The sequence below is a fragment of the Schistocerca nitens genome, chromosome 1 (genome assembly GCF_023898315.1).
Source record: "Schistocerca nitens isolate TAMUIC-IGC-003100 chromosome 1, iqSchNite1.1, whole genome shotgun sequence".
Taxonomy (NCBI): Eukaryota; Metazoa; Arthropoda; class Insecta; order Orthoptera; family Acrididae; genus Schistocerca; species Schistocerca nitens.
This window is the reverse complement of record NC_064614.1, coordinates 87,712,483-87,856,661: the sequence shown is the minus strand read 5'-3', so window position 1 is coordinate 87,856,661 and position 144,179 is coordinate 87,712,483. Positions and strand designations below refer to the sequence as shown.

The window sequence follows — 144,179 nt, the reverse complement described above, 5'->3', positions numbered from 1 at the left end:
CCGCACACCGTTAGGCCGTCTTCCGCTCACGCCCCAACATCGTGCAGCCCGCCTCCAGTGGTGTCGCGACAGGCGTGAATGGAGGGACGAATGGAGACGTGTCGTCTTCAGCGATGAGAGTCGCTTCTGCCTTGGTGCCAATGATGGTCGTATGCGTGTTTGGCGCCGTGCAGGTGAGCGCCACAATCAGGACTGCATACGACCGAGGCACACAGGGCCAACACCCGGCATCATGGTGTGGGGAGCGATCTCCTACACTGGCCGTACACCACTGGTGATCGTCGAGGGGACACTGAATAGTGCACGGTACATCCAAACCGTCATCGAACCCATCGTTCTACCATTCCTAGACCGGCAAGGGAACTTGCTGTTCCAACAGGACAATGCACGTCCGCATGTATCCCGTGCCACCCAACGTGCTCTAGAAGGTGTAAGTCAACTACCCTGGCCAGCAAGATCTCCGGATCTGTCCCCCATTGAGCATGTTTGGGACTGGATGAAGCGTCGTCTCGCGCGGTCTGCACGTCCAGCACGAACGCTGGTCCAACTGAGGCGCCAGGTGGAAATGGCATGGCAAGCCGTTCCACAGGACTACATCCAGCATCTCTACGATCGTCTCCATGGGAGAATAGCAGCCTGCATTGCTGCGAAAGGTGGATATACACTGTACTAGCGCCGACATTGTGCATGCTCTGTTGCCTGTGTCTATGTGCCTGTGGTTCTATCAGTGTGATCATGTGATGTATCTGACCCCAGGAATGTGTCAATAAAGTTTCCCCTTCCTGGGACAATGAATTCACGGTGTTCTTATTTCAATTTCCAGGAGTGTATTTTAAAACTTAAGTGACTTGCAGTCATCTTCCTCTTTTTTTAGCAGCGACTTAAGTACACTTATAGTATATTTAAGAGGAGGAGGATCATCAATTTGACATCCTCCACAATTACTATAGTATTAAGCTGGGGTAGCCTGATGTGTACCAATACGTAATTATCACTGAAGCAAGGTACGTTTTATAGGAACAAACGTGCCACAGGTAGTGGGCTCGGTTGTACAGTACATCACTAACGATACAACGATACTACAGCGATCATGTATTACGCATGTTAGCATAACTCTCTCATGCTGTCCGCTAGGCAAATACCATGCGTTCACTTGAAGTCATCTGTGCTGGAGAAGGCATGCTCCGTCTGAAAACGGTAGTCTCAATTCTACTGTGAAGTCATCACCAGCCTCGTAAGCTCTTGTATCTGCTTGTGCCATCGTCCCACTCCCAGCTGCCTCCCAGACAGCTTCACCACACTTAGACAGCTTTGTGTAATGGCGTTGCTGTTTCATATTTCTCCTACAACTTGTGATTTATAAACTCATTTACAGTTAACAAATGGATGGACAGCAAACAACGGCAAGATGCTATTGTTACATGGCAGTTGTTTTCGAAACTGCACTGTAACATATTTAACAATTCAATGTGCAGATCTGTCTAGTAAATCAAATCGAATTGCTAATGCTGCGTGAAAACCAGGAACTGCCCTGTAACCTTTTTAATACGAGGGCTATCCACAAAGTACATTACATTTTGGAATTAAAAATAAATAAAGTATTGGAAATTTTTTTTATTATATACAGATGAAAGCCACACTTAAATACTACTTTTCTACATAGTTGCCATTTAAATTAAGGCACTTATCGTAGCGATGGACGAGCTTGGAAATTCCTTCGTCGTAAAATTCGGCCGCCTGCGCCTTCAACCACGATTACCTCTTCTTGAAGCTGTGCGTCGTCATCAAAATGCTGCATAGCCAACCACTTCTTCATTGCTGGGAATAAGTGGAAGTCGCTCGATGCCAGGTCGGGACTGTACGGCGGATGAGGAAACAACTCCCACTTAAAAAATTCGAGAACTTCACGAGTGGCATTTGCCGTGTGGGCCCGGGCGTTGTCATGAATCAGCAAGATCTTTGAGCGCAACTTTCCCCTGCGCTTGTTTTGTATTGCTCTTCTGAGGTTGTGCAGAGTTTGGAAATACCTTTGAGAGTTTATTGTAGTGCCTCTTTCCAGGAAATCCACAAAAATCACACCTTTTCTGTCCCAAAAGACAGTCGCCATCACCTTCCTTGCCGACATTGTCTGCATGCATTTCTTGGGTTTTTTGGGGGGAATTTTTGTGCCGCCATTGCATTGACTGCAATTTTGTCTCGCAGTTCACATGCTTAACCTATGTTCCGTCACCAATAACGATGCGATCGAGTAATGAGTCGCCATCTTTCTCGTAAGCGTCCAAAAACGTTAACGCTGCAGCCATTCGCTGATTTTTGTGAATCTCTGTCAAGATTTTTGGTATCCATCTTGCACAAAACTTGTGGTAACCAAGCTTTTCGGTAATGATTTCGTGCAACAAACTTCGTGAAAATTGTGGAAAACTCATAGAGAGTTCCGTTATTGTGAAATTACGGTTTTCACGGACCGCGGCATCGACTTTTTCGACAAGTTCGGCCGTCACTGTGCTGGGTCTTCCACTTCGCTCTTCGTCGTGAACATTAGTTCGGCCATTTTTAAATTTTATGACCCATTGACGCACTCCACCTTCAGTGGTTATGTTGTCCCCATACACTTCACAAAGCTGCCGATAGATTTCTATCGGTGTACAGTTTTTTGCAGTCAGAAACCGTATTACAGCACGCACTTCACACTTCGCGGCATTTTCAATTAACGCTGACATTTCAAACTGCCACAGTAACTCAACGGAGTACAGTACGAACCTCTCACTAGCACGGCAGGATGCCGACTGAGCGGCGGAATGCCATGACACCAAGATGGCCGCGCTAGCCCCGCCGCTAACGGACACAAACGAAAACGTAATGTACTTTGTGGATAGCCCTCGTAATTCAACGTGCACGTCTGACTAGTAAATCAAATCAAATTACTAATACTGCATGGAAACCAAGCAATAATAACAAATAACAATGATTGGAAATCTAATTTTCTCTGTCTCTTTTCTTTTTGGTACAATGACAAATTCCAGAAATGTGCTCCAGCCTGAGGCTTTTAGCTTCCTGGGGAAAGGCGCGAGTCACATGGAGAACTGCATGGGCAGTAAAAATGTTTCTACTGAAAGCCAAGTCTTGGCCATGTACACGTTGAGAAGGATGCTCAGCAGCAGGGGCGATAGGTGAAAGCGGCCCAGCCGATTATAAAGTTTCATTGTGCATGAAGCACCAAAAATGCCTTTTAATGAAGATACAATTTGAAGAAAATAAGTAACAGTGATGCTGCTTAGTGTGGTATCCAGCAGTTAAGCCTGAAAAAGGCCAGAAGATAGTTTTGATAAAAAAAATTTAAGTAGGTCCATAACAGGCTGTAATATTGTTGCTTTAATTTGTTTTGAAAGCGGTGCTTATAGACAATAAAAGCGGGTTAAAAGCTGTGAGCCATCTGAGGAAGTTAACCTTGCATTACTGCACAACTGTTTCACCAAGTATCCAGTCTAGCTTACCAAATTCCCAACCAGACTAACATTAATTACAAATTTTTAGTACTCATCTTATGATAGCTAGTGATATATATATAAAAAGACAATTTAAAAGAAAAGAAATAAATCAGTTTATATTTGGACATTTATTTTAACATTGATCATTGTTCCGTTAAAATTTCAGCATATCAAACTTGATTCATAACTAAACTGGTGCCTTATTTAGGATTGTGAAAGTGTGAGTTTGTAATCTTATGGAACACATCAAATAGGGAGCCAAGATTGGGAGACTACATACAACACTGCATTCATAAAATAACACACGAAGAACATTGAAACATATCCAAGAGGAAATTAACCACAACCAACCGATTCAATTTTCACCCAAAGAAGTTACGTTCGTAGCGCAATCCTGTCCGTCATGAAATTACCACACACTGGTATACTAAATTCATACTAACTATCTGTGAAATCTTCCCGAAAAGAATAGGTGAGGGTTACTTTGATGCTTACACCACATGCTTCACGTGGTCAACTTGGTTTACACAGAGAGTGTAACTCCACAATAATTTTGATAATTAAAATAAATTACATCGAAACGCAATTTACAAAAGAAAAACCTCGAACTGGTTACTATCGTTTTACTAGTAACCTGATGGGTCAAACAACTGTATAAGCACGTGGTACTGGTATCACAAAGTACACCCCACGTGGGTGGAAATAAAGAAAAGTTGCTATATTGAAAAATATTGTCAAGACGAGACATTATAATCTCATGCACATTCGCATTTAAGATTGATGATCTTAGAGCTACTGATCAACACGTGGTTCCACTTTACCCACAAAGTAGTGACAAAGCAACTACCCGAAGATATTGTGAACTTCACACTCGAATTACACTGCGTTGCAATTTAAGATAACATTAGATATTTTAGAGCTAAACCTGAAATAAAGGTGATTAAATTTTCAGTTAGGCTGAACTTAAGAAATCCATTGTCCTACGGACTTAGCAGACACGCGCTTAGCCGGAGATCTTACCACTTCAGATGCTCGCCGCAGACAGACTGACCTGGGTTCCTACCGAGCGTGCTTGACAGATACAAACGGAAGTGACCAGAGAGACAGCTTCCTATGCCAACATGACAACGGACGGACAGAAAAATGCTAAGAATGGAAACGTCTCTGCTTTTAGAAAGCGTAGCTACCTGTTCCGACGTTGGTCCTACTGTTCTCTAGCAGACAGGCTTGTCTGCTACCATCAAGCATGCAACTGGAAATACATTTGCTCATTCATCCTCTCACACAGAAGGGAAGGGGGATGGCAGTATCTTATCATATACAGTATATAAAAGAAAGCGGATGTAGGTTCCGTATGAGACTGTGTGACATGAATTACATATAAACTGTGTTTTAAAGTGTAGTAGTGTGACAGATCGTTCTTGTTTATGTATAAAAGTAACACGTTTCATTGCTCAGTCTCCTCCCAGATAGTCAGAAACACCACAGTAAATTTAGAAGAGGAATTTATGCCGTAAATGACAACATATTTAAGAAATTAACATGAAAGGAATCCAACAGAGATCTTTCAAGGCTCAAAGCAATTATTTTAGTATCAGGGGAGGGAACTCACGTGCCTGTATATGCATGCCGTTTCACTGGGCATAACGAGAAATCTGTCACGTACTGAGGAGACTTTCTGCCTTCTATCTCACTCCAAGGGAGAAATGTAATTCACTGTCTAACCATAACGGAATCCATAACACTAGTAAATTTATTGGCAAGTTTATTACATTGTAATTGGTCAGAACTTGCAACAGGTCGGTCGCAACTGGCCGGCGAGGTTCTGGTTGTAGCAAATCCTTCTAAGTTTAGCAGAGGAGAGTAGGGAGAACACTTGGTCCAGGGGCATTATTTTAAATTTTTCTCATAACATGTAAGCTTTCACGGCCGGTGTCTTCATTAATTAAAACTTCCGGGCTGAATTGCCGTGGTCCATATATAAGACTGCTTCCCCTTCCTGACGTGTTGCCTACTGCGGGCAACATCTTCTGAGGTGAGTCGGCGACTGGCTGCTAGGCGTTTTTTTTTTTTGTTTTTCCTTTATTGTATTTCAATTCCCCATCAGGGCGGGCTGGCAGCAGCATAGGCGCTGCTCTTCAGCCGAAAGACATAGAACAAAACAATAGAAGACGTTAAAAAACAGCAAAGGAGAGAATAAGGTGAACATAGATATAAAAAAAAGGGGAACATCATGGAAGGCAATAGACAAAAAAACGGGGTGACTAAAATGGAGAGAAAAAACTGTTTAAAAGTAGCACACACAAAAAGCCACACACTGCGACGGTTAAAAGAACACGAGGCACAGTATGACTGGAGCATAAAGGTAGCGACGTATGGCATAGCACATAACGTAACACTGACGGCGAACCTCAAGGCAGGACACAATTAAAATCACACCTCTTGACGCACACGAGAAACAGCACTAAACAACACTGATGTGGCACACTGATGAAGAGCAACATAGAGGATCTGCCAGGCGCTAGGAGATGAGGGAGACCTGAAGAAGGGAGGGAGGGGAAGAGATGGGGGAGGTGACCGGGGGGCGCGTGGAAGAGGGCCAGGGAGGGAGGGATGTGGGAAGGAGAGAGGCAAGTATGGGATGCAGGGTCCCAGGGGTGGGGGAGACAGAGGAAAATCCGCTCTGGGAGAAGGAGGAAAGAGGGAAAGGGGCCCTGGGGAGGGGGGGGGGGAATAAGGCCAGGTTATAGTTGGAAGGAAGGGTAGATGTCACGGCGAAGTTCGTCATCTGGGAGGGGGAGGCGTTGGAAATTGCCCTGATGAAGGAGATGGAGGGTGTGGAGGTGGAGAGAGGGAGGGATACAGCGATAGAGGCGCGGCAACGGGCGGGGGGTGGAGAGGAAGGAGGAAACCAGAGGGTGGGGGGGATCAAGCCTGCGAACAATGTAAAGGATGCGGATATGTTGGAGGAACAGGAGGAGGTGGGGGAAGGGGATCAGTTCATACAGGAGCCTTGTGGGGGAAGGAAGGCGGATACGGAAGGCAAGGCGGAGCGCATGGCGTTCAAGGATTTGGAGGGCCTTGTAAAAGCGGGTGGGGGCGGAGATCCAGGCAACGCTGGCATAACAGAGGATAGGACGGATGAGGGATTTGTAGGTGTGGAGGATGGTAGAAGGATGCAAGCCCCATGTCCGGCCAGACAGGAGTTTCAGAAGGCGGAGGCGGGAATGGGCTTTCTGTTGGATGGTCAGGAGATGAGGGGTCCAGGTGAGGTGGCGGTCAAGGGTGAGGCCAAGGTATTTCAGGGTGGGGGTGAGTTGGATAGGACGACCATAAAGGGTGAGGTAGAAATCATGGAGGCGGAAGGAGCGAGTGGTGCGGCCTATGATGATTGCCTGGGTTTTGGAGGGGTTGAGACGGAGGAACCACTGGTTACACCAAGTGGTGAACTGGTTAAGGTGGGTTTGGAGGGTACGTTGAGACCGTTGAAGGGTAGGATAGAGAGCCAGGAAGGCGGTGTCATCAGCATACTGGAGAAGGTGGACTGGTGGGGGTGGCTTGGGCATATCAGCTGTATACAAGAGATAAAGGAGAGGGGAGAGGACAGAACCCTGGGGGACGCCAGCTGTGGGATAAAAGATACGGGAGTTGGTGTTGTGGAGGGTGACATAGGAAGGACGGTGCGAGAGGAAGGAAGCGACCAGACGGACAAAATTGATAGGCAGGGCGTAGGTTTGGAGTTTAAAGAGGAGGCCAGGATGCCATACACGGTCATAGGCATTTTGGAGGTCAAGGGAAACAAAAATGGCGGAGCGACGGGAGTTGAGCTGGAGGGACAGAAGGTGAACAAGGTTGAGGAGTTGGTCGTCAGCAGAGAAGGAGGGTCGGAAGCCACACTGGGTAAGGGGGAGGAGGTGGTGTTGAGCAAGGTGCTGATGGATACGGCGGGAGAGGATGGATTCGAAGACCTTACTGAAGACGGAGGTGAGGCAGATGGGACGATAGGAAGAGGCGGCAGAAGGGGGTTTGTTGGGTTTGAGGAATAAGAGGACGCGGGAGGTCTTCCACAGGTCAGGGTAGAAGCCAGTAGAGAGGACGACATTATAGAGATGGGCGAGGACAGTCAGGAAGGAATAGGGGCTTTCGCGAAGGTGACGGTAGGTGACACAGTCGTGACCATGGGCGGTGGTGCGTTTCGACCAGAGGATAAGTTTAATGTCTTGTGCTGTGATGGGAGTGTTTATGTCGGAGGGGGGCAACTGCCCCCAGTACTGGAGACTAGGAGCAAGAGGAGCGACCGAGGTATCGGCACGTTCCATGACTGTGGGGAAAAGAGAATAATCAAAGTGGGGATCATCGGGGATGGAGAAGACCTCGGAAAGGTGGGAAGCGAAGTGGTTGGCCTTACTGAGGTTGTCAGGAAGGGGGCGATCGTTATGGAGAAGGGGGTAGTGGGGAGCGGAAAGGGAACCAGTAAGACGATGGAAGGCGGACCAGTACTTGGAGGAGTTGATAGGGAGGGTGGCGTTGAGTCGTGTGCAGGTCTGGCGCCAGTCTCGGCGTTTCGTTGCTGTAATGAGGTTCCGTACGTGGCGCTGTATTTGCCGGTGGCGTTGGAGTGTATCCCTGTCACGAGTGCGCAGGAAGGAGCGATAGAGGCGGCGGGATTCACGGAGGAGGAGGACAGCCCGCGGAGGGAGAGTGGGACGGTGTGGGTGGATGGTTTTAGTAGGAACATGGGCCTCCACGGCGTCAGTAATTACCTGCTGAAGGAAGGACGAGGCGTGGTTGATGTCGTCAGGATGGTGATAGGTAAGAGGGTGGCTTTCGACCTGGGCGGAGATGGAGTCCCGGTAGGCATCCCAGTTGGCACGGCGATAGTCATGGACGACCTTGGGAGGGGGTGCAGGGTGCGGAGCCGGAGGGGGGCGGTTTGCAGATGAGATGGTGAGAAGGACAGGGAGGTGATCGCTACCTGTGGGGTCAAGGACGGCGACAGTGATACGTCCAAGGAGGTTGGCGGAGGCAATGACAACATCGGGGGTGGTGTTACTTTCAGGTCGGGTGTGCTGGGGAAGAGGAACAAGGTCACCTTGAAGTGTGGAGACGAACTGATGCCACCGCCGAAGGGCAGCAGGAGTGCGGCTATGGATGTTGAGGTCGGCGGCAATCACATAGGTGGAGAAGGTGTGGTCAATGTGTGAGATGAAGTCATAAGGAAGAGGAGCAGTGGGGCGGACATAGATGGTGGCACAGGTAATGGTGAGGGAGGGGAAGAAGACGCTAAGGATAAGGTGTTCAGTGGGGTCATTGAGGAGAGGTTGTGGCCGGACAGGGATATGCTTAAGGTGGCCAATCGCAACTCCACCCTGCGCACGAGGACCAGGAGCGTCAGTGCAGTGGAGGATATAGGGGGAGATGCGGATAGAATGGTGGGGCTGGAGAAAGGTTTCGTTCAAGAGGAAGGTGTCGACCTGGTGGTGGGAGAGGGTGTGCATGAGGAGGTATTTGTTGGAGCGGAAGGAGCGAATGTTCTGGAAGAGGAGCTGCTAGGCGCTGAAGGTCCCGCTTATATAGAGAGCTTAGATGGCGCCACCACTCATCACGTGCTTTCTCCTTTAAAACTATCTCTGGCTAGTGTCATTTCTCTCGATTACAGGTAATCGATAGTCACTTCGTTGATACAGAGTCGACCGCCATATCTTATCTAGTTTAAATCCTTCTTCTTTTTTATTAAAATTATTTTCGTGCTTGTAGATCTCTATAGCTTCTCTATACATGCGGGTATAATAATGTGAGGTCCTAGCTATCACGTTTGTCTCACTAAATTTTGTTTCGTGATCTCCGTCTTTGAAAACGTGCTCCGCTACAGCTGATTTGTCAATTTGTCCCAATCTACAGTTCGTTTTGTGTTCCGTTAGGCGGGTATTAACACTCCTTTTAGTTGTTCCAATATAAACCATGCCACAGCTTCACGGAATTTTATACACACCTGGGGTAGCTAAGGGGTGTCGTGCGTCTTTGACCGATCTTAAACTTTCACTAATTTTCGTGATAGGTCGAAAGATTGTCTCCACTTGAAACTTGGCCAAAACTTTCCCAATACGGTCCGTGATGTTATGAATAAATGGAAGAGAAACATTTCCAGCCGCGGTTGTTGTTGTGTATTTTCGGACGTTTTTCTTCTAGGGTGGAGTGCTCGATCTATTTCGTTGTCAGTGTACCCATTTCTCTTGAAAGCCGTTCGCAAATGGCTTAATTCATCTTGCGGCTTAATTCATCTTGCAAATAAATTGGCTCACAGATGTTATTAGCCGTGTCCACTAAAGTTTTTATGACTCCTCTCTTCTGCCTAAGATGATGATTCGAATCCTTATGTAGGTAACGATTGGTGTGTGTGTCTTTCCTATATACCTTGTGCCCTAAAAGTCCCATCTGCCCGTTTAATAACCAATACATCCAAAAATTAGTTGTCCTTTACTCTCTTTCTCCATGGTGAATTGTATCTTTGGATTGAAACTGTTTATGTGCACCAAAAAATCACTCAGTTCCTCTTCAGCATGATTCCATATCACAAAGGTCTCATGCACGTATCGATACCATTTTAAAGGGCTTTTTTTGGCCGACTGCAGCACTTGTTGTTCGAAAAATTCCATAAATACATTAGCAATAGCAGGGCTCAGAGGGCTACCCATGGCCACCCCATCAATTTGTTCATAAAACTCGTTATATTGAAAATAAGTCGAGGATAGACATTGTCGAAACAAAGCTATTAAATTCTTCTCCTTAGGACTTCTCCACAGGGCCTGAGGCAGTTTGTTTCAGCTTAGAGCTGCAGAGTGAGATGTCTCTAGCTTAGAGCAGAACTCAGAAGCCAGGACTGAACTTAGAATTCTCAGCCATTACGGAAGCCACTCTCCGGATTCGTAAATCACTGGAGTGATAAGCATGGGCTACATCTGTGTTCACCAAGATGAGACGAGTGGGAAAGTCACTTACCTTGCATCAAGCTTTTGTCTTGCTGATATAATTTTCACAGTCAGCTAGTTGCACCCACGCTGCACTTAGGTGAGAGTAGTGGCATTTGTTCCTGCTTTTCTGTGACGTTTCTGTAGCCCATTAACTTATTCAGCAATCACTGGTCATATCTATGAAGAGAGTTTTTATATCGTTTCACTTCTGTGTCCATGAACCTGTGTCAACACTTTGCCCCTCCATAACTGTATTTTTGATACAGTGGACGAAACCTTTTTATATCTTTTAGCACTAAATCAGGTTGTTATAATGACCCTTAATTTATTTTCGTAGTTTTTTGGAACCTACTCTCAGTAACTCTATGTGAGATGTGGTATCTACATTTCACACTTACTTGGGCCACCCCTGGTAATGTAATTAGACAAGACCCTTTGCATTGCATGACTTTGTTTTCTTTTAATTTGCGTGATCTATCACTGTAGGTCTCCGGGGATAGATTCTGTAGAATTTCACAGCTATGCTAAGTGCTCAACTGACACCTCACACCATGTTTGACAGCACAATTGCCCAGTCATGTTTAATTTCAGAGAACACCATGTCAATAAACATAATGGCTTAACATCTAGAACTTATTTAAACATCTTATCATCTGTATCGGTTGCCACACACGCTTATAGATTGAAAATCACACCATTAATATGGTGTAAATGAATGTCGGTGAGAAGGTTGCTATTGTTTAGAACAGATAACATCGGAAGATACTATGGTATACACTAAGACGCCTGCCATTTTTCCTCCAAATGCAATTCAGCACTGGAATGGCCAAGAAACAGTCTGTGAGGCCTACGCCAAACACTTGGACATGAACCTCAGAATAGTTCGTTGCATTATAATCATAGGTTTGACATGCAAAAATAATTTAACTGAGTAAGCAACTAAATACTTTTTATGTGATAGCATAGTTGTGTGCGAGATTACTCTTGACGATATAAAACAAATAGCAGTCAACAAAACATCAACTGTACCTTATCGCACCTAATTGCTGATAGTATATAAAAAAGAACTAGTTAATACTAATTTCTCGAAAGACGTAGATTCACTGGTCTTACAGTTCCACAACGAAATCAGTGTTAGGGGAAACGAGATAATGTGAGCACTTACCGAATTAAATATTAATTCTATACAGAAATCGTCCTCACGTCATTCTATCGTAATGTAACGTGAGGATGTTCAAACACCAAATCCAGAATTAAATTCCTTGGATAGTTATTGGAGCTCTTTGAGATTAGAACAGGTCAGCGACAAGACGTTGTTATAATGGTTTCTGAAAGGAATATGTATGTGCATCCTTTATCAAGGCATTTATGCTGACCAGTTGTGAATGGTTCAGGAATCTATCTACATACCTGCGATTTCGACTATTGAATAACTTACATTGAAGGAACATGTGCAGCGTATCATTCATTTTCTTAAGATATATGGAGTAACATTACGCGTATGAAGCCACTGCTAGCAAATGAAAAATATTATACAGCTCCACTGTTGGATCTGTGGCTCTCTACCCCTGATGCCGTAATACAATGCCAGCCAACTGTTAATTCTATTTTTAGCCTAGAACCTATTTTTCTCCTAGAACAGATAATTCAAAATACTTGCCTTCCCCCACCACCCCTCCTAACCTGTCCACCCTGTATCGACTGGCTTCAACTTGTCCACCACCATATAGTCTCCCTTGACGGACAGGCTTGAATAAGCTCCAACTTCACCATACCGATTTAAGGAGTAACTGCGATGGTAAAGCTCATTCCAGTTTCAGACTTGGCAGTCTGAAGCCACTTCTAGCAAATGAAAAATATTATACAGCTCCACTGTTAGATCTGTGGCTCTCTACCCCTGATGCCGTAATATAATGCCAGCGAACTGTTAATTCTATTTTTAGCCTAGAACCTATTATTCTCCTAGAACAGATAATTCAAAATACTTGCCTTCCCCCACCACTCCTCCTAACTTGTCCACCCTGTATCGACTGGCTTCAACTTGTCCACCACCATATAGTTTCCCTTGATGGACAGGCTTGAATAAGCTCCAACTTCACCATTCCGATTTAAGGAGTAACTGCGATGGTAAAGCTCATTCCAGTTTCAGACTTGGCAGTCTGAAGCCACTTCTAGCAAATGAAAAATATTATACAGCTCCACTATTGGATCTGTGGCTCTCTACCCCTGATGTCGTAATATAATGCCAGCCAACTGTTAATTCTATTTTTAACCTAAAACCTATTTTTCTCCTATAACAGATAATTCAAAATACTTGCCTTCCCTCACCAGCCCTCCTAACTTGTCCACCCTGTATCGACTGGCTTCAACTTGTCCACCACCATATAGTCTCCCTTGACGGACAGGCTTGAATAAGCTCCAACTTGACCATTCCGATTTAAGGAGTAACTGCGATGGTAAAGCTCATTCCAGTTTCAGACTTGGCAGTCTGAAGCCACTTCTAGCAAATGAAAAATATTATACAGCTCCACTGTTGGATCTGTGGCTCTCTACCCCTGATGTCGTAATATAATGCCAGCCAACTGTTAATTCTATTTTTAGCCTAGAACCTATTTTTCTCCTATAACAGTTAATTCAAAATACTTGCCTTCCCTCACCACCCCTCCTAACTTGTCCATCCTGTATCGACTGGCTTCAACTTGTCCACCACCATATAGTCTCCTTTGACGGACAGACTTGAATAAGCTCCAACTTCACCATTCCGATTTAAGGAGTAACTGCGATGGTAAAGCTCATTCCAGTTTCAGACTGCCAACTGACGTCATAAAGTATGCTACGTTCGTTTGATAACTGTGGTGGTGACAGTGCTTTGAGTGGTGATGATGGTGAAAGCTGTAGTTTGGGAGGCATTTTGTTACAGTTTGGAGGATTTTATTATAGTCTGATTATAATTTGTTTGCTGTAACATGTGTAAATGCATCCGGTTAAGTAGTCTCCACTGACCAGTTCCCTGCTTCATTTGTAAAACATTCGAAGTCCAAACTTTATCTGAAATATTTCAGAGTGGAAAATATTTCAGTATCTTATAACGTGATTCTGCTATGGACTGATATAACCAATAGCAAGCAAGCGTTCACTGTGTGTAAAAGGATGTATCTGCACACCCAGCAGACCAACGCAACTAATACTGCATCACTCTTGTTGTTTACCAACGCTGAAGTATTAAGACTACAGAATATGTTGAACACTACTGGAATGGTATGGAAGAGAGAGACAAAACTCTTGGAGTGCGTTAATTATGTGGTAGCAACAGCAAATACCAAACTGGTAGTAATTCAGAAGCAATAAAGTGTCATGGATGAAAAGATGACTGTTACTAGGCTATTATGGATACTGACAGACAGCATTAATGATGCAAGACCTCAAGTAAGAGGAATGGAAGAATCAGTACACGTACATTATGCATACAGTTAAGTTCAGCATTAAAAGGACTACAGAAATTTTTGGAATGGTCGCGCCAAGCCCACAATGACTTCCCAGCAGATCTTCGCCATGCGGCTGGGTTAACATGGGAGAATTTAGCACTCTTCTATCATGTAGCAACTGTAAAAGACGGATATAACCGACCCGATTTCCATTAGTAAGTAGAAACGCACAATATCTGTCTTACACTGTCTGTCCACACATAATAGAATGGAAATCCATGAATAAGTGGGTGCAACTGTAGAATGGGGAAGTTTTGGTGATCTCTGACTGAGGCAGTGCACATGCTCTTATGACCTTAGAGGAGTTGCGAGGGTGTAGAACAGAACCAGTTGCCATTCTTCCAATCAAAATAATCTGAGCAGAACTGTGCGAAGTTCAGTTGTTAAGAGGTGAACTTGATGCGATGTAATGCCATAGGAAGTGCTAGAACCTCAACTCCATTTTCAGAAAATCGGTACCCACTGAATTTACTGAGTCTTTACACCGCAGACAGTTATCATTTACTGTTATGGATGTTGGAAACCCAGAGGAATGGAAAGAATGGAGCTTCAGAACGGCGATCAATAGCACGACTTGTGATATAGCTGGGGCTAACTATCGGTTACCTGCAGCCATTACCGGTACGACCATGCTCAAGCAATCAACAACAATGTTGCTGCTTGGTTGGTTGATATGGGGGACCAGACCAAACAGCGAGGTCATTGGTCCCATCGGCTGAGGGAAGGATGGGGAAGGAAATCGACTATCCCCTTACAAAGGAACCATCCCATCATTTGTCTGAAGCGATTTAGAGAAACCAATGTTGTACTGGGCATAAAAACAACTACCCAAAATCTAATCCTTCTTAAAGACACTTCGACTCTTGAACTCCTGCACTCAACAGATAGCCCCGATTGCATCAGAAAAGAGACGTATTGCTATAGAACAAATGTTCGAACATATTCAACATTTCTGGCACAAACAACGTCAGACAGTCATCACCATAAGTGTTTCTGCTTGCTCTGTTTCTTGTAGCACCTTGTATACTCCACCTATGCTTGAGGCGTAAAGCTGTCAGCCCCCCCCCCCCCCCCGCCCCCCACGGACCTACACTCGCAGCAAATCCCCACTGAATGACTTGACACCGTAACTAAGAAGTAGGAACTGAATTGTACGAAAACCTTTAATTAAATTATGGCAAACAGAACGAGTTAGATCTCAAGCGTATTAATCAGCAAAACCTAGAATTAAGTGGAAGCAAATAACGTAACCTACTTTAGTGAGATATTAACTAGGATTGCATGGTTGTGTCAAAGTAATCTGTATAAGCTGCAGTTGTTCTCGGTACAGCAAGGCAAAATGCAGGACGAATTTCTTGAACGAGGGAGGATCGTTGCACAACAAATCCAATTCCTGGGCGGGCATATAATTTTTTAAAGTTATTACTTGGCGTGGAAGGCAGAGAATCAGGTCTGGCTCATGTCTTGCGTCACAGCTGGCATCTAGGGCACTATGCGCTGATGTAACCAATAGCAAGCAAGCGTTCTCTGTGTGTAAAAGGATATATCTGCACACCCAGAAAGGTGGAGGGCCGCTCGTAATACGTTGCCACATCGAGCCGAACCATAACCAAGTAGTACAAACTATGCAGTACGTCAGCACCTAATGCGTCATTCTGTGAGCTTTACTGTGGAGATATAACGTGTAACCACCGTGTTCAGCCACTCCATGGCATCCTAGTATGAACAGAAGATGGTAAAAGAAGGGGAACGGGCAACAACTGAGAAACCACGTTGAGTGCAAGTCCACCGACACCTCTGGATAATGAGAGCAGATGACCGCATCACTGGCCACGACGTTATGTCCTGCTTAAATACAAACGTTTCTGAAGCCTCCGGCTCAGTATCTGGTCATCCCATCTGTATCTCTGATTTCAATGGAATGACAGTCTAGCTAGTTACAGAATAATATGCTGCATATGGCCGAAAGAAGACTTCGCCTCCAAGACTGCAACCACCTGGCTGTAGTGGGACTTGGCCACTGCGAGCTTCCACTGCTGTTCGGACACCATCATAATTGAAGATGTGGGCGAGCCTCGGCCTTCCCCTTGTAAGGGGCTGTACCGCAACCTTCTGCCTACAACCTGTTGGAAGTGACTCATAAATACCTCCGCCATGGCTATACACTGTGTCGCCGATCTGGTTGCTGGACTTTCACCTTCGTAATACCTTCCATTCGCGATATGCTGTGAACACACGCTTAAGCACACGACCACCTTCAATAACAGTGGGACGACCCGTGTTAGCAGCTATACTCTGCTCATCATAAGTATAAACCTGATGTAAACAGACACAAACACGATGATCGGTCAGAAGCCGTAGAACACCTAATTGGTGTTGTTACTCTCTTGGAAATAGGACCTATTTATGTATTAGATGTATTAATAGCCATCAACATTTTTCTTAAGCTTTAGCTACGTAGTTTTTATTTCAAAACTCGTGTGCAGTCACAGTAACTGTATTGTTGTGCTCTGATTGTTGCGCTGTTAATATGCAGTGTGAAAATGTCTGAAGCTGCTTTCTGCTCCGTTGTGAAAGACGCGTGCGGAACACAGTTAAAAAGTGCCGAGAAATAGGTTGTTCTTAATATTTTCATAAATTTACAGAACAAAACCGGCTTGGAAGTTTTCTGAGGAACTTTACTTGATAGACTTGAGATACAAACGGACGTGTAGCGGAATCAGTTAGTACGAACAGGGCGTATTCTTTCGCCAACACTATTTCTTTTGGTGTTGGACCATGTGATGAAGAGAGTGATGGGGGTACGAAAGAGAGGTGTACAATGGGGGATGCGGGATAGGCTCGAAGATATAGATTTCGTAGACGACTTTTGCTCAATGGCACAACGGTATCGAGACATCAAAGAGAAACTGGCCATGTTACAGAGAGAGGCGGAAGTTGCAGGCCTCAAGATAAATGTTCGCGAAACCAAAGAAATGCTAATAAATTCGACCACCACGAATAGGTTTGTCATTAATGGAAAAAATGAAATGAAATGAAATGATCGTATGGCATTGTTGGCCGGGAGGCCCCATGCGGAGAAGTTCGGCCGCCGCATTGCAAGTCCTTTTTAGTGAAGAGGACGTGGAACAGGTCCAATCTTCCCTCTATCTCGGAAGTATAGTGACGACTACAGGAGGCGCTGAGGAGGACGTCCGTAGTCGCATCCGCAAAGCAAATGGTGAATTAGTACAACCGTACCCTATCTGGGTAGCGTCTTTGATTCATAATCAAAACGTCTTCGGTTCCGGGTTCGATCCCCGCCACTGCCTAAATTTTGATAAATAATCAGCATTGGCGGCCGAAGACTTCCGGCATAAGAAGTCAGCCTCATTCTGCCAACGGCCTTGTCAAAGAGGGCGGAGGAGCGGATAGAGGTACAGGGCACTCTCTTGTCCTAGGGGTGGGAAATTGCCCCTAAAGGCGGAAGAATCAGCAATGATCAACGACATGAGGATGCAGAAGGCAATGGAAACCACTGCATTAAAGACACATAACGTGTATCCACAGGACATGTGGCCTGTAATTGAAGAAGTGTCATGATGATCTCTCCATTGGCAAAACATTCCGGAATAGTCCCCCATTCGGATCTCCGGGAGGGGACTGCCAAGGGGAGGTTACCATGAGAAAAAGATTGAATAATCAACGAAAGGATAACGTTCTACGAGTCGGGGCGTGGAATGTCAGAAGCTTGAACGTGGTAGGGAAACTAGAAAATCTGAAAAGGGAAATGCAAAGGCTCAATCTAGATATAGTAGGGGTCAGTGAAGTGAAGTGGAAGGAAGACAAGGATTTCTGGTCAGATGAGTATCGGGTAATATCAACAGCAGCAGAAAATGGTATAACAGGTGTAGGATTCGCTATGAATAGGAAGGTAGGGCAGAGGGTGTGTTACTGTGAACAGTTCAGTGACAGGGTTGTTCTAATCAGAATCGACAGCAGACCAACACCGACAACGATAGTTCAGGTATACATGCCGACGTCGCAAGCTGAAGATGAACAGATAGAGCAAGTGTATGAGGATATTGAAAAGGTAATGCAGTATGTAAAGGGTGACGAAAATCTAATAGTCATGGGCGACTGGAATGCAGTTGTAGGGGAAGGAGTAGAAGAAAAGGTTACAGGAGAATATGGGCTTGGGACAAGGAATGAAAGAGGAGAAAGACTAATTGAGTTCTGTAACAAGTTTCAGCTAGTAATAGCGAATACCCTGTTCAATAATCACAAGAGGAGTAGGTATACTTCGAAGAGGCCGGGAGATACGGGAAGATTTCAATTAGATTACATCATGGTCAGACAGAGATTCCGAAATCAGATACTGGATTGTAAGGCGTACCCAGGAGCAGATATAGACTCAGATCACAATATAGTAGTGATGAAGAGTAGGCTGAAGTTCAAGACATTAGTCAGGAAGAATCAATACGCAAAGAAGTGGGATACGTAAGTGCTAAGGAATGAAGAGATACGTTTGAAGTTCTCTAACGCTATAGATACAGCAATAAGGAATAGCGCAGTAGGCAGTACAGTTGAAGAGGAATGGACATCTCTAAAAAGGACCATCACAGAAGTTGGGAAGGAAAACATAGGTACAAAGAAGGTAGCTGCGAAGAAACCATGGGTAATAGAAGAAATACTTCAGTTGATTGATGAAAGGAGGACGTACAAACATGTTCCGGGAAAATCAGGAATACAAAAATACAAGTCGTTGAGGAATGAAATAAATAGGAAGTGCAGGGAAGCTAAGACGAAATGGCTGCAGGAAAAATGTGAAGACATCGACAAAGATATGATTGTCGGAAGGACAGACTCAGCATACAGGAAAGTCAAAACAACCTTTGGAGACATTAAAAGCAACGGTGGTAACATTAAGAGTGCAACGGGAATTCCACTGTTAAATGCAGAGGAGAGAGCAGATAGGTGGAAAGAATACATTGAAAGCCTCTATGAGGGTGAAGACTTGTCTGATGTTTTAGAAGAAGAAACAGGAGTCGATTTAGAAGAGATGGGGGATCCAGTATTAGAATCGGAATTTAAAAGAGCTTTGGAGGACTTACGGTCAAATAAGGCAGAAGGGATAGATAACATTCCATCAGTATTTCTAAAATCATTGGGGGAAGTGGCAACAAAACGACTATTCACGTTGGTGTGTAGAATATACGAGTCTGGCGACATACCATCTGACTTTCGGAAAAGCATCATCCACACAATTCCGAAGACGGCAAGAGCTGACAAGTGCGAGAATTATCGCACAATCAGCTTAACAGCTCATGCATCGAAGCTGCTTACAAGAATAATATACAGAAGAATGGAAAAGAAAATTGAGAATGCGCTAGGTGACGATCAGTTTGGCTTTAGGAAAAGTAAAGGGACGAGAGAGGCAATTCTGGCGTTACGGCTAATAATGGAAGCAAGGCTAAAGAAAAATCAAGACACTTTCATAGGATTTGTCGACCTGGAAAAAGCGTTCGACAATATAAAATGGTGCAAGCTGTTCGAGATTCTGAAAAAAGTAGGGGTAAGCTATAGGGAGAGACGGGTCATATACAATATGTACAACATCCAAGAGGGAATAATAAGAGTGGACGATCGAGAACGAAGTGCTCGTATTAAGAAGGGTGTAAGACAAGGCTGTAGCCTTTCGCCCCTACTCTTCAATCTGTACATCGAGGAAGCAATGATCGAAATAAAAGAAAGGTTCAGGAGTGGAATTAAAATACAAGGTGAAAGGATATCAATTCGTTGATGACATTGCTATCCTGAGTGAAAGTGAAGAAGAATTAAATGATCTGCTGAACGGAATGAAGTCTAATGAGTACACAGTATGGTTTGAGAGTAAATCGGAGAAAGACGAAGGTAATGAGAAGTAGTAGAAAGGAGAACAGCGAGAAACTTGACATCAGGATTGATGGACACGAAGTCAATGAAGTTAAGGAATTCTGCTACCTAGGCAGTAAAATAACCAATGACGGACGGAGCAAGGAGGACATCAAAAGCAGACTCGCTATGGCAAAAAAGGCATTTCTGGCCAAGAGAAGACTACTAATATCAAATACCGGCCTTAATTTGGGGAAGAAATTTCTGAGGATGTACGTCTGGAGTACAGCATTGTATGGTAGTGAAACATGGACTGTGGGAAAACCGGAACAGAAGAGAATCGAAGCATTTGAGATGTGGTGCTATAGACGAATGTTGCAAATTAGGTGGACTGATAAGGTAAGGAATGAGGAGGTTCTATGCAGAATCGGAGAGGAAAGGAATATGTGGAAAACACTGATAAGGAGAAGGGACAGGATGATAGGACATCTGCTAAGACATGAGGGAATGACTTCCATGGTACTAGAGGGAGCTGTAGAGGGCAAAAGCTGTAGAGGAAGACAGAGATTGGAATACGTCAAGCAAATAATTGGGGACGTAGGTTGTAAGTGCTACTCTGAGATGAAGAGGTTAGCACAGGAAAGGAATTCGTGGCGGGCCGCATCAAACCAGTCAGTAGACTGATGACCAAAAAAAAAACCGCCATCTGGAGAAATAGGAACATCTCAAAGAAGACCAAACTCTGGCTTTTCAATACCAATGTGAAGGCTGTTCTGTTGTATGGTTGCGAAACTTGGAAGGTGACTAACCACATCAAAAACCAGCTCCAAGCTTTTGTTAACCACTGTCTCCGCCACTATTGAAAGGATGGATTTCCATTGAAACCCTCAAGGAGTTAGAAAACGTGGTCGTCCCAAACAGACGTGGAAAAGGACGATCGAGACAGAAGCTGCAGAGGATGTGGAAACCTGGAGTGAAGTGAAGAGACTTGCTAGAAATCGTACCAGGTAGAGGAATTTCGTCATAGCCCTATGTTTCAGAGGGAACGACAGGAACTAAGCAAGCACATCTAGTAATTGTAAAATTCATCATTTTTTATGAATAATTGACGTCTTCTTGTCTCTAATTACATACTGCACACGAAATTCCTGTTTCCATTTCAAATACAAATTCTTAATTATCGATATAAAGATTGTTAGTAAAGGTTGCTTAAATTAAGAAAACATAACAATTTAATTTTTAGGACAAAAATAAGAAACCAAATACTCTTCATTTGGTCTATGTCCATAGTTTTGTACTACAGATGTAGTCTCACACGAACCATAGTGATAAGCTTCGTAGAAGCATGAAAAACAATCATCTTCACAGCATCAAGCATAACATACAAATGCTGCACTTTTAAATTTGCCACTATGCCATTGCAATCTGAACTCAACAAAACTGATCTGGAGCCAAATTAAGGGTTTTGTCGCGAGAAATAACAAGACTGTTAGCTGCCAGACGTACTAGAACTAACGCACGCGACTTTTTCAAATGTCACTGCCGAACATTGGCGGGACATCGAACGGCATGTCATGAAAGAAGGGAACAAATGCGGAGCGCCTGGGTGGCTTGGTGGATTCTGTTGTTGATCGACTCGTTATAAATGTAGTAGTTGACAGTTCCAGAACTGAACTGTATTTCTCGGGTTCGGATAAGGAAGGAGCTAAGAGATTACCAGACGACTGATTGTAATTAATGCCTTCAGTGGCTCCAGTATTCAACAATATGTTGCAATCCCTGCAGTATGCTTTTGCATGACACATAACTCGCACAGAAAAATTATCCTGTGATTAAGTTAGGAATTGTAATGAGAGTACTATGGTAGATGAAAACTAGGGAATTTTATGCTTTCCATTTGGTTACCTAAGAAGTCTGCCGTACTGCTAGAGTCTTCCGAACATTATTTCATTCTCTTTAAAAATTAAATGACATTCGAAACAGTATTATTACTCTGCTCGTCTCTTTTTATGTCCGAACTGCGACTGCTCACATCATTGCAGGTCAGTTGGACCAGTTGCATGGCCTGTGTTGTCCGAGGCAAATGCGCCGATAGAGTTGTCGTCCGCATTATCGCTCAGTCTATGTGCGTGTTAACACAGAACAAAAAGTTTCCTTATGATCGTACTTGACTGTACTGGACACAGCTTGGCTTCCTCCCCACGTGAAACGAAATCCAATCGGATTCAGTCAAACGCGGAAGAATACGTGGTGTAATGTTTACATGAGGTTTATTCTTATGATGAACAGAGTATAGTAAGCCGCGGTACGGCTTGCGCCTACAGGCTCCTGACTGGACAGCCCGCACAACATCCCTGCCGAGCTCTGACCCGCACAACGGACGCCGCCGACGCAGCGCGGTTACTGCATTCTCCGTTACACGCGAGTGTCCAAAACAGCGTGCCTTCTACCCTGCTGGAGAAGCTATTCTGTACTGTTAAACCGACGATAGTAAACTGTGATTCATTTCACTGATGCTGCAGTGGTATGACAGACAATATACACCAGCTCCTATAGCACTGCCTCCGATAAAAAACAGTAGAAATAAATTGCAGAGACCTAACAATGGAGAAGAGTTATCTGTGCTATCAGAATTACAGTTCTTTTTTTTTTTTTTGTAGAAGAAGCAGGTCGCACCAGTGTTTAAGAAGGGTACTAGGAGTAATCCATCTAACTACAGACCTATATCATTGACGTCGGTTTGCAGTAGCGTTTTGGAGCATATACTGTATTCAAATATTATGAATCACCTCGAAGGGAACGATGTATTGATACATAATCAGCATGGTTTCAGAAAACATCGTTCTTGTGCAACGCAGCTAGCTCTTTATTCGCACGAAGTAATGGCCGCTATCGACAGGGGATCTCAAGTTGATTCCGTATTTCTAGATTTCCGGAAAGCTTTTGACACCGTTCCTCACAAGCGACTTCTAATCAAGCTGCGGGCCTATGGGGTATCGTCTCAGTTGTGCGACTGGATTCGTGATTTCCTCTCAGGAGGGTCGCAGTTCGTAGTAATAGACGGCAAATCATCGAGTAAAACTGAAGTGATATCAGGTGTTCCCCAGGGAAGCGTCCTGGGACCTCTGCTGTTCCTGATCTATAAAAATGACCTGGGTGACAATCTGAGCAGTTCTGTTAGGTTGTTCGCAGATGATGCTGTAATTTACCGTCTAGTAAGGTCATCCGAAGACCAGTATCAGTTGCAAAGCGATTTAGAAAAGATTGCTGTATGGTGTGGCAGGTGGCAGTTGACGCTAAATAACGAAAAGTGTGAGGTGATCCACATGAGTTCCAAAAATAATCCGTTGGAATTCGATTACTCGATAAATAGTACAATTCTCAAGGCTGTCAATTCAACTAGGTACCTGAGTGTTAAAATTACGAACAACTTCAGTTGGAAAGACCACATAGATAATATTGTAGGGAAGGCGAGCCAAAGGTTGCGTTTCATTGGCAGGACACTTAGAAGATGCAACAAGTCCACTAAAGAGACAGCTTACACTACACTCGTTCGTCCTCTGTTAGAATATTGCTGCGTTGTGTGGGATCCTTACCAGGTGGGATTGACGGAGGACATCGAAAGGGTGCAAAAAAGGGCAGCTCGTTTTGTATTATCACGTAGTAGGGGAGAGAGTGTGGCAGATATGATGCGCGAATTGGGATGGAAGTCATTACAGCAAAGACGTTTTTCGTCGCGGCGAGATCTATTTACGAAATTTCAGTCACCAACTTTCTCTTCCGAATGCGAAAATATTTTGTTGAATCCAACCTACATAGGTAGGAATGATCATCAAAATAAAATAAGAGAAATCAAAGCTCGAACAGAAAGGTTTAGGTGTTCTTTTTTCCCGCCCGCTGTTCGGGAGTGGAATGGTAGAGAGATAGCATGATTGTGGTTCGATGAACCCTCTGCCAAGCACTTAAATGTGAATTGCAGAGTAGTCATGTAGATGTAGATGCAGATGTAGAAGGATGAGTGGTTTTTATTTCATTCTCTTGTCGATTCTGCGGTCCTTACTGACGGACGTTAAATTTTCACAATTACTATTATTTTCGATTATTCCCTTTTGAGGGAGCGATTGAACTTGAGTAGTCATGATTTCTTCTCCTTTCTTCGTTCTTCCCAAATTCTCTTAATACTTTCACTGTGTTCTCCCTTCCGTTCTTCCGACCATCTTTTTCCCGGTCTGTTCTCCGTATGTTCTTGTTTAAGTGTGTGTTTCTGTATGATGTTTCTAAACTGTTCTCTATTGTTTGTGTTGTCTTGTGTGATCCCCAGTTCTTTAATGTCTTCTTCTGCTTGAGTGATCCACTTTGTCTTGTTTTTGCTCTTGTTTACTATCTCAAAGATTTGTCTTTTGAGCCTTCTTTTATTCATTCTGCTGATATGTCCATAAAATTTCATCCTTCTCTTTCTAATGGTGTCTGTTATTGTTTCTATGTCTTTGTAAATCTCTTTAGTTGGCCTCTTCATCCAAATTCCTCCCCGAAACACTAGGCCATATATTTTCCTCAGATTTTTTCTTTCCTGCTTTTCAATCTCTCTGATCTTAGTATGACCATGAATCACTGTAGTTTCAGCAGCATAAAGTGCTTCTGGTAGGACTACTGTGTTGTAATGCCTTAGTTTCGCATTGATAGAAATAGATTTCTTATTATAGTGCGTCCAAGTGAGGTTGTATGCTCTTTGTAATCTGGAGAGTCTATCTTTATTGACTATTGAGATCATTTCTGATGGTTGGATTATCTCTCCCAGATATCTGAAGTGAGCAACTTGTGCCACTTTCCCGTATTGAGTAGTAATGGGAAGATTATCTACAGGTTTGTTTTCCATGTACTGTGTTTTCTCGTAGGGTATTTGTAGCCCACTTTTCTGTGAGGTTTCGTATAGTTTTTCTAATGCAAGTTTGGCTTCCTCTCTATTGTTCGTTAGAATGGCAAGATCGTCCTTGAAAGGCAGACACATCACTCTAAATTTTCATAATTATTTGTAGTACGAATATAATTTTGTTGAATACATACAAGATTAATAATTGTAGTGCGTATTTTTGTGAGCAGCTAGTACCTATCCTGTATATGATTCAGTACGTAATAATTAAATGTTGCCCTGGCCATTTCTGTGTAGGCTCATTTTTGTAGCGACGCCATTAATGACAAAAATTATATAAGTTCTTCCAGCAGTCCTATAATACTAAAAGTATAAAAAGAATAATTTTAATAATCTCAAAACAGCGTCCTGCAATATTTTTCAATTCATACTAGGCCAATGGTGTAGTTTTAATTAATAACAAAATCAATAAATGCTTACGCTGCCATTACACATAGGCAGCTATCCTGGAACATCCAGCCCCTCAATAAAATAATTAAGAATTGTTTAAATGTATTATCGCGTAACAGTTAAAAAGGATTTTAGTCCCTCGTGAGCAGGCCGGATGTCTTCACGTTGCTGGTGACAGCACCCTGAGAGAAATCAGCCGTGGCTTATGACATACATAAAAGAGAAAAGATTCATTATTTCTATTTTCCAATACTATTTCATACAATAAGAATAGCGGCACGGTCATCGTTGCATGAATTATTCAATCAATCATTTATTATCATTTAAAATTACGCGTTACTCCCAAGCTCGGCCTCCTATACCAGTAGCCGTCACCAACTGACCTGCTCAACCTTCACTCCCACTAAATGTTCTGACTCGAGGGGTGACCTCCAAAGTGTTACCACCCTTCATTTTAGTTAAATCTAAAGCTGTTTTGACTTTTCTACATGCTGAGTCAGTTCTCCAGACAGTAATTCCTTTTTCGATTTCTTCACATCTTTCCTGGAGCCATTTAGTCTTGACTGCCGTGCACTTCCTATTTATTTTGTTCCTAATGTATTTATATTGCTTTATTCCTGTCTTTCCCTGGACATTTTTGTGCTTTCTTCTGTCACCAACCAATTGAAGTAACTAAATTGGTTCAAATGGCTTTGTCATAGACGCTAAACCATGAGTCCATATATAGCACCTTAGTAAACTTTAAAACAGAGAAAGTTCCGTTAATGAGATAAGTGACTGAATTTCCTTATCTAAGTAGCAAGAGATGGTTGGAACGAAAAATGTAGAGGAAGAAATTGAGCGGAGGCGAAGAAATCGTTAATCAACAATAAAATTCTATTGGTTTATAAAACTGACATGGAGATTAGAAATACGTTGCTGAATCTGAACGTTTTAAAAACAGCCTTGGCGCTGGGCTGCAGAAAAGGACAAAATTAATAACCTTGTAAAAACTATCGTCACAAGAAAATTTTAAAAGTAAACTGGGAAGAGGAGGAGTTTAGTGTTTAACGTCCCGTCGACAACGAAATCATTAGAGACGGAGAACAAGCTAGGATTACGGAAGGATGGGGAAGGAAATCGGCCGTGCCGTTTCAAGGGAACTATCCCGGCATTTTCCTAAAACGATTTAGGAAAATCACGCAGGAATCAGGTTTGAGCCGTCCTCCTCCTGAATGTGAGTCCAGTGTGCTATCCATTGCGCCACTTCACACATATAAGTGGGAAGTGGTAGCTGGAAACGAAGAGATAATAGGAAGGATAGGGAAGAAAATAAAACACCGATGAAAGGAGACGCTAGCGAATTATCTGCTATGGCACCGAGAAATGATGTAAGTACTAGTAATAGAAAGGAAAAATCTAGAAGAAACTGTCGAGAATATTGGGATGCGATACATGCGTCCACAGAAGAAGAAAAGATGAACACAGCATTGGAAGGGATGGAAACATAAAACCGTTTTTATGAGATGTTTAAATTGTTGGAGCTTAATTAATATTACAAACTGCTTTCTATTAGTGGCGATCAGACAGACTATAACAACAGTGCAGTGAAATCTTAATATTTTCTATGTGTATCGTAAAGCATAAAGACTGATTAAATAAGTGTGTTGCTAATGAAGCATAACATGTAGTAACACTCTTGGCGTAGATGGTATTAATCGCCCGATATATTCGTTTACTCATTCATATATTATTCAGACAGCGCGGCAGAGGCGGAGCTACAGGTTCGTCGTGCAAGTCAAGAAATGCGTTACTGGAGTGAAGAGACTAGTAAAATCAGGTTACATAGATTAAACTAACAATCACATAGCATTAATGCCTTTGTGTTGCAGGTATAAAGTATTCCGGACAGTCTGCCGGAAAGTAGGGAACCTGAGTATACACAGTTGGTAGCTAATATAAAAACTGATCACTTTGTTCACAGAAAGAAAAGAAATTAGATTACGTTGAGTAGTACTTTCTGACAATCGATCGTCTACGATGTTCAGTTCCCATGTGCTGAAATGGTAGCTGAGCTGGTGAAATTGTTTTGTTATGAGACGTGCGTAGTTGCTGTCGACTGCAAAACATATATACATGAACCGAAACACGTGCACTCGAATGCCATAGCGATCTTTCCTGCATACGAACAGTAAGAAGATGACTTAGAGAATTTCCGTTCCATGCATATTTTCGGTAGAAATGATTGCCGGAGCTAGACAATTTGGCAGCAGTATGATCATGTGTGCGATACTCATAAACTGGAGTATTATTGTTTCTTGTGACAGCTAAACATACATGTTACATGTAGCAGGGGAGTGTTGGTAGCCAAATTAAGCCCTGTTCCCTTGAGTAGTTTTATTACCCATGATAGGTAAGTGGAGTACGATTTACCACGTACAGGATGGCTCTTTCACATGTATTGTGGAAAAAGCTGATGTGATTTTACCACACTAAAGTTCTTATGACCAAAAAGTGCAGGAAAATAGGTCATTGTACGAAAATGCAGATGACTCCTACATTTTTGGGTTACCATGTCGGTAAAAGGGGGATGCCTGACTCAGACTCGTTGGATGTATCTTAGATATAAATCAACTGCGAAGAATTCGTCTACGAAACACTTATTCAACCGATTTTGAGTACTACCCCCACCAGGTTAGGTTAATAGAACAGGTAACACTTGTTCTACTGATTTTGAGTACTACTCGAACTCATACCGGGACACGAAATTTGCGTTGTTCTTCTTCACAAGCACTTCAGTATCGTATTTATCTGCCGGAACTAGGCAGTGACATTCGATTAAAATGTCCGCTCCTGTATGGCTAGTATATGTTTTGACACAGGAAAAACGACATATGGAAGTTTGGATATGGCTGTGAGTCGTGCACGAATAGGCAAAGCAGTTAAGGCGACCACTCGGGTAAAGTAGGAAGTCCGGGTTCGAGTCCAAGTTCAGCACAGATTTTCACTGTCGGTATTCTCTTATACAGCTGACCGTTGTTCGTATTCGCAAATCAAAACACATTTTCTGTAACCAATATATTATTTCCACCTACGTAAACATCGCAAAAAGACCGTGAAGGTTAATCGAGAGAGATTCGAACTCACACAGAGACTTATTAGCAATCGTTCTTCGATTGAACCATTCGCAACTGGAACAGAAAAAGGAGGGAATGACAAAGTATCCTTCGCCGCACACCGTAGGGCAGCTTTAGAGTACAGATGAGGTAGATGTATAATTGGGATATTCTGTGACTTAACGAAGGCATTTGACTGAGTCGATCATAATATTCTACCTGAGAAATTAAGGTTTTATGGGATACATGATTTGTTTAATTCCTGTTTAAGGTGATCTAGACGTATGAAGAGGCATACCTGTTTCATAAAAACAAAGTCATAATGTACTGCAGCCATAGTGGCATCGTCAAATGTTAAATGCGGAATCAGCATCAAATACATATATATCACATCACATGCACGAGTCATGTTGTCAGTAATACTACTCTTTAAAGCAAGCTGCCGGACAGTAGCCACAAGATGTTTGTGTTGCCTCTATATATTTAAAGCGCACCAATGTAAATTTTGTCAGTACTACTTTTCAGTATGGTCTATGTATTGTTCTTAAGCTGTATACAGTTTGCGAGTGTATTTATATTTTTCCCATTTTTGCCACAGATCTGATGATGGTCATTAAAGACCGAAACCGGTAATCTGTTAAACAAAAAAGATTGTGACCATAGACGTAAATTAAAGGATACTTACATTTCTCTCTGTTTACGATCCACCTTTTTATTTGAAGCAGGGGACAAAATTTGTCATTTTTGCATATGGTGCAGACATTACTGTCAAGCCAAACATGGAAGAACCAACAAAAAAAATAATAAATGACGTTTTTGTTAAACTTATTAATCGGTTTTACACAAGTATAGTATTGCTTTAAACTTGAAAAAAAAAGTTCATCCAGTTTTGTAGTTTAACGACAAAAAACAATAAACTGTATTAAAAATCCTAAGTTTGTGTGAGCATGTTTACGAAAATTTAAATTGGAAATAAACATATAGCAGGCGTACTGAAACATATAGGTTCAAGTATTTGTACCACAAGAATAATAGCCAACTTTAGGAATGTAGAAAGCAGTAAGTTAACATACTTTGACCATTATCATTTACTGATGTCCTACAGGATAATATTATGGGGTAAGTCCCCACTTACGCAAAAAGTATTCATTGCACAAAAGAAAATAGTTAGAAGGCTATGTGTACTTGTAGATCACACATATACATCTTGCAGGCATCTGCTTAAGTAACTAGGATTATTAAGCACTCTCCCCATGTATATTCATTCACTCACGACGTTTCTTGCGAACGGTTCTTTGCGGTTTGATGGTAACGGAGATATGGTGAAAATTTCCGTACTTCCTTCTAGTGAATTCAACTTTGGCACAGAAAGGAATGCAATACTCAGCTATAGAACACTTCGATAATCTTCCCATTGAAATAAAATATCAGACAGCAGAAGTGTTTTCAAATGTAGATTAAAGTTATTTCCCCTTAACAACTCCTTCCGTACCACAGATAAATTCTTGATACAAATAATCTACTACAAACCTGTAAATTACCAGCATATACTGGGCGTAGTAGGTACAAGAGCAGATATTTCTGTATGTGGTTCCTTATATGTGCACACAATATCTTTGGGATTTTTTCTCTGTGTCGAACAGTCTTCCCACAAACAGTCACAAGCTTTACAACCTCAAGTTTTCTTCGTTACTGTAACTGCACCAGTAAGTGGACTTCGCCTCTCGATGTAGACTGACCAGTTTGTGTCCACGTGTTGACACTTCAACACCTGACCTGCTGCCCGGGGGAAAAGGGACATTAATGGCATGTTGTTGTCACATGTACTTGGAGATACTAACCAACCTAAAAATATATTTCTCCTAACAGGTATAATTATTAGTCTGCAAATGAAGAAAATACTGATGTAATGTTGTTCAGTATTCGTACACCTTCCTCAGACAACAACAGAAATGTCTGCTCTTATACCCATATCACTACACAGCCATATATATTCGTCAGTGTCGCTGTAACTTTTTACTTGCTAAGCTGTTGTAACTTTTTTCACTGCTAAAAATTTAAATAAACAGTATTGTTGTTCCAGGATGATATTTATGTAATAACTCGTATAATTCGTTATGAACCGACATTCGCTTTGCTACACTATCCATATGCATTCCTAGATTTTTAATCTTCGAGTATGAAATAGTGGAAGACTTGTTTGTTCAGAGCGTGTTTGAGAATTTCATTATGCTTGTGTTTCTGTATCCATATGTACTCACAAAACGTCAGATGTCTTTGAAAAATAATCTTTGTGCAGCTACAAACCTTCGCTGTTGTGTGGACTATATGTTTAGTATTAAATTGCTTGAGGATGGCCTACACAGCAGAAAGCCGGTTCATAACGAACTGTTAACTAATTATTATTGTTGGACATAATAATTTATTTATGTTTGTAATATGTTTATGTTCCTCCTAGTACCGACGGAATATTCCATTAAAATCGTATTCTCTTTCTTAGTATCACACATTAACTTTCAGTGGTTACCCTGTTTTCAGTGTATTGATGTGTTCACATTGTAGTGATTATTGTGCTTTGCTTTGTTCTACTACCCAAAAACCAGTATTTAAGGACTGTGACTCCTGTACTCGCTGACTTCATTAAGCTTTTATTTCTATACCATACCATTTTTGTCTGTTTTTTTATAAATTCAATAAAATATTGTTGACTATCTCCATAAAGCAGTGGTGAACCGCGACATAGGTCTGAAGATCGCAGTGCTTTAACAGGCATTGGTCCTATATCAGATGGTACGCCCTGGTCTTCCTGCCAGCTTTACAGTGACCTGAGCAGCCAGTTCAAAAAATGTTCAAATGTATGTGAAATCTTATGGGACTTAACTGCTGATGTCATCAGTCCCTAAGCTTACACACTACTTAACCTAAATTATCCTAAGGATAAACACACACACCCATGCCCGAGGGAGGACTCGAACCTCCGCCGGGACCAGCCGCAAAGTCCATGACTGCAGCGCCCTAGACCTCTCGGCTGATCCCGCGAGGCAGCAGCCAGTTATGGGGGTCCTACCGTTTAACATGAACATTGAACAATGAGCCATCGAGGCACTTTTCGCATGTACTAAAGACTGCGAAAGATGGGAACAGCGGTAAATAGTTGTCGATTGCACACTAGACCTCTGGATATGTTGTTTACACTTACCCGCTGAACCACACTACTTATTTGTATAATTACTTAGAGGGTATTTGCTGCAGAGATGACACAAAATTCATTACACACTTTTCCATTTATTTATTTGTTATTGTACATCTGAACGTTCCATAAGAAAACGCTTAGCCTCCTGATGTTAACATTCTCTTACTATTATCAGGCCAATAACAAGTGTCTGAAGAAAGTCGATCTAGGAATTAGTGCACTTACATAAAGCAACTGTAACCTTGCGAAAGAACCGTGGAAAAAGTTTAAAGTGTGTGTGACACATGAATTGTAGGAACAAGTAAACCATTAAAGTAGAAGAACTAAGTGCAGGTTAACTTGAGAGAATGCACTGAGTACTGCCCAGCGGCCACGAATGGAAGTCGTTGACAAGTTTCACGTGGTGTCTTTGAAGCGCGGAAACAATAAATGGGGTGGGGAAACGGAGAGTGGTCGAGGAGCCGGTCCGGTGGTTCAGTCGAGGTCCCTCTTGCCAGGCGAGTCGATGCTGTTGAGGTGCTGGTCCTCGCCCTGGGCCTGTTTGATGTCCTGGTAGTCGCAGCCGCCCATCCTGCCGCCGATGTAGCACTCCAGCGTGCGCCGCCGCTTGCTGCAAAACACACAGGCAACGTGAAACGGTGCCTCCCACATCCCGACACTTACACTCTATGATGAAGAGTATCCGGAATAAGCTACGTAATGCGGAATTGACCACCAGATGTCACTGGAGGCGGTCCCGCTTGTACAAAAGGAGACGGAGAGTATCGTGCTATCTGTAGAAAAGCAGGAACAGCTCGTTCTGGACCAGTCGCTGCATGTCACCTGAGCAACAAATCCATCAGGGACATTTCAACCCTTCTAGAGCTGCCCAAGTCGACTGTCGGTGATGTATTGGTGACTTATAAACGGGAAGGAACAAATATGGCTAAAACAAGACCGAGAAGGACGCATGCAGTGATGAACATGAACCGTCGAACATTACAGAGGGTGTCTGTAAAACCTTGCGTGAAACCGGAGGAAGGAATCATTTGTGAGTTCCATAGTGCCCACTAGTCGTCTAGCTAGAACACTGACTAGGCGTACAGAGTAAAAATGAATGGGTACAATGGTCGAGTAGCTCCACATAAGCCACACATTTTTGTAGTCAGTGCTAAGCGACATTTGAGGTGGTGTAAAAAGTAACGCCACTGAACAGTAGATGACTGGAAACGAGTGATTTGGAAAGATGACTGATGCTGTGTCAGAATGAGATTTTCACTCTGCAGCGGAGTCTGCGCTGATATGAAACTTTCTGGCATATTAAGGCTGTGGCTAAGCCATATCTCCGCAATATCCTTTCTTTCAGGAGTGCTAGTTCTGCAAGGTTCGCAGGAGAGCTTCTGTAAAATTTGAAAGGCAGGAGACGAGGTACTGGCAGAAGTAAAGCTGCGAGGACGGGGCGTGAGTCGTGCTTGGGTAGCTCAGATGGTAGAGCACTTGCCTGCGAAAGGCAAAGGTCCCGAGTTCGAGTCTCGGTCCGGCACACAGTTTTGATCTGCCAGGAAGTTTCATATCAGCGCACACTCCGCTGCAGAGTTAAAATCTCCTTCTGGACACATTCTCCTTTCTCTCTGTCCAACTCCTCTACTCCCCTCTCTACCTTTCTCCTCCTGTCCCTCTCTCTCTGTACATGATCTTCTGCCACCTCTCTCCCTACCCACCCTATCCTCTGTCCGTCTGCATGTGCAGCCTCTGCAAAAGAGGTTCATGAAGTATTCTGGTATTATGCCTACAATATGCCTCTCATGCAGGCAGCCTACATTATGTGAATCGCTTGGAAACTGATTTTTTCACATAATGTGCAGGCTGCCATGCAAAACATGCCGACAAAGCCCGCTGATATTACTACAACACAACACACCTGTTGAGTTGAGCAGCCAACACGTTGGGGGCTGGAAAACCGTTTCTTGCCCCTGATGTGTAGGGTACCCTGAAAAGCAAGTCGTTAAAGCAGGTCAATACTACTACTATACAATACACCTGTCACATAGGACAGCCTATACGGCAGGGGTGTATCTATATCTCCGTAAATAATAGAGCTAGAGCGTTATAAACGCCCTACATTGGTGCTCTTGGCAAGTGTTCGTTTGTCAAATTTGGCCCACTTGGGTCGAGAGGTCTTGGAGGAATTCTTACACATACGTACATATTTCAGCTTTATACACTCCTGGAAATGGAAAAAAGAACACATTGACACCGGTGTGTCAGACCCACCATACTTGCTCCGGACACTGCGAGAGGGCTGTACAAGCAATGATCACACGCAAGGCACAGCGGACACACCAGGAAACGCGGTGTTGGCCGTCAAATGGCGCTAGCTGCGCAGCATTTGTGCACCGCCGCCGTCAGTGTCAGCCAGTTTGCCGTGGCATACGGAGCTCCATCGCAGTCCTTAACACTGGTAGCATGCCGCGACAGCGTGGACGTGAACCGTATGTGCAGTTCACGGACTTTGAGCGAGGGCGTATAGTGGGCATGCGGGAGGCCGGGTGGACGTACCGCCGAATTGCTCAACACGTGGGGCGTGAGGTCTCCACAGTACATCGATGTTGTCGCCAGTGGTCGGCGGAAGGTGCACGTGCCCGTCGACCTGGGACCGGACCGCAGCGACGCACGGATGCACGCCAAGACCGTAGGATCCTACGTAGTGCCGTAGGGGACCGCACCGCCACTTCCCAGCAAATTAGGGACACTGTTGCTCCTGGCGTATCGGCGAGGACCATTCGCAACCGTCTCCATGAAGCTGGGCTACGGTCCCGCACACCGTTAGGCCGTCTTCCGCTCACGCCCCAACATCGTGCAGCCCGCTTCCAGTGGTGTCGCGACAGGCGTGAATGGAGGGACGAATGGAGACGTGTCGTCTTCAGCGATGAGAGTCGCTTCTGCCTTGGTGCCAATGATGGTCGTATGCGTGTTTGGCGCCGTGCAGGTGAGCGCCACAATCAGGACTGCATACGACCGAGGCACACAGGGCCAACACCCGGCATCATGGTGTGGGGAGCGATCTCCTAGACTGGCCGTACACCACTGGTGATCGTCGAGGGGACACTGAATAGTGCACGGTACATCCAAACCGTCATCGAACCCATCGTTCTACCATTCCTAGACCGGCAAGGGAACTTGCTGTTCCAACAGGACAATGCACGTCCGCATGTATCCCGTGCCACCCAACGTGCTCTAGAAGGTGTAAGTCAACTACCCTGGCCAGCAAGATCTCCGGATCTGTCCCCCATTGAGCATGTTTGGGACTGGATGAAGCGTCGTCTCACGCGGTCTGCACGTCCAGCACGAACGCTGGTCCAACTGAGGCGCCAGGTGGAAATGGCATGGCAAGCCGTTCCACAGGACTACATCCAGCATCTCTACGATCGTCTCCATGGGAGAATAGCAGCCTGCATTGCTGCGAAAGGTGGATATACACTGTACTAGTGCCGACATTGTGCATGCTCTATTGCCTGTGTCTATGTGCCTGTGGTTCTGTCAGTGTGATCATGTGATGTATCTGACCCCAGGAATGTGTCAATAAGTTTGCCCTTCCTGGGACAATGAATTCACGGTGTTCTTATTTCAATTTCCAGGAGTGTATATACGAGTTTTGGAACTTTAATAGTGGCAACTATTTATTTACAGCTTGTACAAAATAGATACGTGTTTCCAAGTTTTACTGACCTTCAAAGTAGTCACCAGTGTTGTGTACAACCCACTGCCAGCAATGTGGGAGTCGTAGGACACTTTTAGCAGTGCCAGTTGTGTTGACAGTCCGAGCTGCGCGGTCTATTGGCCGACGAATTTGGAGCAGTTCTGAAGCGAATGCCGTGAAGTGTTTCCTTCGGTTTAGAAATCGAGTTGAACTTACGAGGGCTTAAGTCAGGGGAGTACAGTAAGTGATACAGCACTTAGTAGCCCCATCACTCATACAAATCAGTAACAACTTGCACTGTACGTGGTCGTAGGTTATGTTCCAAAAATGAACAGCGTAGAGACAGAAGTGATGACACCTTCTGAAGGACCTGACCATCATTTTGCAGGACAATGCTCAAGCACGTACAGTGCAAGCTGTTACTGATTTGTTTGAGTGATGGGGCTACTAAGTGCTATGCCACATACTGCACTCCCCTGACTTACGGCCTCGTGAGTTCAACTCAATTTCTAAACTGAAGGAAACACTTAAGGCATTCGCTTCAGAACTGGTACAAATTCTTCGGGCAATAGAGCGCGCCGTTCGAACTGTCAATACAACTGGCACTGCTAAGAGTATCCTACGACTTCCACATCGCTGGCAACGGGTTATACACAATGCTGGTGACTACTTTGAAGGTTAGTAAAACTTTGAAACGCGTATCTGTTTTGTATGAGCTGTAAATAACTAATTACCACTATTAAAGTCCCAACCCTCGTATAATGAATTTATTACATCAACATAAAGTTGTGTAATATTCGAAGAGTGATACCCTTTAATCCCACGAGAAATAAAATTGTTACCAGACGTAATTTCTGCAAGAAAGAAGAAACCTTGAAAGCAACACCACAGAGAAGATTTCGAGCAGTATAATACTGTACATGGAAAAGTACTTCAATAAGATATGTAAATTAACCATCTATTTAAATTTCTACAGGAAATACTGTGGGCCATTAAAATGTAATGCAATGAAGACAGCAGGCAGCAACTGCCAAATTGTCACAAAGTGTTCTACGTGCTTGGATACATCAGTGATCAGTATTTCAGCAAAACTGCAAGGATGAGGGAGGAGTAGAGCCATCTGTATTCTGTATACAAGGAAGATTATGCAGTGGGTGTTTCATTCAGAAGCCTCATTCTAGTGTAAAAAGAACACACACGTACGAGCGTTTGTTGGAATTTAGTAGTGGCAGTATCATGGCATGTCTACATTGTAGTTTACCGTTTCATGGTATTGCTGCACGAATTCGTCAGGAAACAATGATAACCACGGGAATATAAATCGGTGGGCTCAGGAGGACCGTACTGAAGGCCAAGCTGGGTTTCACGGCTCCATATGGTTAGTGTAGCGCCCATGAGGACACAAATGTTGTCGGCTACGCCGTGCAGGTTCGTATAGCGACGTCGCTTACCTTTGAGTCAGGAAACAGGCTTTTTTGGAGCACGCCTAATAATCACACGGGCAGTGCGATGACATATGGAGGACCACATACGTTCCTTGCAGCGACCGATATTGCGGCTTCCCTTGACACGGGATCTCGAGAGACGCGCGCCGATAGGGGTGCTCCCAACTACACTAGACACAGGAGTGGCGCTACGTCGTCTTTATGGACGAGCCCGCATTCTGTGCACAGCACCATAACGGACGTACCCGTGCGTGGAAGGTTCGAGGACAACGCATGTTACCAGATCATCACTAATATGTGCACAGCACATGGTAGTTTGGTGTGGTGTGCCTTTGAGTATACAACAGGATTACCTCTTTTTCGAATATCTGATAACTTTGATAATAGCTTTTCATTTTTGATGTGTTGAGGCCAGTTGCTGCGCCCTGTCTTGCGCGTCTCCGTGAAGTTATCTTTCGACAAGATAATGCAAGACCACATGTTACCCTTTCTACCCCAACCTACGCCGATGCAGTGTGCATTTTGTTGTTGCCCTGGCCAGCACGTTCTCTAGGTCTTTTACTCAGCTGATCATGCATTGCTAGGGGCAGTGGCACACCATAGCTAGCCAGCCACTCCAATTTCCCCACTCTGACGTCGAGTTGAAGCAACATGGAATGATAAATCGGAATCTGTCAAGCTCATCTCTGTCTGATACCCCGTCACATTAGAGCCATTGTTGCTGACACAGATGGCAGGTGTCGGGACTAAATTTCGCGTCTGTACACTCCCAAATTACAAATTTAATCATATATTCTTCCTGTTGCTCCATACGCACAATAATGGAATTTTCGTTATTTGGCATCCTCCCCTAGTGTTGTAATGTTAATAGCTAGCATTTGCAGTTTGTCATTCCGACCCATTACATTGCACCGAAGCATAATTCTGTATCCACGTCTAGATCTACGTACATACTCCACAATCCACCGTAAGATGCGTGGCGGAGGGTATCCTGTACCACTACAAGTCATATCCGACCACAACCGTAGATGGAAACATAACAGACCAAAAAACATGTTGCAATGACCTAAAATCTATGGCCAAGTACAAGCAACCACAACGGTACAGGTGAGCCTCTGTTAATCAGCCATCATTACTGGATATCCAGTTGGAACACACTTGCCGAAAAACTGGCACCACTCAGGGAAGCCGTACCATACACTACATGCAAACAAGCTATACACACCCCCCACACAGTGAGATGATCCATGGCCAATCTCCAACTAATATACAGGGTGTCCCAGCTATCTTTTCCACCCAAAATATCTCTGGAACAATAACAGCTATTGGAAAACTACTTTCACCGGTATCAATGTAGGGCTGGGGCCCATGAATGTACATATTTGGAAACATTCTAAAACGAAAGCATATGTGTTTTTTAACACAAACTTATGTTTTTTTTTTTAAATGGACCTCCTATATTTTTTCTTCAGCAATCCATAGCATGACAAAGCACATACACAATGGCCTTGATTGCATCGCAATATTCCCATTACATCCCAAGATATTAAGACGCGAAGTTGACGCTTGAAACACCCGACATGCGCTGCTAGCGCACGTCCTGAGGCTCAGGCGTGAACCCCATGCTGACCGTATTACTCGTTTAGGACCTCTTCATAAGTATGGAAGTGTGATTACACATGTCAACCGTATCGCGATTACGGGCAGCATGGGGTTCACGCCTGAGCCTCAGGACGTGCGCTAGCAGCGCATGTCGGGTGTTTCAAGCGTCAACTTCGCGTCTTAATATCTTGGGATGTAATGGGAATATTGCGATGCAATCAACGCCATTGTGTATGTGCTTTGTCATGCTATGGATTGCTGAAGAGAAAATATAGGAAGTCCATATAAAAAACATAAGTTTGTGTTAAAAATCACATATGCTTTCGTTTTAGAATGTTTCCAAATATGTACATGCATGGGCCCCAGCCCTACATTGATACCGGTGAAAGTCGTTTTCCAATAGCTGTTATTGTTCCAGAGATATTTTGGGTGGACAAGATAGCTGGACACCCTGTATAACGATCCTGATTGTTCCAGGAATGCAGCGGCTGCAGCCATCGCCTGCCACGGTAATGATGCATGATACCCACACTATCAAACACAATCTTGCAATAACTATCGCAGCTAGTAAGCCACTACTGCTCTTACTACCCATCACACTGTCGCAGAGGTTTTTTTTCCCTCGGCACGAGCCTTGGCACTTTTTTCCCTCTGCTCTTCAAATCGCTACCCTCATTCTCGTTTCGTCCACAATCTATCAATTGATGGACCGTGTTAAAGCGTAGTCTTACCCAGACGCACGGATAACATCACAACCCAGCATCCTGTGATCCATTTATTAGATAACTAACATGTTGACGGAGGTGACAGAAGAACTTTTGGTCTGGTCACCACGTTGGTGCGGGCGTGAAGGGGCCCCATCTCTGTCCTTTCCTGTTCCATTCACAAATAGAGTGAAGGGAAAATGACTATCTATTTGCCTTCGTATGAGTCCTGATTCGTCATACACTCCTGGAAATTGAAATAAGAACACCGTGAATTCATTGTCCCAGGAAGGGGAAACTTTATTGACACATTCCTGGGGTCAGATACATCACATGATCACACTGACAGAACCACAGGCACATAGACACAGGCAATAGAGCATGCACAATGTCGGCACTAGTACAGTGTATATCCACCTTTCGCAGCAATGCAGGCTGCTATTCTCCCATGGAGACGATCGTAGAGATGCTGGATGTAGTCCTGTGGAACGGCTTGCCATGCCATTTCCACCTGGCGCCTCAGTTGGACCAGCGTTCGTGCTGGACGTGCAGACCGCGTGAGACGACGCTTCATCCAGTCCCAAACATGCTCAATGGGGGACAGATCCGGAGATCTTGCTGGCCAGGGTAGTTGACTTACACCTTCTAGAGCACGTTGGGTGGCACGGGATACATACGGACGTGCATTGTCCTGTTGGAACAGCAAGTTCCCTTGCCGGTCTAGGAATGGTAGAACGATGGGTTCGATGACGGTTTGGATGTACCGTGCACTATTCAGTGTCCCCTCGACGATCACCAGTGGTGTACGGCCAGTGTAGGAGATCGCTCCCCACACACTGATGCCGGGTGTTGGCCCTGTGTGCCTCGGTCGTATGCAGTCCTGATTGTGGCGCTCACCTGCACGGCGCCAAACACGCATACGACCATCATTGGCACCAAGGCAGAAGCGACTCTCATCGCTGAAGACGACACGTCTCCATTCGTCCCTCCATTCACGCCTGTCGCGACACCACTGGAGGCGGGCTGCACGATGTTGGGGCGTGAGCGGAAGACGGCCTAACGGTGTGCGGGACCGTAGCCCAGCTTCATGGAGACGGTTGCGAATGGTCCTCGCCGATACCCCAGGAGCAACAGTGTCCCTAATTTGCTGGGAAGTGGCGGTGCGGTCCCCTACGGCACTGCGTACGATCCTACGGTCTTGGCGTGCATCCGTGCGTCGCTGCGGTCCGGTCCCAGGTCGACGGGCACGTGTACCTTCCGCCGACCACTGGCGACAACATCGATGTACTGTGGAGACCTCACGCCCCACGTGTTGAGCAATTCGGCGGTACGTCCACCCGGCCTCCCGCATGCCCACTATACGCCCTCGCTCAAAGTCCGTCAACTGCACATACGGTTCACGTCCACGCTGTCGCGGCATGCTACCAGTGTTAAAGACTGCGATGGAGCTCCGTATGCCACGGCAAACTGGCGTACACTGACGGCGGCGGTGCACAAATGCTGCGCAGCTAGCGCCATTCGACGGCCAACACCGCGGTTCCTGGTGTGTCCGCTGTGCCGTGCGTGTGATCATTGCTTGTACAGCCCTCTCGCAGTGTCCGGAGCAAGTATGGTGGGTCTGACACACCGGTGTCAATGTGTTCTTTTTTCCATTTCCAGGAGTGTATATTACCTCCGTGTTCCTTACATGGAATGTATATTGGTGACAAGAGAATCGTTCTGCAGTCAGCTTCAAATGTTGGTTCTCTAAATTTTCTCTAGAGTGTTCCGCAAAGAGGACGTCGCTTTCCCTCCACGCGTTCCCAATTCATTTAGTCCGGTTTGGCCTGATCGCAAACTCTCTAGCTGTACTCAAGAATAGGTCGCACTAGCTTCCTACAAGCGGTCTCCTTTGCAGATGAACCACACTTCCCCAAAATTCTTCCAAAAACCAAAGTCGACCATTCACCTTCCCTACCACAATCCTCACATGCTCGTTCCATTCCGTATCGCTTTGGAAAAAAATGGCTCTGAGCACTATGGGACTTAACATCTATGGTCATCAGTCCCCTAGAACTTAGAACTACTTAAACCTAACTAACCTAAGGACAGCACACAACACCCAGCCATCACGAGGTATCGCTTTGCAACGTTACGCTCAGATACTTAAACGACTTTGCTGTGTGAAGCAGTGAACTACCAATGCTGTACTCGAACGTTACGAGTTTTGTTTTTCGTACTCATCGTCATTAACTTTTTCTAAATTTAGAGCAAACTGCCATTCACCACGCCAGCTAGAAATTTTGTCTAGTTAGCTTGTATCCTCTCACAGTCACTCAATTTCAACACCTTTCCGTACAGCATAGCATCATCAACAAACAACCGCAGATAGCTACCCGCAATGAACGTCAGACTATATAGAAAATAATAGCGGTTATATCACACTTGGGGCCCTCCTGACGATACCATTGTCTCTCATGAACACTCTACGTCGAGGACAACGCACTGGGATCTAATTATTTAAGAAGTCACTCACGTGTCTAGGAACCTTTTCCATATGCTCGTACATTCGTTAACGGTCTGCAGCGGAGCACCTTGTCAAATGCTTTACGGAAATCTAGAAATATGGCATCTACCTGTTGCCCTTCATCCGTAGTCCGCAGCATATCATGTGAGAAAGAGGCAAACTGAGTTTCGCACGAGCGATGCTTTCTAAAACCACGGTCATTCGTGGTCAGAAGATTTTTGATCTCAAGGAATTTTATAACGTGTGAACTGAGAAAATCTTCAAGAATTTTGCAGCAAACCGATGTTAAGGATACTGGTCTGTAATTTTGCGGGTTCTCACAGAAAGGAGTCACCTGCGCTTTCCTCAAGTCACTTGGACTTTGCACTGGGTGAGAGGTTCACGATAAATGCAAACTAAGTAAGGTGCAAATGCCGTAGAGTACTTTTCGTAAAATGGAACTGAGATTCGCTGCTAATGTTTTACACTGTGGGAGCTGTTTTGTGGAATGCTGAAGGATGTCTGAAACGGTGACAAACGTTTTCAGTTAGTGGGAATGGATGCAACTTCTAAATCTACATCTACATCCATACTCCGCAAGCCACCTGACGGAGTGTGGCGGAGGGTATCTTAAGTACCTCTATCGGTTCTCCCTTCTATTACAGTCTCGTATTGTTTGTGGAAAGATTGTCGGTATGCCTCTGTGTGGGCTCTAATCTCTCTGATATTATCCTCAAGGTCTCTTCGCGAGATATATGGAGGAGGGAGCAATATACTGCTTGAATCCTCGGTGAAGGTATGTTCTCTGCTTTACCGACGATTAATTTTATATGGTCATTCCATTTTAAATCACTCCTAATGCCTACTCCCAGATAATTTATGGAATTAACTGCTTGCAGTTGCTGACCAGCTATCACCTGTAGCTAAACGATAAAGGATCTTTCTTTCTATGTATTCGCAGCACATTACGCTTGTCTACATTGAGATTCAATTGCCATTCCGTGCACCATTAGTCAATTGGTTGCAGATCATCCTGCATTTATGATCGCTGATTCCCTGTTCTGCGTTAACTGTTTCAAATAGTTCAGGTCTGTATGTCACCAGAAGGTCTAATATGTTATCACCACGGGCCTCTGTTTAACTGCTCAAGGTAGTTTTCAGATAATGCAATTAAAAAAGTTTCACTGGATTCTTTGTCCCTGGACTTTGCATTTGCTTTTGAGTTTCCCAGTCAATATCTGGTAAATTAAAATCTCCACCCAAAACTATGACATGGTCGGGAAATCTACTCGAAATATTTTCCAAATTTTCCTTCAGGTTTGCTGCCACAACAGCTGCTGAGCCAGGGGGCCTATAGAGACATCCAATTACCATGTTTGAGCCTGATTTAACCGTGACCTTCATCAAATTATTTCACATTTCGAATCTCCGTCAATTTCCTTCGATACTATTGCACTTTTTATTGCTATAGACACGGCTCCCCCTTCACTGTTCAGCCTGTCTCTGCGGTATACATTGCAATCTGATCGATCCAGAGAATCGATCCAGAGAAACAGATTCGGCACGGAAACGAAACTTTCCTGGCCCAAATCGCACTTTCACATGAAGAGAAAACATGACCAGTGAGCAGTCTATGCGAACATATACATCTGCTCTGTAGTTACCTGATCGAAATGTTCGGAGGATTCTTGACCACGGTCTGGAAGTATCCCCCAACAAGGTGGTGATCACGTATGAAATGAGTGTCAGAGATTTTGAAACTCAACAGTTTTCGAAACTTTCGCCACGCAGATGTAATGCTTCCCCCCTCCCCCCTCCCCCTCCCCTTCCCCCCCCCCCCCCCCCCGAAATAAAGAAAGTTATTTCACACGTACCAGCATCGATCAACACGCACAATTTCATTACTTACATTCCATATAGGCACTGTGTTATGATATTATCTTACCGCATCTTATGTTCTACCGTTTGGGCTTACAAATAAATGCCAAATCCTGTAACCCACAGATTTCGACGAGCTTCGGCGTTAAGAGCCGAGGGCCGATCGGGAAAAAGTCCTGTAGAAGGGTTTACGTTACAACGCTTTGCTTTCAAAAAAATTATAGGTCGAAGATCAAGCCGCAGGAATCATTTAGAACTAGGTGAAACCATGAGAAGACTCTAAAAGAAGGTAAATCTGTTATACATATCCGACTGGCAACCTAATAGTTTCCCAAGATATCGAAGAATTTGTTATTGTGATCGGTTGCAAATGTACTTGAAAAAAAAAAAAGCTATTGCTGACAAGTGGTGCAAGGATTTATGTTATAGTCGCCGTCTATGCACGTGGATTCGAAGCGAATATTTCGTAATATGTGTTACTTAGGTGCTGCGAAATAAACAAGGTATGACGGTGGTAAATGCAGGTATTTGTTTTGGTGACTGAGGACGGTGTACTGGACAACACTACATCAATATTTTCTTCATTTGCAGACTAATAACTATGTTTTTAGGTTGGTTAGTACCTCTAAGTACTGGTGGCAAGAGCAAGCAATTAATGCTTATTTTGCCTTGGGAAAAGTGTTTAAGTGTGAACACTCGAACACACAACGGGTAATCTATACTGACAGGAATAATCCATTCAGTGGGGCAGTTACGGCCATGAAGAAAATACACTACGTTATCAAAAGTATTCGGACACCCCCAAAACCATACTAGGCGCATTGAGCTGCCACCTACTGCCAGGTACTCCATATCAACGACATCAGTAGTCATTAGAAATCGTGAGAGAGCAGAATGGGGCGCTCTGCGGAACGCAAGGTCTTCGAACGTGGTCAGGTGATTGGGTGTCACTTGTGTCATACGTCTGTACTCGAGATTTCCACCTTCCTAAACATCTCTAGGTCCACTGTTTCCGATGTCATAGTGAAGCGGAAATGTGAAGCGACACATACAGCACAAAAGCGTACAGGCCGACTTCGTCTCTTGACTGACAGAGACCGCCGACAGTTGAAGAGGGTCGTAATTTGTAACAGGAAGACATCTATCCAGACCATCACACAGGAATTCCAGACTGCATCAGGATCCACTGCAAGTACTATGACAGTTAGGTGAGAGGTGAGAAAACTTGGATTTCATGGTCGAGCGGCTGCTCAGAAGCCCCACATCACGCCGGTAAATGCCAAACGGCGCCTCGCTTGGTGTTAAGGAGCGAAAACATTGGACGATTTAACAGTGGAAAAACGTTATGTGGAGTGACGAATCATGGTACACAATGTGACGATCCCATGCCAGGATGTGGGTATGGCGAATGCCCGGTGAACTCTATGTGCCAGCGTGTGTAGTGCCAACAGTAATATTCAGATTCGGTGGTGTTATGATGTGGTCGTGTTTTTCATGGAGGGGGCTTGCACCCCTTGTTGTTTTGCGTGGCACTATCACAGCACCAGCCTGCATTGATTTTTTAAGCACCTTCTTGCTTACTACTGTTGAAGAGCAATACGGGGATGGCGATTTCATCTTTCAACACGATCGAGCACCTGTTCATAATGCACGGCCTGTAGAGGAATGGTTACGCGACAATACGTTCCCTGTAATGGACTGGCCTGCACAGAGTCCTGACCTGAATCCTACAGAACACCTTTGGAATGTTTTGGAACGCCGACTTCGTGCCAGGCCTCGTCGACAGACATCGATACCTCTCCTCAGTGCAGCACACCGTGAAGAATGAACCTTCCAGTACCTGATTGAACATATGCCTACGAGATTAGAAGCTGTCATCAAGACTAAGGGTGGGCCAACACCTTATTGAATTCCAGCATTACCGATGGAGGGCACCACAAACTTGTAAGTCATTTTCAGCCAGGTGTCCGGATACTTTTGATCACATAGTGTATCAGGTCGTAATGTTTGTGGCTTGTTTGTGGGAAGACTGTACGTTGCAGAGAAAAAGCAACAAAGATATTGATGTATGTACATATTAAGGTACCACATATAAAAATATCTGCGCTTATACGCGTTACATCTTGTGTATTTGATGCTTTAAATAAAACAAATATTATTATGAAGTAGCAAAAAATAAGTTGTCGGCATATGTGCCCATGATCTTTGACGACACTAATTTTGTTCCCTGTGCATTCGGTTGTCAACCCTCCTATTTCAAACTATTTTATCGTACACGTAGTATGCGTCGAAATTAAGCGACAGGAGAAAACTCTTCAAGAACGTAAAACAAGTTTGCTTTCTGTCGCATATTGTGTGGAAAATAGGTGAGAGCAGAGAAATGCATTTCATGCATTGTGCTGCATGCAGAGGATTTCTCTGCTTTCACTACCGCTGTAGCCAATGCCATTCGACGCACCGTGTAGGTCAAGAAGACGAAGACAGTAAGAGCCTTCGAGAATTAGAAAGAGAGAGAGAGAGAATTGTGCAGCAATTGCATAATACACTTCTTCTTCACATTCCCTTCAGAAGGATAATATATTCGACGAGAAAGACGCAGAAAAACACAAAAACATGCAGTTTGCCTCAAGGGTGAAAGACCTGTCGTCGAACCTAGATGCGTATGCTGCAAAGTTCTTATTTCCCTTATTCTTAATAAATTTTAATGAAACGTAAATATACTGTTTTAAGGCACAGGTAATACATCAAATCCCTAAAAAGAGGCAACGGTGTGGAGCTAGTACGTCGCTGCTGAACTGTCCTGTCTATTCTTTAACTGCAAAGGTGTGGGTGGAAATAAAAACGTCAGTAAGTGTCTGTGTGCAGGTACATCGATTATAAAAACTCCATTGTTGATGAAAGACGGTGGGGATGTCAGCTGACAAATTAACGGATGAAAAAGTAAAAATTTTTATTATTCCCTGCGATACTTTTTCAATTCAGTTGTATTTATTGATGCCAGGTTTACACGTTATCGAATTCCCAGCCGAATATCTCACTCTTTAGGCACCTTAGAAGGATACGGGAATCAGCCTATATCCGCAATCTATGTCATCCTCAGCGAGAGAAAATTGTTCCTAATGTAGCGACACAAGCGCGAAAACATATCATTTATAACAACTTGTCACTAATATAATCACTGTCCACTATAAACAATTTTGAAACAAATGCTTTGAGGCCATAGGTAAGTCATCCATGAGTAACACAGTCGTATTTGATAGCGTACTGTTTTCTCATATCTCTCTTGGCAAATATTTCTATCTGTAAAACCAATAAAAACAATCTCGATCGAGTTTTCAGATTTTTATTCGTTATCAATCACTTTCGGCCTTTTCCTCAGACCACCTTCAGGCTTTTCCCCGCCATTATGGCTGCTGGTGGCGGCAGACGGAGCGAGATACATAGAAGTAAGGTTGTCACTGGTTACATCGATGGATGCCGCCACCAGCAGGCATAATGGCGGGGATAATATGAAAACACGATCGAGACTGATCTTTATTAGATTTTTAGCAGTTTATACCTATCACTGCTTTGCTCCAATTACAGAATGCTTTCTAAATTTTTTTTTATTTCCATTTGTCCCAAATCTTAGAAATTATGTTCTCAAATATGTTGTGCAAGTCTTTTTGGGTAGCGGGAGAGTGAATGATTCCAAACTTTTCTTTACAACATTTTGAGTGCTCTTGCGGTATTCATGATATTCTCTTGGATTTTCTCCTTCCATCTTCAACGATCGATAACGAAATTTAAGAAGCTATTTCCCCTTCTGAAGGTGGCAAGGCTAAAATACAGGGAACGAAAGGCTGTTTACAATTTGTACAGAAACCAGATGGCAGTTATAAGAGTCGAGGTGCATGAAAGGGAAGCAGTGGTTGGGAACGGAGTGAGACAGGGTTGTAGCCTCTCCCCGATGTTATTCAATCTGTATATTGAGCAAGCAGTAAAGGAAACAAAAGAAACATTCGGAGTATGAATTAAAATCCATGGAGAAGAAATAAAAACTTTGAGGTTCGCCGATGACATTGTAATTCTGTCAGAGAGAGCAAAGGACCTGGAAGAGCAGTTGAACGGAATGGACAGTGTCTTGCAAGGAGGATGGAAGATGAACATTAACAAAATCAAAAGGAGGATAATGGAATGTCGTCGAATTAAGTCGAGTGATGCTGAGGGAATTAGATTAGGAAATGAGATGTTTAAAGTAGTAAATGAGTTTTGCTATTTAGGGAGCAAAATAACTGATGATGGTCGAAGTAGAGAGGATATAAAATGTAGACTGGCAATGGCAAGGAAGGCGTTTCTGAACAAGAGAAATTTTTTAACATCGAGTATAGATTAAAGTGTCAGGAAGTCATTTATGAAAGCATTTTTTTGGAGTATAGCCATGTATAAAAGTGAAACGTGGACGACAAATAGTTTAGAGAAGAAGAGAATAGAAGCTTTCGAAATGTGGTGCTACAGAAGAATGCTGAAGATTAGATGGGTAGATCACATAACTAATGAGGAGGTATTGAATAAAATTGGGGAGAAGAGAAATTTGTGGCACAACTTGACTAGAAGAAGGAATCGGTTGGTAGGGCATGTTCTGAGGCATCAAGGGATCACCAATTTAGTACTGGAGGGCAGCGTGGAGGGTAAAAATCGTAGAGGGAGACCAAGAGATGAATACACTAAGCAGATTCAGAAGGATGTAGGTTGCAGTAGGTACTGGAAGATGAAAAAGCTTCCACAGGATAGAGTAGCATGGAGAGCTACATAAAACCAGTCTCTGAACTGAAGACCACAACAACAAACTTTTCCCCTTAGTGAAAGTGCTGCCACTAGAGATTACGCTGAGACTAAGTACCATGTGTTCGTTCCAGAGCACTCATCAGCCACGTGAGAAAGTACATATACTTCCACACCCGGCTTCATGTACCTTGTAAGCTTGGCTTACGGCTGTCTCCTTTTCCCCGTGAGGGTACTCAGTTGGGTTTCTATTGTTCTTCTTCATCGGACGTTAGCATGACTGACGCATGTTTTTGCAACTACTCCGCGAGTGACCCTGGAGCCGGCTATTAATTTGTTTGTTTACAGACTTACCCCACATCGTGTGACTCCATCGGTTGGCGATCACTTTTGGCGGACAACACGTTGACGACGTCCTCTGGCCGGCGCATCTCCACGAGTTCCTCGTAGAAGCACCTGCGGGGTTCTCCGGCCACGTCCGTGCACACCACGCCGCCGCGCCGCTTCCTGAACACAACGGCGATTACAACCGCCACAGTGAGGCGCATAGCTGCCACTAACAGCACGATTTCTGAACACAAAATGTTGCTAAGCTACTGGCGTGAGTATTTCCAGTTTGCGGTTGTTGAGTCGGAAGCCCCCGTGGCTGCGCGATGTACGATGCGACGGCGACTTCCGACTCAAAAGCAGGAAAAAATGTACGTAGAAATTCAGTAGCAATTATCATTGTTTCAAGAAGATCGTAAATACATTTGCTCCAACTAGATCATACATACTTTTCCTCTTTCTAACTAAATACATTGATTCAAATTACACTGAAGAGCCAAAGAAACTTGCACACCTGCCTAATATCGTGGAGGAGCCCCATGAGCAGACAGAAGTGCCGCAACACGACGTGGCATGGGCTCGACTAATGTATGACGTAGTGCTGGACGGAATTGAAATCGAGAATCCTGCAGCGCTGTCCATAAATCCGTAAGAGTACAAGGGGGTGGAGATCTCTTCTGAACAGCACGTTCCAAGGAATCCTAAATATGCTCAATAATGTTCATGTGTTGAAACTCAGAAGAGTGTTCCTGGAGACACTCTGCACCAATTCTGGACGTGTGGAGTGTCGCGTTATCCTGCTGGAATTGCCCAATCTGTAGTAATGCACAATGGACATGAATGGATGCAGGTGATCAGACAGTATGCTTACGTACATGTCACCTGTCTGAGTCATATCTAGACGTATCAGTGGTCCCATATCACTCCAACTGCACACGCCCCATACCATTACAGAGCCTCCACCAGCTTGAACAGTCCCCTGCTGACATGCAGAGTCCATGGATTCATGAGGTTGTCTCCATAACCGTACAGATCCATCCGCTTGACACAAATTGAAACGAGACTCGTCCGACCAGACAACATGTTTCCAGTCATCAACAGTCCAGTGTTGGTACTGAAGGGTCTCGGGCGATGCGTAAAGCTTTGTGTTATCCAGTGTTCATCAATTGGCCTTCGGTTCCGAAAGCACATGTCGATGATGTTTCGTTGAATGGTTCGCAGTCTGACACTTTTTGACGACCCAGAACTGAAATTTACAGCAATTTGCGAACTGTCATGTTGAACGATTCTCTTCAGTCGGCGATGTTCCCGTTCTTGCAGGATCCACTTCATCATTGCCTCGGAGACACTGTGTCCCATCGCCCGTACGCCGACTATAACACCACGTTCAAACTCCTTAAATCGTGATAACCTGCCATTGTAGCAGCAGTAACAGACCTAATAACTGCATCAGACACCTGTTGTCTTATATAGGCCGCAGTTACCTGTTCACATATCTCTGTATCTGAATACGCATTCCTGTACGAGTTTCTTTGGCGCTTCAGTGTAAATAAACGTCGCCTTAACCGTGAAATATTTTTCGTACAGCGCAACAGCAGACGACATGATGCTGAGAAATTGCTGCTTCTAATGTGTAAATGCTGCCATCTCAATCCATCTGAAACCATCTCAAGATGGGCGTTTGAGGTTGATTCAAAAGATTGCACACAAATACAAGGAGGAGTCGAAATACAACTTAAGAGTAGGGGCTTATGGTCGGAAATATTCCTGGCCAGTGAAAGCGAGTGAGCGAAAGTAAGATACAAGGTCTTCATCGAACAAGTCCTCCGAAACTTTTCTTCAGTTTATAGCGAAATGCTTTCAGCTGTTAGGCAGGCGACCATTCATAAATGGCACACAGTGAACTGTGAAAGGCGTTGTTCGCAAATTAATTTCATTTTTCCTTTAATAATTACTTTAGTTTTATAAACTTTGACAGCTAACACCCTACACGAAGTATGAGAATTTTCTTATAGCTATTTATTTTTAATCTGCGTATCACACAATTAGTGTTTTTATAGTTTTACGCCGGCATGGTTCCTCCATGGCTTTCAAAATCATGTAGTACATAATCGATATATTCTTTGCATGCTTTCCTTCTGATTATGTTCTTTGATAGCCAACTGTTGCTTTTATTTTATGAAAGAAAACGTTGCCCTTAGTAGGCTGTATAGCTATTCTCTATTTGTTGTGTGATTCTCCAGTTTCGACTCATAAGTCATTTTCCAGCACCTACAATAAATACATGAACATGTACGAGTATTACATTAAAATATGTACACTGTGGAATATCATTAACGATAACTGTCATTGTGCTTACACTCCATAGAGGGAATCTTACTTGCTTATCCATGCATCTCCGAAGGAATTTTGTGTTGCAGCTCTGAAGAACACACTCTAACATCGTATTTATCCAACGAAACCGGGTAAACGACTTTCAATTAAAGATGGAGAAATCGGCCGTGGCAGAGCACGCACTGAGTGAGACCGACCACGTAATAAAATTCGCCGACACGGAAGTTCTGGCTGTAGAGAAGCATTATCACGCGCGCTTGTTCAGAGAAGCTGTCGAAATACAAAAACACGCGAACAGTTTGAACAAGAAAGAGGAAAGCCTTAAGGTCAACGGATCCTGGCTTCCCGTACTGCAGCGAACGACCGTCGCAGGTAGCAAGAGGAGAACCGCACCGGAAATAACCGCGGAGAAGCTCTCGGACGTTGGCGCGCCAGGTACATTATAGCCTGCGGCCGCGAGCTCGGCTCCAGTTCACCACCGGCAATGGAGGGTGAAGCTTTGACAATGCCAGCCACTCGTGCTGGCGAAACGTCAGAAAAATCATTAGATGAACGTCGGCAGAAGAACCCGAGACAGAAGCCAGCAGGCAGTTTGTCAACAAGTGGCCACGAAAGCCTCGACAATTTTGAATGATAAGACTGCCTCTTTTGGTGTAAATACAATTACAATTTTGGTTAATGACATTGCACAGCGTATACATGTTAATGAAATACTCATTCATTTTCATGCAGTTTTACATGTCCTGTAAAATGTCTTAGAGTCAATTACACAACAAATAAAGGATAACTATACAGCCTACTACGCATAATGTTTTGTCTCACAAAGTTCTTGGAGGCAAGGGCCCACATACGAGCAAAATATTAGCTGCACGGTTGCTAAAAGCATCTGCTGACGGATATTGTTTTCGTTACCATTGCGTTCCTGGATGTACAGTCAGTTTGGCAGCTAGCTCTAAATATATGAGAGGTTATGTGTGTGGCTTGTATCTATACTTAATTATAACTACTGATGGAAACTGTTGTCCACATTGCCTATATTTTCCTGAAGTATTTTTTTTTATATTGAATTACTTTGTTTCTGCCACAACTATATCAAATGATGATGTGCGAAAACGTGTCAATAAATGAATTTGCGGCAAAGACCTTTCACAGTTCGTTGTGTGCCTTACAGATCTGCTAGGGCTTGTAGCGCTTAACGTGGGTCGTCTCATGAGGGTGCAACTGGGTGTTGGATCGCGCGGTAAGATCCAGCAGCAAGACCAACTCGCTCCCCTAGTGTGAAGCTTTCTTTTCCGTATTAAAAGCCTCGTGTACGCGACAAAAATTCCCAAGGAAGATACACTTCTCGCCAGGACACTTGCAGCGTCTGATGAGGTCCATGCGATTCCTGATGTGCTCTGTAGAGAACACCGGAATTTTCGAGGAAGATGTCATGCGAGTATTGAATGTGGTGGTCGCCTTTTTGAACACCTTCTGAATATTGTTCATCACTATGGGATCCGTACCAGGTAGGACTGTTAGAAGAAACAGAGATATCCAAAGATGAGCGGTACGTTTCGTTACGAGATCGTTTAGTCGCCGCGAGAGCGGTACCGACATGCCCAGCATACTCCATTGGCAGGCGTTACAAGAGAGGGTTGTGCGCTAGGGAGAGGTTTACTATTGAAATTTCGAGAGCACATTCCAGGAATAGTCAGACAACATATTACTTCCTCCCACATACATCTCGAGTAATGACTACAAAGAGAAAATTCGAAACATTAGAGCCAGTACAGAGGCTTACTGACAATCATTCTTCCCACGCGCCATTCGTGAATGGAGCAGGGTAGGAAGGGAATCAGTTAGTGGTACCCGAGACACCTTTCGCTAGACACCTTTAAGTGGCTTGAGGAGTATGATGTAGTTGTACAACACTGTTGAGCGAGCAGTGCAAGAACCTTCCAGAACTAAAGGGAACTGGGCATTCGTTGTAGTCGTTCCTCTCATTCCAAAGCTTTCACATGATGAGGATTGCTTCTAACACTAAAATCAGAATTTTGACTCATCTATCACCTTATATTTTTTTGCAATCTTTTTGAATCAACCTGTTTGCCTGAAACCTTTTATGCTTCGAATAAAGAAGTAAACGATTATAAAATAGAGACTACTCGCTTCTAATTTTTTCACAATCAACAATGGAAGATAATGAACAATACAAAATTTTAAAAAATTATTTTACACTTCTTCGTGCCTGTATTACGACGTTACTCACCCACGTGTGCCATAGTCTCGATGGCGGAGGCCGTCTATGGTGAGACGCCGTATGAACACCGGTTCCAGGATACTGCTGGAACAGTACAACAATGGACACTATCAAAAATGAGCAGTGCGTGAGACTGCAGCAGTACCCGGTTGATGACCTGAAGAAAGAAATCTCGAGTAACATGCAATATCTAACTTTTGTATGACCAGCCTTTTAGCAGGACGTTTCTGGAACGACGGCCGTTTACTATCGCGACAAAAAATAAAAACACCTACAGCCGTCCTTATGATTTTATTTTATTTTGTCGCTACAAGTTTCAACGCTTCATTGCGTCATCTTCAGGCTGTTTTGATTCGGTACAGGTTGATAAGATCCCCATGCATAACCCATGAGTTGCCAGCATTACTGGATTCTCAGATAATATGTTAGCGCTCCAACCATCAACTGTCAACTGCCAATATCTAAGTCTCTAAGTGGTAAGATATTTCGCAGTCAAACCCCTATCAGACATTCACATGCACTGGGTTACTGTCGGGATGTCTGTTGCTAATATTACGACCCGCTCAGCCAACACCTGCCCCTTCCAACTGTTGGAGAAAAGAAACTTACAGATATAAAATACATCACGCAAAAACAGCATATTTGTGTAAAGAAATGATCCAAAGCGCTGAGCTGTGCACTGTCTAGGCTTCACGAAAATATTGTGGCAATGAACTCTACTATATGTGGTAAAGCTCATTGCGTGGTTTCCAACACGTTCTAGAAGATCGTACACTTGAACCACAGTCAACTCCAAATCCGAAAGCAGAGTCGGTTGTCAGTGACATACAACACTTAGCCCTGAAAGTAAGTTTATCACGGACAGCAAGTTACAAATAGAACAGACCTGCCTCCTGGACGAGATTGCTATTTACATAAACATCGAATATTCCTGAATATTCAGACTTACCAAAATAAGAAATTTCGAGGACGTTCTAAAAATGATAGATACTACAAAGTAATATTTTCTGGTGCTTGGATTTGAACCAGCGACGCGGAGTAATGCAGCCACCGACGCTGTCCGCTGCTCCAGATCGCACGCAGCGCTCATGCGGCAGCTGCTTCATGTCCTGGAGAAACAGCGACCCGCTGTTTCAAAAATGGCTCTGAGCACTATGCGACTTAACTTCTGAGGTCATTAGTCGCCTAGAACTTAGAACTAATTAAACCTAACTAACCTAAGGTCACGCGGTTCCAGACTGAAGCGCCTTTAACCGCACGGCCACACCGGCCGGCCCCGCTGTTTCAGTAGCATTCGAGCCGACTACAGCATCTTAGGCCTAGAGCTTGTCAATAGTCCTCCGTACAGTTAGCTGGCGGGTGCGGGTCGTGTTACTACATCCTCTTCACTGTGATGAAGCTTTGCGATCATCGAGTGGACTTATATATTCTTTAAATGAGAAACCCGAATCGTCTATCTGAACCTAAGAACTGTAGTTGGGCTTCATACGGAGGTGTCTCTGGCGTTTTGTGTTCTTAATGAAGGGTCATAATTCTCGATTTGGTATGTAATGTGTGACAAGCGATGATGGATATGATACGGTACAAAGTAGCATTTTAGTGACTTCTCCGGCAGTCCCACATTCCACACAGGCATAAATATCTATGCCATGTCTCCCGGACTGTATATCGCTGGGCAAGTGCTCGGTGTTACCGAATTCTCGGTTCTATTCCTGTCGTCCGGGAACTATTGCGAAGCGCCTTTTTTGCTTATTTGGTCCTAGTATTCAAGTATTCATCCTGAGTACCGTCCGGTTGAAACGGGAACAGTTTATCCGTTGTCGTTTCGGTCTCGAACTGTGGAGCGGAAAGAGCGGTGTGAAGCCTATAGTGTCTTGCTTCGGTACGTTAGATGCGAATTTCACGATGAGCAGGAAGTGAATGGAACAATTTTGTTTCCAAACAAGACACACAGCACATAACGCCAACATTTTCAGTGTTGTACAGATATTTTCAGCGTAATACAGACAAAAAGATGACAAACGAAACGAAATACAATTACTCTCTAACTTGCCACCGGAGATCACTGGCCCCATACAGCAAAATAGACAATATTCGCGAACAACTACTAAAAGAAAGAAAAAAAGAAAGCGTTGCATTTCTATTGATTATGTCTTGTATGTTTTTCTTTAGAAGTAACCCTGTATTATAAGGCCTTTTCCTTTTTCCAGTTCTGAACGAGCAGTGCTTGTCATCAAAGTTCTACGTGGGACCATTTGCCACAGTCCCCAATCACCAAATGGATACCGATGGCCTAAATTAACGATCTAGAGATCTCCCCAGCGCCACATGTTCGACTCGTGGCGTCCATAGTCTTTACCTCTTTCTCCTCCTCCTCCTGCTATCAAACTAATGACGCGTCGGCCCGTTAATGTCGCTTCGCCCCGTTCCTTCCAGTAGTGGTATTTCCTCCCTCACAATTTCCCCCTCGCGTGTACAATTTAGTATTTAATCATATCGTTTTTTACTCTCCGTCTTATTTTAAGATAGAATTAAAGCATTAAATTTAGAACGTTCTCTGTTTGTTTGTGCGTGGTTTTCCCATAGCTCATGTTCTATTTATGAACTGTTCTACACTTTGTGCGTGCTCTTTTAGAAACTTTGCCCGTAATAGCTGGTAAATATTGAATACATTCAGGCCGCAGGGGGGAATTCCGTATTTTATTTTCAAAAGTGTCTCTCTGTTTTGAGTCATAACCTGCTTGATAGGCGTTTCATTATTTCACAGCCTCATTTATAATATGAAACCTTCACGTCTCCTACCTCTTGGCTCGTTTTTCTCAATTTTTCTACCGTTCCCCGTTGCTTGTGACTCAGTTCTGTTTTCGCTTAAGCCCTTGCCTTCGATAGGCAGTACGTAACATATTTCAAAGCAGTCTATTAGCTCAATTTCCTTCTATCAGCAGCGCAATATATATCTGAGAGACATATAGTTCCAAAAATTCTCGTGATTTCGACGTAGAGCGGATATCTGATCCACAATTGGTACAAAGTACGAGAGCTACCAGAATCAACAGCGAACCATGATGTTTTGTTCCATGCAATGGTCTTTTAACCTGACAAGTTTCTAATAGACACTGACAGAAAGTGATGACCCCAGAAGTCATTGTCGGATGTCGCCGCAACTCTGCAAACGTACACACCATCAGTACATATGTAAATGTTTAGAGCAGCAACTTCTGTGAAAGGTAGAACAGCAACCCGAATGTATTAGTGTTATTACCAGTCCTGGTACGCTATTTATAAACCAGTTACAGCATCAGATGTGTGATCGCAGTGGAGGACATGGAGATGCCGCATAATCGTGTGAGACAGCGTTATCAGTACCTGACAGTTTGAAAGGAGCCACTTTGTGGGTCTCCATTTGGCCAGCTGGTAGAGCCGTACAGTATGCAGACTTGTGGGGAATTCGGGTGTGGCAGTGATCCATCGTTGGAGTGCAAGGGAACGAACCAAGCTCATCGTAAGCGCTTCACGTCTGCGCTTGTTATCCGAGAAGAAGTAATGGACTCGCATCAACGTACTGTGTCATCCCACACCATTGGTCGGAGACTATCAGCAGCCAAACTAGGGAATTACCATCTCATGCGTAGACTGTCATTAACACAACACAAACGGCTGCGTTTGGAGCGGTGCCGTGAACGGGAAGCATGGACTGCAGGTGAATGGTGTCACATTGTGCTGAGAATTGAATTGCATTTGTGCACTAACCCAGATGACCAATGACAGCGAGTAGAGCGGCGACGTGGAGAGAGGTCCCAGTCTTCCAGTGTTTCGGAGAGACAGAGCGGTCATGTTTGAGAGACACCAGTTATGACTTCAAGCCAAGGTTGGTAGTGACTGAGGAGAACTCTGACGTCACAACGGTAAGTCACAGATATCCTACGTACTCGTGTGTTACCTCTCATGTGACAGTGTGGCGCCATTTTTCAACATCACAATGTTCGTGCACAGACGGGACGTGTGTCTATGAACTGTCTGCGTGTTGTTGAAGTAATGTCATGGTCATCAAGGTCCCCAGATCCGCCCCCTTTAGATGTGTCGGACCAGATTGGAGGTCAGCCCCACTCCAGAGCTAGTATCCAAGACATCAACGAAATGTTACAACCGTTGCGGTGCTTCAGGAGAGGATACAGCGGACATATGATACCCTTCCGAAACGAATCAGCGCACGCTTCCAGGCCAGGTGTGTGCAACGTCATACTGATAAGTGCGCTCAAATTGCCAATTTCTTCGTAAATTTGATTCCATGTTGTAATCACTAACAACCTCACATAACCTCTCAGCCCGTGAAGTTTCCTTTCGTTTCCACCTCTCATCCTGGGTGCGCCAGTTTCTTGTCATACATTGTACATTACTCATTATGTAAGTAGGCTGTTTAGGTTTTCTTATTGGTAACGCCACGTAGCGCTCTGTATGAAAATCACTGGCTGTGTTGTGTGCAGTCTGTGGCTAGTTTGCATTGGTGTCTGCCATTGTAGCGTTGGGCAGTTGGCTGTTAACAGCGCGTAGCGTTGTGCAGTTGGAGGTGAGCCGACAGCAGTGGTGGATGTTGGGAGAGAGATGGCGGAGTTTTGAAATTTGTAAGACTGGATGTCATGAACTGCTATATATATTATGACTATTAAGGTAAATACATTGTTTGTTCTCTATTAAAATCTTTCATTTGCTAACTATGCCTATCAGTAGTTAGTGCCTTCCGTAGTTTGAGTCTTTTGTTTAGCTGGTAGTAGTGGCGCTCGCTGTATTGCAGTAGTTCGAGTAACGAAGATTTTTGTGAGGTAAGTGATTTGTGAAAGGTATAGGTTAATGTTAATCAGGGCCATTCTTTTGTAGGGATTATTGAAAGTCAGATTGCGTTGCGCTAAAAAATATTGTGTGTCAGTTTAAGCACAGTCATGTATAATTGTTCTAAGGGGACGTTTCATATGTCGATCCTTAGCCGAGGATACCTCACTGGAATCTTCTGATTTTTTCTTGTAGTTTGTGTAATTAGTGTAGATTTTGTTTATTGCTAGCGCGTAATTGTAGAGAGAATCTCCTTTGTAGTTGCAGTCTCTCATTGTTGTACATTAAAACAGGTGTGGCACGCATGTAAATTTGCACCAATTATTTCGCAGCTGCGCTTGCAATTAACTAGATATTATTTTCAATGCTATGTTAATGTGTTTTGTTATTTTGCTCTTCAAATTGTGCTTATCTGTGTTGTTTTGTGAAATATTGTGACAATAATGGCGTGAGGAAAACGTAATACTAGGCTCCAAAGTAAACTGAGAAATGACAGTGAAGACGAAAGCAGTGTGTTAGCGCCACCGTGTAATGAATTAACTAATGTTCAAAGTAGTAATTTGGTAATTGTGCATAGGGAAATGGAGCGAGCTGCAAACAATGGCGTAGACAGTGAAACAAATAGTGAACAGGGAGGCATTATCGATCGATCGGTCGGCTACAGCTCGCCTCAGGAATCCGAAATGACAGGACACAATCTCGAAAATACTGCAGACTCAGGTTTGCGTCCTCACCGTTTTCTCAAATAAGTCAAGACACATTTTCTGCTTTTCAAAATGCGAATATTGCCGGTTCAAATGCACTCCCGAATAGCACTGAGGAACATGTTTCAGACAACAGTGCACTGTTATTGCAGTTAATGCAACAAATGGGACAAAGGCTACAAAAGTTAGACACAACGCTTGAACAAAATCAGAAACAGATGGGACAAAATCTTCAAAAGTTAAACACAATGGAACAACACCAGAGACAAACACAGCAACAGCTAGACACAATGGAACAAAATCTTCAAAAGCTAGACACAATCGAACAAAATCTTCGGAAGTTAGACACCACACTTGAACAAACCCGTGAAGATTTAACTACTGAGTTACATAACATTGAATCGAAATGTCAAGAAGTCTGTAATGACGTAAAAACACAAATTTGTGAGCATTCCAACCTATTTTTTCGCGTCATGAAAATGCATTACAGAATCATGAAGCAGCCATAAAAGAACTGCAAACTATTGTTCATGAAAATCACGACACCTTGCAAGCTAAAATTGACTCTGTTGCATCTACCGATTCGGTTACACAACTTGCAAAAACTCAGGAAAACTTAAAGGACACAGTAGATACGATTTCAACACAAATGGACACTCTGAAACTTGGTTCATAAAAACACACACAAGAAATAATTTCACTATCGGATAAAGTAGCCGAACTTTCAGATCAGTTCACTAACTTATCTACAAAGGTAGATGATGATCTGAATGACACAAGACCTGTAGCTTTCACTGACACTGAAAAGTATGAACAAATTAGAAAATTCAAACAAAATCAAAATCAAATCAATACACAGCACAAAAGAGAAATCCGGGAAGTACAAGATCAGTTGGCACAAGTAATACAAGAATTACATATTTCAGAGGACACTGGCGCTCCAGTACGGGAAGAGGGACATAGAAATACGGAGCAACCACAAAATAATAACACAGGACACTTCGGAAATTATGTAAGAAATTGGCAAGGCGCATTGAATTTTGAGATGGAACCGCCGAAACGAAGTAACAACGAGCGATGTGCGACTCGCCGACACGATGATTTTGACTATAAGCTGTTCATTACTACACGTAAATTCAAAACATTTAAGAATTCTGGCAACGACATTCATCCACGAGCATGGCTTCATCAATTCTCTCATTCTTTTCCTCCCAACTGGTCATTGCAGCACAGATTAGAATTTATGTGCGGCTACTTAGAGAATGAACCAGCTGTAAGAATGCGATCGGTCATTCACAATTGTCACAGTGAAGGAGAATTTTATCATGCCTTCCTCTCAGCATATTGGTCTCAAGCTACACAAGACCGAGTAAAACATAGCATCATAATGATGAAACGTTTCGAACAATCTGAATTTTCCAGTCTTATGAAATATTTTGAAGACATGTTGCATAAGAATCAGTATCTTTCAAACCCTTACAGCCCCTCAGAACTCATCCGCATTTGCTTAATCAAATTGCCTGAACATTTACGACATATTATTTTAGCAGGACGATGCAAAGACGACATTGAAGCTTTTCAGGGACTGGTACCAGAACTGGAAAATGACACTGACAATCGCGAAACGCGAAAACAGGAGCACAACAATTACAGGTCACATCTGTCACAATTCCGCGATGACAGAAATAATACACGACAAGGCTATTCTTACAACGTAAATCGTGACCAAAACAGACACCACCCGTATGACAACCGTTGGCACAGTAGTAATAATTACAGGGAAAGATCACCTCTCTGCGGTAATGACTGTCACAGAGACAATCAGAGAAACAGACAATATGGGAACCAAAATAATTATTATCAAGGGAGACAGAATAACTTTAGATGCAACGGTCCAGCGCGCAGTTACGATTCAGGGAGAAATTCTCTACCACGTGACCGACAAGAAAGAAACTATGGAATCTACCGACATGACGACAGACGATATGATCGTAACGACACACCTGAATTGCATCAGAACTGGCGGGATTCAAACAGAGCAGGGCCCTCTCGACAAGGTGAAATTGTAGAAGTTAGGTCTCCTAATCCTAATAACGACGCGCGCCAACAAAGAGACAGACAATGACTCGCAAAGCAGGCAGCCCCGTCCGCCAGCTGGCTCAGAGAAAAATAACATAAATGCTAACCTTGAGAAAAATTCCATTATTCTTTACCGACGTATACCACATGATAATTGCGTCGAAGTTGAAATACTGCATACTAGGAAGAGTAAAGGTTTACACCACATTTCACATGTAAAACCGTTTATTGAGAGATAATCTGCTTTTTGACTTTATCTTGGTCATAAAACTTTTCACTTCACATTTCTAGTATGCTTTGTCAGACTTAAAATCTGTTAACATGCAACAATGTATGAAGTTAAATATTCAGTCAAGAACCAAGAGAACTTATTTAACAGAAATTACGAATGCATTGTTATTGAGAACAGACGACACAGTGTTATTGTGTGTGTACGTTCTTGCTTGTTAGTTGCACGATTACGTAACGTCTATAAGGCTCACATACTTAGAACATTTACCAGTACTGCTAATGAGTTTTTAATGCAACATTTTGGTTTACTTGAAAATACGTTCTGGATTTAAAGTACTTTCTGTGAGATACCAGATGACACAGTGGTTAGTTTATGTGACAGCTACACGATTTTATCGCGACGCTACTAATGAGTGACAATTTACAATGTTGCTTTTGCGGTGTATCTGTATTATATCTGCACAGTTTTTCTGTATTATTCTGGAAAGTAAAACATGTTTTAGTAGTAACTTATGTGGTATAGCTACAAGGAGACAGCCTTTTCCGTAGCACAACAATACGTTACAGCACAGTACTTTCTTCATCACGGCTATAAGCGTAATAACTAAGATATCTATACGCAAAGCATTTCACTTTTGTTTATCATGAGGTAAGTACATTGACTTCTGCAGAACTTAGGTTTCGGAGGACAATAACTACGACACTTCCACAGAGATTATCTTACAAAAAGACGCACAGTTTAGCTCTACAGTACACGTATTTGAGTGATTAATTTTGTAATAATTATTTTGGTTCCCATATTGTCTGTTTCTCTGATTGTCTTTGTGATAGTCATTACCCTGGAGAGGTGATCTTTCCCTGTAATTATTACTACTGTGCCAACAGTTGTCATACGGGTGGTGTCTGTTTTGGTCACGATTTACGTTGTAAGAAATTTTGTACTTATTTTTGAAGATATTTGAAGTACAATGATACAAAGTTTTTCCGTGATACATTTCATTCCATTGCAATAATCTGTAACACCTGAGGATATACACTCCTGGAAATTGAAATAAGAACACCGTGAATTCATTGTCCCAGGAAGGGGAAACTTTATTGACACATTCCTGGGGTCAGACACATCACATGATCACACTCACAGAACCACAGGCACATAGACACAGGCAACAGAGCATGCACAATGTCGGCACTAGTACAGTGTATATCCACCTTTCGCAGCAATGCAGGCTGCTATTCTCCCATGGAGACGATCGTAGAGATGCTGGATGTAGTCCTGTGGAACGGCTTGCCATGCCATTTCCACCTGGCGCCTCAGTTGGACCAGCGTTCGTGCTGGACGTGCAGACCGCGTGAGACGACGCTTCATCCAGTCCCAAACATGCTCAATGGGGGACAGATCCGGAGATCTTGCTGGCCAGGGTAGTTGACTTACACCTTCTAGAGCACGTTGGGTGGCACGGGATACATGCGGACGTGCATTGTCCTGTTGGAACAGCAAGTTCCCTTGCCGGTCTAGGAATGGTAGAACGATGGGTTCGATGACGGTTTGGATGTACCGTGCACTATTCAGTGTCCCCTCGACGATCACCAGTGGTGTACGGCCAGTGTAGGAGATCGCTCCCCACACCATGATGCCGGGTGTTGGCCCTGTGTGCCTCGGTCGTATGCAGTCCTGATTGTGGCGCTCACCTGCACGGCGCCAAACACGCATACGACCATCATTGGCACCAAGGCAGAAGCGACTCTCATCGCTGAAGACGACACGTCTCCATTCGTCCCTCCATTCACGCCTGTCGCGACACCACTGGAGGCGGGCTGCACGATGTTGGGGCGTGAGCGGAAGACGGCCTAACGGTGTGCGGGACCGTAGCCCAGCTTCATGGAGACGGTTGCGAATGGTCCTCGCCGATACCCCAGGAGCAACAGTGTCCCTAATTTGCTGGGAAGTGGCGGTGCGGTCCCCTACGGCACTGCGTACGATCCTACGGTCTTGGCGTGCATCCGTGCGTCGCTGCGGTCCGGTCCCAGGTCGACGGGCACGTGCACCTTCCGCCGACCACTGACGACAACATCGATGTACTGTGGAGACCTCACGCCCCACGTGTTGAGCACTTCGGCGGTACGTCCACCCGGCCTCCCGCATGCTCACTATACGCCCTCGCTCAAAGTCCGTCAACTGCACATACGGTTCACGTCCACGCTGTCGCGGCATGCTACCAGTGTTAAAGACTGCGATGGAGCTCCGTATGCCACGGCAAACTGGCTGACACTGACGGCGGCGGTGCACAAATGCTGCGCAGCTAGCGCCATTCGACGGCCAACACCGCGGTTCCTGGTGTGTCCGCTGTGCCGTGCGTGTGATCATTGCTTGTACAGCCCTCTTGCAGTGTCCGGAGCAAGTATGGTGGGTCTGACACACCGGTGTCAATGTGTTCTTTTTTCCATTTCCAGGAGTGTAATTACATTAATCCTCATGGGGGTACACACTTACTTTGTGTACCATTTGTTTGGCAAGCTCAAGGAGCCCTAGCTAATATGGTATTTGCTTATACAACTTTACACTTCGGTACCATATTTCTCTAACACATAAATTACACAGCTATCTGATCATTTAACTGAGAAAGAAACATTTTTTTTACTACGTCAGTGACAGATGTTTATGCATTTACACAGTTGGATGACTTCACACTTATGAAATTGTATTTCGTCTGTACTTTTTTTCGGAACCAGTGTGACACTATGAGAGCTCTGAATGATGTATTTGGTATGGGATCATGATTTTTAATGTACGTTTGAGGTAGATGACACTATTGAAATGAGCAGAGAATTTTTTTTTTAGGTTTTTAAATTATTGCAGAAAGCTACGACGTTTTTTAGATTTGACTGAGGGGTTATGATGTTATTTTTACTACGACGATGTGTATTATGCTGCTGAGGTATGTTTATGATCAATAAGCTGATGCTATATGAGGAATTTGATTATGCTACGTATTTGTTATGATGAAATATTGAAGAAGCGTCGACGAATATGTATGTGTGTGATAAGGTAAGGAATAATGAGTAGTGGTTAGGGACTCTGGTTTGTGAAAAAGGTTGCTGGAAACCAAGAATCGTACTTTAAGAGTTATGAAATGTATGTAAATGCGTGAATGTATTACAATGCCGACGAAAATTTTTTGGGCACTGTTATATTTATAGGATTTTGTTTCTACACATTTGTAACGCAAATTCTCGACCTGTGAAATTTTTATAAGAGACTGTCATTGTAGCGGAAACTGCAGTCGTAAATATTTCGGTAAGAAAGGTAAGTGACCTTGACGTAATGCGTTTTGGGTGCCCAGCTGAGAGATAGTCATCTGACAAAAGAAAGCCATTATGTGGAGGAAAAAAAGAGGCCATTATCCTCGCTATTGACATTTCTTTGTAGAAAGCATCGCAAATACGACACGCTCAAACTTGAAAACATAAGATCACACTGAGGAGCTCTTACTTTATGATATTTAATAAAGTGCCTAATGAAATGATGAGAAACATTTTACATCTATTGTCTTGCTAGTTGAGAGATTTTTTACTGCCTTATGAAATGCCATATGGCTAGTGAATGACGTTTCACGCCTTGCTTTGCCTATTTTGTTTAATATCTAGTTTCTAGATGCACTGCAGCATTGGTTAAAATAAAATTTTTAGATGTACTAATATAAATATTTTCTGTCTACAGATCCAGTAAATAATAATTTAGTGATATACTTCCAAAAAAATGAGGGAGCACAAAAAGGCATTTCCCATCACAGGAACTGCATACATATTTTTCTTTTCAAGTACTTGGTAATTTATTTCATAGAATAAGTTTTTGTGGTGCACCACTTTAATTACATAGACATTAAGATGTGAATATACATTTCCTTACCTGCATTGTTGTATTTAGTGTAATATTTTTTCTGCTTGAGCTTTGTCATGTTTAGATATAAGTTATTGCATTTGCTGCTGCTGTGTGCCAGGCATAATGCTACTGAATTTCACTTTGTATTACTCTGTTAAGCCAGTTTTACTACTGATTTATTTTTCTTGTTGCTGCACATTGGCTCATAATACACTCCTGGAAATTGAAATAAGAACACCGTGAATTCATTGTCCCGGGAAGGGGAAACTTTATTGACACATTCCTGGGGTCAGATACATCACATGATCACACTGACAGAACCACAGGCACATAGACACAGGCAACAGAGCATGCACAATGTCGGCACTAGTACAGTGTATATCCACCTTTCGCAGCAATGCAGGCTGCTATTCTCCCATGGAGACGATCATAGAGATGCTGGATGTAGTCCTGTGGAACGGCTTGCCATGCCATTTCCACCTGGCGCCTCAGTTGGACCAGCGTTCGTGCTGGACGTGCAGACCGCGTGAGACGACGCTTCATCCAGTCCCAAACATGCTCAATGGGGGACAGATCCGGAGATCTTGCTGGCCAGGGTAGTTGACTTACACCTTCTAGAGCACGCTGGGTGGCACGGGATACATGCGGACGTGCATTGTCCTGTTGGAACAGCAAGTTCCCTTGCCGGTCTAGGAATGGTAGAACGATGGGTTCGATGACGGTTTGGATGTACCGTGCACTATTCAGTGTCCCCTCGACGATCACCAGTGGTGTACGGCCAGTGTAGGAGATCGCTCCCCACACCATGATGCCGGGTGTTGGCCCTGTGTGCCTCGGTCGTATGCAGTCCTGATTGTGGCGCTCACCTGCACGGCGCCAAACACGCATACGACCATCATTGGCACCAAGGCAGAAGCGACTCTCATCGCTGAAGACGACACGTCTCCATTCGTCCCTCCATTCACGCCTGTCGCGACACCACTGGAGGCGGGCTGCACGATGTTGGGGCGTGAGCGGAAGACGGCCTAACGGTGTGCGGGACCGTAGCCCAGCTTCATGGAGACGGTTGCGAATGGTCCTCGCCGATACCCCAGGAGCAACAGTGTCCCTAATTTGCTGGGAAGTGGCGGTGCGGTCCCCTACGGCACTGCGTAGGATCCTACGGTCTTGGCGTGCATCCGTGCGTCGCTGCGGTCCGGTCCCAGGTCGACGGGCACGTGCACCTTCCGCCGACCACTGGCGACAACATCGATGTACTGTGGAGACCTCCCGCCCCACGTGTTGAGCAATTCGGCGGTACGTCCACCCGGCCTCCCGCATGCCCACTATACGCCCTCGCTCAAAGTCCGTCAACTGCACATATGGTTCACGTCCACGCTGTCGCGGCATGCTACCAGTGTTAAAGGCTGCGATGGAGCTCCGTATGCCACAGCAAACTGGCTGACACTGACGGCGGCGGTGCACAAATGCTGCGCAGCTAGCGCCATTCGACGGCCAACACCGCGGTTCCTGGTGTGTCCGCTGTGCCGTGCGTGTGATCATTGCTTGTACAGCCCTCTTGCAGTGTCCGGAGCAAGTATGGTGGGTCTGACACACCGGCGTCAATGTGTTCTTTTTTCCATTTCCAGGAGTGTAGTTGTAATGTTGCATTTTCTCTGTTAATTTAGATTTACTGCTGCTTGCTTTGCCAATTTGCATTTTTTGTCATTGCTGTCTGTGTTAATTGTTTTGTGCTGCTGCATTGCCTCGTCCCTTAGTTTAGCATCTGAGCTCAGTAGATTTAAGTTAGCTTAAGATGGGGTAGGCTATATAAGAGAATGAGTTGTGATGAATTGGTAGAAATACATTGAGAAGCTATAAGAAAATGGTTTGGCCAAAAAAGTATTTTGAAAGAGGATATGAACAAGTAGGGTTTAGGGACAACGGGTTTAGGTAGGATTTTCTTGGAAATGAATGATGAGGTAAGATAATGGAAAATAAGTAATGAGGTAAGAAATATGTGAACATATAAATACAGAAAGCAAGCTTGGATTGGATTTTTTTGGTGGAAACAAATGTTGAAATAAGATGACAGATCTATGGAATGAAGTTTTGGGTTGGTCTGCAGCACCAAATGTTACACTGAAAATGAACCATGTCATTCCTTTTGTATTATTCTGCTATGTGTTTGTGTACTCTTGTGTATTTGTGTTTTTCCTGTCTTTATGTGTTTAGCTAATATGATTTATGTTGTAGAATTTTTCTAGTACTAAGGTACATTCACTATGATGAGGAATACTGTTATCCTCAAATATAATTTGCATTAATAATATGTTATTTACTTTGTAAAGATGTTTAGACATTATTTATTCTGTTTTGTTTTAATGCTCATGTGTGAAATTAATGTTTCGAAAACTATTCTCATTATTTTATATATTTACTTATGTCATAATTCCTGTAACACTGATGTATATGTTTATTTTTCTTCTTTTGTAAAGCCTGTACTACTACAAATTTATCTGTATTGTTATGTTCTTTAATAATGTATTTTGTACCTTTGTTATTGTATTCTCATGTTATAAAATTGTAATTGACACCAGTTCATCAAATTAAGTAACTTGTAAGTTACATTTCACTGCACACGTTTCTGTTGGTCATAATATATGCACAGTATGTGAGAAGTTGGGACTGTTAGTGCTTTCATATGTGATGATAATTCAGCAAGGGACTGGATAACAGCATTGCTGGTTCTAAGGACAATTCCAAAAACTTCGTGAGTGATTTGTGAGTGGTTTATGGACTTGCTATATTCTCCGCAAGACTCTTCGATGGTGATTGTGCACCTGCACAGTCGCAACAGATGGCTGCTGGCCGTCTCTACAAGGACTGCAGTGGGTCTGCACCTTTGATGACCCACCAATATCATTATTTCTACAAGGACTATAGTGGGTCTGCATCTTTGATGACCCACCAATATCATTATTTCTACAAGGACTACGTTGGGTCTACACCTTTGATGACACACCAATACCATTATTTCTACAAGGACTACAGTGGGTCTACACCTTGATGACTCACCAGTACCATTATTTCTACCAGAACTACAGTGGGTCTGCTCTGTGATGATCTACCTACCAATATTCTTCAAAACTTCAACTGACTCTGTGGTGGGTTTGCTTTGTTGTGGCCCATTACCTGGCAGCATGTCAAGAGTCAGCACTGTCTTTCCATTGGAAGGACAACACTACCTCTACAAAACTGCATGGAAATCCACTACTTCCGTGTGCATTGTCTTTTACTGCTCAGACTTTGAGAAAACAAACTGCAGTTTTACTGTGATAAATGATCAAGATTGTCTTTATGGATTGTGAGAAAATTTTAGCTTTTGACCAACATTGTATTAATAAGTGTGTGCATTTGATATCTTTCTTACTGTATTTATGAAAAATTTTTTCAAATCTGTATTGGCCAGTGCCCAAAACAATTTGTAAAATTTTTTGTGGGGAGCATGGGGGGGGGGGGGGGGGGCTATGTAAGTAGGCTGTTTAGGTTTTCTTATTGGTAACGCCACGTAGCGCTCTGTATGAAAATCACTGGCTGTGCTGTGTGCAGTCTGTGGCTAGTTTGCATTGTTGTCTGCCATTGTAGCGTTGGGCAGTTGGCTGTTAACAGCGCGTAGCGTTGCGCAGTTGTAGGTGAGCCGAAAGCAGTGGGGAGAGAGATGGCGGAGTTTTGAAATTTGTAAGACTGGATGTCATGAACTGCTATATATATTATGACTATTAAGGTAAATACATTGTTTGTTCTCTATTAAAATCTTTCATTTGCCAACTATGCCTATCAGTAGTTAGTGCCTTCCGTAGTTTGAATCTTTTGTTTAGCTGGCAGTAGTGGCGCTCGCTGTATTGCAGTAGTTCGAGTAACGAAGATTTTTGTGAGGTAAGTGATGTTAGACAGGGCCATTCTTTTGTAGGGATTATTGAAAGTCAGATTGCGTTGCGCTAAAAAATATTGTGTGTCAGTTTACATCTACATCTACATCTATACTCCGCGAGCCACCTTACGGTGTGTGGCGGAGGGTACTTATTGTACCACTATCTGATCCCCCCTTCCCTGTTCCATTCACGAATTGTGCGTGGGAAGAACGACTGCTTGTAAGTCTCCGTATTTGCTCTAATTTCTCGGATCTTTTCGTTGTGATCATTACGCGAGATATATGTGGGCGGTAGTAATATGTTGCCCATCTCTTCCCGGAATGTGCTCTCTCGTAATTTCGATAATAAACCTCTCCGTATTGCGTAACGCCTTTCTTGAAGTGTCCGCCACTGGAGCTTGTTCAGCATCTCCGTAACGCTCTCGCGCTGACTAAATGTCCCCATGACGAATCGCGCTGCTTTTCGCTGGATCATGTCTATCTCTTCTATTAATCCAACCTGGTAAGGGTCCCATACTGATGAGCAATACTCAAGAATCGGACGAACAAGCGTTTTGTAAGCTACTTCTTTCGTCGATGAGTCACATTTTCTTAGAATTCTTCCTATGAATCTCAACCTGGCGCCTGCTTTTCCCACTATTTGTTTTATGTGATCATTCCACTTCAGATCGCTCCGGATAGTAACTCCTAAGTATTTTACGGTCGTTACCGCTTCCAATGATTTACCACCTATGGCATAATCGTACTGGAATGGATTTCTGCCTCTATGTATGCGCATTATATTACATTTATCTACGTTTAGGGAAAGCTGCCAGCTGTCGCACCATTCATTAATCCTCTGCAGGTCTTCCTGGAGTACGTACGAGTCTTCTGATGTTGCTACTTTCTTGTAGACAACCGTGTCATCTGCAAATAGCCTCACGGAGCTACCGATGTTGTCAACTAAGTCATTTATGTATATTGTAAACAATAAAGGTCCTATCACGCTTCCTTGCGGTACTCCCGAAATTACCTCTACATCTGCAGATTTTGAACCGTTAAGAATGACATGTTGTGTTCTTTCTTCTAGGAAATCCTGAATCCAATCACAAACCTGATCCGATATTCCGTAAGCTCGTATTTTTTTCACTAAACGTAAGTGCGGAACCGTATCAAATGCCTTCCTGAAGTCCAGGAATACGGCATCAATCTGCTCGCCAGTGTCTACGGCACTGTGAATTTCTTGGACAAATAGGGCGAGCTGAGTTTCACATGATCTCTGTTTGCGGAATCCATGTTGGTTATGATGAAGGAGATTTGTATTATCTAAGAACGTCATAATACGAGAACATAAAACATGTTCCATTATTCTACAACAGATTGACGTAAGCGAAATAGGCCTATAATTATTCGCATCTGATTTATGACCCTTCTTGAAAATGGGAACGACCTGCGCTTTCTTCCAGTCGCTAGGTACTTTACGTTCTTCCAGAGATCTACGATAAATTGCTGATAGAAAGGGGGCAAGTTCTTTAGCATAATCACTGTAGAATCTTACGGGTATCTCGTCTGGTCCGGATGCTTTTCCGCTACTAAGTGATAGCAGTTGTTTTTCAATTCCGATATCGTTTATTTCAATATTTTCCATTTTGGCGTCCGTGCGACGGCTGAAGTCAGGGACCGTGTTACGATTTTCCGCAGTGAAACAGTTTCGGAACACTGAATTCAGTATTTCTGCCTTTCTTCGGTCGTCCTCTGTTTCGGTGCCATCGTGGTCAACGAGTGACTGAATAGGGGATTTAGATCCGCTTACCGATTTTACATATGACCAAAACTTTTTAGGGTTCTTGTTTAGATTGTTTGCCAATGTTTTATGTTCGAATTCGTTGAATGCTTCTCTCATTGCTCTCTTTACGCTCTTTTTCGCTTCGTTCAGCTTTTCCTTATCAGCTATGATTCGACTACTCTTAAACCTATGGTGAAGCTTTCTTTGTTTCCGTAGCACCTTTCGTACATGATTGTTATACCACGGTGGATCTTTCCCCTCGCTTTGGACCTTAGTCGGTACGAACTTATCTAAGGCGTACTGGACGATGTTTCTGAATTTTTTCCATTTTTGTTCCACATCCTCTTCCTCAGAAATGAACGTTTGATGGTGGTCACTCAGATATTCTGCGATTTGTGCCCTATCACTCTTGTTAAGCAAATAGATTTTCCTTCCTTTCTTGGCATTTCTTATTACACTTGTAGTCATTGATGCAACCACTGACTTATGATCACTGATACCCTCTTCTACATTCACGGAGTCGAAAAGTTCCGGTCTATTTGTTGCTATGAGGTCTAAAACGTTAGCTTCACGAGTTGGTTCTCTAACTATCTGCTCGAAGTAATTCTCGGACAAGGCAGTCAGGATAATGTCACAAGAGTCTCTGTCCCTGGCTCCAGTTCTGATTGTGTGACTATCCCATTCTATACCTGGTAGATTGAAGTCTCCCCCTATTACAATAGTATGATCACGAAACTTCTTCACGACGTTCTGCAGGTTCTCTCTGAGGCGCTCAACTACTACGGTTGCTGATGCAGGTGGCCTATAGAAGCATCCGACTATCATATCTGACCCACCTTTGATACTTAACTTAACCCAGATTATTTCACATTCGCATTCGCTAATAACTTCACTGGATATTATTGAATTCTTTACTGCTATAAATACTCCTCCACCATTGGCGTTTATCCTATCCTTGCGGTATATATTCCATTCTGTGTCTAGGATTTCGTTACTGTTCACTTCCGGTTTTAACCAACTTTCCGTTCCTAATACTATATGCGCACTATTTCCTTCAATAAGAGATACTAATTCAGGAACCTTGCCCTGGATACTCCTGCAGTTTACCAATATTACGTTAACTTTTCCTGTTTTTGGTCTCTGAGGACGGACGTTCTTTATCAACGATGATAATGTTCTCTCTGGTAAGCCGTCAGGTATTTTATCGTTTCGCCCAAGGGGGGGTCCCTCTAACCTAAAAAACCCCCGTGTGCACGCCACACGTACTCTGCTACCCTAGTAGCTGCTTCCGGTGTGTAGTGCACGCCTGACCTGTCTAGGGGGGCCCTACAGTTCTCCACCCAATAACGGAGGTCGATGAATTTGCAACCATTATAGTCGCAGAGTCGTCTGAGCCTCTGGTTTAGACCCTCCACACGGCTCCAAACCAGAGGACCGCGATCGACTCTGGGCACTATGCTGCAGATATTAAGCTCAGCTTGCACTCCGCGTGCGATGCTGGTTGTCTTCACCAAATCAGCCAGCCGCCGGAAGGAACCAAGGATGGCCTCAGAACCCAAGCGGCAGGCGTCATTCGTTCCGACATGTGCTACTATCTGCAGCCGGTCACACCCAGTGCGTTCAATAGCTGCCGGAAGGGCCTCCTCCACATTACGGACGAGACCCCCCGGCAAGCACACCGAGTGCACACTGGCATTCTTCCCCGACCTACCCGCTATTTTCCTGAGGGGCTCCATAACCCGCCTAACGTTGGAGCTCCCTATAACTAATAGGCCCGCCCTCTGTGACTGTCGGGACCTTGCCGGAGAATCGGCCACTGGCCCGACAGGCGAGGCATCCTGTGGTGGCTCGGAAACGATGTCATCACCACTAGGAAGCACCCCGTACCTGTTGGAAAGGGGTAAGGCAGCCGCCACGCGGCCAGATCCCACCTTCGCCTTTCGGCCAGGCACGCGCGAGCCCACCACTGTCCGCCATTCACCCTGGAGTGATGGCTGACCGGTAAGATGCTCACTGCCGGAAGACGCAGCGACATCAGGGGTTCCATGTGATTCCAAGGCCACCGAAGTAGGCATAGGTCTCACCACAGTTGCCCCAACGCCACTACGAGCCGACGCCTGCGCCTCGAGCTCGATGAGCCTAACAGACAAAGCCTCCACCTGTCCCCGAAGAGTGGCCAATTCTCCTTGCGTCCGCTCACAACAACCACAGTCCCTACACATGACTATGTTTACCCTACTCTACACGGTGACAAATTCCCAAGATAATCTTCTGATGAGCTACTCTGATGATCAAGAAACACTCACTGAAATACGAGACGCGAAAACTACGCTAGGTTTTCCCAGAAAAACTATTTAAAAGCTAAGCGCAGCAAATAAGTACAAAAACACTGTTATTGAAATAAAAGGTTCTACCTAGTAAGCACTCGAACACGCAAGAAATTACAAAAATAAACTAGTAATTACACAGATAACTGAAAATAAGTCGCTGCTGTTTGTAAAATATGTAAGAAGCAAACGGTGTACTCGCCTTAGTAGTAGCAGGAGCTAGCGATGCGCTCTCGCTGACGGTCTAACTGACACTGACTGAGCTGCTCTAACCAAACATACAAGCCTGCACGATACGAGAGTCGATACAACGGTCGATAGCAATGGCGGTACTGTACACTACACTGTTATTGAAATAAAAGGTTCTACCTAGTAGGCACTCGAACACGCAAGAAATTACAAAAATAAACTAGTAATTACACAGATAACTGAAAATAAGTCGCTGCTGTTTGTAAAATATGTAAGAAGCAAACGGTGTACTCGCCTTAGTAGTAGCAGGAGCTAGCGATGCGCTCTCGCTGACGGTCTAACTGACAGTCATGTATAATTGTTCAAAGGGGACGTTTCATAATTAGACTATGATTTTCTTTCTAACTTAGTCTAATTTGTTCATCAGCGTTTTGACATCCACATCTGAATATAGACCTTCAAATGTCAGTGATCCACTCACTTGCCATCATCAGGTCGTCGTACGGTATGTATTTTTTTTAACTAGCAAAGCACTACTGCGCACTTACCATCCACTCACTTAAGTACATAGCCAGCCCACATCATCACTTTGGTTGCAATTACATCCTCCACCTCCAGCCTTCTCCCTGATCCATTTGTTTGTTTTCCTCCCACTTCTAATAATTCACCAACATGCACCCTTCTGTCGTCGTTGAGAAACCTTCAGATTTTGAGTGATTTTCGTATTGATGGTGCTGTCATATTGTCATATGTCGAAACTGGTAAAATTGTTTCAATTTTCCTTTTCACGCACCGGAAATTTTGTTTACAACTGCACACCACGTTTTTTTTTTTCCTCTTACGTTTCTTTCTTTAGTATTATGTTCATCCAGTTGCTATCGTTAAAATCTGAAATAATACACTACTGGCCATTAAAATTGCTACACCAAGAAGAAATGCAGATGATAAACGGGTATTCATTGGAGAAATATATTATACTAGAACTGACATTTGATTACATTTGCACGCAGTTTAGGTGCATAGATCCTGAGAAATCAGTACCCAGAACAACCACCTCTGGCCGTAATAACGGCCTTGATACGCCTGGGCATTGAGTCAAACAGAGCTTGGATGGCGTGTACAGGTACAGCTGCCGATGCAGCTTCAACACGATACCACAGTTCAACAAGAGTAGTAACTGGCGTATTGTGACGAGCCAGTTGCTCGGCCACCATTCACCAGACGTTTTCAGTTGGTGAGAGATCTGGAGAATGTGCTGGACAGGGCTGTAGTCGAACATTTTCTGTATCCAGAAAGGCCCGTACAGGAGCTGCTACATGCGGTTGTGCATTATCCTGCTGAAATGTAGGGTTTCGCAGGGCTCGAATGAAGTGCAGAGCCACGGGTCGTAACACATCTGAAATGTAACGTCCACTGTTCAAAGTGCCGTCAGTGCGAACAAGTGGTGACCGAGACGTGTAGCCAATGGCACCCCATACCATCACGCCGGATGATACGCCAGTATGGCGATGACGAATACACGATTCCAATGTGTGTTCACTGCGATGTCGCCAAACACGGATGCGATCATCATGATGCTGTAAACAGAAGCTGGATTCATTCGAAAAAATGACGTTTTGCCATTCGTGCACCCAGGTTCGTCGTTGAGTACACCATCGCAGGCGCTCCTGTCTGTGATGCAGCGTCAAGGGTAACCGCAGCTATGGCCTCTGAGCTGATAGTCCACGCTGCGAACTGTTGGTGCAGATGGTTGTTGTCTTGCAAACGTCCCCATCTATTGACTCAGGGATCGAGACGTGACTGCACGATCCGTTACAGCCATGCGGATAAGATGCCTGTCATCTCGACTGCTAGTGATACGACGCCGTTGGGATCCAGCACGGCGTTCCGTATTACCCTCCTGAACCTATAGATTCCATATTCTGCTAACAGTCATTGGATCTCGACCAAAGCGAGCAGCAATGTCGCGATACGATAAACCGCAATCGCGATAGGCTACAATCCGACCTTTATCAAAGTCGGAAACGTGATGGTACGCATTTCTCCTCCTTACACGAGGCGTCACAACAACGTTTCACCGGGCAACACTGGTCAACTGCAGTTTGTGTATGAGAAATCGGTTGGAAACTTTCCTGATGTCAGCACGTTGTAGGTGTCGCCACTGGCGCCAACCTTGTGTGAATACTCTGAAAAGCTAATCATTTTCATATCACAGCATCTTGTTGCTGTCGGTTAAATTTCGCGTCTGTAGCGCGTCATCTTCGTGGTGTAGCAATTTTAATGGCTAATAGTGTACAATTTATCGGCTAATGCTGTGTGTGGATTTTTAATTTGAGCAATTTCCTGTTTCGTTTGTTGGCTATACCTCATTTCAGTTACATTATAATTAATTTTCACATCTATATAATTTTTTAACTGATGTTTTTACCTATGATATTGCAGATTAGCTGCAATAGGGCAAACAATAATGTCATTAGCTAAACGAAGGTGGTTCCGGATTTTTTTATTTTCCTGTTCGCCTTCTCCGTTTTCCCAGTTTAACCATCTCAAAACTTCCTCTCCTTGCATTGGTATTTAAATATCAATCCCTTACTTCTTTCGTAAATCACAACCAGAAGTATGTACACGATCTACAAATGTTTAATAGAATTGCATTCCAGTTAGTTGCATAGTACAAAATATAAATTGTAATATGTTAAATAACTGTTTAACTTTCTGTCACTTTCGCGCAACAGTAACGGATTATCAAAAATTAAATCCGGTAATGCCGAGAAAATTAGTTGAGGAAATGAGATACTATAAGCAGTGGCCACACGGATGAATATTCCTTAAGTAGCAGACGAATTTGGACATAAAATAAGTGATGATAGCCAAAGTAAAGAGAATATAAAATGCAGATAGGCTATAACAAAAAACACGTTTTTCTGAAAAAATGAATATCTTAACATCGAATAAGTATTTAAGTGTTAAGACGTCCTTTATGAAACTATTCGCTTGGAGTGTAGCGATACATGCAGTGTAGAACCGCGAGACCGCTACGGTCGTAGGTTCGAATCCTGCCTCGGGCATGCATGTGTGTGATGTCCTTAGGTTAGTTAGGTTTAGCTAGTTCTACGTTCTAGGGGACTAATGACCTCAGAAGTTGAGTCCCATAGTGCTCAGAGCCATTTGAACCATTTTTTTCTTGTAGCGATACAAGGAAGTGAAACGTTGGCGATAAACGGGTCAGACAAGTACACAACACGTGGTTCTGAAATGTTTTGCCATAGAAGAAAGCTGAAGATAAGATGGATGTATAGAGTTCGTAATGAAGAGTTACTGAAGCGAGTCTAGGAGAAAAGAAATTTGTGGCAAAACTTAACTGAAGCAAGGCGTATTTCGACAGGACACAGCTTGAGGCATCAAGGATACTTTATTTTGTAATGGAGGGAGCGTCAGGGGTAAAATTATAAACGGTTGCAGTTTACAGAAATGGAAAGACTTGCACAGGATAGAGTAGCGTGAAGAGGTGCGTAAAATCAGTCTTCGGACTAAAGACCACAATAAAGATAGTGATTAAACATAAAAGATTTAGTTGTCCATACAAATGAGAATTTAATCTGAAAGAAGCACATTTTGGAACTCCTGAAACAACATAGTTCAGCCAAATTTGCACTTAGACTCACAGAAAATCTTGTGGAGAGACAAATCAGTAAACTGACGTATTTTTCATATTTTCATTCGATAATGTCGTATGGAATAAGGTTCTGGGGTAAATCATCTTTAGCAAAGAAAGTCTTCATTTCTAACAAACATGCTTTGAGAATAATAAGTGGTGCTCACCCACGATCATCTTGTAGACATTTGTCTATGAGTCAGGCATTTTGACCAATGTCTCGCAGTATACTTATTCCCTCATGAAGTTTGTTGTAAGTAATCTAGTTCAAAAGGAGCAATGACGAACAAAATTACAGTAGCAGAAGAAAAAAATGACATTCATTACTCCATATTAAGGTAAGATCCAGCACTAAATAGGGTGCACAATGCTGCAACCAAAATTTTTGATCTCTTACTCAGTGATATTAGAAGGCTGACAGACAGCAAAACATAATTTGAAAACAAACTGAAAAGTTTCTCCTAGACAACCACTTCCGTTTCGTCGAAGAATTTTCGTTATTGCACCTTGTAAAAGTTGATGGGTAGGAATTACTAACTATCAAAAACTATTCAGAAAACTTGTGAATGGACAGCATGAAGCCCCCTCTAATGAGCTCTCGCTTAACACCACTGAAGTTGCATACGGTAGTGATTTGATGTCAGTGGAATGCACGCTGCAGGGCGTCTGGTTCGCAGCTGTCCTTGAAGTAACCGATCTGTAACAGTTCGTTGTGTCACTGCGGTGCAAGCTGCTGCAGATACAGTGCGATACGACTCAGCCATACGCCGAACACGACGCTCTTCCCTCTCGATAGTGTCACGTGACCGTCCGCAGCCCGGTCTTCTTGTGGCCGTACATTCTCGTATCCATCGCAGCCAGCAATCATATACAGTGGTTACGTTCCTGTTTAGTCCTTCTGCAACGCCGCAGAAGGATCATCCAGCTTTTCGTAGCCCTGTTACACGACCTCGTTCAAACTCAGCGAGGTATTGATAATTGTATCTATGTCGCTTTAAGCGCATTCTTGACTAACATCAGCTCACCATGTCCAAACTCAAAGGTAACGCTCACGACCGTTACAGCGTGTATTGTAAGGAAGCCTGACTTTCATCCTTATAGTGGCGCTACAAGTGCCGCTCTTACGGGACTGGCGCGAAATTTGAATAGACATCATCTTTCAGATGTAGAAACACGCCCATCAACTTTCCCCTTCTTGGTGTTATGATTCTTTTCCGTGTATTTTGAAGATCAATGAAAATGTGTGGCAGGGGGCTGTTTTTGCTATAGGGCACTTTCTGCTTATGTGGCTCTATGCGACGTTTAATCAGTGTAATTTTTCCTCTATGGTTTCTGCGAATGCGATATAGAGGATACGGAGGAATGTGCGAAGGATGGATATTAAAAAAGTATTCTTGTAATTTTATAAGCAAGTTTTCGCGACTAAGTAGGTAACTTGATAAATGGTTTGCCTGTTCAAATATTTCATCTACATCTACATCTACATGGTTACTATGCAATTCATACTTAAGTGCCTGGCAGAGGGTTCATCGAACCATTTTCATACTACTTCTCTACCATTCCGTTCTCGAATGGCGCGTAGGAAAAAGGAACACCTAAATCTTTCCGCTCGAGCTCTGATTTCTCTTATTTTACTATGATGATCATTTCTCCCTACGTAGGTGGATGTCAACAAAATATTTACGCATTCGGAAGAGAAAGTTGGTGACTGAAATTTCGTAAAAAGATATCGCCGCAAAGAAAACCGTCTTTGTTTCAGTGACTGCCACCCCAACTCGTGTATCATATCAGTGACACTCTCACCCCTATTGCGTGATAACACGAAACGAGTTGCCCTTCTTTGCACTTTTTCGATGTCCTCCGTCAATCCTACCTGGTAAGGATCCCATACCGCGCAGCAATATTCCGGCAGAGGACGGACAAATGTAATGTAGGCTGTCTCTTTAGTGGGTTTGTCGCATCTTCTAAGTGTTCTGCCAACAAAGCCCAATATTATCTATGTGGTCTTTCCAATTTAAGTTGCTCATAATTGTAATTCCTATGTATTTAGTCGAATTGACAGCCCTTAGATTTGTGCGATTTATCGTATCCCCAAAATTTATCGGATTTCTTTTAGTACCCATGTGGATGACCTCGCACTTTTCTTTGTTTAGTGCTAAGTGCCACTTTTCGCACCATACAGATTTTATCTCTAGATCATTTTGTAATTGGAGTTGATCAAATGGTTCAAATGGCTCTGAGGACTATGGGACTTAACATCTTAGGTCATCAGTCCCCTAGAACTTAGAACTACTTAAACCTAACTAACCTAAGAACGTCACACACATCCATGTCCAAGGCAGGATTCGAACCTGCGACCGTAGCAGCCCCGCGGTTCCGGACTGCAGCGCCTAGAACCGCACGGCCACCGCGGCCGGCTGGAGTTGATCGTCTAATGATTTTACTTGACGGTAAATTACAGCGTCATCTGCAAAAAATCTAAGGGGGCTGCTCAGATTATCACCTAGATCATTTATATAAATCAGGAACAGCACAGGGCCTATGACACTACCTTGCGGAACGTGTCTCTTGTCTCTTCTATATGAACTAGGCCCCTATCCAGTGTAATACTACACCTTACACACTCGTCCTCGTTTGTAAGAGCAATTCAGTAGGAATCACCCATATTTTAGTAGCATTCAAGAAGCCTAGAGCACATCAGGTGTCACAAATAACACATGATACTACAGTTTCATACGAACTAATGTTAGAACATAATTATCTAGTAGTTGCTTTTGCACATGATCTAGTTCTACTAAGTCAACAAAAACGCGTGACAATACAACCGCACTAAAACTAATAGCTCACAAGTTTCCAGGATGACATCCATTAAACCACTACGTGTTTTTTCAGACCTGACGCCCTTAATCATTAACAAACAAGAAGTGGGCATATATTATAATATAGTCTAAAATAAAGACACCAAACAGGCAGTACACATCGACGCAGGATGCAGAAGTTGGCGACATCCAGTAGACATCACAAGAGTAACTGAGATGGAAGAAAATAAGTACTATTCTACTGAATAATATTCAGATGGAAGCAAACCAGAAAACGGAGAGGGCTCAAGAAATGCAGTATTTATCCGTAAGAAGCCTTCTCATTGATTGCAGCCCAAATTGGGCAAGCTTGCTAAAATAAAGAAGCAGAACAGTTTTCATTTATGGGACATGTTCGTCCTGTGCAGCTGCAACATCCATTTCATGTACTTCAAGGAATACGTAACGCGGGTTGCCTGCACTATTCTGGGGCCTGATATGGGCAACCCCTGCTCTGCGTATGACAGCGGAAACTGTGGCGTTATTGACGTCCTTTAAAGTCTACGTACTTCTGAAGGTATGAGGTTTAGAACGGTGAAAACAAGTCTGCCATCGCTAGAGTACCTCTAGTTTTCATTTCCCTAGGAAAAGAAACACACACATCCCATTTAAAACAACGTAACTTTGTGTTGGAAATTATGTTTATCTACGTTTGTGGATTTTGCTTTTTTGGCCACTGTGTGAGCCCCTGAGACACTGACACTGGTGCATGCCTGACCCATTGCATTTTCCACAGTCTGTTTTGTTTGGGAAATATATGAGATGGCAGAGCTAGGTGGCCCACTAGTATACCCTTTATGCCTCGCCTGGGCCAGTCAGCACCGACATTGGACTGTTGATGACTGCAAACATGTTGCATGGTCGGACGAGTCTCGTTTCAAATTGTATCGAGAGGATACATGTGTTTGGGTATGGAGATAACCTCGTGAATCAATATACGTTGTATGTCAGCAGGGGCCTGTTGAAGCTGGTGGAGGCTCTGTAATGGAGTGGGACGTGTGCAGTTGGAGTGATATGGGTCTAGATACAACTCTGACAAGTGACAGGTAGGTAAGCATGCTATCTAATCACCTGCGTCTATTCATTTCCATCGTGCATTCCGACGGACGTGGGCAATTCCAGCAGGACAATGCGACACCCCACACGTCCAAATTGCTACATTGTTGCTCCAGGAACACTCTTCTGAGTTTAAACACTTCCGCTGGCCACCAAAATCCCCAGAAATGAACATTATTGAGAATATCTGGGGTGCCTTGCAACGTGCTGTTGAGAGGAGATCTCCACGCCCCCGTACTCGTACGAATTTATGTACAACCCTGCAGGATTCATGGTGTCGATTCCCTCCATGAAATTTTTGTTTCTTGTTTATTTTTTAGGATGAAGTGAAGGAAAAAGCATAATAAACCATAATGAAGTGTAACGTGGCATTTTACATTCACAGCGAACATTAATTTGTAAACATAGCTACACGCTGAACGTTTATAACTGGTTGAACTAAGTCTGTTTAAAATATCTTTAGGGTTGACACTTTGAAAGGAACATGTGCAAAGATGGAGCCCTCCAGTATGAGATTTGAGTTGTAATTGATACAATACTTGAGCGTGGAAACATTGCAAGACTACACTGGTCTTGCGATTCGATTTGAAAGGCTACAGACGACTGTAAATTTACACCCTGACAGCAACCACTTTAACTTGTAAACATACCACTAGTATTACTGCTCATACATCTGCTAAAATGATTCTGCCCTCTGACAGTAGCTGTTGTTGCTGACCTACATTGGAGGTTAGCACATTTTTCAGAATCTTAAATAAAGCTTGAATGTTCAAATAATTTAATGAAATCGTGGCCATGCCATTATTGTTGTCAACTCCTGAGGGGTGATAAATGCACAGAAGAGCCAAAGAAACTCGTTCACGTGCCTAATGTCGTGTATGGCGCCCGCGAGCACGCAGAAATGCCGCAAAAGGGCGTGACATGGACTCGATTAATGTCTGAAGTAGTGCTCGAGGGAACTGACACCATGAATCCTGCAGAGTTGTACATAAAACCGTAAGAGTACGGGGGCGTGAAGATCTCTTCTGAACAGCACGTTGCAAGGCACCCCAGATATACTCAATAATGTTCATGTCTGGGGAGATTGGTGGCCAGCGGAAGTGTTCCTGGAGCCACTCTGTAGCAATCCTGGACATGTGGGGTGTCGCATTGTCATGATGGAATTGCCCACCTCCGTCGGAATGGACAATGGGCATGAATGCATGCAGGTGATCAGACAGCATTTTCAGCAATTTGCGGAAGGGTTGCGCTTCTGTCACGTTGGACCATTCTCTTCAGTCGTCGTTTGTCCCGTTCTTGCAGCGTCTTTTCTGGCCGCAGCGATGTCGCAGATTTGATGTTTTACCGCATTCCTGATATGCACGGCACACCCGTGAAATGGTCGCATAAGAAAATCCCCACTTCATCGCTACCTCGGTGATGCTGTGCACCATTACTAGTGCACTGACTATTAACACCACGTTCAAACTCACGTAAATCATAATAAACGGCCATTGTAGCAGTAGTAACCGATCTATCAATCCCGCCAAACTCTTGTTGTCTTCTATAGGCATTGCCCACTGCAGCGCCGTATTCTGCCTATTTACGTATCTCTGTATTTGAATACGCACGACTATACCAGCTTCTTTGGCGCTTCAGTATATATCAAAAAGGAATTACTCTTATATAAAAGAAAAGGCAAATAGCTTATCGATCACAAAATAGGACAAACAAGTCAAGCGAAATGACAATAAATCATGAACTGTTGGCAACAAGTAGAAGCAACAAATAATTACACTACTGGCCATTAAAACTGTTACACGACGAGGATGATGTGCGACAGACGCGAAATTTAACCGACAGGAAGAACATGCTCTGATATGCAAATGATTAGCTTTTCAGAGCATTCACGCAAGGGTGGCGCAAGTGGCGACACCTACAACGTGCTGACACGAGGAAAGTTTCCAACCGATTTCTCATACACAAACAGCAATTGACCGGCGTTGCCTGGTGAAACGTTGTTGTGATGCATCGTGTAAGGAAGAGAAATGCGTACCATCACGTTTCCGACTTTGATAAAGGTCGGATTGTAGCCTATCGCGATTGCGGTTTATCGTATCGCGACATTGATGCGCGCGTTGGTCGAGATCCAATGACTGTTAGCAGAATATGGAATCGGTGGGTTCAGGAGGGTAATACGGAACGCCGTGCTGGATCCCAACGGCCTTGTATCACTAGCAGTCGAGATGACAGGCATCTTATCCGCATGGCTGTAACGGATCGTGCAGCCACGTCTCTATCCCTGAGTCAACAGATGGGGACGCTTCAAAGACAACAACCATCTGCACGAACAGTTCGACGACGTTTGCAGCAGCATGGACTATCAGCTCGGAGACCATGGCTGCAGTTACCTTTGACACTGCATCACAGACAGGAGCGCCTGCGATGGTGTACTCAACGACGAACCTGGGTGCACGAATGGCTAAACGTCAATTTTTCGGATGAATCCAGGTTCTCTTTACTGCATCATGATGGTCGAATCCGACATCGCGGTGAACGCACATTGGACGCATGTATTCGTCATCGCCATACTGGCTTATCACCCGCCTGATAGTATGGGGTGCCATTGGTTACACGTCTCGGTCACCTCTTGTTCGCATTGACGGCACTTTGAACAGTGGATGTTACATTTCAGATGTGTTACGACCCGTGGCTCTACCCTTCATTCGATCCCTGCGAAACCCTACATTTCAGCAGGATAATGCACGACCGCATGTAGCAGCTCCTGTACGGGCCTTTCTGGATACAGAAAATGTTCGACTACAGCCCTGGCCAACACATTCTCCAGATCTCTCACCAATTGAAAACGTCTGGTCAATGGTGGCCGAGCAAATGGCTCGTCGCAATACGCCAGTCACTACTCTTGATGATCTGTGGTATCGTGTTGAAGCTGCATGGGCAGCTGTAGCTGTACACGTTATCCAAGTTCTGTTTGACTCAATGCCCAGGCGTATGAAGGCCGTTATTACGGCCAGAGGTGGTTGTTCTGGGTACTGATTTCTCAGGATCTATGCACCAAAATTGCGCGAAAATGTCATCACATGTCAGTTCTAGTATAATATATTTGTCCAATGAATACCCGCTTATCACCTGCACTTCTTCTTGGTGTAGCAGTTGTAATGGCCAGTAGTGTAGCACTCCACTGGGTGGCGTTTGGTCGGCAAAGACTGATGATTATCTGTTCAATCTATTTATCCTGGCTCAAAATATGGATAACGCAATATGAAACTACCTAACGCTGAATAGACTTTGATGGATTTATTCTACACAGAAGTTATATTACGTTGCTGCCGTTGAGAACAAATGGCGAGATTGTGATTCTGTTTGCCCTAAAAAGCCGAAACGGCAATGCTATACCACTATCTCGATGTACAGCGCTGTCTCATGTGACGGTCGTGGTCCACGCGTCTGCACAGTAGCGATGTGCGGCGCCTGTAATTCGTTATCGCGGGTAATGTCGGCGGCTGGCGATCTGTTAGACAGATTGCAATTATTCTCTAACAGAGTCCTGAAATCTCGGCAGATTCCAACTTGTGAAACTCCCGTTCGACAGTCATACCGTGGACCAATTTGACTCACTTATACAGCAGTGCGCGCGAGGAGATCAAAGGTCTGAGTGGCAGACCTGACACGAATAAGATTGTCCTTGGCACACTGAGATCACCGAGCTCTCAGCTGTCGGTACAGCTAAGACTTCACCACAGGCTCCCCAGCCAATAACAGCGCCAGTGCAGAGTCACGCTCAGGTCGAGTGTCCCAAGTGCAACCCACTCACAAAGAGAGCCAGAACCAGAATTTCACCACAAGACTTGAGTCTGAATCAGAATCCATGTTTTTCTGCCCCTCCTTTTCCATCAAACCTCAGTAAACTCAGAAAGAGCACCCATGCAACCACATGTTTGATGCCAGTCACAAGTCTCCATGAATGCTATCTCTCCCCCCTAGCTCTACCCTCCAGCCAATGCTAACCAAAGTTAATACTATTCTTTTCCCTGCTGGAGAAGCAGCCAAATCCTCACTCGTTAAGTCCCGCGCAAGGAGAAGAAGACGTTACGCTCCCGAATTGTTTTTCCCACGGCCACTTTGGGCAGCGTGTTTTGAGTTTTCGTTTAGGCCTACGGTGGACAACAGATTTATCACAGATCTCATTATCTGGACGGGTCGATCCTTACAGCACGTCTAACGAGGGCCCTCGGCCAAGCCGAGGGAAGTGCTTGTGTGTCTCAACACAGACCATTTCAGAGCCACCATAAATGTTGCGATCCGTCCTAAAATTCTTACGAAAGCTGAGGCTTGACAAAAAAAACTCGGCAGGCTCCACTGGTAGCATCTGGTCCAAGGTGAACATGGGGACTCACGGATGGGCGCCAGCTCTTTACACACTGTCCGTTTACGACCCTGTCGAAACGCCTTGACTGGGCGACCCTCTCTCTCCTGCGCTCCCTGTCCCTGCCGTGGCCACAAACGCCTAGCAGACTCATCCAGGTAGGCAGTTTTTTACGCCTCTTCGGTCAAAAGCATTGTTTGCACCCCGGTGCGACATACTCATGCTCATAAATTAAGGATAACTGCAGAATGTGGTGCCACACAACGTGGCACTACACAAAACTGCCGCTAATAGCATAGGCACATACGAAACACACATGACACAGATCTGTAAGTCCACGATATTGGTGATAAGTCGAGAAAACCGTCCCAAACCACATGTGCTACAGAACGCCACTGTTTTCTGCGCATCAGGTGGTCGAGCAGCTACTGTGGTGCAGCCTCCCATCATCGCACCGGTGCCTGTCGGAGCTCCTGAAGTGTCGTAGGGGTTTGAAGACGTGCTGCGATACGTCGACCGAGAGCATCCCACACGTGCTCGATGGAGTTTAGGTCTCGAGAACAGGCAGGCCACTCCATTCGTCTGGTATCTTCTGTTTCAAGGTCTCCTCCACGATGGCAGCTCGGTGGGGCCGTGCGTTATTATCCATCAGGAGGAACGTGGGACCCACTGCACCCCTGAAATGCCGGACATACGGGTGCAAAATGACGTCCTGATACACCTGACCTGTTACAGTTCCTCTGTCAAAGACATGCAGGGGTGTACGTGCACCAATCATGATCCCACCCCACACCCTCAAACCACGACCTCCATACAGGTCCCTTTCAAGGACATTAAGGGTTGGTATCTGATTCCTGGTTCACGCCAGATGAAAACCCGGCTAAAATCACTGTTTAGACTATACCTCGACTCGTCCGTGAACATAAGCTAGGACCACTGTTCCAATGACCATGTACCGTGTTCTTGGCGCCAGGCTTTACGGGCTCTCCTGTGACCAGGGGTCAGTGGAATGCACCTTGCAGGTCTCAGGGCGAATAAACCATGTCTGTTCAGTCGTCTTTAGACTGTGTGTCTCGAGACAACTGTTCCAGTGGCTGTGGTAAGGTCCTGAGCAAGGCTACCTGCAGTACTCCGTGGCCATCTGCGGGCACTGATGGTGAGATATCGGTCTTCTAGTGGTGTTGTATACTATGGACGTCCCGTACTGTAGCGCTTGGACACGTTTCCTGTCTGCTGGAATCGTTGCCATAATCTTGAGATCACACTTTGTGGCACACAGAGGGCCCGTGCTACGACCTGCTGTTTTTGACCAGCCTCCAGTCGCCCTGGTATTCTACCCCTCAAAATGTCATCAATATGTGTTCTTTGAGCCATTTTCAACACACAATCACCATTCGCACGTCCGAAAACGTCTGCACACTTACTCACTGCACCATAATCTGACATGCACCAACACTCCTCTGCGTATGTGGACTGCTGCCAGCGCCACGGTGCGACGACCGCAGGTCAAATGCACCGCAGGGTCATACCCCGAGGTGATTTAAACCCGCAAACCGCCCACCAGAGCGTTGTTTCACCATGTATCAGCATTATCCTTAATTTGTGAGCATGTGCGCACTCGGGACCAGCGTTCTGTCCCCGGTAAATGCTTTGCGATGTTCCTCTCCCTAATGTACATGCTACCATCAATCCCTGCTCGTACCGATAACTTCTGTCGTCTCACAAAAATGATGTCTGGGGCTAATAACAACGTTAAGGAGTAGACTTGAACATGAAAAAAGTGAGAGAGTGACTTATGCTCTCTTAACCTTGTCGGTCGCCCGTTTGGTTTCGTTGCTGGAAACAGATTGCAAGGTTTATAATTCACTGGTTAGTACGTTTTTTGATAAAACTTTCTACTTATTTGTCACGTAACAAAAAATATTATCCCTGTTAATCGAGATGAGAGAACCTGTCGGACTAGAAGGAAGGAGAATAGCGACACAGTATTGCAACGATTAAAGTGTAGAAGACAATTGGTCTTCTTTTGTGTGTTTAAGACTGAGGTCCTGAGAATAACTTATTTCAGGCTCAGTCACCGACAAGAGCCTTATTATTAACAAGCAGAACTTACGAAAATATAATGGTACTGTGCTGCTGCTTAATCAGCATACACCAAACACTCAGTTGAATCCGCCTCTGATTTTTTTTTTATCTTGGCAGTAGAAAAACTCTACTGAGATTACTTTCGTCACTATCGCAGATGCTGTCGCCGCAATTTGAATGGCGTTATAATTTCCAGAAGGATTTTTTTAAAGTAGCTGAATTGAACCATTCTTTTTCCATGATGCGCTGCATATGTTGACGGATTTCTTCCACTCTGCATAAATGACTTCCGTAACAGCTTCACTGCTGTTATTGTTGCAGGCCACGTAGCTTAGCTCCGTATCAGTTCTGTTGTGTGTGAAATTGCAACGGTGGGGTGGGGGTGGTAGCCTAATGACTGGATGCCCACATGTATATGGGGAATTAAGGTTTATGGAGATACATTAGAGATATGAGCTCCATCTTTTTGAATTAATCATGTACTTCGTTGTTTCGAAGGTGAATTCCACAATATTCTGCCGACTTACCGTGGTATGCATCTTGTTAACAACAACAAATGATTGGGAGCATTATCAAGTAAGTTTTTGATGGTGTAGATACGTAACACACAAATCATTCATCTCGACTGACATTCGGCAACCCTTGATGACAGAATAACTTGTGCTAGTGACATCGTTCAGCATCACACAACAAATAGTAGTAATCTAGAATGGATTTTTCACTCTGCAGCGGAGTGTGCAGTGAAACTTCCAGGCACATTAAAATTGTGTGGCGCACCAGCACTCGAACCTGGGACATTTAATAATGCTAAGAAGTTTCATATGAGTACTCTCCGCTGCAGAGCGAAAATTTCATTCTGGAAACAATCCCCCATGGTGTGGGTGAGCCATGACTCTGGAATACCCGCCCTCCGAGGAGTGCCAGTCCTGTAAGTTACGTAGGAGAACTCTTGTACAGTTTGGAACGTAGGAGGTCGGGTCCTGGCAGAAGTAGAGGTGTGAGGACGGATTGTGAGTCGTGTTCTGCTAGCTAAATAGTAGAGCACTTGTCTGTGACAGACAAAGGTCACCAGTGCTTGCACCCGTTCGGTTCACAGTTTTAATTTTTCCAGTAAGTTTCAGTAGTAGCCAATATTAATATACGAAGGTAAACGAGGGGGATACGTTGTTTCCAAAAATCTTGAAAAGTTCTTGACCGATTTACTTCGAGTTACTGCATGATACTGTAATACAATTTTGGACGGACATTTGCTAAAAATTATTTTAAACACAAAATGTGCATGGTTTCTTTAAACACCGACTGCGAGAAAGAAATTGCTGTGGTTTGAAAATGTGAAGGTTCGTTCTCTTTTTTCCAGTTGGCTTTAACCACAATAGCATGGCGTTAAAAACAGGATACAAACTGTTTTGTTCCTTTCTCTTTTCCTTCCTCTGTGAGTCACGCCGCTGTCTATTCTCTTACTGTGTGCTGTCACATTCTTCTTTACCTCCCTCCTCCACCACTTTCTCTCATGTTGACTGATGGTAGCACAAATTACTAAAAACCTACCTTACCGTAATTTCTGAATTTTGATGTCTTCCTCGCGTGCAAATATGATAAGCGTGTACGTGTATTTTTTTATCTGCGCTGTTGTAATTTTTAATTTATCAATGTAGTATAACATGCTTGCTCAAGTACATGTAATGTAAAATTAAAATATAGAGAATGCCTGACTAAAGGAGGGCCTATGTCAACAATCTTGCGAGGTTAAATGAATCATTGAAAATTGTTTCTCCTATAAGTATTGTTTCTGCGTATATATTATTTTTTTAAAAATGTGTACACAATGTTCTTCCATGCTGTCGGTTCTAACAGAAAATCTGTCTTTATAGCTTATCGGCTTACGATTAGAATACTACTACGTATTCCGAATGGTATCCGTTTCTAAATTAAAAGTATGCGAGAAAATCTCATTGAAGGTACTATCCTCATAGACTTTAAGCTGGAGAGGCTTCTCTCGCACCCTGTATACTATCGATACCAAAGGATTGACCCATTCACTTTAAGCAAATCAAGATTCCACTTTGCATTAAAAAGAAACAAGGTTCAAGGTCAGACATTTAAATACGTTGGTACTGAATCACGATCAGAGCGCTTTTACTATGGCCAATTGTGCATTCCCTTTCACTAACTCCTGCAGCAGGGTATCCCAAAAACTAAAACTGTGCACTGTTAAAAAGTAGGATTCACTGTTAAACACCAATTGTGTACTTAACACTGTGTATGTAGTAGTATAGATGTTCTGTGTAAATGGGGTGTTTTGTTTTCTTCCTTACAATCGGTTTTACATACGATACCAGGGCATTTAAAAAATTAGACAAATTTTTCACATCATCAGTCGTAAATTGTCCTTTCACGAACTAGTAGATGAGAAAACCAGTTCATACTCGTTCCATAGAGTATACAAAAAACGAATAATGTTGTATAAGCCAAAGTTTTGTAATTGTAATGTGCACAAAAAGTTTAAAAAAACCTTTAAAACAATAAAACCCAAAAACGAAAACGAGGAGGTCTTTTTCAATCAAACTGCATATGATTTATTGTAATTTCGAGTTCCGTACCTTCAAAGTGGGCGAAATTGCAACGGGGAGCAGAACTTTGCGTCTTAACACAATTCTCAACGATATCCCAGACTAGGACGTATATCGAATTCCGAAACATATTTAGCTGTACCGAGTTCGCTACTAACAAAAAAAATTGAAAAAAAAAATTCCGCATCTGTTGGAAACGAAAACAAACAAGATCTCATCGCGCAACGAACGTTACCACAGAACAGCAATCGACTTAAAAGTAGAGAATAGTGCAAGCGGGAAGTGTTTTAGCGGGGATGAATTTCAGTTCGTTGCTGCAACTACACTGCAGGTGTCGTGGAATTGGCGGAATGGGTGTCGTACATTCCTCGTGACTCCTAGCTCTACTACTTTTTTTCCTTTTTAAGTAGTTGCCAATCCATAAGCAACATTGTATACCAAAATATTTGATCCGGTTAACATCCGCAGCTGAGGCACATATTAATAGAATAAAAATCCGCTTCAGTCGCCAGTAATTTTCTTAATTTACCTGAAGATGAAGCTTTAAGCTTCGAAAACGGTTGTAGAAAAAATTAAGAATATTACTGGCAACATTTTGCTGTTGCCCTCGTTCCACTTTTAAACTGATCTACGACAGCCCGTTATGGGGAAAAAGCGGTAAAAACTAGCCGCCAAACCACGGTACGATGTGGCATTTTCCGCGTTGCCTTAGGTGAAAGAAGTAGAAAGTGAGATAAAAAGGTTCTAGACCCACTGAAAACTGATCCTCAGCGCTTGAGATTGGCAGTGATTTTTAATTTTCTGACTCCGTCTCTTTAAAAAAGAAAATTTATTCTTGCTCGCCATCATGCTAAATAAGATTTGAGTATCAAAGTAATCTATGTACAAAAAAAATATCAAGTGCACAACTGTCGCCCTTTGCCACCAGGCTAAATATGATTTAAGTATCAAGGTCATATATCTACAAAAAATATTAAGTGAATAACTGTCGCCCATCTAAGTTTCAAGCAAAATTTACTTTTGGAGCGGTAGGACTTCAAATTCCCCCCTTTCTACCCTGGATAATTTTCTGCGGGCTTGAATGTTAACTGTTTTTCGCAGAAGCTGAGTATTTCGTGCAACGTAGTTTAGGAAACACTGCTTTACGCATTTACAAACTTGCCATGAAATGGCAGTATATGAGAAAGTCCACGAAGAGGCAAAATGGGGAAAATGTACGAAAACAGAAGAGCTAAATGCAGGCGTGCGATACGGCGTCTCACTGGTATTGCACGTCGTTAAAAGAAACGTGAACTCAGGCTACAGTAACGGAGAGGTGCGTTACCTGTTCTCCACGTCTCTGGCAGAGTCCCCGTCGGACGGGATCCAGGAGCCTGTCGCCAGAGCGATCGCTGCCACCATCGCTGTCAGCACACCAACCGTTGACGTCATCACCTTGCCAAGAACTGCAACAAACAAAAATCCGCCATCTGAACGTATTATGCTGTTATTCACTGCTAGCCCAATCATCAAAGAACAAAATAGGTCGATTAGGGGAGAAAAATCGTGTTGTCGCAAATTTTTGCACAGTGTGAAGAACGTGTTGTAAATTAATTAGCGCTTTAAGTTACAGTTCTCTTTTGTGCTATTAAGACTGAGTTCCTGATAATAACTTATTTCAGGCTTAGTCGCTGACATACAGGTCGTTATTTTTGTTCTGTATCAGTAAAGTTATTACTAGAGAGAAAGCGGGACATGTTCCGTATTATTCAGACCCATATAGTTCTTACACCACTGGCCATTAAAATTGCTACACCATGAAGATGACGTGCTACAGACGGGAAATTTAACCGACAGGAAAAAGATGCTGTGATATGCAAATGATGAACTTTTCAGAGCATTCACACAAGGTTGGCGCCGGTGGCGACACCTACAACTTGCTGACACGAGGAAAGTTTCCAACCGATTTCTCATACACAAACAGCAGTTGACCGGCGTTGCCTGGTTAAACGTTGTTGTGGTGCCCCGTGTAAGGAGGAGAAATGCGTACTATCACGTTTCCGACTTTGATAAAGGTCGGATTGTAGCCTATCGCGATTGCGGTTTATCGTATCGCGACATTGCTGCTCGCGTTGGTCGAGATCCAATGATTGTTAGCAGAATATAGAATCGGTGCGTTCAGGAGGGTAATACGGAACGCCGTGCTGGATCCCAACGGCCTCGTATCACTAGCAGTCAAGATGACAGGCATCTTATCCGCATGGCTGTAACGGATCGTGCAGCTACGTCTAGATCCCTGAGTCAACAGATGGGGACGTTTGCAAGACAACGACCATCTGTACGAACAGTTCGACGACGTTTGCAGCAGCATGGACGATCAGCTCGGAGACCATGGCTGCGGTTACCCTTGAAGCTGCATCACAGACAGGAGCGCCTGCGATGGTGTACTCAACGACGAACCTCGGTGCACGAATGGCAAAACGTCATTTTTTGGATGAATCCAGGTTCTCTTTACAGCATCATGATGGTCGCATCCGTGTTTGGCGACATCGTGGTGAACGCACATTGGAAGCGTGTATTCGTCATCGCCATACTGGCGTATCACCCATCGTGATGGTATGGGGTGCCATTGGTTACACGTCTCGGTCTCCTCTTGTTCGCGTTGACGGCACTTTGAACAGTGGACGTTACATTTCAGATGTGTTACGACCCGTGGCTCTACCCTTCATTCGATCCCTGCGAAACCCTACATTTCAGCAGGATAATGCACGACTGCATGTTGCAGGTCCTGTACGGGCCTTTCTGGATACAAAAAATGTTCGACTGCTGCACTGGCCAGCGCATTCTCCAGATCTCTCACCAATTGAAAACGACTGGTCAATGGTAGCCGAGCAACTGGCTTGTCACAATACGCCAGTCACTACTCTTGATGAACTGTGGTATCGTGTTGAAGCTGCCTGGGCCGCTGTACCTGTACACGCCATCCAAGCTCTGTTTGACTCAATCCCCAGGCGTATCAAGGCCGTTATTACGGCCAGAGGTGGTTGTTCTGGGTACTGATTTCTCAGGATCTATGCACCCAAACTGCGTGAAAATGTAATCACATGTCAGTTCTAGTAAAATACATTTGTCCAATGAATACCCGTTTATCATCTGCATTTCTTCTTGGTGTAGCAATTGTAATAGCCAGTAGTGTATTATCAATTGAATTCAAACAGAAAAAAATGCAGCGAAGTGTGTGGTATGTTTAAAATCTCCTTGCACAGTTGATTATACGAACAATATTGTGCTGTACGCTGTAATTTTTTGGGATGACGTAATTCTCGAAAACCGTTATAAACGAAGACAGGGGTTTCAAATTAAGGAAGGCTTCGAATACGGTACTCAGTTCATGAGTATTAAGATATCGGTGATGATGCCACGCAGAGAAACTGAGGAAAGAGATGGGGCCCCTCCACGCCCGCACCAACGTGGTGACCAAACCAAAAGTTCTACTGTCACCTCCGTAAAACATGTTAGTTATCTAGTAAGTGGATCACAGGATGCTGGGCTGTGATGTTGTCCGTGCGTCTGGGTAAGACTACGCATTAACACGGTCCATCAGGTGATAGATAGTGGACGAAACGCGAGTGAGGGTAGCGATTTGAAGAGCAGTGGGAAAAAAGTGCCATGGCTCGTGCCGTGGGAAAAAAACCTCTGCGACAGTGGGATGGGTAGTAAGAGCAGTAGTGGCTTACTAGTTGCGATAGCTCATGCAAGGTTGGATTTGTTAATATGGGTATCATGCATCATTACCGTGACAAGCGATGGCGATGTGTCCCAGTGGCTGCAGCTGCTACATTCCTGGAACAATCAAGATCGTTATACAGTAGTGGGAGATCGGCCATAGATCGTCTCACTGTGTGGGGGATGTGTGGAGCTTGTTTGCATGCAGTGTACGGTACGGCTTCCCTGTGTGGTGCCAGTTATTCGGCAGTATATTTCAGCTGGATATCCAGTAATGGCGTCTGATTAACAGGGGCTCGCCTGTGCCGTTATGTTTGCGTATGCTTGGCCATAGATGTTATGCCCTTACAAGTATGTCTTTTGGTCTTTTATGTTTCCATCTATGGTTGTGGTCGTAGTTCCCCAGATTCAGAATAAACGGGTTCTGCGAATGTCTGGAGTTTCTGTATAGTCTTGTGGTGAGTTTGTGGATTACCTCCGTGAGAGTCTCAAGTCGGTATTCCCGGTGAAGGTCCGCGATGCGTGTGTATCGTGGAGCATTGCTTATGATTTTGAGTACTTTGTTTTGTATGAGCTGCAGACGGCGCAGGCGTGTAGGCGCAGCGTATCCCCAGACAGGAGCTGTGTACGTCATCAGGGGTCGGATAAATGTCATGTACATGGACCTCGACACCCTTCTGTTCAGTGTGCTACGCCTGTTGAGCATAGGATAGAGCTGTTTGAGCCTCGCGCTAGCTCGGTTGGTCATGTGTTGTATGTGGTCCCCCCAGAGTAATTTCCGGTCCAGCCAGACACCGAGGTATTTGACTTTCTCGCGGAAACGTATTGGACGTGCATGTAGGGTTATTGGTCTGCAGTAGCGGTGTTTGCGCAGTTGCTTCGGTCTTCTAGTGAACAGAACGGCTTCGCACTTGTCGACGTTTACTCTAACACGCCATTTCTCCAACCAAGGCTCGGCCACTCTGAGTGCAGTCTGTAGGCGTGACGTAATGTTTGATGGTTTCCAATCTTGCGCAAGGATGGCTGTGTCATCCGTGTCGATTGCCATCATTTTGTTGTGTGTGGTTGGGAGATCGTTTATGTAGAGGTTAAACAGTAGGGGCCCTAGGATGCTTCCCTGGGGTACTCCCGCGTGTATACCGTGTCGTGTTGATTGTTTTCCCTGCACGTCAGTGTTGAAACTCCTGTCTGTGAGGTATGAGTGTATTAGACGCAGCAGCCCGTCGGGGAATCCCGCGTCGCTGAGTTTGCGGTTGAGGCCGTTGTGCCATAGACGGTCGAAAGCCTTTTCGATGTCCAGGAACACTGCCCCTGTAGCTTTGTTTATGTTGAAGCCATGTGTTATATGTTCAACGACCCGTAGGAGTTGTTGTGTTGTGGAGTGGTGATTCCTGAAGCCGAATTGCTCCGGTCTCAGGATGTCATTTGTTATGCAGTGCCTAGTGATGCGTTTGAGAATCACCTTCTCAACAATCTTACTGAGCGAGCTCAGAAGGCTGATGGGTCGGTAATTTGGTGGGAGGCTGTGGTCTTTCCCCGGCTTCCTGAACATCAGGACCTTGGCCGTCTTCCAAAAGGCGGGGAAGTGTTGGTGTTTTAGTATGGCATTCGTTATGTGTGTTAGGTACTCAGTTGATTTATCCGTGAACTCCTGGAGGACACGGTTTTGAATGCCATCATGACCAGGGGCTTTCCTAGCAGCGGAATGCATTATAGCCCAGGAGACTTCGGCTTGAGGAGATATACGTATGACCAATTAATGACATGCATGTAAGAGAACAAATGTTCACCAAAGACGTGGTGGGCGCCTACAAACAGGGTTTTGCAACAACAATTCCTGACACTAGACTGGACTCGAAAGAAGTTTTGCGCAATTGGTTGCCCGAGTTAATGTTGTACTTAAATGTCGGTCACTTTTGATAGTTCCAGGCTGAGAAGCCTTAGTCGACATATAAGAGTATTTACTAACGTTTCATCCCCGTCTTTGGGAGAGATCTTCGAAGATAAACGTGGCAACTCTCTGAATCTGTCTTTCGTAGAAGGAGATGAAACCTTAGTAAATAGTTTTATACGTCGACTACGGTCTCCCAGGCCGGAAGTTTTAAGTAACACCAGTACAGAGAGTTTTCATTGAATTAATGATCAGTAGCAAAATCCTTCACTGTATTAACTGACGATTGTTTCTACTGTCAAACTTCTTGTCCTCTTCGGTGGGTGTTCATCGGAGTCAGGAGTAATATCAGGAGCGCCCCAGGGAAGTATGATAGGAAGGTTGCTATTTTATATACACATAAATTATCTGACAGACAGGGTGGCCAGCAGCCTGCGATTGCCGCGCGTAGTAGCCGCGCGGTCTTAGGCGCCTTGTCACGGTTCGACGGCTCCCGCCGTCGGTGGTTGCAGTCCTCCCCTCGGGCATGGGTGTGTGTGTTGTCCTTAGCGTAAGTTAGTTTACGTTAGATTAAGTAGTGTATAAGCCTAGGGACCGATGACCTCAGCTGTTTTGTCCCACAGGATCTTACCACAAATTTCCAATTTCCAGTCAGTAATTGTTCACTGATGATGCTGTGGTGTACAGGAAGGTGTCTAAAATAAGTGATTTTAGATCGATATAAGATAACCTAGGCAAAATGTCTAGCCGCTGTTATGAATGGCAGATGGCTCTTAAAGTAGTAAAATGTAAATAAATGCAGATGAGTAGGAAAAACAAACCCATGATGTTCGGATACAGTATTAGTAGTGTCCTGCTTGCCACAGTCACATCATGAGAGTAACATTGCGAAGCAATATGAAATGGAACAAGAATGTGAGGATTGTGGTAGGGAAGGCGAATGGTCGACTTCTGGTTACTAGGACAGTTTTATGGAAGTGTAGTTCATCTGTAAAGGAAACCGCATACACTACGCTAGTGAGACCTATTCTTGAGTTATGTTATGTTAACCGGGAACCTAGGAACGACGGAGAGGCTCCGTCCCCGCCGCAGCCGCAGTGGTCCGCAACCCCACGACGACTACCGCAGTCCAGCCGGCCGTAGTGGCCGAGCGGTTCTAGGCGCTACAGTCTGGAACCGCGCGACCGCTGCGGTCGCAGGTCCCAATCCTGCCTCGGGCATGGATGTGTGTGATGTCCTTAGGTTAGTTAGTTTTAAGTAGTTCTAAGTTCTAGGGGACTGATGTTCTCAGCAGTTAAGTCCCACAGTGCTCAGAGCCACCACCGCAGTCCACTTCACCCATCCGCCGCCCCACACCGAACCGAACCCAGGATTATTGTGCGGTTCGGACCCCGGTGGACCCCACAGGGAACGTCTCCCACCAGATGAGTGTAACCCCATGTTTGCGTGGTAGAGTAATGGTGGTGTACGTGTACGTGGAGAACGTGTTTGCGCAGCAATCGCCGACATAGTGTAGCTGAGGCGGAATAAGGAGAACCAGCCCGCATTTCCCGAGGCAGATGGCAAACCGCCTAAAAACCACCCGCAGACTGGCCGGTTCACCGACCTCGACACAAGTGCCGGGGACCAGGCGCTCCTCCCCGCCCGGAAAGACGTGCGTCAGACCGCACGGCCAACCGGGCGGGCTATTCGTGAGTACTGCTCGAGTGTTTGGGATGCGCACTAGGTTGGACTGAAAGAAGACATCGAAGCAATTCAGAGGCGAGCTGTTAGATTAGTTACCAATCAGCATAGTAGTGTTACCTATAAGCTTCGACACCTCAAGCGGGAATCTCTGGAGGGAATAAGACATTCATTTCGAAGCTGACTGCAGAACGATCCTACTGCCGCATACATACACTCCTGGAAATAGAAATAAGAACACCGTGAATTCATTGTCCCAGGAAGGGGAAACTTTATTGACACATTCCTGGGGTCAGATACATCACATGATCACACTGACAGAACCACAGCCACATAGACACAGGCAACAGAGCATGCACAATGTCGGCACTAGTACAGTGTATATCCACCTTTCGCAGCAATGCAGGCTGCTATTCTCCCATGGAGACGATCGTAGAGATGCTGGATGTAGTCCTGTGGAACGGCTTGCCATGCCATTTCCACCTGGCGCCTCAGTTGGACCAGCGTTCGTGCTGGACGTGCAGACCGCGTGAGACGACGCTTCATCCAGTCCCAAACATGCTCAATGGGGGACAGATCCGGAGATCTTGCTGGCCAGGGTAGTTGACTTACACCTTCTAGAGCACGTTGGGTGGCACGAGATACATGCGGACGTGCATTGTCCTGTTGGAACAGCAAGTTCCCTTGCCGGTCTAGCAATGGTAGAACGATGGGTACGATGACGGTTTGGATGTACCGTGCACTATTCAGTGTCCCCTCGACGATCACCAGTGGTGTACGGCCAGTGTAGGAGATCACTCCCCACACCATGATGCCGGGTGTTGGCCCTGTGTGCCTCAGTCGTATGCAGTCCTGATTGTGGCGCTCACCTGCACGGCGCCAAACACGCATACGACCATCATTGGCACCAAGGCAGAAGCGACTCTCATCGCTGAAGACGACACGTCTCCATTCGTCCCTCCATTCACGCCTGTCGCGACACCACTGGAGGCGGGCTGCACGATGTTGGGGCGTGAGCGGAAGACGGCCTAATGGTGTGCGGGACCGTAGCCCAGCTTCATGGAGACGGTTGCGAATGGTCCTCGCCGATACCCCAGGAGCAACAGTGTCCCTAATTTGCTGGGAAGTGGCGGTGCGGTCCCCTACGGCACTGCGTAGGATCCTACGGTCTTGGCGTGCATCCGTGCGTCGCTGCGGTCCGGTCCCAGGTCGACGGGCACGTGCACCTTCCGCCGACCACTGGCGACAACATCGATGTACTGTGGAGACCTCACGCCCCACGTGTTGAGCAATTCGGCGGTACGTCCACCCGGCCTCCCGCATGCCCACTATACGCCCTCGCTCAAAGTCCGTCAACTACACATACGGTTCACGTCCACGCTGTCGCGGCATGCTACCAGTGTTAAAGACTGCGATGGAGCTCCGTATGCCACGGCAAACTGGCTGACACTGACGGCGGCTGTGCACAAATGCTGCGCAACTAGCGCCATTCGACTGCCAACACCGCGGTTCCTGGTGTGTCCGCTGTGCCTTGCGTGTGATCATTGCTTGTACAGCCCTCTCGCAGTGTCCGGAGCAAGTATGGTGGGTCTGACACACCGGTGTCAATGTGTTCTTTTTTCCATTTCTAGGAGTGTATATTTCACGTAGGGACCGCGAAGATAAGGTACAAGAAATCTGCGCTCATACGCAGGCATATAGACCGTCGTTTCCCTCCGTTCTACCTCCGAGTTGAACAGGAAAGGAAACTATTAGTTATGGTACAGGGTACCCTCCGTCACTCACCTTACAGTGGCTTCCGGCGTACTTAAAAATGGCTCTGAGCACTATGGAACTTAACACCTGAGGTCATCAGTCCCCTAGAACTTAGAACTACTTAAACCTAAGTAACCTAAGGACATCACACACATCCATGCCCGAGGCAGGATTCGAACCTGCGACCGTAGCGGTCACGCGGTTCCAGACTGCAGCGCCTAGAACCGCACGGCCGGCCCGGCGTACTTATTTAGACGTAGATGTGGATGAAATGCATCGAGGTCGAAGCAGAGCAGCTCACTATGTACTATTCCTCGGAGTATTACTGAACTGTAGACCGAGCGAGGTGGCGCAGTGATTAGACACTGGACTCGCATTCGGGAGGACGACGGTTCAATCCCGCGTCCGGCCATCCAGATTTAGGTTTTCCGTGATTTCCCTAAATCACTCCAGGTAAATGCCGGGATGGTTCCTCTGAAAGGGTACGGCCGACTTCCTTCCCCATCCTTCCCTAATCCGATGAGACCGATGACCACGCTGTCTGGTCTCCTTCCCCAAACCAACCAACTGAACTGCAGCTACCAGTTATTGCTTGGAATGTCTACTGCAATGTACTTTTCCGTAGGTATTGTTTCAAGGGTTTCATATGAGGTATACAGGGCGCCCAGGGCTAACGGTCAGTTTTCAGGAATATGACAGAAATGGTCATTCGAAACAAAAAACAGTCTGGCAAATATGAACTCTAAAATGCATAGAGTTACTTTATTGCTCGGAAAATGACGCGTTTCGTCTTAGCCATCTTCAGATATCTAGGAGCAGCACGCTGCATGTAGATAAAAATGTTAGAAGATGTGCACGTAACAACCATACGCGGACTCGTTACTTGCACATGTTGTAACCTTTATATCTACGTACAGCTTCTTCCTCCTAGTTAGCTGAAGATCACTAAGTCATAAATGTGTCAAATGTAAATAAGTTATACACAACTGCAACCAGTCACTTTTTTGAATAATAATGCTTTATTCCATGAACCGGTTTTCGAACCTTTTCAGGTTCATCTGCAGATGGTTTCGGGAGGACCCGGGAAGTTACATCATTACTGGTAGTAGCATAATGCTGGGTGCTGGTTTGCGACAGTATAGGCGGCTTTTTTCGGATCTGTCTGCCTCCATTTTGATGTCCAGAACACTTTCACACAAACTATATTAGTTTATACTTTGACAGTGACACTTTTCCAGCATCCAGCATGCGCTTTACAACTGTTCATAATGATGTAACTTCCCGGATCCTCCCGAAACCATCTGAAGATGAACCTGAAAAGGTTCGAAAACCGGTTCATGGAATAAAGCATTATTATTCAAAAAAGTGACTGGTTGCAGTTGTGTATAACTTATTTACATTAAATATACAGTCACGGTTCTAAAATATCCGTAATGGATAAGCATAATAAGAAATGTGTCATATCACGAGCAATAAAGTCATTCTAGTTTTGAAGCATGGTCCTTTGATCAGCGACCAATCCAGCCTTGGTGTAATACTAATTTTAATTATCAACATTGTCGCCTGTCTCTTAAGCGATGTTACGCTATTTTCTGTATGTCTTGTAGTTTTCCTGCAGCCATCTTCTGAAACCTGTAAGTACTTATGAATAATCCTGTACTGAAACTAATCTGAACTTAAGTTCTCATATTCTCAAAGACAACATTCTGTTGAGGAAACCACGGCACACGGAGGTTTTAGTGTCAAACAAAAAGAAGGAGACGGAAAGACGAGGATATGGTCACGACTCAGTTTACTTCAGGTATATGCTTCCATCTCTAAGTCATTAAACTTGGAAGTTTCGACCAATTGTACTCTAATATTGGAGTACTGCTAGACCCTTAATAGGATTAATAGAGAACACTGTAAAAGTTGAAAGAATGGCAACTTGTACTATAGGAAATAATAGAGACAATGTCACAGATACTAGTGAGTATCTAATCAGATTTGCTGCTGGATTCAAGGATTGTTTCCAGATAGAAATCAACACGTTGTTCTTAACGTAAGAAAATCGAAAATGTAAAGTGTGATAGGACCGTTCCTGTTTACAATGAATAGAAATCATCTAGCAGAAAACGTCGGAGCTCTTTAACACTTTTCTCAGATGATGCGGTTGTTTGTAACGAAGTAGCAACAGCAGAAGACAGTACTGCATTGCAGAATGACCTTCACAGGACTGATGAATGGCACAGATTCTTGTAGTTGGAACGTAAAAAAATGTAGCATATTGCACATACAAAGAAAAAGAAATCCACTACTGTACAATTACACTATTGATGACAAATTGTTGGAAATACGAGGGGCGTTTGAAAAGTCCGTGTAAAAATAAAAACTATTTACGTGTTTGGAGTAAACCTTTTTTTACTTTTCGACGTAGTCTCCTTTCAGACTTATACATTTCGTCTAAAGCTGTTCTAATTTGTTGATCCCTTCCGAATAATAGGAATTGTCCAAGTCTGCAAAATAGCTATTAGTTGCTGCAATCACCTCCTCGTTTGAATAAAATCTTTGTCCCGCCAGCCATTCCTTCAAATTGGGAAAAAATAGTAGTCCGAGAGAGCAAAGTCTTGAGAATAGGGGGATGTGAAACGAGTTGGAATCCTATTTCCATTACTTTTGCGACCACAACTGCTTCGGTGTGTGCTGGTGCACTGTCGTGATGGAAAAGGACTTTCTTGCGGTCTAATCGCCGGCGTTTTTGTTGCAGCTCGGTTTTCAAAAGGTCCAGTAACGATAAGTAATATGTACCTGCAATATTTTTACCCCTTTCCAGATAGTCGATGAGGATTAACCCTTGCGAATCCCAAAGGACAGTCGCCATAGCCTCTCCGGCCGAAGGAATGGTTTTCGCGTGTTTTGGTGCAGATTCTCCCTTGGTAACCCATTGTTTAGATTGTTGTTTGGTCTCAAGAGTGTAATAATGTATCCATGGTTCATTCACAGTGACGAAACGAGGCTTAAAGTCCTGCGGATTCTTCCTGAACAGCTGCAAACCATCCTTGCAACACTTCACGTGATTCCTTTTCTGGTCAAGCGTGAGCAATCGCGGAACCCATCTTGCGGATAGTTTTCTCATGTCCTAATGTTTATGCAAAATATTATGTACCTGTTCATTCGAGATGCCCACACCACTAGAAATCTCACTCATTATAACTATTCTGTCATCCATCACCATATCATGGATTTTGTCAATGATTTCTGGAGTTGTAACCTCCACGGGGGGTCCAGAACGCTCAGCATCACTTGTGCCCATATGGCCACTGCGAAAATTTTGAAACCACTTGCAAACTGTTGTAATCGAAAGTGCAGATTCACTGTAATATCTATCAAGCTTCTCTTTAGTCTCCTGAGGCGTTTTGCCTCTCATAAAGTAAACTTTAATCACCACACAAAATTCTTTTTCGTCCATTTTCTGAGAATCACTGGACTTCCTTGATTCAGACGAATGCCAAACTCAAATAAATAGACCAATACAGCTGAAACTTGGTGTGCGTTCTTTCCAAAGATGCTATTAACTAACCATGACCTCGATACGCTTCGGTGGTGCCATCTCTCGGACTTTGCACGAACTTTTCAAACGCCCCTCGTAGTACCTACCGTTCTATATCTTGGAGTAACTATCCAGAACGAATTTAAGTGGAATGATTACACAAAATATATAGTAGGGAAAGTAGGTGTCAGCCGGATTCACGGGAAGAATTTTGAGGAAATTAAACTCATCCACGAAGGAACTGGCTTACAGGGCTCTCTTTCGACCGATTCTTGAGTGTTGTTCATCCGTTTGGGACACTTACCGGGTATAACTGGTATAAGATATACAGAAGATTCGATTAAGAATGGCGTGTTTCGTCACGGGGTCGTTTAGTTGGAGCGACAACGTTACAGAGCTGCCCAACAAACTTCAGTGGCAGACATTACAAAAGAGGCGTTGTGCATCACGGAGAAGCTTGCTATTGAAATTTCGTGAGAACGGTTTCCGGGAAGAGTCGGACATCATACACTACTGGCCATTAAAATTGCTACACCACGAAGAAATGCGGATGATAAACGGGTAGCCACTGGACAAATATATTATACTAGAACTGACATGCGATTACATTTTCACGCAGTTTGGGTGCATAGATCCTGAGAAATCAGTACCCAGAACAATCACCTCTGGCCGTAATAACGGCCTTGATACGCCTGGCCATCGAGTCAAACAGAGCTTGGATGGTGTGTACATGTACAGCTGCCCATGCAGTTTCAACACGACACCACAGTGCATCAAGAGTAGTGACTGGCGTATTGTAACGAGCCAGTTGCTCGGCCACCATTGACCAGACGTTTTCAATTGGTGAGAGATCTGGAGAATGTGTTGGCCAGGGCAGCAGTCAAACATTTCCTGTATCCAGAAAGGCCCATACAGGACGTGCAACATGCGGTCGTTCATTAAGCTGCTGAAATGTAGGGTTTCGCAGGGATCGAATGAAGGGTAAAGCCACGGGTCGTAACACATTTGAAATGTAACGTCCACTGTACAAAGTGCCGTCAACGCGAACAAGAGGTGACCGAGACGTGTAACCAATGGCACCCCATACCATCACGATGGGTGATACGCCAGTATGGCGATGACGAATACACGCTTCCAATGTGCGTTCACCGCGATGTCACCAAACACGGATTCGACCATCATGATGCTGCAAACAGAACCTGGATTCATCCGAAAAAATGACGTTTTGCAATTCGTGCACCCAGGTTCGTTGTTGAGTACACCATCGCAGGCGCTCCTGTCTGTGATGCAGTGTCAAGGGTAACCGCAGCCATGGTTTCCGAGCTGATAGTCCATGCTGCTGCAAACGTCGTCGAACTGTTCGTGCAGATGGTTGTTGTCTTCAAACGTCCCCATCTGTTGATTCAGGGATCGAGATATGGTTGCACGATCCGTTACAGCCATGCGGATAAGATGCCTGTCATCTCGACTGCTAGTGATACGAGGCCGTTGGGATCCAGAACGGCGTTCAGTATTACCCTCCTGAACCCACAGATTCCATATTCTGCTAACAGTCATTGGATCTCGACCAACGCGAGCAGCCATGTCGCGATACGATAAACCGCAATCGCTATAGGCTACAATCCGACCTTTATCAAAGTGGGAAACGTGATGGTACGCATTTCTCCTCCTTACACGAGACATCACAGCAACGTTTCACCAGGCAACGCCGGTCAACTGCTGTTTGTGTATGAGAAATCGCTTGGAAACTTTCCTCATGTCAGCACGTTGTAGGTTTCGCCACCGGCGCCAACCCAGTGTTCAAAATGGTTCAAATGGCTCTGAGCACTATGGGACTCAACTGCTGTGGTCATAAGTCCCCTAGAACTTAGAACTACTTAAACCTAACTAACCTAAGGACATCACACACATCCATGCCCGAGGCAGGATTCGAATCTGCGACCGTGGCAGTCGCACGGTTCCGGACTGCGCGCCTAGAACCGCGAGACCACCGCGGCCGGCCAACCTAGTGTGAATGCTCTGAAAAACTAATCATTTGAATTTCACAGCATCTTCTTCCTGTCGGTTAAATTTCGCGTCTGTAGCACGTCATCTTCGTGGTAGAGCAATTTTAATGGCCAGAAGTGTATTACTTCCGCCCACTCCTAAATTTAGAAATCACCACGACGAGAAAATTCGAGAAATTAGAGCTGATGCAGACTCTTACCGACAGTCATCTTTCCCTCGCACCAATCGCGAGTGGAACAGGGAACGGGGGGCAGGGAGGGAGGAGAGACGATCGGTTAGTGGTACAAGACGTATCTTTCGCTACACACCGTTAGATGGTTTTGCGGAGTACGAGGTGGATACAAAATACTGGATGAAGAATCTATAACTGGCACGTGGATAACCACCATCCCCATGAAGAGTGGAAGGCGGTCGCCTCTGACGTGGAGTACTCACCAGCTGCAGTGTCCGGTCCTTCCTGCGGGATCCTCGGCGAGACTGCGGCGTCGACGTCTGCTCACCGACGCTATATATACAGTGGGAGGTTTTCATTACTGCTTCACAGCGACACAGCCGACGGCCGATACCGGGGAACCTCGAAATTAAGCCCGTCGGGTCTGTGTACAGAGGACGCGGCCACTACTTCGCGCGTCGGGGATTCGTCTCTGCTGCCGACATTTACGAGCCGACTGTGTTCCTCACTCTTTTACTGCTTGCGCAATTCAGTCAGTTTACTGTTTATTGCAGCGTCCGTGATCCGTTGTACCAGATTATTGACAGTTATCGAACACAAGATATTACTGAATTTTTTTCAAGTGCATGTCTTAGGTCTATATCTTTTTTTTTTCGGTTGGTGGTGGGGGGTGTGGATGAGTACGTCTTAGTTTCTGTCCCCCCCCCCCCCCCGTACACTCCCACTCCACCCTCCCGAACTCTCCACCAAATGGAACTTACAGCTACCCCACTTTTAACTTTTAACTTTTAACGTGACACTGGTGCCTACGGTTTTACTAATAATGTTGTTGTTGTGGTCTTCAGTCCAGAGACTGGTTTGATGCAGCACTCCATACTACTCTCTCCTGTGCAAGCTTCTTCATCTCCCAGTACCTACTGCAACCTACATCCTTCTGAATCTGTTTAGTGTATTCATCTCTTGGTCTCCCTATACGATTTTTACCCTCCACGCTGCCCTCCAATACTAAATTGGTGATCCCCTGATGCCTCAGAATATGCCCTACCAACCGATCCCTTCTTCTACTCAAGTTGGGCCACAAACTCCTCTTCTCTCCAATTCTATTCAATACCTCCTCATTAGTCATGTGATCTACCCATCTAATCTTCAGCATTCTTCTGTAACGCCACGTTTTGAAAGCTTCTATTCTCTTATTCTCTAAACTAATTATCGTCCACGTTTCACTTCCATATAAGGCTACACTCCATACAAATACTTTCAGAAACGACTTCCTGACACTTAGATCTATACTCGATGTTAACAAATTTCTCCTCTTCAGAAACGCTTTCCTTGCCATTGCCAGTCTACATTTTATATCCTCTCTACTTCGACCATCATGAGTTATTTTGCTCCTCAAATAGCAAAACTCATTTACTACTTTTAGCCTCTCATTTTCTAATCTAATTCCCGCAGCATCACCCGATTTAATTCAACTACTTTCCATTATCCTCGTTTCCCTTTTGTTGATGTTCATCTTACACCCTCCTTTCAAGACACTGTCCATTCCGTTCAACTGCTCTTCCAAGTCCGTTGCTGTATCTGACAGAATCACAGTGTCATTGGCGAACCTCAAAGTTTTTATTTCTTCTCCATGGATTTTAATTCCAACTCCAAATTTTTCTTTTGTTTCCTTCACTGCTTGCTCAATGTACAGATTGAATAACATCGGGGATGGGCTACAACCCTGTCTCACTAGCTTCCCAACCACTGCTTCCCTTTCATGCCCCTCCATTCTTATAACTGCCATCTGGTTTCTGTACAAATTGTAAATAACCTTTCGTTCCCTGTAATTTACCCCTATCACCTTCAGAATTTGAAAGAGAATATTGAAGTCAACATTGTCAAAAGCTTTCTCTAAGTCTACAAATGCTAGAAACGTAGGTTTGCCTTTCCTTAATCTATTTTCTAAGATATTAATAATAATAAGAATTTAAAATTGAAAATGTTTGTCTCGTCTTTATCGAAGAGTACTGTCAACTGCTTGGTACAAATACATAATCTTATACTCACCGAAATCACAAAGTAAATTGTGTAACAACGATTTCAATTTATTTTACTGTTTCTCCATACGTTCAATACTTGTAGCTAAGTAAGAGATTGGATAGCATGCACATTGAGAGTAGAGTGATTATACTGTATAACCAAAGACAGATCGCCAAATTTCGTAGACACTTGTTGTTATGTCGTTCAAACGGAAAGGTCTTTGTATATTTGAGGATCCTGATACAGTGTGCGATTTGCAGGGGGGAAGGGGGGGATTTCCCCCCCTCTGCATCAGACCATCCCCTCCTCTGGCTTTAGTTTATGCATCCCAACCTGGGATGTTTATTTCCCATGCACTGGAGTAAAACTCATATAATTTAAATTTGTGGAGCCGAACACTGAAAGTTTTTAATACAGTCTTACTATTAATACTATTAATATGTTTGCTTATTAATTCTGAAAAAGTGTTATGTAGTAGTTAAGCATTTCAAAACATTTAGAACTAAAGCACCATTCTCACGTTGTCATTGTTGCTTTCGACTAAGGTGCGTCATCCGTTTACTTGCGAGCTTGTGAGGGTGTAGTGTGTCAGTCATACCGCAGCAGTCTACCGCAGAGTTGGGTGAGCTGGGGGCTGAAAGTCCCACCCCGGGCCCTGACACAGGGTTGTGACCGGCCCGGTGCCTGTGCGATCATTTACCGTTAGGCCACCTTGTGGCAACGGTATGGCGCGGACTAACGCGCCTGGGACGAAAGCACATATTACTAAATAACGCACCATCGTCTGCTTCTAGTTCCTAGGACACTATTTCGTGAACCCTCTTTAAAGACTCTTCTCTTCCACCATCGTTTTCTTTTCCTTTGGTTTTCATTTCCGTTGTTAGCTGTATGTGCAAGTACCAAGTAGGCCGCCGCTGCGATACTTTATCATCATTTATACCGCAAGACCGACACACGTTTGGCACAAATTCTGTTGCTTTGGTATAAATTGACCTGCCGCATGCAACATACGCCGCAAGATGTTGCCTTTTGTAGCGTGCTACAAGGCGACGCACGCCACATTTCCGTAGCATGCCACAATGTTGCAAGACTGTTGAGCCAGGTCTGTATTGTATGGTGGCTGTGATGTGTTGCGTACGAAACTAAAACCTGCAATCAGATCCAAACGTCGTGGAAAACTGTGAAGAGGTGTCATCCTGTAGCAAGATAACGCTCGCCCACATTCTGCCAAACGGACAGCCGACGCAAAAAGAAGTTGAGATTCGAGGTGCTGGAGCATCCACCATACAGTACAGACCTGGCTCCAAGTGATTTTCACATGTTTGGACCCTTAACGGAAGATTTCAAAGTGATGAAGACGTCATTGCTGCGGTGCAAAATTGGTTACAGATGCAACCGAAAACCGTATTTTCTGATGAAATAAAAAAAACTCGTAAAACGTCGGGAAAACTACATTAAGTCCAGGGAGGTTACGTAGAAAAATAACGCATGTTTCAGTTTTCTATCATCAGAATAAGTACAGCTTTTCACATATGTGCCTTTACTTTTTGAATTCCCGTCGTATACCTGTATGTAGATGATTTTGTAAATAAGCTTTACCTATAATGAACTTTTAAAGATATAACAAGGGATGGCTTTTCTGACAGTGCACACGCGTGCATAGTGAGTTTCGGCATTAACATATATTTATAAATAACTGTTTAACCATGGGTAACGCCGCGGTCCAAGCTAGTAACATATGTAAATTATACTAACCCCCTGAGACATCCCCCCCCCCCCCCCGCCGGTAAAAGCACAAATCGCACACTGTCCTGATAACATAATGAAACCCATCTTGGAAGGAGAACCTTCACTTTCAGAAAGTTTTGCAGTTTTGTCTGGGGAAAAGAAATGCTGAAATGGGTTCAAATGGCTCTGAGCACTATGGGACTCAACTGCTGTGGTCATAAGTCCCCTAGAACTTAGAAATACTTAAACCTAACTAACCTAAGGACAGCACACAACACCCAGCCATCAAGAGGCAGAGAAAATCCCTGACCCCGCCGGGAATCGAACCCGGGAACCCGGGCGTGGGAAGCGAGAACGCTACCGCACGACCACGAGATGCGGGCAAAAAATGCTGACATCTCTTGATATCGATACCCAACAGTATACCAATAAACCAAGTACTGTCAATGTAGGTTAATGTAAGGAGCGTATTTGTATCTGTACTATCGCGAAACAGGGGACGAAGTGCCACGGATATACCGCGAATTGGGGTGGCAATCATTAAAACAAAGGCGTTTTTCGTTGCTGCAAGATCTTATCATGAATTTTCAATTACCAACTTTCTCAAACTTTCTCCTCGAAATGCGACAAATCTTGTTGGCGCCCACCTACACAGGGAGAAATAATCACCTTGATAAAATAAGAGAAATCAGAGCTCACACGGAAATACGAGCGACGCCGCTAGGCGCGCGCCGATCGCGTATATTTTGGCATGTGCGCGCTCGGCAGCTCAGAGCGGCCTGAGCTGGCGAGGTGAGCGCATCGCTGGTGTTGCGCGCTTCGCTTGCTCGGCCGTTGAGAGCTCGTGAAGAGGTTTTCTGTGCTGTGGGCGCTGCGGAGAGCAAATTGTCGTGCGTTGTTTCGACAACGCGTGCAAATTGTCGTGTTCCGCGCCTCGCAGCATGGGAAAGAAGCGTGCGCAGAGGAAACCTGCCGCTACGAAGGGTCCTTCGGTTGTGCAACTCACCGAGTCTGCCGACCGTGCAAGGAACTCTCGAGAAGACGAGTCGCGGCCTGTCCCCCCTTTGTACGTCAAGTGCAATGGCGGGTGGACAGCGCTGTTCGACACCATGACGAGCTGCGCTCGGAACGAGGTGGTCTACGAGTCTGTCGATACAGACTCGCTGATCTGCGTTCGAGCCGCAAACGTGGCCGACCACAGGGCGATCAAGGTCGCAGTGGCCGACCACGTCGTCGATGCGCCGCCGGCGCGTGAGAAGGCACCTTCCGTAGGAAGGATGAAGACGACCGAGGCACTCCTCAGGGGGTTGCCTTGGTGCTGTGATGAGGCAGCGGTCCGGGAAGGGCTGCTGCGAGCCGGGTTTGGTAGTGCAGCCGCAAGGTTGCACAACCGAACCAACAGGAAGAGGGCGCCGCTCTATGCTGTGACCGTGCAAACGGTCGACGGCGGGAGTGACATCTTCGACTTGCGGAAGTTGCTGGGCTTCCCGGTTACGACAGAGGCTCTCCCGACCGCCATGGATCCTCAGCCCCAGTGCTTCAGGTGCCAGGGCGAGGGCCATGTTGCGAAGTATTGCCGCAACGCGGCGCGGTGCGTCAAGTGCTCAGGTGAGCACGACAGCCGCGCCTGCGACCGCGGCAGCAACGCTCTGCCGACATGTGTCCGGTGTGGCGGCCCGCACGTCGCCAGTTGGCGCGGCTGTTCGGCTTTCTCAAGCCGCAGCCGTGCCGGGGGCGGCGAGGCGGCCGCGGCCGCACCGACGCAGCAGCAGAAGAGAAGACGACGCCGGAAACGGCGTAGGGCGCAGAGCAGCCCGGCGCAGCTGAGGGACGGCGCAGCAGCAGATCCACCTGCCAGGGGCAGGGACGGCCGCTCGGAAACGAGCAGCCAGGACGCAGCTCGCCTTCCTGCGAAGAGATGTGACCTCGAACTCGGCACCGCCGTGAAGGAGGCCACAGCAGCCCTCAAAGCCGTCATGGCGGCGGAGAGGCCTGCCTTCGCAGCCGCCGTGGCTGCAGAGAAGGAAGAGGCCTTGAGGCAACTGCGAGCAGTTTTCGCCCAAGGCCTCAGCACAGTCGTACCTGCGAACACTCCTGCGACCTCGCAGAAGGACGTTCGCGCGCCTATCCCAGCTCTTGTTCCAGCAGCAGCGCAGGTGAGAGGCGCAAAGAAGAAGAAGACAACCGCCGCCGCAGAGGAGCCGCTGGCGACGCCGACTGCTACGGGACCGGGCCCCGCAAGGGGTCGAGGAGCCAATAGGCCAGTCTTCATCGCAGAAGCGTCGCCGCCCTGCCGCGCCGAATTTTTATGTTACAGGGAGTAAGTCACTGCGGCCGGCCCAGGAGACTACAAGCGAGCCCAGCCGCAGCACCGGACTGCCCCAGCTAACAACCACGCAGTACATAGGTAACGTTGCACGATACCTCACGCTAACCCCCCTCACCTTGCATGCTCTGTCGCAGCTAGCAAGCCGCTACTGCCCTTACCACCCGTCCTACTGTCGCAGAGGTTTTTTTCCCTTGGCGCTGGCCTTGGCACTTTTTTTCCTCTGCTCTTAAAACCGCTACCCTTCGATCGTTTTCGACCACTACTATCTCCTGATGGACCATGTTAATGAGTAGTCTTACCCAGACGCATGGATAACATCACAGCCTGCATCCTGTGACGCCTGATTCAAAACTAACATGCTTACGGAGGTGACAGTAAAACTTTTGTGTTGGTCACCACGTTGGTGCGGGCGTGGAGGGGCCCCATCCTATGTAATAAAAAAAAAAATCGGCAGCTCAGTCGGCATCCATCCGTGACTGCGGGAACGTCTCTGCGCGTCTGGTTTTTTTCGATATTCGAATTTGAAATGTGCACTGCAATCGAAAATGCCGCCAGTTGTGAGGTTCGGTCTGTGATACAGTTGTTGTTAGCAAAAAACCTAAAATCAATATCAATTTATCGTGGACTGTGCGAAGTGTACAGAAACAACGTAATGAGTGAATGTTCTGTCCAGAAGCGGTGCATTCGGTTTAAAAATGGCTGAACAACGTTTATGATGTAGAGAAGAGTGGACTCCCGAGCATTGTGACTGACGATCTTGTCGCTAAAGTTGATGAAACGATTCGTCAAAAACGTCGCTTCACAATAACGGAGCTTTCCCTTTCTTTTCCACAAGTTTCGCGGACTTTGTTGTTTGAAATTGTCACTCAAAAGCTAGGCTACCACAAATTTTGTGTACGATGGGTGCCCAAAATGATTCAGAACACCATAAAGAACAGCGAATGGGGGCAACGTTGACATTTCTGGAGGCCTACCACAAACATGGTGATTCATTACTGGATCGAATCGTAACTGGTGACGAGACTTGGGTGAAACACGTCAATTGCGGGACAAAATTACAGTCCATGGAGTTGGAGCACACAAGGTCTCCCCCAATACAAAAAAAAATGTTTGCGAACCTTATCACCAAGGAAGTTGATGGCGACAGTGTTTTGGGATAGGCAAGGTGTGCTTCTTATTGAATTTCTCGAACGTGGAGCAAAAAAAAAAAAAAAAAAAAAGTCCAAATGTGTGTGGAATCTTATGGGACTTGACTGCTAAGGTCGTCAGTCCCTAACCTTGCACACTACTTAACCTAAATTATGCTAAGGACAAACACACACACCCATGCCCGACGGAGGACTCGAACCTCCGCCAGAACGAGACGAACGTGGAGCAACCATAAATTCTGCCCAGTAATGTCAAACTTTGCACAGCCTTAGAAAAGCAGTATAAACAAACAATGAGGAAAGCTAACGTCCAAAATTTTGTTTTTGTGGACGATGCCCGACCTCACACGGCAAACCGCACTAAAGAACTCTTTAATTCATTCAAATGGGAAATTTTCCTCATCTGCCCTACAGCCTCGATCTTTCACCAAGCGACTTCCACTTGTTTCCAAGATGAAGAACTGGCTTGCAACCTAGCGCTTTGATGACGATGCGGAATTCCAGGCGGCGCCGGCCGCTGTGGCCGAGCGGTTCTAGGGGCTACATTCTGAAACCGTGCGACCGCTACGGTCGCAGGTTCGAATCCTGCCTCGGGCATGGATGTGTGTGATGTTCTTAGGTTAGTTAGGTTTAAGTAGTTCTAAGTTCTAGGGGACGGATGACCTCAGCTGTTAAATCCTATAGTGCTCAGAGCCATTTGAACCATCCACGTGGGCGTGACTCACTGACTGAAGTCTCAGGAGGCAGAATTTTACGACGAAGGTCTTTCAAAGTTTGTCCACCGATAGGATAAGTGACTCAATGTGTTTGGTGAGTATGTGGAAAAGTAGTATGTCAGTCGCTCCTTCAGATGTATATAATAAAATGTATTTCTTGTACTTAATTTGTTTTTAATGTCAAAACGTTACCTACTTTCTGAATAGCCCTCGTATTTAAGTGTTTGTTTTTCCCGTGCACTTTTCGAGATTGGAACGGTAGAGAAAAAGGTTTAAGGTTGGTCGATGAATCTTAATTGTATATTGTACAATAGTTAAGTAGATGAAGATGAATTTAGATTGATTATGCCAACGAAATTTTACGTAAAACTGTAATAGTGATCATCAAGGGTTCCCAAATGATATCGGAATATAATTCCAAGCGGGACTACGTAGAACTCCAACGATCGGTGGTACGTGCTGAGCTTAATAGGATGATAATAAATAGTTAAATTAGATTAAAATATTTATAAAATGTTGAGTATAATAATTGTTATTAATATTTAGTACATAAATTTATTATAATAGCCAAGAAACTGTACTTCAGATGACTACAGCATCTGAACAGGATATGTCAAAAATTTTGAGAAATATAGGGGACAGTAAAATTAAAACAAGATAGATGGGAAAAAGTTAGTAAACTGTTTATTATTTCAAGAGTAATCGCCATAGCGGTGAGATAAGACGATCAATGCCTTCATGGAAAAGTTTGCTGTTGCCTACGAAACGATGATTCTGCCAGAGGTGTACCTCTTCGTCCTATGCAAACCGACGGCCGCGCATGTCTTTCTTCAGGGCCACAAAATTACGGGGATCGCATAAAACGGAGAGATCGTGACAGTGTGAATCATGTTTAAGGGCTTTCAAGCGAAACTTCTGCAATGTAGTCGAAGCATTTTGGCAACATGTCGGCAGGCATTATCCTGCAACAGAATGATGCCGTCGGTCAACATTTCCCTGCGTTTGGACTCGACAGCGAGCTTCAGAGCCCACGTACCGCTGGGCGTTAATTGCGGCTCCGTTTACCAGAAACTCACTGAGCAGTTGGCCCTTGCAAAGGTCATCATGACATTCTCGGAGGTGGCGTGTCTGTTATTTCGAGTGCTGATGTTTCTCTGGGAAGCCCTTACACGTCCTTCATAGAGTCCCGATCTCTCCCCACGAGATTTCCATATCTTTGATGCCCTGGCGAAAGACATTCAGAGCTTTCAATTTGCTCTGGACGATGCCCTGCGAGCCTGGGTGCAATCGTGGTTCCGTAGGCAAACGCAAACTTTTATCCAGGAAGGCACTGACCATCTTGCCTGACAGTGGGACAGATGTATTGACTGTTATTGCGATTACTTTTGAAATAATAAACTGTTTACTTGCTTTTTTCCATTTGTCTGGTTTCATTTGACTACCCGTCATACGTGTACCGAGAAACTAAGAACTATAATAGAAACTAACTCTCAAAAATCAGAGAATGTGATAATTTACTCGGGTTAAAATCGCAGTGGTACCAAGGTATTACCAGCATTTCACTTAGGTCCATGACCAAGACTACATATGACAGTGTGAACGTGTAAATAGAAGGTGTACATTTTGCTTTCGCCGTTTGCCGATAGTTGGCGACATCGGTAAGCAGCAGTCGTAAGAAACAGATCGTAGACATCAGGCAGTTAACTTGGACCTTGGTCAACATAACTTCATTCAAACATTAGTCGATTTGTGTCTGCACCATAAAGTTGTTCTTGATTGAAATTGTCACTTTACGAGCCTAATTCTCGTCATTTGCGGGAGGTGTTACTGTTTTGTTTCAGTATGAAGAAAACAGCGGCTGAGTCTCATCGAAGGCTCTCAAGCACGTACGGTAAGGACGCTATTAGTGAAAGAACGTGTCGTCAGTGGTTTCAACGCTTCAAGAACGATGATTTTAACATCACAGACCGGTTTAGTGGTGGAAGAGAGAATGTTTCCGAAGATGTAGAATTGGAGACATTGCTGAGTGAAGACTCGCGTAAAACTCAAAAATAATTTACACGATTAGTGGGAGTGACACAGCAAGTCATTTCAAAACGTCTCAGGTCTATGCGCATGATTCAGAAAGAAGGAACTTAGGTCCCGTCGGAGCTGAAACTAAGAAACGTTGAACGTTGTTTCTGTGTTTGTGAACAGTTGGTTCAAATGGTTCTGAGCACTATGGGACTCAACTGCTGAGGTCATTAGTCCCCTAGAACTTAGAACTAGTTAAACCTAACTAACCTAAGGACATCACAAACATCCATGCCCGAGGCAGGATTCGAACCTGCGACCGTAGCGGTCTTGCGGTTCCAGACTGCAGCGCCTTTAACCGCACGGCCACTTCGGCCGGCTGTGAACAGTTGCTTCAGAGGCAAAAACCGAAGGGATTTCTGCATCACATTGTGAATGAGGACGAAAAATGGGTTCATTACGATAATCCTAAACGCAAAAAATCATGGGGATATCCCGGCCATGCTTCCACGATGACGGCCAAACCGAATATTCACGGCTGCAAGATCATGCTCTGCATTTGGTGGGACCAGCTCGGCGTCGTATACTACGAAGTGTTAAAACCAAGTGAAACAATCATAGGTGTTCGTTATCGAACACAATTAATGCGTTTGAGCAGAGCAGTAAAAGACAAACGGCTGCAATACAGCGGGAGGCACGATAAAGTGATTTTGCAGCACGACAATGCTCGACTCCACGTTGCAAAAGAAGTCAAAATGTACTTGGAAACATTAAAATGGGAAGTCCTACCCCACCCACCGTATTCTCCAGACATTGCTCCCTCTGACTATCACCTGTTTAGATCAATGGCGCATGGCCTGGCTGACCAACGCTTCCGATCTCATGAAGAAGTCACAAATTGGATCGATTCGTGGATCTCTTCAAAAGATGAACAATTTTTTCGACGCGGGGTTCTTACACCGCCCGAAAGATGGGAGAAAGTAGTGGCCAGCGGTGGAAAATACTTTTAATGATGCATGTGTAACCAATTTGGTTCATTAAAGCCTCAAATATTGGGGAAAAAGGGCGGAAGCAAAGTTGTACACCTTGAAGCTGAAATGTTTCTTCCAACCGCTTGGGAAGTGAGTCTTTCAGTTATTTTTTTCCTTCGTCGACGATCTTTCCCTTCCGGTTTTGCCTGTTTTGCTTTACTCAGCTCTCGAGCCGCGTAACATGTGGTGTTGGTGGCTAAACCATGGGCTCTCAGTCCCACACACCGAAATTGTTTGAAAGTATTCGGAACAGAATGCAAACCAAAATTCCTGCAGTTTGGCAGTTCTACGGTAGCTAATTATTACTGAGTGGCTTCAGCTAGACGTAGCCCACTTCGAGAAACCTGTAGACTCTGGTCCTCATCGAAATTAAGCCAAGTCAAAGGCGGTATTAGCGAGACGTTTCCTGAGGTTGACCGGTGTGCTTAAGGTTCCATAGAAGATATCACACAGGAACAAAAAGAACTGATTCGTAATTTTACCGTAAATTAATGTCGGCGCGACAGCTGTACCATTTTCCCCGGCGATCCTGCAACACTTTGAGAACGTTGCGAGGCGGCGTTCTTGTGCGTGAGAGAAGTGACGATGCGAAGTGTTATATGCGGGCGAGCGTTGCTGACTTCGCCGCGGCCCACAGAGGGCGCCTTTGTGCGCAGTGTGCTTCTCCATAAACACGATGGCCACACAGGTCTCTCCTCCGCTGCCAACAGTACGCGCCTGTTTCGTTCTTGCGTTCACCTGCGGTCATCGACAAGAGGCACGACCGAAACAGCAGTTACCCGGAATATACAAGGTGTCTCAAATCTAATGTGTTGTTGTTGTCTTCTTCAGTCCGAAGACTGTTTTGCTGCAACTCTATCCTGTACAAGCCTCTTCGTCCCCGGATAACTACTGCAACTTACATCCTTCTAAATCTGCTTACAGTATTCCTCAATTGATCTCTCTCTACGATTTTTATCCCTCCAATACTAAATTGGCGCCACGCGGAGTGGCCGCGCAGTTTGAGGCGTCATGTAACGGACTGCGCGGCCCCTCCCGCCGGAGGTTCGAGTCCTCCCTCTGGCATGGATGTGTGTGTTGTTCTTAGCATAAGTTAGTTTAAGTCAGTTTAAGTAGTGTGTAAGTCTAGGGACCGATGACCTAAGCAGTTTGGTCCCATAGGAATTCACACACATGTGAACATTTGAACTAAATTGGTGATCCCTTTATGTCTCAGAATTTGTCCTGTCAACCTGTCCCTTCTTCTAGTCGAGATGTACCACAAATTTCTTTTCCCCCAAATTCCATTCATCACCTCCTCAATATTAATGTGATCCATCCATCTAATCTTCTACATTCTTCTGTAGCACCACATTTCAAAATCTTGTATTCCCTTCTTGTCTAAAATCTTTATCGTCCATATTTCACTTCCATACACGGCTACATTCCATATACGTAGGTTGCATCTTAAATAGTGGCAACACTGCTATGGGGACAACATGCAATGGAATCTACTATTGTCGCTGATAGCATACATTGTTGACATACTCACCTTACCCCCGAGCAAATGGACTAGCCCGTCCCACGTCACCGGCGTGCGCACAGTCGAGGGAAACGCAGTCACTTCTGAGCGAGCGGTCTAACGTAACGGTGTCACTATGTTTTTGAAACAGGAACAACAGAGTTGGATCAAGATTGAATGTACCAGAGGTCGTACAGCACGACAGTGTCATCAAGGTCTTCAAGAGGCGTGCGGGGAATCGGCATTGCCGTATTGAACAGTGGCACGCTGGGTAAAAGCCTTCAACGAAGGTCGGCAAACTGTGGCAAACATGCATCGGGCAGGTAATCCTAGCGTTAGCGTCTTTGAAGAAGAAGTGTATGCTGTTGCCGCGTTAGTGGACAGTGATCGACGCCATACGATTCGTAAGCTCGCCCACGAAACCGGATTAGCCCATACGACTGCGCTTCGCATCCTGAAGGAACGCCTGGGAATGCGAAAAATTGTATCATTACGAGTTCCGCATAACTTGACGGAAATGCAGAAATGGATGCGTTACGACGCTGCTCAGACGCACTTGGAGCGCTATGAGCGCGAAGGAGAGGCATTCTTACGGCGTATCGTAACACTGGATGAGACATGGGCCACATCGTACGAGCCAAAATTGGAACGCCAATCCAACGAATGGCGTCATTATGAGTCGCCGAGAAAGTCGAAAGTGCGTCAGAGCCCCAGTATGGTGAAAGTTATGGTGATTCTCGTGTGCGACTGTGATGGTGTTATCCTAACGCATTCCGTTCCTCCACGGCAGACCCTCAATACACAGTATTACTGTTCGTTTTGGAGCATCAACTGCGACCAGCTTTGCGAAAGAAGTGGCGACACTTGCTGCGCAGCCGGCCGCGGTGGCCGTGCGGTTCTAGGCGCTGCAGTCCGGAACCGTGGGACTGCTACGGTCGCAGGTTCGAATCCTGCCTCGGGCATGGATGTGTGTGATGTCCTTAGGTTAGTTAGGTTTAAGTAGTTCTAAGTTCTAGGGGACTGATGACCTCAGAAGTTAAGTCCCACAGTGCTCAGAGCCATTTGAACCAATTTTGAACTTGCTGCGCAACCCACCCATCATTTTGCACAACAATGCGCGGGCGCGTACAGCGCAAGCTGTGGCTGCTCTATTCGGTCGATGGGACTGGGAGGTACTGTATCATCCACCATACTCCCCGAACTAAAGGCCTTGTGACTTTGATTTGATTCCGAAGATGAAGGAACCACTTCGTGGCATTCGCTTCAGAAATGTTCCAGAGATTCGACAGGCAGTAGACCGCTTCATTCGCACCATCAACAGAACAGGCTCTGCTAACGGTATACTACATCTTCCACTTCGCTGGCAACGGGTTCTACACAACGCTCGTGATTACTTTGAAGGACAGTAACAGGTGCAAACATGCAATTCTTTTATATCGGTTGTGAATAAATAGTTGTCACTATTTAAGTTCCAACCCTCATAAATGCATTCAGAAAAGACATCCTAACACTTAAATTTATAAACGATGCTACCAAATTTCTTTTCTTCGGAAACGCTATTCTTGTAATTGCCAGTCTACATTTTATATCCTCTCTACTTCGGCCATCGTCAGTTATTTTACTGTCCAAATATCACAACTCATCTACTGCTATAAGCGTCTCGTTTCCTAATCTACACTCCTGGAAATGGAAAAAAGAACACATTGACACCGGTGTGTCAGACCCACCATACTTGCTCCGGACACTGCGAGAGGGCTGTACAAGCAATGATCACACGCACGGCACAGCGGACACACCAGGAACCGCGGTGTTGGCCGTCGAATGGCGCTAGCTGCGCAGCATTTGTGCACCGCCGTCGTCAGTGTCAGCCAGTTTGCCGTGGCATACGGAGCTCCATCGCAGTCTTTAACACTGGTAGCATGCCGCGACAGCGTGGACGTGAACCGTATGTGCAGTTGACGGACTTTGAGCGAGGGCGTATAGTGGGCATGCGGGAGGCCGGGTGGACGTACCGCCGAATTGCTCAACAAGTGGGGCGTGAGGTCTCCACAGTACATCGATGTTGTCGCCAGTGGTCGGCGGAAGGTGCACGTGCCCGTCGACCTGGGACCGGACCGCAGCGACGCACGGATGCACGCCAAGACCGTAGGATCCTACGCAGTGCCGTAGGGGACCGCACCGCCACTTCCCAGCAAATTAGGGACACTGTTGCTCCTGGGGTATCGGCGAGGACCATTCGCAACCGTCTCCATGAAGCTGGGCTACAGTCCCGCACACCGTTAGGCCGTCTTCCGCTCACGCCCCAACATCGTGCAGCCCGCCTCCAGTGGTGTCGCGACAGGCGTGAATGGAGGGACGAATGGAGACGTGTCGTCTTCAGCGATGAGAGTCGCTTCTGCCTTGGTGCCAATGATGGTCGTATGCGTGTTTGGCGCCGTGCAGGTTAGCGCCACAATCAGGACTGCATACGACCGAGGCACACAGGGCCAACACCCGGCATCATGGTGTGGGGAGCGATCTCCTACACTGGCCGTACACCACTGGTGATCGTCGAGGGGACACTGAATAGTGCACGGTACATCCAAACCGTCATCGAACCCATCGTTCTACCATTCCTAGACCGGCAAGGGAACTTGCTGTTCCAACAGGACAATGCACGTCCGCATGTATCCCGTGCCACCCAACGTGCTCTAGAAGGTGTAAGTCAACTACCCTGGCCAGCAAGATCTCCGGATCTGTCCCCCATTGAGCATGTTTGGGACTGGATGAAGCGTCGTCTCACGCGGTCTGCACGTCCAGTACGAACGCTGGTCCAACTGAGGCGCCAGATGGAAATGGCATGGCAAGCCGTTCCACAGGACTACATCCAGCATCTCTACGATCGTCTCCATGGGAGAATAGCAGCCTGCATTGCTGCGAAAGGTGGATATACACTGTACTAGTGCCGACATTGTGCATGCTCTGTTGCGTGTGTCTATGTGCCTGTGGTTCTGTCAGTGTGATCATGTGATGTATCTGACCCCAGGAATGTGTCAATAAAGTTTCCCCTTCCTGGGACAATGAATTCACGGTGTTCTTATTTCAATTTCCAGGAGTGTAATTCCCTAAGCATCACCTGATTCAATTCAACTACATTCCATTATCTTTAGCTTTTGTTGATGTTCATCGTATACTCACCCTCTAAGACACTGTCCATTCCGTTCAAGTGCTCTTCCAAGACCTTTGCTGTCTCTGATAGAATTACAATGTCATCGGCAAATCTCAAAGCTTTTATTTCTTCTCGCTGAATTAAAAAAAAAAAAAAAAAAGCTACACGAAACTTTTCTTTGGTTTCTTCCACTCCTTCTTCAGGGTACATTGGGGATAGGCTACAACCCTGTCTCGTTCCCTTCTCAACCACTGCCTCCCGTTCATACCCCTCGACTCTTATAACTGCCGTCTCACTTCTGTACAAGTTGTAAAAAGCCCTTCACTCCCTGTATTTTAGCCCTGCTACCTTCAGAATTTCAAAGAGAGTACTACATTCAACAATGTCAAAAGCTTTCTCTATGTCTACAAACGCTATAAACGTAGGTTTGCCTTTCCTTAACGTATCTTCTAAGTTATGTCGTCGGGTCAGCATTGCCTCGCAATGTGTCAACATTTCTGCGGAATCCAAATGTGTGAGCCCATTTTAACATCGCCGGGTCTTCGCAGTCGACATCGGGGTCCACAAGGAAAGGCAAAAGGAGGCACTTGCCCTCTCCTACAATCTAGGAGTACGGGCTTCTTAGAAAGGCTGTTACAAACGGGAAATTATGGCTTTTCTTTGGACCGGCGCTGATTTCGGCGTTGTTGTACATTCGGGGTGCATGTGAAGATTTAGAGAATATTGTCTAAATATAACCCCAAAATCCTTCTTTGTCCCTTCCTCATACACTCCTTGCCGAGACCAGAAAGGGACCGTTCCAACACAACGACGTACTATTTCCGGCCCCTATTCCCAGCAAAAATTAACGTGTCCACAGTATAACTGGCCAACATCAGCCCCCAAGTTCTCACAAGGACACCATCTCCTCCTACTGCTGAGCAACTTAATCACAGCAGTTGTCTATCATTTGTCTGTGGTCAATGGAAACCCGTCACGACTTGCTGAAACAACATTCAGTTCTATAGTCGCAGAACGACTGTAGTGGACTCTAATGAACGCGGTCTTACTGTACCGCAGATGCGCTCCACTGTTCTTCATCCAAGGACCCAAAAGCCTCACTTGGAAATAGAAAATACCAATTTCTTCACTAGAACCGAGCGAAAAATTGAGAAGAATCATGATGGAGAAGATTTTCACTTGAAATTGGAGCTTCTCAGACTCCATGGAGTCCAACACAACGCAGTATACTGTCACATTGGTTCTGTCCCAGTTTATTAAGAGTCGATTGTAACTGGAAATTTGATTGTTGTGGGAGGTATACCATAGTCCCGTGGTCAAATATTTACCCTATAACCACATAACGCAAAAATGTAGCTTTAAAACCGCATATTATTTAGCTTTAATTATGCCAGTCAGCTTCAAAAAATAGAAGGAATGAAAATAATGCAATAAATCCATCAACATGTGACATAATAAACAACAGGAATTGCTCCAATTTAATGGTATTAAAAATCGCAGTTGTGAAATATTGCCCCCTCTTGCATAGATTTCTGCATTCACGAACGCTGTCAGATACACTGCACTCGATTGACAGCTTATGTCTTCTATTACACCTGTCCAATAATGACATCATCGACAGATGAAGAAGTAACTTCATTTGTGCCCCTGGGATATCGTTTGGGACTCTATCTCCTCATGTTGTGTATTAGTAACTTTACAGACAATATTAATAGTAACCTCAGACTTCCCCCAGATTATGCAGTTACTTAACTACAATGAAGCAATATCAAATAACAGCTGCATAAATATTCGGTCGATCCTTTACAGAATTTCAAAGTAGTGAAAAGGTTGGCTACTTGCTTTAAATGCTCGAAAATATAAAACTGTGCACTTCAGGAAACTAAAAAACGTAGTTTCCTGTTATACAACTATTCCACAATACAGCATGTGGAACTAAACAGTACAATGTAATGTCGTTTTCGTAACGTTTTGTAACGACGCTAATTTTGCATGTTTTAGGAAAGAAAAAGAACCCACTCACGACGGCGAAATTTTCACTGATACTAGTTTGGGAAAGCAATCAAACAGGTGTTTGCATCAAGGCAGACCCATAATCCCATTTTGTTCTATGCAAATACATGCCAACCGAAGAGTTTTCAAGCTACAGTGATTGCAGTATCCTATGGCTATATATAATATCAGCTAGTCACAACTGGAATAGGGCAACTCAAATGAATACCTGGGTGTAACAATGAGAGATTGCAGGGCACTCTCACTTCTGATTCGGTGTAGGGAATACGATCTACGGCGATTTGACTTCATATATTGTGATGAAATGGTGGGCAGCAGTTTATGGTCTTGTTTGCGTGCTCTAGGGAAAGAAATAGGGTAAGCTTTATCTGCATTCAAAGGAACAGGGTGCCGACTTAAACAACTGCAGTAAAATCACGGCGTTGGTGGGGCGACAAAGCGCGTTTTTTCTGGAGAACGATGAAGAGACATTTCCAGACAGCTCCGTGCCGTGGTCGTATTGTGCAGAAACACATTAAGCTTGGCGCCACAGACAGGGGCAGACGTCCAGGTATACGGCCCAGCGCCGAAAAGTCGCCAACAGCGCACTGTAGGCCTTGTTAGCGAGCAAGCCGCCAAAAGAAATGTAAACATTCTGCAAATTTTCGTGGGACAGAAAAACTGGCGCCCAGATATGCAGACTCTGTTTCAAAACATGTTTTGTCAATGCGATTTTATGGCCATTCCCTGCAAACTTTGAAATGGACGCAACAGGGGAGATAACAAGCTGTTTATGGAGGGCTGTGCTTCCACCCTGTATTGTGTTAGCAAAATACAAGGCAAAAGTGTGGGAAAGAGGCCACGAAGCTGAATTTTTTTCTGTTTTCTGCCAATTAACTTTAAGTCTCTGATTGGTCAAATCGGTTTGCAGTGCAAAGACCATTCACTGAGCTTCGAATGCTGGGCTCCAGGTCGTGATTGGCTTGTGCGAAATTGGGGGAAGTCAAAAAAGAGAAATGTGCTTTTGGAACACAGCTAAGGAGGCAACACAGAGAAAGTCTCTTGTACTGGCGCTTCACTAGTAAAGAACTGCAGGTCTCTACCTAAATGGTGGGACTTGTGTCCTTTACTTGGGAGCGACTTAGAGCCTGTGCCAGTCATCTTCTGAACCGTCAGAGGTACTGCTTATATCATCACGGTCACAGCGAGTGACACGTGGGTGCACTTATTTGTCTTGAGTCGGCCGTCTAAACATTTGACGTATTCCGACATGCACAGTCGTGGCACAGTGTCAAATTGGTTTGGCAGACCAGCAAACGGGTCCACCTGCACACTGGAATCCGTCAGGGTTTCAGAGGCTTTTAGGGAAGTACCTGCATTCTGAATTAACTGAACGCGATACCGCGTACTTGCATTTAATAACAGATTTCCGCCATCCATGACTTCCGTCACCGAACACATCATAGTGTGCCGGCTTGACCAGTAGGATGGTAAAGTATTCGCTGCTGCGACGTAGGGCTATAATGTCTATTTCTCAGCACCCTGTTCTTTCGAACCATATTTTTCCTTTTTTTTTTTTTTTGTATGGTAGAATACAGATGCTTGGTGGTGGCGTAGTTTGATGCCATAACCTGAATTCGCGTGTATAAAGTGAGATAGAGCAAGTAGTGTTCTGGTTAGTGTCATGTGTCGATCCCCAGCAGATCACTTTCTCCACCATAGATCCCATCTTAGTAAGGCTTTTGTTAAATAAATATTTTTTGTATGATGTTTCTTTAGTAATTTTGTCGTCTTGTCTTGTTTAAGATCAATAAATCGATTGTAAATTAAACTACAACTTCTCCTTGAGCTCCGTCGCATTTTTATAGCAGTCTAGATCAGAATCATAAGGAGTAGCTTTTTCATTTGGTGTCCACTGCGTGGATCTTTTACTTCATTAACGGTAATATTCTTTCAACAATTTGTAGAGATATAAAATTGAACAATCACACAGGTTCACTCATAGGTAAAGCAGATGGTAGACTTCGGTTCGCTGGAAGGATACTAGGGAAACCAAATCTACGCGATGTATCCTAGAATATTGGTCAGCTGTGTGGGACCTGTGTAATGTTGTTGCATTAATTTGTTGTGAAAGCAGTGCTGATAGACAATGAAACCGGGTTAAAAGCTGTGAGCTATGTGGGGAAGTTAACCTTGCATTATTGTGCAACTGTTTCACCAGGTATCCAGTCTAGCTTACCAAATTCACAACCAGACTAACATTAATTATAATCTTTTAATCGTCATACGACAACTGGTGATATATACGAGGGCTATTCCGAAAGTAAGGTCCGATAGGTCGCGAAATGGAAACCACGGTAAAAATCAAAAATGTTTTATTTGCAACAGTTAGATACACCTTGCAGCTACTTATCTCCATAGTCGCCGACCCGACTTAGACGTGCATCGTAGCGTTGTACCAACTTTCCCGTACCCTCGCTATAGAAGGCAGCCGCCAGTGCTCTCCGCCAATTCTCTACGCTGGCCTACGGCTCGTTGTCTTGTGCCGAAATGTTGTCATCATAACCAGCGGTTCATGTGACCTGAGCTGAAACTCAGAGGGAGACAATTACGGGCTGTATTGTGGGTAATCTCACATTTCCATTTGAAAACGATGCAGGAGCATCTTCATTGCCCCTGCAGAATGCGGCTGAGAATTGTCTTGAAGACGAAACAGCACGACAGTTATGTAATGTTAGCTGCATAGCTTCAGGGGAAATTTCTCACCAGGCCCCCGTACTTGGCGGCAGACACTATTTTCTAGACATCTTTACGCACTCACTGCGAGCTCAGAAATGAGAAGAGCGACGTGATGCTAACTGGGGTTATACTAGAGACACTACCCAACACATCTGTGCAAAGCTTTATCGGATTTTCATAGTCGTTTCCATTTCGTGACCGATCGGACCTTACTTTCGGAATAGCCCTCGTATATATATATATATATATATATATATATATATATATATATATATATATATATATATAGAATTTAAATAAAAAGAAATAAATCAGTTTATATTTGGAAATTTATTTTAACATTGATCATTCAATTTCACCATATTAAACTTGATTCATAACTGAACTGGTACCTTATTTAGGATTGTGAAAATGTGAGTTCGTAATCTTACAGGACACATCAAATATGGAGCCAACATTGGGAGACTGCATACAACACTGCATTCATAAAATAACACACAAAGAACATTGAAACGTATGCAAGAGGAAATTCACCACAACCAGCCAATTCAATTTTCACCCAAAGAAGTTACGTTCATAGCGCAATCCTGTTCGTCATGTAATTACCACACACTGGTATACTAAATTCATACTAACTCTCTGTGAAATGTTCCCGAAAAGAATAGCTGAGGGCTACTTTGATGATTACACCACATGCTTCACGTGGTCAACTTGGTTTACACAAAGAGTGTAACTCTACAATAATTTTGATAATTCTATAAATTACATCGAAACGCAATTTACAAAAGAAAAACCTCGAACTGGTTGCTATCGTCTTACTATTAACCTGATGGATCAAACAATTGTATAAGCACGTGGTACTGGTCTCACAAAGTACACCCCACGTGGGTTGAACATAAAGAAAAGTTGCTATATTGAAAAATATTGTCAAGACAAGACGTTATAATCTCACGCACATTCGCATTTAAAATTGATGATCTTAGTTAGAGTTACTGATCAACAGGTGGTTCCACTTTACTCATAAAGTAGTGACAAAGCAACTACCGGAAGATATTCTGAACTGTGACTCGAATTACACTGCGTTGCAATTTAAGATAACATTAGATATTTTAGAGCTAAACTTGAAATAAAGGTGATTAAATTTTCAGTTAGGCTGAACTTAAGGAATCCATTGTCCTACGGACTTAGCAGACACGCGCTTAGCCGGAGATCTTACCACTTCAGACGCTCGCCGCAGACAGACTGACGTGGTCCCTTCCTGAGGGTGCCTCACAAATACAAACGGAAGTGACCAGAGAGGCAGCTCCCTATACCAACATGACAAGGGACGGACAGGACCATACTAAGAATAGAAACCTCTTTGCTTCTAGAAAGCGTAGCTACCTGTTCTGACGTTGGTCCTACTGTTCTCTAGCAGACAGGTTTGTCTGCTACTATCAAACATGCAACTAGAAATACATTTGCTCATTCATTCTTTCACACAGAAGGGAAGGGGGATGACAGTATCTTATCATATACAGTATATAAAAGAAAGCGGATGTAGGTTCCGTATGAGACTGTGTGACATGAATTACATATAAACTGTGTTTTAAAGTGTAGTAGTGTGACAGATCGTTCTTGTTTATGCGTAAAAGTAACACGTTTCACTGCTCAGTCTCCTCCCAGATAGTCAGAAACACCACAGTAAATTTAGAAGAGGAATTTATGCCGTAAATGACAACAGATTTAAGAAATTAACATGAAAGGAATCCAACAAAGACCTTGCACCTGTACCGAATAGGACTAACTTGGGATATTGAATGTATGCAGAAAAGGGAAGCGCGAGTGGTGACAGGTTTGTATGACACACGTGAAAGTGCCACAGAGATGCCAAAGAAACTGAATTGGCTAACACATGAAGACAGACACAAGCTACCCCGAGAAATCCTAGTTACGAAGTTTAGCCGGCTGCGGTAGTCTCGCGGTTCTAGGCGCGCAGTCCGGAACCGTGCGACTGCTACGGTCGCAGGTTCGAATCCTGCCTCGGGCATGGATGTGTGTGATGTCCTTAGGTTAGTTAGGTTTAAGTAGTTCTAAGTTCTAGGGGACTAATGACCACAGCAGTTAAGTCCCATAGTGCTCAGAGCCATTTTTGTTACGAAGTTTCAAAACAAACTGTAATTGATGAATCTAGAAATTTACAACAACCATCTACATTTTGCTATCATAGGGATCGAGAGTATAGGATTAGTTTATTTTGAAGACAATGCCAGTACCAGTTGCACGTTTCTATTTAGTTTTTGAAAACCACGACCGGTTTCGTTCCTCAAGGCCATTAACCAGTGGTTATATGTCAGATGCCCCCTGAGAGGCGTCAGAGAATCCCACTGTCTCTCAGGGAGTGGAGGTGTCATTTTCTCAATAAATAAATAAATAAATAAATAAATAAATAAATCTACAGTTGCGGAACATACAATAACAAGCTCCATATCCTGAACAAGAAACTTAACAAAACAAAAAAAGGATTCAATTAATTACAGCATGCGATATTGCAGTGCCAGAGTGCCAGTGTTCTTCTGATTTACGATGCAATGTCCCTTTGGACATGCATGCATGAAATGTAGGTATATATCCACCGACACTGGGCAAGCAACTGTCACACCTGTATGGGAATATACATAATATGTGTACGAGTACATGTTTGGACGTATGGTTGACGACATATGGAAGTTTGGGGTCTGGCTGTGAGTCGTACATGTATAGCCAAATATTAATCAGACTCTGTGAAACAAATTTATGTCAACATGGTTACATTCTTTCCAGCAACGCTGCAGTGATGCTGTCGGGTTCTTGCCCTTTATTTTGAACGTCCTTTTTAGAAGCACCGCCGCCTATTTCGTTTTGACTCCCACCAAGCCCAGTCCTCCTCCTTCTAGTACCCGTTATTGTTGTGTCTGTTTCCGTAGGTATGCTGAGTGTCTGTGCCCCGTAAAAACCGTTCGACGGGATCATTGTACTCATAAGTTCTGCTCTTTGATGGAGGGATAATTTCCTAGTTGCGCTCATTCTTGTGAGGCCCTGTATGGTACGTAGCACGTTTCTCCAGTTGTATATTGCTTTTCTCAGGGGGTAGACTGTATGAAGACGCCGATACTTTGTGGGTCTCGACTACTCCATACTACTGGCTTGCTGCATTTAGTTGGTGATTGCCAATTGGCAGTAGCGCTGTTTTCGTTTTGTTTATCTTCGCGCGTGACGTTTCTTCTAAGGTCTTCAACCTTTCTTCTACTGTTGTTATGTCTTCTTGTTGTTTAATGAAGATTCCCATGTCACACATGTAGGATGTAGGCTATGCAGGCCACTGTTTTGTCTCCCACAGAGTAGCCTGCCATACTATAGGAGAACATCCTCAGTAGTGTGTCTAGTTCTCCATAGAGGAATTTTTAGATATAAATTAAGAAAAAAAAGAAAAAAAAACAAACAAAAATATTAAAAAAATAAAAATAAAAAATAAAGAAAAACAAAAAACACAAAAAATAAAGTTGTTATATTAACTTAAGTATGTTGTTAAATTAACCTAATTGTGTCATGTATTGGAAAATTCGACTCGTTCCACATCATTACGAAATATCGTATTCATGATCCATGGAACTAGTATTAATCTAATCTAATCTAACAGCGAAGAGGACCATTGACAGGGGGCAGTCCGTCCCCGGTAGCTGAGTGGTCAGCGCGACAGAATGTCAATCCTACGGCCTGGTTTAGACTACCGGCTGGGTCGGAGAGTTTTCTCCACTCAGGGAGTGGGTGTTATGCTGTACTAATCATCATCATTTCATCCCCACCGACGCGCAAGTCGCCGAAGTGGCGTCAAATCGAAAGGCTTGCACCCAGAGAATGGTCTATCCGACGGGAGACCCTAGTCACACGACATTTACATTTTATAGGGGGCAGCCTTCTCTCACTCATATGTTTAATGTTATATATTTGGCTATCCAGCCGTTTGTAGATATTTTGGATTTGGCATTCTTTAGTAGTTTATCGACAATGCTTTTACATTTCAATCCTAAACCTAGTCTGGTTAATGTCTTCATCAAGTGATTGTGATCGATGCTATCGAAAGCCTTATGAAAGTCCACAGACATGGTGGCTGCTGGCTTTCTAGTAGCCGCTGCAAGTGCTATCCGGTCTGTTTATGTACAGGTGGCTTTAAAGTGCGAGTAGCTCCTCAATTGGCATCACGAGGCTGAGTGCACCCCGAAAAATGGCAACAGCGCATGGTAGCCTGGATTACCACGCCCGACTGCGCTTAACTTCGGCGGTTTTATCTCCTCTTTTTCGAAGAGCTCTTCGAAATATTTCTCAATACGCGTTCTGATATCTGTTTTTGTTTTGAGCGTTCGCCCTTCGTAGTCGCGCAGTTCCTTTGTAGTCTTACTGTTGGCCCTTTCCCTCTCCCTGTAGAGGTGATGCATGGTGGCCGGCTCGTTCTCCACTTCGCCGTACGTTCTGTTGCCGTCTGATTTGCAGCTGATTCGAGGCAAGAGTAAATGATCGTCTTTGGGACACTGTTAGTAGAAGTTGACGGTAGTCTTTTCCGGCGCTGCATCTACTCAACAGACATTAACGCATTGGTTTTGCTCGTGCGGTCCACCATTCTATTGTGGTGATGTACTCTTCTCTCTGTGCCAGACACTCTTGCCACGTGGCTGCTATTCCATTTTACAGAGTGCGTCTTGCAGGTCGTCGGCATTCAATTTCCAGGTATTTCCTGCCGATGCGATCTCTTGTTTTGCGTGGCGGATGCTGCGCTCGTAACTGAAGTTGTCAGAAAATATTAAAGGGCAGACCTTTACTTATGATATCTTGTCTGTTAGTCCTCTGTTTGGATAGTTTCTATCCAGTCTGCTTCTTTCTTTCTTTCTTTTTTTTTTTTTTTTCTTAGAAATACGTGAACTCTGAGTGGACGGGATTGTGCACTCGCCACGAGTCTTCCAGTTTGAAACGTATAAAGAGCTCGTGTAATTCTGCATAAGGCAACTGGGACCTGATCCGTTTCTGCGACCACACAATTTAAATCGCCACCGATTACAATGTTGTTGTTATTATACAGGGTGGTCTACTGATCGTGACCGTGCCAAATATCTCACGAAATAAGCGTCAAACAAAAAAAACTACAAAGAACGAAACTTGTGTATCTTGAAGGGGAAAACCAGATGGCGCTATGGTTATCAAAAAAAATGGTTCAAATGGCTCTGAGCACTATGGGACTCAACTGCTGAGGTCATTAGTCCCCTAGAACTTAGAACTAGTTAAACCTAACTAACCTAAGGACATCACAAACATCCATGCCCGAGGCAGGATTCGAACCTGCGACCGTAGCGGTCTTGCGGTTCCAGACTGCAGCGCCTTTAACCGCACGGCCACTTCGGCCGGCTATGGTTATCCCGCTAGATTGAGCTGCCATAGGTCAAACGGATATCAACTGCGTTTTTTCAAACAGAAACCCCCATTTTCTATTACATAGTCGTGTAGTACGTAAATAAATATGAATGGTTTAGTTGGACCACTTCTTTCGCTTTGCGATAGATGGCCCTGTAATAGTCACAAACATATGGCTCACAATTTTAGACGAACGGTTGGTAACAGGTAGGTTTTTTAAATTAAAATACAGAACGTAGGTACGTTTGAACATTTTATTTCGGTTGTTCCAATCTGAAACATGTACCTTTGTGAACTTATCATTTCTGAGAACGCATGCTGTTACAGCGTGATAACCTGTAAATACACCATTAATGCAATAAATGCTCAAAACGATGTCCGTCAACCTCAATGCATTTGGCAACACGTGTAACGACATTCCTCTAAACAGCGAGTAGTTCGCCTTCCGTAATGTTCGCACATGCATTGACAATGCGCTGACGCATGTTGTCAGGCGTTGTCGGTGGATCACGATAGTAAATATCCTTCAACTTTCCCCACAGAAAGAAATCCGGGGACGTCAGATCCGGTGAACATGCGGGCCATGGTATGGTGCTTCGACGACCAATCCACCTGTCATGAAATATGCTATTCAACACCGCTTCAACCGCACGCGAACTATGTGCCGGACATCCATCATGTTGGAAGTACATAGCCATTCTGTCATGCAGTGAAACATCTTGTAGTAACATAGATAGAGCATTACGGAGGAAATCAGCATACATTGCACCATTTAGATTGCCATCTATAAAATGGAGGCCAATTATGCTTCCTCCCATAATGTCCCACCATGCATTAACCCGCCAAGGTCGCTGATGTTCCACTTGTCCCAGCCATCGTGGATTTTCCGTTTACGTTACGGCTGTTGGTGAATGACGCTTCGTCGCTAAATAGAACGCGTGCAAAAAATTTGTCATCGTCCCGTAATTTCTTTTGTGCCCAGAGGCAGAACTGTACACGACGCTCATAGTCGTCGCCATGCAATTCCTGGTGCGTAGAAATATTATGGTACGGATGCAATCGACGTTGATGTAGCATTCTCAACACCGACGTTTTTGAGATTCCCGATTCTGGCACAATTTGTCTGCTGCTAATGTGCGAATTAGCGGCGACAGCAGCTAAAACACCTACTTGGGCATCATCATTTGTTGTAGGTCGTGGTTGATGTTTGACATGTGGCTGAACACTTCCTGTTTCCTTAAATAACGTAACTATCCGGCGAACGGTGCGGACACTTGGATGATGTCATTCAGGATACCGAGCAGCATACATATCACACGCCCGTTGGGCATGTTGATCACAATAGCCATACATCAACACGATATCGACCTTTTCCGCAATTGGTAAACGGTCCATTTTAACACGGGTAATGTATCACGAAGCAAATACCGTCCGCACTGGCGGAACGTTACGTGATACCATATACTTATACGTTTGTGACTATTACAGCGCCATCTATTACAAAGCGAAAAAAGTGGTCCAACTAAAACATTCATATTTCTTTACGTACTAACTGAATATGTAATAAAAATGGGGGTTTCTATTTAAAACACGCATTTGATATCCGTTTGACCTATGGCAGCGCCATCTAGCGGGACAACCATAGCGCCATCTGGTTTCCCCCTTCAAGCTAGACAAGTTTCGTTCTTTGTAGTTTTTTCGTTTGACGCTTATTTCGTGAGATAGTTGGCCCAGACAGTATCGATGGACCACCCTGTATAAGATGAACTGACGTATTTCTTCATTGAAGAAGCTGCTCCTTGCTCCTTTGTTGCCTGCCCCTGACGGTGCGTATACGTTAACAAATAGCGTTCCTTCTACAATGGTCGTGGCCGTTTGACACCATCTTCGGTTCGCCAGTCTCTACACCTTGTCGAAACAATACCTCTGTGCCGCACCTTGGTTCTAAGTCTATGTTTGTAAAGACTTCGAGTCCTGGTCTCCATTCTATTGACGTGGAAGTTACTTCCTGTAGAAGCGCGACGTCCGTGGCTCTGTGTCGAAGGAACTGTGCGAGGCGTCTATTATGACTACTACGCTCATTTTATTACCATTACAAGTGATTATATGATACGTGTTATTTGCCTGTTTTGTCATTTTTACTGCCCGTGAGAGCTGTCGTTGGAGTCTGTGTGGTGCTGTTTTGGCCGATCCGGTCAGCTCTGTCTGCCGGTTTCCCTCCTTTCCTGTGGAATTTTGCTGTCAGCTCCGCCTTTTGGTCGTCATTTTTGTGTCCTTTCCCTTGCTCCGTTGTTTCCCCTTTGACAGTTCACAGCTCCTGTTCCTGGAGGTGGCTGCGGCGCCGTCTTCCTCCTGGTTCAGTTTTAACAACTTTTCAGACGATTTACGTTTTCTTTGACCACCCGTTCGCGGGTCTGTGATGTGGCTCGAGTATCACTTTCGGGACTTCTGACTTTTCAATTTGCATCGTGTCGACATCTTTTTTCAGGTTCCTTTTCCCTCTTGACCTGCTTCGCCTGCTACACTACTGGCCATTAAAATTGCTACACCACGAAGATGACGTGCTACAGACGTGAAATTTAACCAACATCAAGAACATGCTGTGGTATGCAAATGATTAGCTTTTCAGAGCATTCACACAAGGTTGGCGCCGGTGGCGACACCTACAACGTGCTGACATGAGGAAAGTTTCCAACCGATTTCTCATACACAAACAGCAGTTGACCGGCGTTGCCTGGTGAAACGTTGTTGTGAAGCCTCGTGTAAGGAGGACAGATGCGTACCATCATGTTTCCGACTTTCATAAAGGTTGGATTGTAGCCTATCGCGATTACGGTTTATCGTATCGCAACATTGCTGCTCGCGTTGGTCGAGAAACAAGGACTCTCAACAGAATATGGAATCGGTGGGTTCAGGAGGATAATACGGAACGCCGTACAGGATCCCAACGGCCTCGTATCACTAGCAGTCGAGATGACAGGCATCTTATCCGCATGGCTGTAACGGATCGTGCAGCCACGTCTCGATCCCTGAGTCAACAGATGGGGACGTTTCAACGACAACAACCATCTGCACGAACAGTTCGACGACGTTTGCAGCAGCATGGACTATCAGCTCGGATACAATGGTTGCGGTTACGCTTGACGCTGCATCACAGACAGCAGCGCCTGCGATGGTGTACTCAACGACGAACCTGGGTGCACGAATGGCAAAACGTCATTTTTTCGGGTGAATCCAGGTTCCGGGTAGAGCATCATGATGGTCGCATCCGTGTTTGGCGACATCATATTAAACGCTCATTGGAAACGTGTATTCGTCATCGTCATACTGGCGTATCACCCGGCATGATGGTATGGGGTGCCATTGGTTACACGTCTCGGTCACCTCTTGTTCGCATTGACGGCACTTTGAACAGTGGATGTTACATTTCAGATGTGTTACGACTCGTGGATCTACCCTTCATTCGATCCCTGCGAAACCCTACATTTCAGCAGGATAATGCACGACCGCATGTTGCAGGATCTGTACGGGCCTTTCTGGATACAGAAAATGTCCGACTGCTGCCCTGGGCAGCACATTCTCATATCTCTCACCAATTGAAAACGTCTAGTCAATGGTGGCCGAGCAACTGGCTCGTCACAATACGCCAGTCACTACTCTTGATGAACTGCGGTATCGTGTTGAAGCTTCATGGGCAGCTGTACCTGTACACGCCATCCAAGCTCTGTTTGACTCAATGCCCAGGCGTATCAAGGCCGTTATTACGGCCAGGGGTGGTTGTTCTGGGTACTGATTTCTCAGGATCTATGCACCCAAATTGCGTGAAAATGTAATCACGTGTCAGTTCTAGTATAATATATTTGTCCAATGAATTCCCGTTGATGATCTGCATTTCTTCTTGGTGTAGCAATTTTTATTGGCCAGTAGTGTACTTTTGCATGCGCGAAGGTTTTGGGCTGCAGTTGCGGTTCGGTCTCGTCCGAGCTGCTGTCGTGAATCTTACTTTTTGTAGGCGTTGCCGGAGATGCGCCGGGTGCTGGCTCGGGGTCGCATGTGGCCTGCGGCGGTCGTTGGCAGGGGCTTGGTGGGGGACCCGGTACCCTGCTCTGTAGTGCGCTGTCCAACCGCAGCGGCGCTACTTGTCGCCCCCCCCCCCCCCCCATCCACACACGGCTGCTTGGCCGCGTCCGTGATTCTCAGCGACAGGAGACTTGTTTAATCGTAGCGCCTGCTTAAGTGTTTCCCTTTGCCAACTGTCCTGGCCGTTTTCGCAGGCATTTGTTCCTCATATGGTCCGTGTCGTGGTAAACAGAACACGTATGAGGCTGTCCTGTGTATGACTCGAAGCAAAAAAAAAAAAATGGTTCAAATGGCTCTGAGCATTATGGGACTTAACATCTTAGGTCATCAGTCCCCTATAACTTAGAACTACTGAAACCTAACTAACCCAAGGACATCACACCCATCCATGCCTGAGGCAGGATTCCAACCTGCGACCGTAGCAGTCCCGCGGTTTTGGACTGCAGCGCCTACAACCGCTGACACGAAGCATCTGTGACCGCATACGCCAATAAATAACGGAATGTGTTTCCTTAAATCCACTTTTACAGTGCGAACACCTGGTACGAACCTGAGCACTTGTCTCTGCTGATACCGAGTACATTTCAGTACAGACTGCAGCGTTTTGCGATTTCTTCGTCAGTGACCACGAGCGGAAGATTGTAGCTCTTTATATTCCTGATCACTTATCCAGAATGCTCAATCGTGAAGGCACTTTTAGATCCGTCTCTAGGATTAAATTTCCGGATGACATTGTTTACATTTTCAAAATTTATTTTGTACGGTTGTTGTGTCAGTGACTTTAAATGAAATTAAAAGATGGACAACCAAATTTTGAGATAAATCCGATACATGAAAAATAATTAAGCTTTTCTGAAAAATAATTAAGTTAACATTATTTATGTTACATTCGTGTTTGAACACATATTCTGTATATAACTGTAGGAAAATATTTTGTTTATGGCATTGAAACTGTAAGAAATTTTGAGATTATCTATACTATACGGTAAATTTATGAACTGCATGGAGGAATTCAGTACGTAACGAAAGATGGGCTACACTACATTCTGCAAGTGCACAGTATTTAACACATTAAAGGAACTTTGTAGAAGAGACAATACAAATAGCTAAAAAGTCTACCTGCACACACACACACACACACACACACACACACACACACATACACACAATACACTAGACTCCGCAAAGGCTCAACATTTTACACACTGAAGGAACACCACGTAAAAGACAATACAAAGAGCTAAGAAGAAAGATGTAAACAAAATTCAAATTCGCCACCAAACTCGCTGGTGAACAAATGAACACTGACTGGACTGGGACACACAACAACCACAATTACAGTGTGTTTTGGTTTATTTATTTAGCTTATGGCATATAACACATCATATAGAAAAGACATAAAAATCATAAGACACAGAAATAAAGAGTAGTCACAGTGTGTAACATATAGTTGTAGATATAAAAGTGTTTAAAAATAGTGTATATAACAAACAAAAGTTCACAAACAAACATCCAGATTTGTGACATAGTCTATTGCACTTTCAGTCGCGGTCAGAAACTCATTGGGGTCTCCTGCAAAACGTCTCAGAGGGCAATCTTCCACGATGTGACGAATCGTCTGCCGGTCCGCACCGCAGTCACATCTCGGGGTGGTGATTTTACCCCACCTGTGGAGACTGTCTGCACATCTGCCGTTATTTGTCCGAATTCGATTCAGGGTCGTCCAAGTTTTCCTTGGCAAATTGAATCCTGGTGGTTGGACATTGATGCATGGCATATTCTGCAGGCTTTGGGGCACAGATTCTCTCCACCGCATTTTCCAGAGGTTGCCATAATCCGGGTTGAGAGGTTGCGTATTTTTTGCCTTTTTTAAAGAGGGGTGTCTTGAGCGCAATCTTTTCATCTCCAGGGCAGGAACATCCTTATGGATTGGCAGTTTCTCGTTGTTCAGCACTTTTCCGTACTCGCGTAAGAGAGCGTTCTCTCTCCGCAGGTCCGGTGGGGGAATGTTGCTCAGTATAGGTAGCCAGTGTAAAGGCGTTGGCTTTATTGTTCCTGACATCATCCTCATTGTGTAATTTAGTTGAGCATCGATCAAGCCTGTGTGTTTAGTGTTTAGCCATACCGGTGCGGCATATTCTGCTGTTGTGTAGACAAGTCCCAGAGCCGAAGATCTCAGTACAGCCGCGGAAGAGCCCCACGTGGTCCCATATAGCTTCTGTATGATATTATTTCGAGTTTTAAGTTTTGCGGCTAAATTACGTAGGTGTTCCTTGAATGTTAGGGTTCTGTCAAAGGTGACGCCTAGATATCTGGGGTAATTATTATGGATTAGCTGCCTGTTTTCGAAATGAACGTTGAGCTTTCTTTTTGCTTGGGCATTGTCGAGGTGAAAGCATGTCACCTCCGTTTTTGTCGCGTTTGGCCGTAATCTCCACCTTCGGAAGTAATCTCCCAGCTTTGTTAGATCCGCAGTTAATGTGTTTTCCGTTGCCTCCATTGATCTGCCTCTTGCAGCTATTGCCCAGTCGTCGGCATATCCGAATTTTTGAGAAGTGGTTTCAGGTAAGTCAGATATGTAGAGGTTAAACATCAATGGCGCCATAACGGAGCCTTGTGGTAAACCATTGTTGAGCTTCATTTGGTCACTTTTTAAGTCGCCCATTATGACTCTGAAACTTCTATCTGTGAGCATGTTATCAATGAGGTTGGCCAGCTTATTACATGGTATGACCCACAGCAACTTAAATATCAGGCCTTGTCGCCAAACGGTATCATAAGCGGCTGATAGGTCAATAAAGGCTACTGACGTTTTGAGTTTTTTCTGAAAGCTCGCCTCTATATGAGTTGCTAGGGAGATGATCTGGTCGGTGCAACTGCGGTTGGGTCGAAAACCTGCCTGTTCAATCGGTACCACTTCAAGAATTTTTCAGCTTATTCTGTGGTAGATGATACGTTCAAACAGCTTATAGACACAGTTCAGCAGAGCGATAGGGCGGTAGTTTTGGGGCATGTCATTAGGTTTGCCTGGCTTTAGTATCGCTATAATCTTTGCTCGTTTAAGCTGGTGTGGGATATTACCCAATTCTAAAATATCTGTTAAGAAGTTTGCGAGCCATGTTCTAGTGTATTTTCCACAGTGAAGTAGGAATTCCGGGTGGATGCCATCGAAGCCGGGAGCCTTGCCACTTTTGATTTTTGACAAGGCTGCTGCAACTTCTTCCGCTGTGATAGGCTGGGAAAATTCGGAGGTAGGCGATGCCCTTTGTTTTAAGGATCTTAATTCACGTTTGACGGTCGTGGTGTGTGTTCTGTCCCTTGGTGCTCTTGAGGTTCTAACTATATGTGCGGCCACATTATTAGGGGTTATCGGGTGGGTGTCTTTTATTTTACGTTTACTGCCTCCCAGGTTACGGAGTAGGGTCCATGCTTGCCTACTGGATTTAGTGAAGTCTAGATTCTCCACGGTGTCCATCCATTTTTCCCGTCGAGCTGCGTCTAAGCTGTGCAACAGTTCGTCCGCGATTTCTTGGTTGTTGGTTTCGGTAAATTCCTGGTACAGGTCTTCGCATCTCTCATTCCAGCCAGGGATGTACTCTTTCCGGTAGCCTCTGGGTACATTCCTCTTAGCCGTGGCGATGACTGCTCCCACAAATCTGTCATAGTTGTCCCTAGTCGGGGGTATCCAACCTAGGCACTTGTCAAGGTTTTCTGCAAAGGTGGCCCAGTCTGCCTTCTGGAAATTCCATCGTGGGCGAGGAAAGGATTTTATGATTGGGATGTTAATTCCGACTTTTAAGATAACAGGGCGATGCTGGCTATGTGGGAAATCAGACAGGACTTCACGAGTTGCGGCTAGCGGTTGGTTGTTTTTGTTTTTAGTGACAAAACATAAATCAGGGTTATAATCTCGTCTCCATGCTGCTGATCGAAATGTTCCGCGGTCCTTGGCGTCGAAAATCAGGTAGGTGTTAGTCTCCTCACTCCAGCTCATCAGGGATTCACCGTTCTGGTCGTTTCGTGCGTACTTCCAGTTCTCATGGTGACTATTAAAGTCTCCTACGTAGATAGCAGGGTGGGGATATTCTTGGAGTACTTCTGGAGGCCATGGACAGCCGGGAGGCTTATAGATGTTAACTATAGTGGTCTCGCCAATTTTGACAGCAACTTCATGTATGTTGTTGTCTGTAGATATCTTACACAGGGAAGCATTTTCTATCTTATTTCGTATGTAGGTTGCCACGCCGTAATTGCGGTGATAGGTGGCTCCCAGTATCTCGAATCCAGGGATTTTTCCTCTAGAGGCCAGCTGATCTACGTTTTCCGCATGAGTCTCTTGTATCGCGACTACGTCGATTTTGTTCTGAGTGAGAACTCTCTGGAGAAATTCACATTTGCTCCTACTTATGCCTTCAATGTTTAGGTGGCAGACTCGGAGGCACGGTCCGAGTGCTCTAGCCAATTCTTCATCGTTCATTTGGTCGGTATCATTCATGATGTGTTTACCAGGAGATCCAGCACAGGATTATCTGGATTATCTGGTTGCCTTTAGTGCTAGTTCATTTAGCGTTACCCAGGGTGCACGTGTAGTATTCTACTACGGACGCGAACTAGCCTTACACCCCTGTGTTTTGGTGAATTATAAAGTGCTTTTTTACGACCAAATTTCTGAAAATGTGTGTTATATTTACGTGAGCTTCACAACATCTCATTAGGATGCTGAGAAAAAAGGGCTTGCCACACAAAAACGTAAGTAAAAACGAGTATTTCGGCCAAGTATCACGACAAACTAAATTAACTTTAAAGCGTAAAGTGTTAGTTTAAATACCCACAAAATTTCTCATGAACATCGTTTGGTTGCAGATGACAAGCTACCAGTACGAAATAATACGCAAGTGGTCCTGCAAAACCGTGCATACCGAATGTAAAGGTATTAACTAACAGGAACAAATAGTCGTTGGAAATAAATATTTCCGTAATTTTGTAATCTTTCATTAAAATGTTCACATCACAGATTAAATAAAACAGAAACCGACTGATGGCACAGAGGTGCTGAAACGTGTTTGGGAACTTCGAAAAAACGGCGTTTTGCATAACTGGCGGACCTTACATCCAACAAAAAATGAACCACTGACTAGTTCCAGTACGCACCACAGATGGCTTCAGGCCAGAAGTAGATCTACCGTAGTGCGTCTTCTTGTATGATTTGCTACACGCTGTGCACACCAAAGACGTTCCAGAAATCACTTGAAGAACGAGACATGCACACAGGACCTGCATTTATGTTCAAGCAAGCGTTTCTCTCTCAATCATGGAAGTGGACGTTTTTTCAAAATTCACATTAAACAAATTTTTTCAGGCACATCTACCTCCGTGACTGTTCGGTACCGTACCAGAGCAACAGCTCACACGACTCATTGTTCAAGAATCATAAACGAAGGTTGTTTACATGGAAGAAGCCTGGAGGTACTGGAAGGTCTCAGATAGATTATGTAATGGTAACACAGAGATTCAGGAACCAGGTTTTAAATTGTAAGACATTCCCAGGGGCAGATGTGGACTCTACCACAATCTGTTGGCTATGAACTGTAGATTAAAACTGAAGAAACAGCAAAAAGGTGCGCATTTGAGGAGATGGGACCTGGATAAGCTGAAAGAACCAGAGGTTGTACACAGCTTCAGGGAGAGCATTAGGGAACGATTGACAAGAATGGGGGAAAGAAATAAAGTAGAAGAAGAATGGGTAGCTTTGAGAGATGAAATAGTGAAGACGGCAAAGGATCAAGTACGTAAAAAGACGAGGGCTAGTAGAAATCCATGGGTAACAGAAGAGATATTGAATTTAAATGATGAATGGTGAAAATATAAAAATGCCTTAAATGAAGCAGGCAAAAGGAATACAAACGTCTCAAAAATGAGATCGACAGGAAGTGCAAAATGGCTAAGCAGGGATGGCTAGAGGACAAATGTAAAGATGTAGAGGCGCATATCACTAGCGGTAAGATGGATACTGCCTACAGGAAAATTAAAGAGACCTTTGGAGAAAAGAGAACCACTGGCACGAATATCAAGAGCTCAGATGGAAACCCAGTTCCAAGCAATGAATGGAAAACAGAAAGGTGGAAAGAGTATATAGAGGATCTATACAAGGGCTATGTTCTGGCGGACAGTATTATAGAAATGGTAGAGAATGTAGATGAAGATGAAATAGGAGATATGATACTGCGTGAAGAGTTTGACAGAGCACTGAAAGACCTAAGATGAAACAATGCCCCCGAAGTAGACAACATTCCATTAGAACTACTGACAGCCTTGGGAGAGCCAGGCCTAACAAAACTCTACCATCTGGTGAGCAAGATGTATCAGACAGGCGAAATACCGTCATACTTCAAGAAGAATATAATAATTCCAATCCCAAAGAAAGCAGGTGTTAACAGACGTGAAAATTTACGAACTAAGAGTTTAATAAGCCACAGCTGCAAAATACTAACGCGAATTCTTTACAGACGAATGGAAAAACTGGTAGAAGCCGACCTCGGGGACGATCAGTTTGGATTCCGTAGAAATGTTGGAACACGTGAGGCAATACTGACCCTACGACTTATCTCAGAAAATAGGAAAGGCAAATCTACGTTTCTAGCATTTGTAGACTTAGAGAAAGCTTTTGACAACATTGACTAGAATACTCTCTTTCAAATTCTAAAGGTGGCAGGGGAAAAATACAGGGAGCGAAAGGCTATTTACAATTTGTTCGGAAACCAGATTGTAGTTATAAGAGTTGAGGGGCATGAAAGGGAAACAGTGGTGGGGAAGGGAGTGAGAGGGGGTTGTAGCCTATCCCCAATGTTATTCAATCTGTATATTGAGCAAGAAGTAAAGGAAAGAAAAGAAAAATTCGGAGTAGGTATTAAAATCCATGGAGAAGAAATAAAAACTTTGAGGTTCGCCGATGCGATGACATTGTAGTTCTGTCAGAGACAGCAAAGGACCCAGAAGAGCAGCTGAACGGAATGGACAGTGTCTTGAAAGGATGATATGAAATGAATGTCAACAAAAGTCAAACGAGGATAATGGAATGTAATCGAATTATATCAGGCGATGCTGAGAAAGATTAGGAAATGAGACACTTAAAGTAGTAAATGAGATTTGCTATTTGGGGAGCAAAATAACTGTTGATGGTCGAAGTAGAGAGGATATAAAATGTAGACTAGCAATGGCAAGGAAAGCGTTTCTGAAAATATAAATTTGTTAACGTCTAGTATAGATTTAAGTGTCAGGAACTCGTTTGTGAAAGTATTTGTATGGAGTGTAGCCATGTATGGAAGTGAAACGTGGACGATAAATAGTTTAGACAAGAAGAGAATAGAAGCTTTCGAAATGTGGTGCTATAGAAGAATGCTGAAGATTAGATGGGTAGATCACATAACTAATGAGGGGGTATTGAATAGAATTGGAGAGAAGAGAAATTTGTGGCACAACTTGACTAGAAGCAGGGATCGGTTGGTAGGACATCATGGGATCACCAATTTAGTATTGGAGGGCAGCGTGGAGGGTAAAAATTGTAGAGGGAGACCAAGAGATGAATACACTAAACAGATTCAGAAGGATGTAGGTTGCAGTAGGTACTGGGAGATGAAGAAGGTAGCACAGGACAGAGTAGCATGGAGAACTGCATCAAACCAGCCTCTGGACTGTAGACCACACACACACACACACACACACACACTCATCTGTCCTAGCTTCCCACAATCTTGGCAATGATTTATACATTTCGATGCACTCCAATAAAAACGCTTTTCCGTTTTGTTCTGAACTCAGTACAACGACAATAACGAACAGCGAACACGAAGATGGCTAAAGACTCTAGCACGCGCGACTATTTCAATACCGGCCAGGGATACACACTATTTCAAGCAGCCCATTATGTTGCGAAAGTTGTGATGTGCACGATATTATTGCGGAATCTCGCAATCTAACTCTCACCCGTTCAACATTACTGCACATTCGGAAATATTGATTAATAATACAGACCGCTAAGGGCCGCTTTAGGGAAGACCTCCTAGCGAGTTCTCTAATTGCCCGACGCTGCCGTGTGCCCGGTTGCCGAACATTAGGCTTTGGCTGCGAGAGAGATTGAGCAACGAGAAAATAGTTTTACAAGTGAAAACCGAACTATAATCAATTAGCCACTGCTCAAGTATTTCTATCTTCGGTGGCATTGTTGACAATAATCTCCTTGTTTGGCTCCTATCTATACCTCATTAAATATTCACAAATGGAGACCTAACAGCAGTGAAGGCGAAAAGTGTGACACAGCAGAAGAGAATTCGTGCTCTCCAGACATCATATTCTAAAAGTAATACTTCGAAGTACTTGAGCGCGGCTAAGTGAAAGTATTTTTGAAAATCTGTCACCTTATTATCATACTGATACATAACTGAATAACTTCATGAGGACCATAGCTTTGAGCCGGCCGAAGTGGCCGTGCGGTTAAAGGCGCTGCAGTCTGGAACCGCAAGACCGCTACGGTCGCAGGTTCGAATCCTGCCTCGGGCATGGATGTTTGTGATGTCCTTAGGTTAGTTAGGTTTAACCAGTTCTAAGTCCTAGGGGACTAATGACCTCAGCAGTTGAGTCCCATAGTGCTCAGAGCCATTTGAACCATAGCTTTGAAGCTGCAAACAGTTCATGTAAGGTTTGAGTAGTTTATTTAAAAGGCATCACAGCCTAAGACAGAAAAAAACTTCTTATTGGCTGATATGTGTTTTTAGTCTGACACAACGATTTGTGATACATTACTGGAACGATATGACTGACATGAAGAGAGGATTGTTTTGCGTTTTAAATTAAAAATGAATTGAAACGCGTTGCTATGAAATGAGGACATCTATTGCAAACGATACTGTGCTTTTTCAGTAATGAATGTGGCAATTAATTACGCAGTATATACACACAAATGTTTTAATCACCGTACATTAATAATAGACTTCGATGTTCACGAACTAAATCTGTAGCTTCCACATTCGCTTAAAATTATTTTAAAAAGCACAATGTTCTCTTTTTTACGCATCACATTAAAAAGATTCAAAATATGTAACTGAGGCTCTAAAAACCATAAGGACCTAAAGCACACGGTCGTCAATTTTGAGATTGTTGCTTGTGTGCTTGCTTCTGACATATGGTGATCTATTTTGATCTATGCTGGATGCCCACATTGTATATGTGAACATTCATAATAAGCTGTCTCAGGACTTGTCTTATATTCACTCCCATATGGGGCCAATGCACAGTTTTGTTGCTGTGCGCTGCGCAGTTGTTATCTAGGGTTGCCAACATAATTTAGTGTCTACATCACGTACATAGTAGCACTTTCGAAGGTAGATTGGAAATACCCTTTGTTTTAGGTACAGGTTGAAGATGGAGGTTGTAGCTTTGTAATAACGGGATGGTGCAAACTAAAGGTAAAAATAAAAACGTGTGAGACATGAAAAGCAAGGGCGGAGACATCATAAAGCGGAAAAGAAACAGTGGTGAAGACTATGTGTATACTATAAACAAGGTCCGGCCGAAGTGGCCGTGCGGTTAAAGGCGCTGCAGTCTGGAACCGCAAGACCGCTACGGTCGCAGGTTCGAATCCTGCCTCGGGCATGGATGTTAGTGATGTCCTTAGGTTAGTTAGGTTTAACTAGTTCTAAGTTCTAGGGGACTAATGACCTCAGAAGTTAAGGCCCATAGTGCTCAGAGCCATTTGAACCATTTGAACCATAAACAAGGCGATACCCAGTCTTGCTGACTTCGTTAATATCGAAATAGCGAAGAGGAAAACTTTTTCAGTTCTTTTCACCTGATGGTTAGTGTCAAGTTTTACAGAAAGCGAAGCTAGCTTAAACTTTTATAGTCTGTAAAGTGTTTGCTGTGGATTTCAGGACCTTTAAGATTGTTACGGGCCGCACTACCAAACCAAACATTGATTTACGTGATAAAAATGTTCATTTCAGCAATTTTACAGTTGTGAAGTTTTCAACAGTGTGTCGGGAACAGTCGCTCAAAATGACATATTACTCATTTGAGGCTTGGGAGGCTGCCATTTTCCCCACAGTTGGAAGATGCCTTGAAAAATCTAGTGCCCAAATACACAGGTGGAAGGCAAATGTAAGTCCTATATGCGATTGCAGTCTTTCTCGGCGTATTCCACTGAT

The 144,179-nt window shown here is 44.5% G+C and overlaps 1 protein-coding gene across 1 annotated transcript; it reads right to left on the bottom strand.

The window, feature by feature from the left end:
• Positions 1–31,664: 31,664 nt before the first annotated feature.
• On the bottom strand, positions 31,665–104,398 carry LOC126234587 (uncharacterized). Its single transcript, XM_049943304.1, has 5 exons — positions 104,376–104,398; positions 90,695–90,815; positions 52,875–52,946; positions 48,317–48,469; positions 31,665–32,015 (listed from the first exon to the last, which is right to left on the bottom strand). Exons 2-5 carry the CDS (start codon positions 90,799–90,801, stop codon positions 31,880–31,882), a joined length of 468 nt encoding a protein of 155 aa, XP_049799261.1. The 5' UTR covers positions 90,802–90,815; positions 104,376–104,398; the 3' UTR covers positions 31,665–31,879.
• Between the last annotated feature and the right edge of the window lie 39,781 nt (positions 104,399–144,179).

Coding starts and splice junctions, on each gene's coding strand:
- LOC126234587 (XM_049943304.1), bottom strand. CDS start 90,801: ATGACGTCAACGGTTGGTGTGCTGACAGCGATGGTGGCAGCGATCGCT. Junction 52,947..90,694: donor GCCAGAGACGTGGAGAACAG/GTAACGCACCTC, acceptor CTGTTCCAGCAG/TATCCTGGAACCGGTGTTCA. Junction 48,470..52,874: donor CGAGACTATGGCACACGTGG/GTGAGTAACGTC, acceptor CGTTGTGTTCAG/GAAGCGGCGCGGCGGCGTGG.